At 39.3% G+C, this 121896-nt stretch overlaps 2 protein-coding genes across 6 annotated transcripts; one reads left to right on the forward strand and one right to left on the reverse strand.

Moving 5' to 3' along the window:
* Positions 1-19853: 19853 nt before the first annotated feature.
* On the forward strand, positions 19854-60979 carry mettl21c (methyltransferase 21C, AARS1 lysine). 3 transcript variants are annotated; one of them, XM_062975469.1, is made up of 5 exons: positions 19854-19999; positions 57084-57211; positions 57676-57815; positions 58818-58935; positions 59381-60979. In XM_062975469.1, the coding sequence occupies exons 2-5, from the start codon at positions 57094-57096 to the stop codon at positions 59770-59772; spliced, it is 768 nt and encodes a 255-aa protein (XP_062831539.1). In that variant the 5' UTR covers positions 19854-19999; positions 57084-57093; the 3' UTR covers positions 59773-60979. The 3 variants fall into 3 exon arrangements, with proteins under 3 accessions (XP_062831539.1, XP_008105180.1, XP_008105181.1); XM_008106973.2 differs by lacking the exon at positions 19854-19999 and adding an exon at positions 51850-51953; XM_008106974.2 differs by lacking the exon at positions 19854-19999 and adding an exon at positions 51850-51953 and having other exon boundaries at positions 58818-58905.
* tpp2 (tripeptidyl peptidase 2) lies at positions 60705-117724 on the reverse strand. 3 transcript variants are annotated; one of them, XM_003218715.4, is made up of 30 exons: positions 117344-117720; positions 110355-110483; positions 109487-109582; positions 107317-107421; positions 106856-106980; positions 105167-105330; positions 104300-104454; positions 100995-101071; positions 98128-98255; positions 96392-96491; positions 94105-94253; positions 92470-92585; positions 88860-89028; positions 88530-88687; positions 87701-87777; positions 86322-86428; positions 85168-85322; positions 83732-83848; positions 82757-82857; positions 81025-81121; positions 80697-80834; positions 78664-78908; positions 77984-78062; positions 74953-74991; positions 68899-69050; positions 68674-68770; positions 67762-67892; positions 62997-63204; positions 61885-62004; positions 60705-61651 (listed from the first exon to the last, which is right to left on the reverse strand). In XM_003218715.4, the coding sequence occupies exons 1-30, from the start codon at positions 117506-117508 to the stop codon at positions 61562-61564; spliced, it is 3789 nt and encodes a 1262-aa protein (XP_003218763.2). In that variant the 5' UTR covers positions 117509-117720; the 3' UTR covers positions 60705-61561. The 3 variants fall into 3 exon arrangements, with proteins under 3 accessions (XP_003218763.2, XP_003218762.2, XP_062831538.1); XM_003218714.4 differs by lacking the exon at positions 74953-74991 and having other exon boundaries at positions 117344-117719; XM_062975468.1 differs by lacking the exons at positions 60705-61651; positions 61885-62004 and having other exon boundaries at positions 63023-63204; positions 67751-67892; positions 117344-117724.
* Positions 117725-121896: the final 4172 nt, after the last annotated feature.

The following is a 121896-nucleotide window of genomic DNA, read 5'->3' on the forward strand; positions in this document are numbered from 1 at the left end:
AACAGTTTGCCAGGCAGGTCAACTATTTCAGGTCTCATTAGCAACTTTTAATTACAGTTCAGCAAACAGATAATTAGTCACTGTATTTTAGAATGGTGTCTCCAAAATTTAACTGTCATTCATTCATCTTTCATTCAGTTCATTCAAACCATATATCATATTTTTGTCGCAAGGGGAAAAGAGCAATAATTTTGCATCTTCCTTAACTTATGTTATTATTGTTGTATATGCTTCATTACTGTTTTGACAGCTCTCAGTTTATAAGATACAGTACCAGACATCTAGAAAATGACAGACTAGGAATAAAGGCAAAGTTATCTGTCTGCCTCTTGCATCATTTTCAGTAGTCTCCTCCAAGAAAGTGTAGCAGTATGCACATTCCATCTGTTTTGATTATCCACGCACTGACTACTTCCACAGTGATACTTGGTTGTGATTATATATAACATCTCCAAAGAACTCCAGATTCTCATGGTAAAATAGTGAATTTTCAGTAAGTTTCATAATCACAGAAAAAGCGTGGGAATTGAGAAATCATGCAGTCATTATTCATTCCTCCTAAAAAAGGACCCAAAGACTAAAGCTAAGCTTGTTCAGATATAAAATAATACAAATGTAAATTATGGTGATAAGTAAAGAGGAAGTGTATTAGTATAGGTATGGGCAAACTTTGGCCCTCCAGGTGTTTTGGACTTCCAACTGCCACAATTCCTAACAGCCTACTGGCTATTAGGAATTGTGGGAGTTGAAGTCCAAAACACCTGGAGGGCCAAAGTTTGTCCATGCCTGAGTTAGTATGTTGCTTTTTTTCCTTTGCTCCAGAGGCTGTCTCTACCATGAGGTCAAGTGAGGCATTATACGTAACTTATTCCAGGGTTATTTACTCGAAAACATTCCGATAAAAGTAAAAGAGAAGGAAACCTGAGATTTGGACAAGATTCTTTGTTTACCATGCAATGTATGCTTTGATCAACAGATTGTTCTTAATACAAACCATGTCTTATTGTGATGCATTTTATCTTATCAATCTGCTTCAGCCACCTAGCTCTCAGAATGCAATAAGAATAAGTTAGGCACTGCCCTAAAATATTGTTTCTCTTTCAAAAATAGCAGTACTAGAATCACTTTTAAGTGATTTTTAAGCTCCGTCCTCTAGAGTGCTGTGATAAGACTTCTTTTTATCTGTGTTTCAGAATGTAAACCTACAGACCTAAACCATTTGGCATCTTTCTCAGCCAAATACTGTTTCAACAACCCATTTATTTTCAAGTTATCATAAGTAACTGAATTGAACATACTTCAGTGACAATCACTTTGACTCTGTAACACATATAACATAATAAGGTATCTTCAAGCATACTGTTTGTCTAGTAACAATGTGCTGCAGACAACAGAAAAAAGTCATTTTCTCTAATAAGGCCAAGACAGCATATATTACTTTCTCCTCCCCACATTCTCCTCAACTTTCTCCTCTTGTGTAGCAAAGGATAGTAAACTTATTTAACTGTAAACCCCATCACTCTTTGCTGGCTGAGGCTGATGAGAGTCCAACCATATACTGAAGGCCCCCACCCAGGTTCCAAAATTGGTGCCTACTTTACACACAAGCAGCTTCTCCCATGCCTCTGGTCATACTTATATTGCTACATACAACCCAGGATACACCTACACTGTAGAATTAATGCAGTTTGACACCACTTTAATTTCCATTGCTCAATACTATGGAATCATGGGAAATGTAGTTTGGTGAAGCACCGGCACAAGGAAAAGGATAAAGCTATGAGCTATGGTGATGAAAGTGGTGTCAAACTGCATTAATTCTACAGTATAAGGTGCACCTCTAGTCACCAGACCAACACAATTCCTAATTGTGAAGGATACATCTATAGTATCAGTGCACGGGAAGGAGCAGAAAAGCTGAACAGCACCCCTTTGAACATAGCTTAAGCAAGTTCACAAAGTAAAGCAGCGCACAGTGGCAACTTAATCCTTTTTTCTGCATTCATACTACAAGTGAACCAGAGCAATATATTTATTTGTTTGTGTTGTCGAAGGCTTTCATGGCCAGAATCACAGGGTTGTTGTATGTCTTTCGGGCTGTGTGGCCATGTTCCAGAAGCATTCTCTCCTGACGTTTCGCCCACATCTATGGCAGGCATCCTCAGAGGGAGGCATCCATACCTCACAACCTCTGAGGATGCCTGCCATAGATGTGGGCGAAACGTCAGGAGAGAATGCTTCTGGAACATGGCCACACAGCCCGAAAGACATACAACAACCCTATTTATTTGTTTAATTAACCTGGGTGATAGACGTGCCTCAATGCCTATGTGTGCTGTGAGGCAGATTCTTCTTTGCTGCAATAAATTTGTCACTCCCCTATTTAAAGGCACTGCATTCCTGCCATAGTATTATGTGACATGGTGCATTCATCAGTGTGCAAGCAGCAGCTGTTTCAATTCACTGATACCTTACATTGGAGAGAGACAGGGGTTGCTGGCAGCATTTGACATTTTCTGGCTGTTCTGTCTTGCTCTCTCATTGAGCTAATTGGATTAAATGTCAGTAAACAGACATTTTGTTCTTCTGATCCTATGAAATAGGTAGCCAGACTTCAGGGATTTCCACAGAGTTACAGAACAGAGCATCTGCTATATAGGAATTTTTTACACAATACACATAGTATATAACTCAGTACATAACTTCATACTGAAATATATTTAAGAATTTCCATACCTTGACTCAGTTATTAATCAGACTGGAAACTGTAATCAAGAAAAGAAGACTAAGGGCCTCATCAGAAAGACCAGGCAAAGCCAAAACTTTGCCTTACCTCTGCAACAAAATAGAGGGACAGCGGGGCAAATCTGTCATCCCACATGTAGCTCCCTCTGAGCAGGGCTCTTTCCATCACATGAAAGAAAGAGTTGTCCACGCGGAGAGGCCCTGCACGGGAAGCTTCCCGTGTTGGGGGGAAAGTGTCTGGCGATGCTTTCATCCTGGTTGGGGCCGGAGCCTCTGCCGCAAATCACACAACTATGTGTGACCAATGTGGAGCTCCGTCCTCTAGAGGGGGTGAAAGCATCCTAGGATGCTAAATTCAACGTCTGATGAGATAGTAGGACTTGGAAGGACAGCTATGAAGGAACTAGACCGATTCTAATATATCATTCAATACTAAAATGAAGAGTGTCCATATCATAGTATTCCCCATTTCTATGTATGGTTGTGACAGTTGGACAGTGTAGAAGGCTGACAGGAAGAAAAATCAATTTGTTTCAAATTTAGTGCTATTGTACCTTGTCCTTATCATGATGAGACATGACTCACTAGAAAGCACACTAATGCTTGGTAAGACAGAAGGTTGCATTACAGATGGATGGATTTGATCAAGGAATCCACAGTCCTGAATGTGCAAAACCTGGCAGTTGATGATAGAGTGCCTCATTCATAAGTTCGCCATGTCAACTTGATGGCAGTTAATAACAACACACATAGTTTAAAGTGGGCATGTCCTCTTCTAAAGTGCAGTATACATACCCTGTTTCCCCAAAAATAAGACAGGGTCTTATATTAATTTTTGCTCCCAAAGATGCACTAGGGCTTATTTTCAGGGGATGTCTTATTTTTCCATGAAGAAGAGCTCACATTTATTGTTGAACAACTAAATGAACATTTATTATATACTGTAAAGTAGTTGTCATCACAAACCAGCATAACCAGACAAACTATGAATCCTATCAAGAATTTCTTGTTACTACCATTATTTACATGTGCAACAATCTATGGTACCTCTTGCAGTTTAGATTTCACAAGGTTTCCACGCTGATTTCTCTCTATTCTAGTTTCAATGTAGTCATGAATGATGAATAATATAATATACTATAATAATAATATGATAATATAATAATAATATAATGATATACAATATATTAATGAGATAATATAATATAGGATATAATAATAACAGAAAATGATAATAATATGGTATTAATAGGATAATATAATAATGGGATATAATAACAGAATAGCATAATAATATAATAATAATAGGATAATATAATAGAATAATAGAATGGAATAGAATGATATAAAATATATTAATAGGATAATATAAAATGGGATATAATAATAATAACAGAATATGCTAATAATAAAATAATAATATGATAATATAATAGAATAATAGTATAGAATATAATGATATAAAATATATTAATAGGGTAATATAAAATGGAATTTAATAATAACAGAATAATAATATAATAATATGAAAATATAATAGAATAATAATATAATGATATAATAATAATAATAGAAAAATATAATATAATGATTTAAAATATATTAATAGGATAATATAATAATGGGATATAATAATAGTAACAGAATATGATGATAATAATATGGCAATAGAATAATAGTATAAAATAATCAGTTTTATGGCATAGGATAGGAAGATGAGAGGAGAATCCCAATGCGTCCTGTACCTTTAAGGAGCGAAAGCAGCAGGACGAAAGCCCTCTTCCTTCCCTCCCTCCCACCCTCCCTTGCCCTGGCTCCAGGAGCCAATCAGAAGCCTCTGGGAAGCAAGGCAGCATGGCCAGGAGGGAGACGGAAGGAAGGAAGAAACGGCAGCGCAGTAGCAGCCACAGAAGGTTTTTCAAGCCTCGGCTGGGGGACAGGCAAGAAAAGGCAGGCAGGGAGGGAGGGAGGCCCAGAAAGCAAGCACTTTCCCTCCCTCCGGTGTGTGTATGAGTGCTGGTTCTGCCCGGCAGCCATGCTTCCCAATGGAACTCTGCTGCAGCCTTAGTTGCTCGGTCTTACTTTCAGGGGAGGCCTTATATTTGGCAATCCCCCCAAAACCCTGCTAGGTCTTATTCTTTGGGGAGGTCTTATTTTCGGGGAAACACGGTAGTATATTGGTCCAAAACAGAAGTGATGGTGTGATAGCTGTTCTCAACTGAATCTAGGGGTGTCCAGTTGGTAACATGTGGTAAAACTAGTTAACATGATTTTATCCCATGTTACAAGAAGTCGGGAAATACTCTGGAGTGATGTCACTTCAACATCAGCAAAGGCACCCAGGGAACTCTTTTGAGCTCTGTGCCAGCAGCAAAAAGAAAAATAGTCTAGGTACAGGTGACTGTTCTGCAGGGCTGAATCAGATTTTACTCAGCTGGATGGTATACACTGTTCTGGCTTGGGAGACAGAATGTTTAAACAGTTCCATGGAATCTGGGGCCAGTCTGAAGCAGCCGGGCCTGTAGCCAGAGGAGGGGTGTTAAGGGTTCTACCCCCACCGAAATGTTTCAGGTTAAAAAAACCTGCTCAGTCACATATTATGTACATAAATAATGCCAGTGCAGTACATTTTAAATATAACGGCAGTACATTTGTTTAACTTTGTTCTATCTATCCATCCAAATTTATTTTACCATTCATAATTCTTTAAATCACATACTTAAGATAATATCTGCTTAACATAATAATAGATATATTTGAAAATAATGTATAACAAAGTATCTTTACTGTGCTTATTTATATTTAAGGATTACACTTCTCTCCAATATAGCTTTAATTCCGTTTCTTGTTGTTGTATTTTAAGATACAGGAATCTATTACAATCTGACTTAATTCATAACAATGTTTGGATACAAGTTTGATTTGTCTCTGACTACTTTGGATTTTTGTTTTTATTTTGAATAAGTTATATTGTTTCTTTTGGAGAAAATGCATTACAGTAACAGCTTGTATATAAAAATCTGTTTGACACTAAGGTGTCTGATACATAAGTATATTACATATGAATATTTCAATCAATCAAAACTAGCCTGTTATGACTTCCTGCTGTCCCTTCTTTTGAAGGGCGGGGCTTTTGTTGAAAAGATTATTTTCATTTCATTTGAGACCCATGAAACAAGTCACAGTATGTCTCATAATATCTTTATTGCACTAAACATGGGGATGCTTATAATGAGCTGTTTTCTTGAGCCTCTAAGTTTTGGCCATTTAGTCGGGATAATATAAGGCTGTGATTCTAAGCAAAAATCATCCTGTGTTTTGTAGACTACTGCAAAGCTATGGATCACTGTTAAAGAAATGGCAGTCCTCATGTGTAACCTGTCCTCAGGACAAGAAGCTACTCTTAGGACAGAATATATGGTTTCCAATTGGCAAGAGGGTCAGGGAAGACAGCATTTTATCATCCTATCTGTTTAACTTGTGTGTCTAAAATATCATACGTATAAAAGGATAGGTTCAGAGGAAGAGGAGGAATACAGTTGGAGCTGTATTCAAGTCTAGTCGAAGTTAAATATTGAGACCACCTTGGAGACAGTTGAATACCATACAAGAAAGAGACAATAAAAAGAAATAAAGATTCAAGAACCTCAGTTCAGCCAGAACTGTGTCTATCTCTCAAAGACTTTACCTCTCCTCATAAAGACTTTGTAGTGAGACTCAGGAGGAGAGAAAGTCTAAAATTCTTTTCTGTTAATAAATTGTTTGATTCAGCTATATAGTCTCCAATCTGTTCACCTTCCAAGTAGTTAAGATAGCGTGGGGGCAGAATAGGGTGTGAAAATTGCCAGAAGGACAGTGAACCATGTAAGACATACATATGACACCATACTAATAGCAGAAAGCAGGAAAGACTTGGAAGATTAATAAGCTAAGGCAGAAAGTACAAAGGCAGGTCTACAGTTGAATACTAAGAAAACAAAAATAATGATGACAGATTATATACATAACTTTAATGTAGATGATAAAAACATTGAAATAGTTAAAGATTTTCCATACCTTGGAGTAGCTATTAATCAAAATGGAGACTGCAGCCAAAAGATCAGAAGACTAGGGATCTTTTCTGATCTTACATTTCTGATTCTTTGTAACCTCATGGACCAATCCGTGCCAGAGCTCCCTGTTGGCCATTGCCATCCCCAACTCCTTCAAGGTCAAGCTTGTCACTTCAAGGATACCATCCATCCATCTTGCCCTGGGTTGCCCCCTCTTCCTTTTTCCTTCCATTTTTCCTAGCATCATTCTCTTCTCCAAGCATTCCTGTCTTCTCATTATGTGGCCAAAGTACTTCATCTTTGCCTCTAATATCCTTCCCTCCAGTGAACAGCCGGGCATTATTTCCAGGAGTATGTACTGGTTTGATCTTCTTGCGGTCCAAGGAACTCTCAGAATTTTCCTCCAACACCACAGTTCAAATCCGTCTATCTTCATTCGCTCAGCTTTCCTTATGGTCCAGTTCTTGCATCCGTAGGTTACTATGGGGAATACCATTGCTTTAACTATGCTGACCTTCGCTGCCAATGTGATGTTTCTACTCTTCACTATTCTACTCTTCACTATAGTCATTGCTCTCATCACAAGAAGTAAATGTCTTCTGATTTCCTGGCTGCAGTCTACATCTGCAGTAATATTTGTGCCTAGAAATAACAAAGTCTGTCACAGCCTCCACATTTTCTCCCTCTATCAATCAGTTTGCCATAATTTTGTTTTTTTTTTATGCTTAACTGCAACCCAGCGTTTGCACTTTCTTTCTATTTATGTCCAATTAATTTATCCTTTCAAATTTATCTCCTTGTAAAATTTCTGTGCCTGTATTAGATTTGTCTACATCTCTTGGCCTTGCATATACTCTTACAAGCACCTACTTGGTTTCTTTACTAGTCAGGGTTGCTATGCAAGGTAAACTCTGCCATGTGGCTAGGCCTCCATCTTAAATGAGGAGATGTATGTCACAAAATCTCTCCTTATTTACAAGAGTTTGTTCGGTGCCAAGTTGAAAACCAATGACAAGATGCTGCATGGACAGATTTCTAGCATCCACATGACAGCCGGGAGCACCAGGCGTGTTTGGCACGCCTTTTCCAGTAAGTATAAATCAGAAGTTTATGACAAGCACAAGTTCATAAGAAAGTTGAAACAAGCCTTTCTCCAAATGGTATGCAGCTCCAAATGGTTCCCCATCAAACCACTTTTTATTTATAGGGGATACAACATGTCCATTTTTAACCTCTGACTTTTCTTGAATAACGGCGGTCTTTCATAGATCACCTGGTTGATCTTATGTGCGAATCACTGGGACATACTTTGGATTTTAGAGATTAGCTCATATGTCTTTCATTGACCTCTGGAATCATTCAGATAGAAGCCTGAAAATCTAGCCTTTGCTTTCTGAGCCATTACATCCAAACTCTCACCAAGGAAACAGAGTAAACCCCGCTCCATGCATCTCACAATATATGTAGCTGTAATTCTAATCCAGAAATTTTGTGTAAAGTTTGTCACTGATAAATTAATCTCAGTTTAATGTTAATTCCAGAGGGAGACTGTGTATTAATTTGGGAAGCTTTTGTGCTTAGTTTTCAGCTCCCAAGATCTGTGGTGTTTGCACTATGGGCAGGAACAGCATAAGTAGCACTTCAAGAAAACACTGCTTTTGTGAATGGAAAGTTTTACAATGATGTTACATGAGATTTTTATTTCTAATGGATGCCAAAGAGAATATCTGTCATTATCATGTTTTATATTTGTGTTAATGGCTCAACATGATCTAGATTTGGTAACTTTTTCTAGAATTAAAAAACTTCCTGACATTATTACTACTAAATAAATTGCTTAATGCTATATTTTGAAATATTATTTGGCATCCATGCAGTACATAAATTACAATTAAGTACTGGAAACAACAATTTGTTAGTCTACTACAGCAGTAGCAGTCCATGGCCCAGAGCCAGGTTTTGGGCCATCTGTTGACAATCCCCAGAGAGTATTCAGCAAAGTAAATCTCCTTTCTTGTAGTTTGAAGCCATTGTTCTGCATCTTAGTCTCCAGGGCAGCATAAAACAAGCTTGCTCCCTCCTCCCTACCTATGATTTCCCCTCACATATTTGTATATGGCTATCATGTCTCCTCTCAGCCTTCTCTTCTGCAGGCTAAACATGCCCAGTTCTTTAAATCGCTTGTCATAGGGCTTGTTCTCCAGACCCTTTATCATTTTAGCCATCCTCCTCTGGACACATTCCAGCTTGTCAACATCTCCCTTCAGTTGCGGTGCCCAGAATGGGACATAGTGTGATTCCAGGTGTGGTCTGACCAAAGCAGAATAGAGGTGTAGCATGACTTCCCTGGATCTAGACATTATGCTCCTATTTATGCATGACTTCCCTGGATCTAGACACTATGCTCCTATTTAGTCTGTCATATGCAGCCATTCATTTGTATTCCATGAACAATCCTGTTTTGGCATCCGGAGGAAGGTGGAAGAGAGATCACCTAGTCACATGAGTTCCTCTGTCAACGTCAGAATGGTATGACCATAAGATAATGGAGAAGGTAGGGGATTGCCCCCACCCTTTCTTCATGCTAGTCACACAGCAACCCATTCTGATGTCATTAGAGGCCTTGCAATGGCCATGATTATACAGAAACTGTTGTATTTTGGACACATTACAAGAAGACATTACTTCTTAGAAAAGTCAATGATTCTTAGCTAAGCTGAAGACAGTAGAAAAAGAGGAAGATTGCATTAAATGTGGATAGACTCAACAAAAGAAGGCACAGCTCCGAATCTGCAAGATCTAAGCAGGGCAGTTGATGATAGGATCACTTGAAGATCTCTCATTCATACGACATCCTAAATCAAATTCATCTTGAAGGCAGTTAATGGCAAAATAAATATTTGGTTTTATCCTCCTATGGAGCACAGCTCCCTGATACAGATACATGCAGGTTTAAAGTTGCACAGACATGTCATTGCCATTCATACTTTTCTAGTGGCTGCAGCAGACTTGTATGCATATGCTCTCACTTTAGCATAGAAAATTACTTTGAGTTAAGGTGTGCCTTTTTACTTGTATTGCTTTCCTGACAATTTCAGTCTGAATACTTGAACAAAATGGCTAATTTTCATCTTCCTGCATCTATAGACTGAATATATTATGGACTGAGGAAACCTATCTTTGGCAGGACATAGTAAAGTTTCCAAAGACAGGATCACTTTACTGGCACCACAGGAGGGCTGTACAGAATGAAGTCTACCAAGATAGAGAACAATTTATGGTCTCCCCTGCTGCTACTGCTTGAGAGCTCATGCTGATCTTTGGAAGAGAGACTGCTGCGTTTTAACCTGGTTTAAAAATTACAAGAGCAATTGCTCCTCAAGTCTTGGCCTTTCCTCTCTTTTGGACAAGTTTCTCCCTTTCTTTTAATTGCTTTCTGTAATTGATGAATCATTATTATATATTAGTAGCAACTGATGCACTTGTTTGGTCTTTAGGTTCAGGTGGAGTTTTACTCAGATTTTAACTTTCCCACATTTGACAGGAGAACAACTGCCATCTTATATTTCATGTAAATGCATGTGGTATATAACATCAGCAATTATATGTTCACCTATACAGATGCCTGATTTGCAGAGGTGGGAAAGTTAAAATCTGAGTAAAACTCCACTTGAACCTAAAGACGAAGCAAGTGCATCAGTTCATTCATTGATTGATTAATTAACAGCATTTTAACCTCCATTCCTCAACTGAAAAAGCTCTCAGATTCAATTTAAAAAAGAAAAGTATTCTCCCATGGGTTTATAGACGAGAGAAAGAAATACAAAATAATAACAGGATAAGGAGAAAAGGAGAAAAGAAATTTCTTCAGTTGAGAGCTTGAGTAGGAACATAATAAAGTGTAAGGGGCTTATTACATAAGATAAAGTGGCATTGTACCTGGGACTTCATCCTTACTGACACTTCCTTTTGAACAATGCATCCTACTGCTGATATTGTTGCGGATTGATGATAATAGAAGGAAGCTCTTTCGTGTGCCCATGAGCCCAGAGTCACCCTGTAGAATGATGCACCACTCAGCTTTACAAAACAAATAACACAGGAACTACTAAATCCGAGAGATCAACCCAACAATAGTATTTACAATAGTCCATCTGATTGCTTACAGAAATCAGCAGTCATAAGCAGTCCTTTCTTAGTCCATAAATCTGCTTCAGTGAAGATCAGCAGCAAACAAGGCCTCAGAAATAGTTAGGCCTCTACTGAGTACAGAGCCATCTTCTTTTCAGCCAGTACTCAGAAGACTCTCTCTCACTCACACACAGAAACCTGTTCAAACTGGTTCTCCAGTAGCAGGCCAGCAACAGTTGCAAATCAGTTCCCCAAGTTCTTGCAAACTCAGCCAATTGGCTTCATGTATTTGATTTTCCAGTTAATACACATATACAGTAGAGTCTCACTTATCCAACACTCGCTTATCCAACGTTCTGGATTATCCAACGTGTTTTTGTAGTCAATGGTTTCAATATATTGTGATATTTTGGTGCTAAATTTGTAAATACAGTAATTACAACATAACATTACTGCGTATTGAACTACTTTTTCAGTCAAATTTGTTGTATAACATGATGTTTTGGTGCTTAATTTGTAAAATCATAACCTAATTTGATGTTTAATAGGTTTTTCCTTAATGCCTCCTTATTATCCAACATATTCGCTTATCCAACATTCTGCCAGCCCGTTTATGTTGGATAAGTGAGACTCTACTGTAGTTTCTTTGTAAACCATGACAGATATGTCTCCTCCCTGTAATTCTCATATCATTAGGTATTAATTGGTAAAATCCATCAGTAGCTCCCAATTCCACAACGCTCCCAAAGGTTTTCCCCTGACATTAAGTTTAGTCGTGTCCGACTCTGGGGGTTGGGGCTCATCTCCATTTTTAATCCGAAGAGCTGGCGTTGCCCATAAACACCTCCAAAGTCATGTGGCTGGCATGACTGCATAGAGTGCCGTTACCTTCCCGCCAGAGCGGTACCTATTGATCTACTCACATTTGCATGTTTTCGAACTGCTAGGTTGGCAGAAGCTGGGGCTAACAGCGGAGTTCACACTGCTCCCCGGATTTGAACTGCCAACCTTTCAGTCAGCAAGTTCAGCAGCTCAGCAGTTTATCCTGCTGCGCCACCCGGGGCTCCACCCCATCACCTTCTTTTGTGAAATAGGTCTGTTCTCCTTCTGTGCTGTTCTAACTCCTCTCCTCTCTCCTTGCTACAGTAGAGTCTCACTTATCCAACATAAACAGGCTGGCAGAATGTTGGATAAGCGAATATGTTGGATAATAAGGAGAGATGAAGGAGGAGCCTATTAAACATTAAATTAGGTCATGATTTTACAAACTAAGCACCAAAACATCATGTTAAACAACAAATTTGACAGAAAAAGTAGTTCAATACGCAGTAATGCTATGTAGTAATTACTGTATTTATGAATTTAGCACCAAAAAATCACGATATATTGAAAACATTGACTACAAAAATGTGTTGGATAATCCAGAACGTTGGATAAGCGAATGTTGGATAAGTGAGACTCTACTGTATTCCCAAACTGACCATGTTTCTTTTCTTTTATATTTCATAGTAATATTTGTTTTTATTGTTCTTTTAAAAAGTTGGAATTGTGTTAAAATAAAAATTAAGGAACTGTGATAGTGCAAGAAGGCGGGATTTTAGGGATATACAGAAATACCATGAAATGTGAATTAATGCAATTTTACAATTGAAGAGAGGTGTAATATTAAAAGTACTTAACCAGGTATACATCCACTATCAATAATAATGCAATTGTAGTGGGATAGGAGGTTGTACACTGAAGCCAAAATCTCCTGTACTTAGGAGCATCCATGCAGAAAGGCACATAAACAGATTTCAGATTCTCTTCTGGTTTTATCATCAACCCATTATATCAAGGGGACAAGATGCATTGAAACAGCACTGCAAAAGGGCTTAACAAGTCAGTTACAGAGAGCCTCCAGCTGTATACTCTTTGAAACTCCCTCAATGCAATATTTCTTGACCCCTGACCAATCACATGTCCAACCTCAGACATTTTCACTGCTTTCTAAAATTGTTGTTAAATATTTTTTCTGTTGTTGACAGTATTCGTTTTTCAGAGGTCATCAGTTATTACAATTTTTGTCAGTTAAACTCCTGCTGAAACATCTCTCATCCTGTCTTTTTGGAGGCAGCCTAAAAGCATAATTACCTAATGCTAGTATGTTTTAGGTTGTTGAGAGTTTCAAAAGCAGAATGAGACCAGCTGAAAAATGATACTTCAGGAGATCTCTGAATATATTTTCTGGTCTTTTTCCAAGTTTGTTCCTTTTCCGGGCTCACAGTAATAAATGCCCTCTTTAAAAATAAAAATAAAATCTTAATGTAGTATTCAAAATCATGGCATAATTGTTCCAGATCCATAGTGTGGACTACAGAAGAGCAGTAAGTTGACATCATTGCTTCTGGTTTCAATTTTCATCACAAGCAGTAAGCCAAGGACTTTTCCTGTTTCTAGCAGTGTGTTAAATCAGAAATGTGTTACTCAATCTTGTATGACCTGAATCTTAAGTTAAAGTGCCCAGTGATGCTGACTACTAAGCATTTCCTCATTGCTGAGTAGTATAGACTTTCATTGATAACTTTTAATGATGCATTTAAGGGTCAGTTCATACCTGATGACCCGTAACTTCTATAAGATGCCAAGTATAGAAGCATCTGTTCTCAAGTCTACTCACCACCAGAACTGTAATAGGGGAAGGGTATGGCACACCAACCAGCAGTCCACAAAAGCACTATGTTACCTTGAGACTGTAGATGTGGTTAGACACAAGATCTAGAAGCTCCAGCCACCATATCTGATTGGATTCTGAGAGTCGTAGTCCAACAATCTCTAGGAATGTAAGACTGGCACCACTGTACTGTATGAAGTACAGAATATGTCATGTACTCACATAAATGACCTTTTTATTTTGGTCGGGATTGACTTGAGAAACTGCAAGTCGCTTCTGGTGTGAGAGAATTGGCGGTCTGCAAGGACATTGTCCACGAGACATCCAGATGTTTTACCATCCTGTGGGAGGCTTCTGTCATGTCTCTGCATGGGAATCTGAAGCTGACAGATGGGAGCTCACCCCGCTCCTTGGATTCGAATCACTGACCTTTCAGATAGCAGTCCTGCCGGCAAAAGGGTTTAACCCATTGCACCACCGAGGACTCCATATAAATGATATAAGTCATTGCTGTATTTTTTTTAGATCCTGTTAGACAATAGCTAGCTACAATAATCCACTTCTCAACAGGCCAGAATCACTAGGAATGGAAATGGTAATCCAAAAGCGTATGGAGGATCACATGTCCCCAACTCCTGCCGTACCTTAAATAGGCTTTCAGGCTGTTTATAACTCAAGCTCTCTTGTCTTTTCCGCTTTCCCCATTTCACATTTTAGGCTACTTCAGCATTTAGTGTGCTGGACAGCAGTCTTAGTTAAAATCACAAGAAGAAAGTAACCACCCCCATCCATGAAAATAGGATATCACATCATGTGGAAATGACTAATCAGATCTCTAACAAGTTTGGAAAGGTGTGTTTGGAATGTTTTGTCCAAAACGTAATCTATATGGTTTATGTGAAATACAGTTTTCAGGGGTCATGGGTGTGTCATCCCTCTAATTTCTTTCAAATAATTGGATGGATTTACACCAAATTTGCATATTTGAAAAAATATACTTGGTGTATATGTCCTCCAGTCATCAAAATCTCTAGCCAGATCTTGTAGATGTGCTTCCTTCTTGACTAAAACGAGCACTCAACTCAAATCTGTGAAATGGCTGGACAGAATGTAATCAAATTTGGAAGAAATAATAATAATAATAATAATAATTATTATTATTATTATTATTATTATTATTATTATTAAAAAACTTTATTTATATCCCGCCACCATCTCCCCAATGGGGACTCGGGGCGGCTTACATGGGGCCACGCCCAAAACAATACAATGTAAACAGCATATAAAAGAACAGCACAACACAATACAATAAACAATACAGTAAATAATATCCATTACAAAATAAAACAAGGAGACAATAAAAACAAGGGCAGACCACATGAACATTAAGTTAAAACTCGGGGTGAGAAAGACATAAAAATAAAAACCACAGAGAACAGGGTCATAAGGGAGTGGGGTATTCTGGAGGATAGATATTAGGGGGAGCAACGGAAAAGATATATAAAATGGTTACTCTCCAAAAGCACAGCGAAAGAGCCATGTTTTCAAGTCTTTCTTGAAGGCTGCTAGTGTGGGGGCTTGCCTAATCTCCGCGGGCAGAGAATTCCACAATCGGGGGGCCACAGCAGAAAAGGCCCTCTCCCTTGTTCCCACAAGGCGGGTCTGGGATATCGGGAGTGGGGACAGGAGAGCTTCCCCTGATGAGCGAAGGGATCGTGTAGGCTTGTGGTAGGAGATACGGTCACGAAGGTAGGTGGGTCCCAAACCGTTTAGGGCTTTATATGTGATGGTATACACCTTGAATTGGGACCGGAAAATAAAAGGCAGCCAGTGGAGCTCCTTGAACAGGGGAGTAGATCTCTCCCTGTAACTCGCCCCCGTAATTAACCTGGCAGCCGAGCGCTGGACCAATTGTAGTTTCCGGGCCGTCTTCAAGGGAAGCCCCACGTAGAGCGCATTACAGTAGTCCAGTCTAGAGGTAACTAAGGCATGCACCACCGTGGTCAAGTCAGACTTCAGGAGGTATGGTCGCAGTTGGCGCACAAGTTTGAGTTGTGCGAAGGCCCTCCCGGCCACCGCCGACACCTGAGCCTCAAGCGTCAGCGCTGAATCCAGGAGGACCCCCAAACTGCGGACCTGTGATTTCAGGGGGAGTGCGACCCCATCCAGCACAGGTTGCCACCCAATACCCCGATCCGACGCGCGACTGACCAGGAGGGCCTCTGTCTTGTCAGGATTGATCCTCAGCTTGTTCCTCCTCATCCAGTCCGCCACAGCGGCCAGGCACTGGTTCATCATCCGAGGGGCTTCCTTGGAGTCAGATGGGAACGAGTAGTGAATTTGCGTGTCATCTGCGTAGAGATGGCAACACCCTCCAAAACTCCGGATGACCTCTCCCAGCGGTTTCATGTAGATGTTAAATAGCATGGGGGATAGAATAGACCCTTGCGGGACCCCACAGGTCAATGGCCAGGGGTCCGAGCAGGTGTCCCCCAGCTTCACCATCTGGGAACGGCCCTCCAGGAAGGACTGGAGCCACAGCAGAACCGTGCCACCGAGCCCCATCCCAGAGAGCCTCCCCAGAAGGATACCATGGTCGATGAAATGTTTGTGTTGACCTGACTTCAAATACAGGCTATTTAGAATCTGGAAAAAAAAACACTTTGGTGGAGTTTCACATGGTATACTGCAATAATTCCATCAAAACCACTATGTAAATTTATTCCAGATGTGAACACTATGTGTGGGATGATCTAACATAAATTATAGGCTTAGTTGCACGCAAAAAAGTGATACACCCCACTAATGTCCTTGAAAGCAACCGGATGGATTTCCAATCTTGGAAGCTATGTTTGTGATAGCCTGGCATAGAACACAGGATGTGGGACAGAAAAACAGGTGAAGAAGGTGGGAAAGAGAATATTGGTATGAGATGGAACCAACCAAATCAAAACCTCAAAATAAGCAGCAGTTGGAAAATAGAATATCACATGAATTCTGATTAGGGTGTTAACAGCATTGGGTACAATTAATCAAGACAACAGGGTAAGGCTTTATGAGCCATTGCTGCTAACCTTTCTATGATAGGGGAAAAGGTAGGTAAACAGGAGGTGATTTAGGCACTCCAAAATATACCTTTGTTTCCATGTCAAGTGATTTACTTGAAACCACTTCGGTGTTTGAGGTGAGATGCAATTTGCTGTGCAATTCTATTCATTTCATTTCAGAAATAAATTCCCTTTCAATTCACAGTACAATTTCATAGATGGAAAATTTTCCATATACATGAAAATAAAACTGGGCTCTTACCTTCTATAATCTTTCCATGACATTTCTGCATCATTCAAAGTCACTTATCAAAACTGCCTGAGAGACATGCAAAAAAATCAGAATACTGGGCAAATAGGGCTTTTTCCACAAAATAAAAAGAATGTGCACATAGAAGATCTGAATAATTAGAAACAATTGACACTGGTGCTATTGACTTAATAAAGACATTTTTGTTGATTAAGTTGCATACATGTTATATTCGATTGAGTACATATGATATTATTAATACATTAAAGATTACTAAAAAGGCAACCATTTTGAAATATTGAAGTTACTTTCCAATTAATAAAGGCTATAAATTGCCAAATGTTAGAAGAAAGGTCCATTTAAAATCCTTTATGGTATTGACATATGGGAACCAAAAGAGTGTTAAAAGCTTGTGCCAGCTTAATTGAGAGATAAATAATTAAAACTGGTCACTCACCAACTAATCAGCTAATGCTGTATTTGATTAATAGGCAGACCAAGATTGTCATCCTATAGATACTTATCTAGTAAAGGTAAAGGTTTCCCCTAACGTTAAGTCTAATCATGTCTGACTCTGGGGGTTGGTACTCATCTCCATTTCTAAACCAAAGAGCTGCTGTTGTCTGTAGATGCCTCCAAGGTCATGTGGCCAGCATGACTGCATGAAGCATCGTTACCTTCCTGCCTGAGCGGTACCTATTAATCTACTCACACTTGCATTTTTTCGAACTGCTAGGTTGGTAGAATTGGGGCTAACAGCGAGAGCTCACCCTGCTTCCCAGATTCCAACCGCCAGCCTTTCGATCTGCAAGTTCAGCAGCTCAGTGGGTTAACCCGCTGCACCATTGGAGGCTCCACTCATCTAGCAGGGAATAAAACTTACTAAACCCAATGGGGCTTACATATCAGTAGGATTTATTAGAAGTCAACTGTACAAAGTCAAACCACCATGCACTATCATTATTTTTCATGGTTACTTGCCATCTGATGAATGTTTGCCATCAACCTGTGCAGCTCCCCATCTACAGCACACTTTTGCCAGTGTTTCTGTGATGAGGAATTAGAATCATAGAATCACAGAATAGTAGCGTTGGAAGAGACCTCATGGACCATCCAGTCCAACCCCCTGCCAAGTAGCAAGAAATCGCGTTCAAAGCACCCCCGACAGATGGCCATCCAGCCTCTGCTTAAAAGCCTCCAAAGAAGGAGCCTCTACCACAGTCCGGGGGAGAGAGTTCCACTGCCGAACAGCTCTCACAGTGAGGAAGTTCTTCCTGATGTTCAGGTGGAATCTCCTTTCCTGTAGTTTGAAGCCGTTGTTCCGTGTCCTAGTCTGCAGGGCAGCAGAAAACAAGCTTGCTCCCTCCTCCCTATGACTTCCCTTCACGTATTTGTACATGGCTATCATGTCTCCTCCCAGCCTTCTCTTTTGCAGGCTAAACATGCCCAGCTCTTTAAGACGCTCCTCATAGGGCTTGTTCTCCAGACCCTTGATCATTTTAGTTGCCCTCCTCTGGACGCTTTCCAGCTTGTCAACATCTCCCTTCAACTGCGGTGCCCAGAACTGGACACAGTATTCCAGGTGTGGTCTGACCAAGGCAGAATAGAGGGGGAGCATGACTTCCCTGGATCTAGATGCTATACCCCTATTTATGCAGGCCAGAATCCCGTTGGCTTTTTTAGCTGCCGCATCACATTGTAGGCTCATGTTTAACTTGTTGTCCACGAGGACTCCAAGGTCTTTTTCACACGTACTGCTGTCGAGCCAGGTGTCCTCCATTCTGTATCTTTGCATTCCATTTTTTCTGCCGAAGTGAATTATCTTGCATTTGTCCCTGTTGAACTTCATTTTGTTAGTTTCGGCCCATCTCTCTAGTCTGTCAAGATCGTTTTGAATTCTGCTCCTGTCTTCTGAAGTGTTAGCTATCCCTCCCAATTTGGTGTCATCTGCAAACTTGATGATCGTGCCTTCTAACCCTTCGTCTAAGTCATTAAGAAAGATGTTGAACAAAACCGGGCCCAGGACGGAGCCTTGCGGCACTCCACTCATGACTTCTTTCCAAGATGAAGAAGATACATTGGTGAGCACCCTTTGGGTTCGTTCTCTTAGCCAATTACAGATCCACCTAACTGTAGTTTTATCTAGCCCACATTTTACTAGTTTGTTTGCCAGAAGGTCGTGGGGGACTTTGTCGAAGGGCTTACTGAAATCCAGATACGCTACATCCACAGCATTCCCTGTATCAACCCAACTCGTAACTATCAAAAAAAGAGATCAGATTAGTCTGGCATGACTTGTTTTTGGTAAATCCATGTTGGCTATTAGCAATGACTGCATTTGTTTCTAAATGTTTGCAGACCACTTCCTTAATGATCTTTTCCAAAATTTTGCCTGGTATCGACAATTTTGTTGGCACCTTGCACAAAAGCCTTATCTGGGTTTAAATCCAACAACCCCATCTGTGAAACATATGCTTGTCAGCCTGTGAACTGACATGAGCCAGGAAAAGGCATTATTTGATTCATTTTTGATGTTGTGCACTTTCATTGGATTTGTTAGAGTAAGATGTAGTTACAACCGTGTCAAATTTTACATATTCCAGTGTAAATGGGATCCACTATGCTAATCCGCCCTGGATTTAAATAGATGCCCCATGTGGTGATTGATGGAGGAGAGAAGCAGGAGGTGGTGGAGTCATCCTTATGATGTTGCAGCGTGTAAGGTAGGATGATGATCCTCCTGATCTTGTTGTGGCTGCTGCAATAAAAGTATTACTCTGTGGCCAGGTTCCTTTGCAGAAGCTGCTTAATCTACAGAGAAGGATGTTTCATTTTTCCAATTGAAAGCACAGCTGCAGGCTTTCCTGCTATTCTGAGAAACACATGAAAGCCTTGCCAGAGAAAAGAAGGGGAAATACGTACAGGCAGGCCTGCTTTATCTTTGTGCAGACATTTCCCACACATGTTGTGTGTCAGATCTGCTGCGTTTCAGACACATGCCTTTAAAGGCTTAGCACAGAAGTAAACTAGTACTTAATGAATTAATGAATTCTTAATTAATTTTGTCATCAAGATCAAGCCATTCATGGCTTGGTAACAACGAGATCATAGAACTCTAACAGTAAGTTAATGAACTATTCATTATATTATCCTGTAACAATAAGAAGTTTTTTTTCAGGTTAAGAAGATTTAAAAATGAAGAAAGTATGCCATATGCATTTTAATATGGAGCAATTGGTTAGCGGTTATTATTATTATTATTATTATTATTATTAAATCTAACTAACTTCTGTAAAGACTAGTTCATATCACAATTTATTAACAGTTCTTTGCAGAACAATGTAGGCTGGATTTTTTTTTTATTGTCATTCTTTTTAACATTGCAAAGTTGTCCCATAATTCTTTTGAATTCTTGGCCCTGTGTTGAGTTTAAAAAAGAAAGTGCCCGACTCTGTTAGCTGAGAAAGTGTACATCATCTCAGCCAACAGTGCAGTGCTAATAGTAAAGTGCAGTGCTAGTAGTCAATACCCATCTGAGAAGCTATCATTGTCATACTGGTGCAGCTTAATTTTGGTGCCATAAAATGGCTCCGAATCACTATCTAGGTAAAAGGTTTTCCTTCTGAACTTTTGTTATGACAGTGACTTTTCTGACTTACCTGGAACTCCATCCCACAGAGGGAAGAATCTGCTGCCCGACTTCCCCCATTGTTGCTTCCTCTCCCCTTTAGCCACGGAGCCCCACCAGAGTAGATATATGTCGTGGAATGGGATCCATGGCAAAAGGGAAGAGGAACCAGCATACAACGGGAAAATTAACCTGTATGATGAAGCCGTATTGCTATATAGAGTAGTGGTTTGAGTGTTGGACTACAACTCCGGAGACCAGGGTTTGAATCACCGCTCAGCCATGAAAAACCTACCAGGTGATTTTGGGTAAATCATATTCTCTATAAACCTTGGAAAAAGGAAAAACCAAATCAGTTCTGAACAAATCTTGCCAGGAAAACCCCATGATAAGTTCACCTTAGGGTCACCACAAGTCAGAAGGCACACAACAACAACAACAACAATATAAACACTGAACCAATCTAGTCTACTCATGAATCTTTCTTTCCACAGTGCTAGCTTAGCCATATACTCGCATTCGTTGTTGACAGCTCCCTCTCACCAACAGGGAAATGGCCACAGGCAGCTGTTTCATACTTGAAGCTGAGGAGGGGGCTGGTAATGATACTGATATGTTTAAATTCTACCTTTCATCTAGAGAAGATAGGAAGGTTCATCATAGTACAGTTATTATTAATGATTTTGCCATTTTTAGTTTTTAAATGATTTAGATGATTTAATCCAGTTCAACCTCAAATAAGAAACCTCTCTACCCCACACCCCATTTAGAATATATCTTAGAAAAAATATCAAGCTTCCAAGTTTCAGTCGTTTCTGAATCATATTATCTCTTACAGAATTTTCAGACTTAGTGAATTTGAAAATATGAGAATATTTTGGGGTTTCAGAAGTTAATAGACTGTACTTTCTCCCCCACCCAATAAATCTGAGTAAATTTGTGCTCCAATTGAGTCTATCAAAGAGTGATAGAATCAGGGCAGCGGACAAAACAACAAAACTACAGGCCCCCCAACCTCGAAATTTGACAACATAACACATCATCCACGGCTCTAGGTTGATACAACAAAAAGAAAAGAAAAATAAAGTCCTAATTAGAGGGAGAGGAATAATTGTTTTTATCCAGTTGCTGCCAATTAGAAGGCTAAATTCTACCCACTTGGTCTCCTAGCAACCTACTCAGCCCAGGGGACAGGCACAGTTAGGCCTCACTTAGGCCTCTTCCACAGATTATCTAATTTGCACTGGATTATATGGCAGTGTAGACTCAAGGCCCTTCCACACAGCTATATAACCCATTTATAATCTTATATTATCTGTTTGGCACTGGATTATTTTGACTCCACACTGCCATATAATCCAGTGTGCATTTTATATAGCTGTAAAGAAGGGGCCTCATATAATCCAGTTCTAAGCAGATAATATAAGATTATCAATATACAATACAGTCTCACTTATCCAATATAAACAGGCCGGCAGAACGTTGGATAAGTGAAGATGTTGGATAATAAGAAGGGATTCAGAAAAAGCCTATTAAACATCAAATTAGGTAATGATTATACAAATTAATCACCAAACATCATGTTATACCACAAATTGGACAGAAAAAGTAGTTCCATGTGCAGTAATGCTATGTAGTAATTACTGTATTTACAAATTTAGCACCAAAATATCACAATGAATTTAAAACATTGTCTACAAAAACATTGACTACTAAAAGGCAGATTGCTTTGGATAATCCAGAACACTGGATAAGCGAATGTTGGATAAGTGAGATTCTACTGTAATATGAAATAATTACTGTGGTAATCCAGTCCAACCCAATTCTGCCATGGAGGACACAATCCAAGCACGCCCAACAGATGGCCACCCAGCCTCTCAAGAAGAAGAAGAAGAAGAAGAAGAAGAAGAAGAAGAAGAAGAAGAAGAAGAAGAAGAAGAAGAAGAAGAAGAAGAAGATCATACAATCATAAGGTTAGGAGACACCCCTACGGATCATCCAGTTCAACTTCCTTCTACCATACAGGACGACACAAACCATGCACTCCTGACAGATGGCCATCCAAGATCTGCACAATAATAATACAAATCGAATCATAGAATCAGGCAGTTAGGAGAGACCTCTAAAGGCCATCCAGTCCAACCCAACTCTGCCATTGGACAATACAATCCAAGTACTCCCAACAGATGGTCAGCCAGCCTCTCAATAATAATAATAATAATAATAATAATAATAATAATAATAATAATAATAATACAGTAATAATAATAATAATAATAATAATAATAATAAGAAGAAGAAGAAGAAGAATATCATACAATCCTAAGATTAGCAGATACCCCTAAGGATCATCCAGTTCAACTTCCTTATATCATGCAGGAGGACACAATCCAATCACTCCTGACAGATGGCCATCCAATATCTGCACAATAATAATACACATCAAATCATAGCATCAGACAGTTAGGAGACACCCCTAAAGGCCATCCAGTCCAACCCAATTCTGCCATGCAGGACACAAGCCAAGCACTCCCAACAGATGGCCACCCAGCCTCTCAATAGTAATACTAATAATAACAACAACAACATCATACAATCCTAAGGTTTGGAGTGACCCCTAAGGATCCTTCTATCATGCAGGAGGACACAATCCAAGCACTCCTGACAGGTGGCCATCCAGCCTCTACATAATAATGATGATGAAGAAGGTGATAATAATAATAATAATAATAATAATAATAATAATAATAATAATAATAATAATAATAGAATCCAAGAGTTTGGAGACACCCCTAAGGGCCATCCAGCCCAACCCTTTCTACTATGCAGCAGGACACAATCCAAGCATTCACAACACATGGACAACGTATAAATACTATACAATACTACACAGGGACATAGACCCCCTCTACCCTCACCACTTTCACAGTACACAAACAACCAAATGCATACTAAACATAAAGACAACCATACAACAGACATTCAATACCACCACTACCTCAACAATTTCTCACCAACACCACCAGACAACGCCACAGCAACGCGTGGCCGGGCACAGCTAGTGAATGCATAAAAGGAGTTAATTCAAATCTGGGAGAGGATTTTGGCCTTTTATAAAAAAAAAAAAATGATGACATTATAGGTTAATACTTGGTTCTCATTCCCCTTTCACAACAGAGGACATCGTGTTTTGCTCCCTGACTCATTCCAAAACTATTACGTTTGAAATATGAAGGAGAATTTTGTATTTTTAAAGAACACATGACATAATAAAGGAGTTTATTTTCAAAAAAACCCAAAAAACTTATCCGCAAGATGGAACAAATATTGGGATCCATATGAATAGCACCATAAACAGTTGATGCTAAATGAACAGGTAGACGAAACTGTTGGGAGAAAGGTGGCATACAAATGCAACAAACAAATAGGATAGGTAGATAAAGTCAGAGATAAACCAATAAAATCATCAAAATTGTAGGACTGGAAGTTTAAACTATCTACATGAATCAACTAAATCTTCTAGAAAAGATAATGTATGGACACTAAGTAAACCTTTCTGGGCATGACAATCAAAAGATCGGTAAAATGTTTCTGATATGGCTACGTTGGCAACTAGAGCCAACGAAGCAGACTGAGAGCAATAGCACTAGTTTACCAACTCTCCCTTGTCAATTACACCCCTCCATTGGAAGGCTCAGCTGTGTTCTACGTTTCCAAAATGGCCTGCTGCTTCGATTTATTAGAGGATAATTTCCTGTCACCACTGTCAAAATAAAATTCATTGCCAAACTGGTTCTCTTCTACATGTGTAATGCAGGGCTGCCATCTTTGCATTTTGCTTCTGCTACTCAAATGTCTTGAGCAGGCTGTGGCTATAATAAATCTGACATTCACTGGAAGCCTTCTTTTAAAACTGCCCCAAAGCGGAGAATTAAAAATAGATTAAATGATTATTTTCCGTTTCAGTCAGTTTGAAGAGAATGAGGATGACATTAGCCTTACTAAGTCAGACCTCAAGTGTACTTTTTCCTATTTGATGCCACCAAGTTATCTTGGCAACTGCAAACTTGGCTTCTCTGATGAAACAAAAAACCAATCTTCACTTTGTAAATATGCTATCACTCTGTTTATATGAAATGGTGTGGTGCTGGCATGGGCTCCCAAGACTGTAATTTGAGTTGCTGATCATAAACTGTCTAAGCCATTTTTCTTTCTTGGTATTCATTTGCACTGAGCTTGAAGATTGACTTACGCTCTGTTATGTGATCAAGGATATTTAGGACAGATAGGAAGAATGCGTAGTAAACTTTGGCAAATCAACTTCTTCCCAAGAAAATGATATTTCGGTAGGAGTATATTTCTCATTTATAGTTTTTTAAGATTAAGCACCAAATACATATATTGTTTAGAATGTTAATGTTCCAGTTAATGGCTGTAACACTGGGATGAACATTTAAATTTCACAGTGCACCCTGTATTTAAAAGTACTTTCATGAGAAATCAGTGTGGGGAAATCTTGCACAGACCTAAGGATGAATCCACACTGTAAAATTAATTCAATTTGACACCATTTTAACTGCCATTGTTCAATACTATGGAATTGCAAGAGTTGTTGTTTTACAAGGTCTTTAGCCTTCTCTGCCAAAGGATGCTGTTTAAAATATCCATGGACTTACTTAGTGACCTTGGGCAGGTTTGGTTTTGGACCAACTAAAACCAGGAAGCAACATATCCGGCTGGATGTGCACTGCCATATAATCCAGATTATCAAATCAAATAATCCAAATAACCTGTTTTGAACTGGATTATATGAGTCTACACTGCCATATAATCCAGTTCAAAGCAGATAATCTGGATTTTATATGGCAGTATAGATGGGGTCAGAATCAGATATGACTGGAGCCTGTTCTCAGGAAGGACCTGGATGGAGCTGAAACTGAGTTTGAATGCTGGTCTTAATGGTGATGGAGTTTGTAGCCTCAAATTGCAAACTGTTTTACCTGGCACTCCCCTTGAGGCTCACGCAAAAACTGCAGCTAGTACAGAACACAGCTGCTTCACAGTTGCTCAGTGTCACTTTGGGACCTTCCAGGCAGTCTTTTAATCCAGGACAAAGAAGTGGGGCAAAAAATTGTGGTACCTTAAGGAAAGTCCAGATACAGTGACTCACTCCCTGTAAATGGTCCCCCGGTGTCCTGAAAGGTTATAGCGGATTTTTCAAAATGGATGTGGGACTTCTGCCAGATGTTTTTTTTAATTTAATTTAATTGATGCTCTAAGATGTGCTGGACCTCATAAGTGCAAGTGTGGATATAAGATGATGTATCTCTCCTCATCCTCTTGTTGCCTTTACGTTTGCCTTCTTGAACCGTTTCCCTTTGGGGTCACTTGCCTGCCATGCTGGTACCCACTGTATAATTTAAAGCTCTGTTTACTTTCATAAATATGAGAACAAAGGAATGGTTGGAGAGAGTTCTCATGGGGATTGCTATCCTCTCGTGCTTTCATTTAACCACCTATGTGTCAGTGGTCCCATTTGTTTACTTCTCTCATCAGCTGTTTCGGGATTATAAAAAGATGATTAGAGCAGTCCACACTAGCGTATCACAACCAGGCATCTACAGTCCTCTGTAGCAGTACATTTTTCAGCCGATTGCAAAATTTAAAAAGGGCCCTTTTAACATGTGTTTTCAGCCAATCCTGCGATCCAGAGCACATTTTTCTGAGCTTCGACTAGCCACCCACCTCCCTTCATTCCAGTTTCTTGTGGATTTTAAGGACTGCATAGAAGGGGCCTCTGTCTCTGCCTATAACACCCTTGCTGAAGCCTCTGAGTTGCATAGCAGCATGATATCCCTTTGACATGCAGGGAAAGTGAAGGGTCAAGCAATGCCTCCAAGTAAGAGATTTGACAGTTGCAAAGCTCTGTCTCTAATGACCGGCAGAGCCCTAAACCTTTGCCTTCCTCACCTTCTCTAATGTCATCTCTCCTTACAACTGAGATCTTCTGAAAAGCCATTCCTGGTAGTTTCACACAAGTCTGAAAACGCATCTACACTGTAGAATGGATACAATTTTAACACAACTTTAGTGCTATGGCACCCCCGGAGCTGTAGTTTTATAAGGTCTTTAGCCTTTTCTACTAAAGATTGCCGATTCCTCACCAAACTACAACTCCCAGCATTCCATAGCATTGAGCCATGACAATTTAATTGGTATTCTAGAGTGCAAATGCACCCTGAGATCTATTTGCAGTTCATCAGGAATAGGTGGCTTTAATGTATTATTTAAGTAGGCATTTGGTTTTTAATATGTTTTGATTAATGGTAGTGGTAAGAGAAAGCCAAAGTTGAGAAAAAATTTGGCAACCATTTTATTAAATCCTTGCAAATTAAGGTCTGAAACAAATATAAAAGAAATTTATATCTCAAAACACCCCTATGGCTCTCGCCATTAGAGGCTAACCAGAGAAGGCTATTGGGCTGGAAAACATGGCCAACTTATAAAGAAATTTTGGTAAAAAAAGATGGGAACCTCCAGTTGAAACCCCACGAAGAGCTATCCCCCCCCCCAAAAAAAACAACATTTCATGGTTTCAGTATATACAAATTAAGGAACACTATAACAGACAAAAAATAAGTTTTAGCGAAAAATATGAATTCTGGGATAAACTACTACAAACGGAAAAAAGAATATAACAAAAACATACAACAAATTAATTGAATGGGCCAAAGAAACAGAGGAGATAAAAAATTGTATGATAAGATGGGCAAGAAATATTGATAGACCTATAAAAATTAGAGAATGGGAGCAAATATGGAACAAAAAACTAAAATATTCCTACACCTCGAATCTGAAAGAAAATTGGTTAAAAATAATACACTGGTGATATATGACACCGAAGAAATTGGGAATAATGTGTAAAAAGACCGAAAATAAGTGCTGGAAATGTAAAGAACATGTAGGTTTCTACTATCATATGTGGTGGTCTTGTGAGAAAGTATTTAACTACTGGAAAATGGTTCACAAAGAATGTATAAAAATTTTAAAAATTGACTTTCCAATGAAACCTTAATTTTAATTGCTAGGGATGTTTGATACAGAAGTCTTTGAAGACCCGAATATTGACAAATTATTAACATATTTTTATAACTGCGGCCAGGATAGTCTTAGCTAAACAGTGGAAAACAGAGGTGATACCTTCGAAGGAACAGTGGCTAGATAAAATACTAGAGATAAAAGACATGGATAAACTAACTTTTTTGACAAGAAAGAATACTGACAGAGGCATTAAAAAGACAGATGGGACATCTTTTGAAAAATACTTAGGGGAGGAAGAGGACATATCACAAGGTAAGAAACAGGGAAAGAACTTATCAATACTCTTCTTTTTTCCTTCATGGTTTAGAAAGAGAGTTAGAAGCAACTGTTTAGACAGAAGGAAGAATAATGGAAGTCAACACCCTATTCCCGCCCCCTTCCCCCCCCCCCCCCCCGCCCGCTCTCCCTGTCTTTCCCCATAACCTGCCCTTGTCTTTCATTCCTTCTCCCCTCCAGTAACCCCTTCCCTTTCCTTTCCCCCTTTTCTCCCCCATTGCTTCCCTCTCTAGACCCCTTAATTTTTACCTTTCTGTTTTACTATAATGTAAAAGTTTCCTCAGTAAAAATAGTTTAAAAATATGTTTTGATGGATACATTGTATATGTGGCTTTTTAATTTTATTACGGCACATTAAAATATAATAAAATAGAAACACAACATGACTGCTTTTAGGTTGTATTTTTAGCATGCATTTTAAAACTAGAGATTTGGTATGATTGTGATATAACTTTTGTACTAAGAAGAGTTTTTTAAGTTATATTACACTTTTAGACAGTTGTATGCTACCTTAAATCCTGTAGTATCCAGTTTTAGTACTATTTTTTTTTGTTTTAATTTGTGTTCTTTTTAACCTATTGTAGTCTGCTATAAAATCCCTGACATTAAATGTTTTATAAATTCTATACAGTTAATAAATTTCAGGTCCAATTTTCCATTTGTGTAATAGAAATAATAATGACAAATCTTAGTGCATTATAGGATGAGGTAAATCAAGTTTACAACTGTAGCCATAAGAAGATGCATTAGGTCAGAAACATCAGCCATACCCTAAGCAATTACTTATTTCACACTTTTTGGGAAGCTAGACTTATATCCATATTATTTAGTGTCTGTAGGACACATTTATTCTAGACAAAGGGCCAAACTAAAAATAAATGACCAAATGACAAATTACATAGAAATTCAAAAAGGGACTCAACAAGGGTGTCCCCTGTCGCCTCTACTGTTTATTTGGATATTAGAAATTTTGAAGAACAGAATTAGAGAGGCTAGCAAAATCAAAGGAGTCAGGGTAAAAGGATATGAATTTAAAGGAAAGGCATATGCAGATGACTTGGTCTGCTTCTTAAGGGAACCATTAAAAAGGACATGCACATTATTGGAGATTATTAACAAATTTAGCATGGTGTCGGGCTTTAAAATCAACAAGGAGAAATCTGTTTTTCTAACCAAAAATTTATCCAATAGTGATACGGCTGACCTAGAGAAATTATCTAACTGTAAGGTAGTGCCAAAAGTAAAATATCTTGGACTATGGTTAACTAACAAAAATAGTAAACTCTATCAAAATAACTATGACAAAACGTGGAAGGAGATAAAAGGAGACTTTGAAAATTGGCAAAGACTCCAACTTACCTGGTTAGGGAGGATTGCAGTGATCAAAATGATGGTATTACCCAAAATGTTGTTTTTGTTTCAAAATTTACCAATTATCAAGGGGGTAAAGGTGTTTGAAAACTGGAAGAAAGATCTGGTTAAATTCATTTGGAATGGGAAAAAAGCTAGAATTGCCTATAGGAATCTTATCGATGTGAAGGACAGAGGGGGCCTGGCATTCCCAGATCTCAGATACTATTACAAAGCTGCTAATTTTAGCTGGCTAAAGGACTGGATTAAATTGGACAACAAAGAATTACTTAAATTAGAGATACACAATTTAAGATATGGTTGGCATGCTTATTTATGGGATGAAAAGGATATGGTGAACAAAGAATTTAAAGGGCATATTACAAGATCCAGTCTTTTAGCAACATGGAAAAGGTATAGAGCCCAAAACCCCTCTGTGGCTGCGCCCATTGGAAGCAGTCTTGAGACCAGCTACATGCACTGAAGTTGGAACATATGAGGAATATTTAGTTAAAGAAAGAGGGCAATGGACACTTAAGAGCAGAGAAGAATTAGGGATAAAAGATTGGTTCAGTTTCTACCAACTGCACGATAGATTTAGGAAGGATGCGGCGGTAGGATTTGCATCCAAAAAATCTGAGTTAGAATGTATCTTTGACAGAGACAACAAAGGTTACCTCAAGGCTCTATAAATTTATTTTAGACTATAACTTAGCAGACAATCAAATAAAAACTGTTATGATTTCTTGGGCCAAAGACTTTGGTAGAAACATAGATCTGGAAGAGTGGGAACATCTTTGGAAAAAGGGGTTTAAATTCTCTCTGGCCAGCTCAATTAGAGAAAATATGTTTAAAATGTTTTATAGAATATACATAACTCCAGAGCTTCTGGCGAAAATAGAGAAAACAGAAAGAGGGGCCTGTTGGAGATGCAAGAAAGGGAAAGGAACATTTTTCCACGTATGGTGGACCTGTAATACAGTTCAAGAATTCTGGATAAAAGTGGTGAAACAAACAAACAATATGATTACCAAAAAGATCAAGAAAAACCCGGAAATGTGCTTATTAGGTTTATTTAGAAGGCGTATTAGTGCAGGAGACGAAGAAATTTGCCAATATTGTTTTGTTGCAGCAAGACTAATAATAGCTAAAACATGGAAGGGGGAAGAAGAGCTAGGTATTAAAGACTGGAGAGATAAACTGGGGGAATATATCCAAATGGCCAAGCTAACAAATAGTAACAGAGGAGGAAATAATAAAGATTTTGTAAACAAATGGAGGCTGGCACTTGGGTATCTGGAAAAGAAGACAAAGGTAGATTTGATGACTGCCATAAAGGGGATTTAGAGAAAGAAGATACATGGGTAGTTGATGGTTAGTTACGTGATACTTACTGAGGGGTATCGGAGGTCTAGGGGGTTGGATTCACGGTGAGGGGGACAAGGATAAGTTAAGGTATAACAACGGTACAGCCACTCTGTGAATATCCATTAGTTTAACGAGCGCTGGCTGTACACTACAGTGCAAATCTTTATATCTTTCTGTATTTTTTTCTTTTTTGTATGTGTGTATTTTATTTTACTTCTTGTTTTTCACTTTCATGAATGTCTGTTATAATTTCTAAAAGAAAAAAAGAAAAAAAAAGAAAAGAAAACATCAGCCATAACCTAAGCAATTACTTATTTCACACTTTTTGGGAAGCTAGACTTATATCCATATTATTTAGTGTCTGTAGGAAATAAACAGAGGAAATAACCTATATTTATTATGCCTTATAGTTTATGGATAGTTTGAATGGTGCCCTGTGTTAAGGGGGAAAGACAGAACATACCAGTTTTAAATCTGAGGGTATAAATATATTTTAGAATAATAAAAATGACAATTTTAGGCTTCATCTACACTGCCATTTAATTCGCATTTGCTTGGTGCATCCACATGATGCACACAGGTGAATGCGTTTTTCAACAATTTATCAAACTTGACCTTGGGCTAAAAAAATTCCAGCAATGATTCAAATATTCCAGGAAGATCCAGACCTTTGCTCTGTTATCTTGGCAGTGGGGACTGCCACCTTGCATCGCCATATGCAATCCAAGATCTCATTCCAATAGCCATCCCACACTTCCCAGGCTCAGGCAGGCTGGGAAGGTGGGATAGCAATATTTTCCCATCCCCAGAACCCCCATTCCACAAGAAACTAATAAAAGCATCCCTTACCAGACTGCAAGGTGTGTACTTCCCAATTCAGCATTATTTTTGAAGCAACAAACCATTAGAGGAGGGGAAGGAGCTTACTGCTCCCAGGCTCCATTGCTATCACAATGATGCTGAATCAGGAAGTACAGACCTGCAAAAATATTAAATAATATTCTGTAGATTTGCACTGGAATGCCAGTGCAGGGAGGGTAGGAAAGCTAGCTGATGCCCAGTCCTGCCAAACCAACTTTGACAAATCTGGGCTATCTGGCTTTTCTCCTGCCACAGAGGCACCTTAGGGGAGCCTGGCTTTTAGTCGTGCCAAAAGTGACTTGAGAACATACTGCAGGTCACTTCTGGTGTGAGAGAATTGGCTGTCTACAGAGGCGTTGCCCAGGGGGTGCCCAGATGTGATAGCTGGGAGGCTTCTGTCATGTCCCCGCAAGCTAGAGCCGACAGACAGGAGCTCACCCCGTCTTGCAGATTCAAACCGGCAACCTTCAGGTCAGCCATCCAACCATCAGGACTCTCAGGGCTCTTCCACACAGCCATATAACCCAGAATATCAAAGCAGAATAACCCACAATATCTGCTTTGAACTGGGTTATCTGAGTCCACACTGCTCTATATCCCAGTTCAATGTTTGATGCTAAATTGGCAAATATAGTAATTCCTACATAACATTACCATGTATTGAACTGCTTTTTCTGTTGATTTGTTGTAAACATGATGTTTTGCTGCTTAATTTGTAAAATCATAATGTAATTTGATGTTTAATCTGCTTTTCCTTAATCCCTCCTTATTATCCAACATTTTTGCTTATCCAACGCTTTTATGTTTCAGTGATTGGTTGGGGGGGGGGGGGCAAATTTTTGTTCACTTACACTTGAAAATTACCTAGGGCCAGCCCTGCTTATAAATGTAGTTAAGGTTGCCCTGGCATGGAAAGCCTTGAGGACCACTTAATATGACGTGGTGTGCCAGATTCGGCCCATCCCTCTTTGATTTGATACATGTGATTAAAAATATTTTCCCCTAATATATGCATTTTGAGGCATGGTTTCCCTAAGGTGTCTATTTTAATGCATACACACATGCACACATACATAAAAAATGCATCTGAAAATGCATATTAATATTCATTTTTTTCAAGTCACAAACTGATGTAAAAACAGCATCAAGTAAGCCAAAGACAGGAGAAAGAAATCAGCAGCTAGGAGCATCTGAAGTTGAATACTTTATTGCATCATCGTCCTGCTTCAGCCTCTGAATGGGAAGTGACTCAAATTGCATTTTCTTCCACAAATAACTTTCCCATGGTTATATATACTTTCCCTCCATTTCTAATATCATTCTCAGAAAATCTATGAAAGAGAAAAAGATGGCATAGAAACGTAATGGCTTCTAATTGCTGCCATGAGGATCACTCCATCTGGAAACATACTGGGACTACTGGGAGGTGCCAAAATTGATAGATCAATCCATCCTTACTTTAGACTTCTTTTTGTCTACAGTTCATCACTTTTGAATGTATTCAGTTTGAGACATAGAAGAAAAAACCATTTTTTAAGGGAGAGGCATCCCAAGGAATCTCATTCATCATTTGGTTTTGACAGAAGTGCCGAACCCAGTGTGAGGATTTTTAGACAGTTCATGTTCTGTGGGAAATTATTCTGTTTGTATTAGTATCTCATGCCAGCTGCTTGAGAGTTCCGGTTGCTTGAATTCTGGTTAACTGAGAGTCTATTGTACAGTATATTGTTAGAGCAGACAAAGCAGCTTGCATATGCCTATGGGGAGGTGTAGTAACTTCCTTGTGCCAACTAGGCTCTTCCTTTCTGGGAATGTGAGTCAGAAAGAGGCAGATCTAACCTGAGATGTCTTTAGAGGCATCTTGAGAAGGGCTTTGCACTTTGACTTTACAGAATTTTTCTGCATATATAACATGCCACATAGCAGTATCTTATTTTCAAAAGTGGTTCCCTGGTGAACAAGACAGAGGAGTGAGCGTGTGTGAGCCAGAATGAAAGAATACCTCCAGATGAAGATGGAGAGCTGACATACATGAGGGCGAGGCAACCTAACACCCTATTAGCATCATCAACTTTATACTGCATTCCAAGAACATCCCATCTCATGTTTCTTGCTCATACACTGAAAATAATTGCAACCCTGGGAAAATTTAGTTGGATAGGGACATTTCTGTAGCCATATAACATTCCAAATATAAAGAAAATTGCAGTTCTGGTCTGGTTTTCATTAAGTTTCTAAGCAATAGCTGGCAAAACAGACAAGTGATTCAAGCAGCTTCAGCGTAGAATACGTGATCTTCTTTAAGGTCAGGTTTTTATTAGAGTGGATATGATATGATATATTCCCTTTCTGGTTTAGAAATAGATTGTCCTGCTGGAATGCAACTTAGGCTAAAAAGAAAGAAGGGTTGCACCTGTCCCCATACATTTAACTAACTACTTCAAATTAGGATTTACAGAGTGCAGGAGGTGAAAGTGTAAAGGAGCATTAATGGGGCTTTACCTAACAAAGATCCCAGGTTCAAGCCCTGGTGGGATTGGGAAAGACCCCTGTTTGAAATCGTGGAGTATAGGTAGGCAACATGTTGTTGGACCATAAGTCACAGCATCCATAGACAAGAGGAATTCATGGCCAATATTAAATACTGGCAGTTAGAGTCCAACAGCATTTGGAGAGCTTCATGATTCCCAACTCTGTCTTAGAAAGCTGGCTGCTGAAGACTGCAATTCAGTGTGGACTCAATATAAGATGTTTTCCTACATCAATTTTGAAATCCCAGTATAACAAATCACACTTGAAATTGAGAGAAAGAATGGAAAACAAAATGTCGGTGGACAATAAAATAGATTTAAAGATGGGCTTGAAGCCAACCTAAAAACATGGAGTATAAACATCAAGAACTGGGAATCCCTGGTCCTCAAGTGTTGCAACTGGAGGTCAGCTGTTACCAAAAGTTCTATGGATTTTGAACAGGCACAAATAAAGGTTGAAAGGAAGAAACATGTCAAGAGGAAGGTGCATCAAGCAAATCCTTGTTGTGGCTGCTTTCCATCTGGAAATCTATGTCCTCAATGTGAAAGACCATGTGGATCCAGAATAAGTCTTCACAGTCATTTACAGATCCGCCACCAAAACCCTACCTCTGGAAGACAATTATACTCCACCATGACTGATCACTCATGATGACCCACTCAATTCTCCTCCAGCACCACATTTCAAATGAACAAAATTTCACATCAGCTATCTTCACTATTTAGCTTTTGTATTCTTACATAGAAGTTGGAAATACGATCACCTATTACAACGTATCAAGACAGATTACAGATAGATTTTACTGAAAACTTCAATATCCTTCTGTAGATCAATTGCTGTAATTGTGGAATATCTTAAAAAGAAAAGAAAATAGAATTAAGATATGTTAAGATGATTCTGGTAGTGTGAAAAATGCTATCTTGAATCTTTCCTTAACCTTTGGGTCTGTAGGAAATTTAGGATGCATCTACACTGTGAAACCACTTTCCATGGTTCAGTGCTATGGAATCATGGAATTTGTAGTTTTGCAGAAAAGGCAAAAGACTTTGTAAAATTCCAAGTCCTGTGATTCCGTAGCATTGAGCCATGACAGTTAAAGTATTATCAAATTGAATTGATTCTACAGTGTAGATGCACCCACACAACACAAGATATGTAGCTGCTTTATACAAGACAAAAGATGATTTCAACCTCCCCTCCATTCAAAATGCATAGTAATAAGGCTAGTTATTTTGGCACTTGAGACAGAAAAAATCACAAGCGGCCCTTCTTGCAAGTAAAAATAACAGCACAAAGAAGAACCATGTATGCCACCTTGAGCTCATTGGAGGAAAGGTACAAAAATGGAACTCATACAATAAAAAAGTAAAATATAATGTTTCCTGCTTCAGATTCGTAGGTTAGACTGTTTTTGGAAATATCCTACTGTGTATTACCTGGCAAATAGGGGATCAAGGTGAGGTTAGGCACAGCAGTAAATGGCTTGTGTGGATCCAGATATGTTAAATGAGTGTCTTGGGCCCCTTCCGCACAGCTGTATAAAATCCACATTGAACTGGATTATATGGCAGTGTGGACTCAGATAATCCAGTTCAAAGCAGATATTGTGGATTATCTGTCTTGATATTCTGGATTATATGGCTGTGTGGAAGGGCCCTCAGATAGACTGTCTGGGCCTCCTTTCACTTCCTCTAAATCAGGGATAGATCACCTTTCCAGATGTTGTTGACCTGAAACTCCATAGCATTCCTCGCTATGGGCTGTGTTGATCAGGTAACTGGATATCACAGTTCAACAAAACCTATATGTCCATGCGATTCCCATCTTGCTCTGGGTTATTCTCTGCAACCACAGACTCTCTGTTCCAATGTCCTTGAAAGTGGCTTAGTTGAGTCATTACTTCATTTTCTGTATTTCCATGCAATGTTGTAATTTAATTATTTCTGCTTACCCCTTGTATCTGCCTAAACAGCTGCTGGGATAACAAGCTCACTTTTCATAAGCTTTAAATACCATACTGCTGTTCTCTGCCAGATTAGAAATAATAGGATCAAAGGAACAACATATCTGGGATGCATGTTGGTTTTCTTTGTTATTTCCATTGGAAATATTTCACTGACAGGCCAGTCATCACATGAGGACATTGGGGGGGGGGGGAGTTTAAGTCAACAGATCTCAAATTCTGGCAGAGAGAAATACTTTGGGTGTTTATCTTTGTATATTACTCGAAATGTAATGATTCTGCAGCATACATTATTTCACATCCTCAAAATCAGGATTACAATTGCCATTTTTTAAATCCAGATAGGGCTTCTATACCTTACATACTTGTGAAAATAACATTACATCTATGCCCTCCACCACTGCCTCCCAAATCCAGGAGAAATTCCTCCAGGACCATTAGCCTCCTGCAACTACAAAAAAAAATCATAGTCCTTAAGATGCTATTACTGGAGAACAGGATTTGAATCCTTGCTTGGCCAAAAAACCTATTGGACATGTTGCACCTTCTCAGCCTTAAAGGAAGACAATGGCAAATCTTTTTTGAACAAATCTAACCAAGGAAATTTTGTGATAGGGTCACTTTGGACTCAGGATATGATTAAAACAACTTGAAGACACACAGCAATAACAGCAGTAGCAGCAGCTGTTGTAACAACAAGATTTTTCCTTTAATTTATTTTTGTACATTTCAAAAACACAAGCATTCTTCTCCTGAAGAAAAAGGTGGCAATTGTAAACATTATACAGAACCATTTTCATACATTTATCTAATTTCACACACATTGAGAAGCTTTTTGATGGACCACACGAAATTCCTTCCATTGTCAAAAGTAGGAAGAGAAATTAATTTAAATCTTCCACATACATATATTGGGTTTTCTTTTTCTTTAATTAGTACTAAAACTCAAAATGTATGGGAAGCATTTCAAAAGTCATCACCAGTCTTTAGAGGATAGTGAAGACAAGAAATGAATGGAAGTACTTAGTATATATGCACCATAGAGATTAAACTCAGTATGTGTTTGCGTATATTAGAGTGTAGCCAATACAGATGTTGCTCACTTGCAACTTTCAGAATCCTCCACCTTGGTTATGCTAGCAAGGTCTAGTAAAAATTGTAATTTTGCAAAATCTGAGGGCCCCATGTGCCAACCTGATTTAGGACCTCTGAAATTTGACACCCAACCCCTCATGCCGAAGTAATGCCTAAGGCAGTGCTAGAACTTTTTAAACTTGTGCCCCACCACCAGCCTATGTAGCATTATGCAGGCATTCCGAATATCTCCAGCTCCTGCTGTCTTCCATTCTTCCCTGGTGAGGATAAAGCGGCAGAGAGTGACGACATAGATATCACAATGCCAATGTACATTAGTGAAGATATGTTACCAATGGAATTTTCCCAGTTCTATAAACCAGCCTTCTCTGCCTTTTACAACTTTCTCAGCTCTTTAAACCAGCTTTCTCTAATGTGCCACTTTACAAGTTATACCAGGCTACAACTTCCAACATCCAGAGTCAGCATAGCCATTGGCCAGTCTGGCTGAGACTATGTAAATTGTGGTTCATCACTTTAAAGATGGTTCCAGCCTGGAACTTCCAGGTTAGAGAATACTGTTCTAAATACACTTGTTTCATCAAGGCTGCTAAAAACACACAATCATCTAAAAACATATAAAAACATTCTACAAAATACACATATTAAAACTTATTTCTACAAAATACATATTACAAAACACAGAACAGAGATTAAACATAAGACACAAGTTTAAAATTCGTGATTAAAACTGGCTTTCATACAGCTTCATAGTTGCAGTTATAAAATTCAGCAAGGACAGGAGAGGTATTCTCCTTTTGTATGGTTACCCTCTCCAAAATGTTCCCTTCTATGTTGTGTTTCACCTTGGGAAAAGGATCTACTACCAGAGTGCAGACATGCAGTCCTGAAGAGACAAAAATTACACACTATTGATAACTTCAAGGCGTTGAAAGCCTGCATCTGGGCTTTTGCTGATTGGGGACTCCCACTGACTTCGGAGGTGGATAGAGTTTGCTTTGTGGTGGAATTAATGGAGAGTTGTCATTTGCCCTCTTGAAACTGAAGCCATTCAGAGCTTGGGCTTAATCATATGGTTTTAGGTAATGTAAAGAGCCCATGATGGGCTTATGTGAATATAGAGAGGAGCCAGTCCCGGGACAATGAAAAGGCTTATGTAAATACAGACAACTCAATTGAAAGCATTCCGAACAATACAAATCCTATTGAGGCGCAATTCATATCTGATATTTCTGAAACACCTGGATGTTTCCCTGGGTCCTTATCCTAACTGCATTTTAAAATGGAATTTTTCCTGTTTGTTTTGCCTCCTAGCAGGATACCAGACCAGTTTCCCAGATGTATAACCCCAGCAGTTTCACAAGCACATACACTATATATTTTTAAGTCCTGCATGCGCTGGAACATGTGGTATGCCCCTAAATGTGTGCTGCAGCACACATTAGAGATGTGTGTTTTGTGGCCACCGTTGCCTTGAGTTGGCTTTGAACTTCAATATGTAGTCTGTGTAGAAGGGTTCTATTCCCCACTTGGCCATGGAAACCCAGACATAGTCAGAATAAGTGCTACCTAAATTTCTTCCAATAATTTTTCACAACTTCTAACATTGTTTGAAAGATACAAAAAATGAAACACCAGCTGTTACTTTCACTATAGAGATCTGTTGACTTTTGAGCCATATTACCGAACAAAATCCACCATCTGAGTCAAAGACATCAAGTAGTTAATTGTCTTCCATATCATCCATGCAAGATAATATGCTGCCTGTGACAATATAACAAATGGCATTCTTCGCCTGCTGAAGTAAATGTGCATAGGATCCAAGCCAGCCATGTTATTTTGGCACAGTGAGTAGTTAATCCCTTAGCACTTCTCCCTAGCAAGAAAAAAAGTAATTAAGAATTTATTGACCTTTCATAACACAGCAACTCTGCTGACTGAAGTGACTTCCTTACTGGCTAATTTAAGGGCTGGCTCTGATCCATCTCAACTGGCATCCATTGGAGACTGGTGTGGCATTAATGGGAGAGTTTTTCGTGTTTGATGTCTCCCATGCACTCAGCTTGCACTGTTTCATAATACGGTGTGTGAAGTGGCCAGGTTTACCAAAGGGATGTCAACATATGAAAAGTGATGTCAATCCTAGCTTTATTTTTGTCTCCAAAGAGTGAAGAGCCAGTTACATGGGATTATGCAGTCATTTTGGATTCTTAACCACATGCCCAAACAAGGAATTATTTGCGACCTCTAGTCCACGACATGGGCACTGATTCAGGAAACTTTTAGGCTTTGGTCACAAGAGTTTAACTTAAGCTCTTGCAAGTATGACTTGCTTATTGAATTATCCCCAGTGTAAATTTGACATTGCAGTATCCAGTTGACTAAAGGTCTAAAAACTACTACATACAATATGCAGGAATCAGATAAAAGCACCCAGTACTTTTGTCTACATAAATTATTTGCAACAAGATTACTTTCTCAGTTAAAATCCTCACCCGTACTTTTAACCAACATTTTTGCAAAGTTTTGTAAAGAACTGTGGTGCAAAAATGTCATTTAACTGATATAATATGAAATAATTATGTGTTTAGAAATTTTTAGAAGCTAATTGAGAGAGTTGTCCTGATATATGCTAGAATGAAAAAGAAACCCACTTGAAGGTTGGAATAAAATATTGCAGCTGGTGCTGAGAATTGTCAGAAAATACTCTGAGACAACAGAAACTACATTTGGATCGTTTAAAAGCCCAGTAGAATTATAGCAACAAATACTGCAATCTCCTGATTCTTTTTTGCCCTGCATAGAGGAATCTTACATTGTCTTAACCACCATTTCCACAACTCAGGGTGGTTCTTCACAGGAACAAAATGCAACCCCAAACATACTGGTTCAGGGTTGCATTGTGGCCATATAAGGTACTGTCAACCGTGTCTGTAGCAGGACACCATCCTTGCAGCCCAGCCATGGTGAAGCCAGTTTCCACCCTTCCACCTTAAATGACTGTATGGAAGCACTCTCCAAAGAAGTAATTTAGGGAATGTAACATTTAGTCCATTCTCTAAGTGCAACTAGTTAATGTCACAGTAACTCCTCGTATTACTTGTATTCCCTGAAGTCAAGAAATCGCTTTCACATTTACTTATTGACCTTTTGATTCTTGTCTGCAGGACATCTCAGGACTCTATGGGGAGATGGGGAAATTATCCTAATGCAGTCTAACACGTATCTATTTAGAGGGAAAGCACATGGTAATTAAATGGGCCTTATTTCAAGTTATGTGTGTAGATAGGATTGGAGCTAGAAGTACCAAAAAGTACCATCTTTTCTCTCTCTCTCTCTCTCTCTCTCTCTCTCTCTCTCTCTCTCTCTCTATATATATATATATATATATATATATATATATATATATATATTCATGTATGTGAACCTCATGTATAAGTCAATGGCAAGTTTTGGGGCCAAAATTATATATTTTGACATGCTACGTGAAGAAATAGAGATTTATTCTGCAGAGAGGATGCTGCCGCAGGGCGTCATTTGCTCTTAGCTGCTACTGCCATTTTCTCACCTAGTCATTCAAAATGACCAGAAACAGTGCCAAGGCAGTGCTTCTTTTAACTTTTAACTTCTTTTAACTTTTAACCAGGAGAGATGAAGCATTTCACCACTTTACATAGAGAAAGGGATAGTTTATTTATTGACAAGAGTGAAGGTATGATACAGTAGAGCCGTGGTTATCTGAGATAAAGGGGCGGGCCCCATCTCAGATAACCGAACAGCTCGGATAGGGCGAGAGCTCACTGAGGGATGTCTCCCCGGATCCCTCAGCTAGGCCCTTGCCGGAGGAAAGAGTTTCTTCCAGCAATGGACTGGCCAAGGAAAACTCACAGCACGCTCCTCGCGTCCCTCCGTGAAACGAGGAGTGTGCCGCGGGTTTTCCTTGGCCAGGCCATTGCTGGAAGAAACTCTTTCCTCCGGCAAGGGCCTAGCTGAGGGAGATCCGGGGAGATGTCCCTCAGCGAGCCCTCGCCCCTTGGGAGGTAGCCCATGAGCACTGATATCTAGCAGCGCTAGTGGGCTGCTTCCCAAGGGGCGAGGGCACGGCCCAGGGAGGCAGCCCATGAGCAGTGCTGCAGCAGCGATCGCGGGCCCTTCCGGGTGCTTCCTCCTCCCTCTCCTTCCCCTTCTCTCACACTCCCTTCACTCGAGAGCAGGAGAGGGAGAGGGAGGGATGCCCCCGGCAGCGCCTCGGATAAAGCGGATCTCAGTTAACCGGAACTCGATTAACTGGGGCTCTACTGTACTCATATTGATCCATGGATAAGTTGACCTAGATTTTTGGTTTTGATTTTTGACTAAAATTTCTAGACTTAATATGAGCATAACAGTATTTGTTTATAAAAATACCATATTTCACCTCATAATAGTCACATTTTTATCTCTTTTGGAGGGAGGAAAATAGAGGTAATTTTCCCCCCAGCTACAGGGCTATGTTACTTGGCTAGCAACCATGTAATGCCCCATCACTCCAAAGGGGCAGGTGCATGGGTGAGTAAAGCTTCACTTACCTGTTTACCCATCACTTTGGAAAGGAAAGGGGGTGGACGTACAGAAAAGTAAAGCTTCACTCACTTGCGCACCTGCCCCGTTCCAGCTATTGGGTTTCACTTGGCTGTCAGCTGAGTGAAGCCCTGTATCTCCAAAAGGGCAGGTACATGGGTGAGTAAATGAAAGGTGTGACTATTATGCGAGGAACACAAAAATACCAATTTTTCCACCACAAAAATGGGGATGTGATTATTACGCAGTGGCAACTATTATGCGAGGAAATAACAGTTTCTATATCCTACTCTATGTGGAAAGATTTCAGGATGGAACAGAATAAAATTACTTTGGAAAATTTAACATATGGAGCCATAAACATAATTTACAATCTAAAAACGCGGCTGAAAACATTACAAGTTAAAATAGTTAAAACGATCTACAAACTTTTTTTCAGCTATACTTTCCCATAAATTTGCTATAGGATTGCATGAAGCTGTCCTACAGTTCTCCATAAAAATATATCACCTTTCTTAGCGTCTTTCCATTTTTAGTATAGAACAACACCTTTCTAATAACAAAATGTGGGAAGGAGAGAAAGCTGGAAAAGGCACACAACTGTCACCATTATGAAAGTAGAAAACGTTGCATATACTTGGTGGAAGGCTAAGTAGGGCATATACTTGAGTAAGGAGCTGCTGAAATCCCACAGCTACTTTTTCATTAAAGAGGCTGCTGAACGGATTAACACAGAGCTTCATGTAGAAGGAGGCTTTCATTCACAGAAGGCATATCTTACATCATTTCCTAATGTGTTGCAAGTGAAAAATAGAACTAGATCCCAAGATGTTTTGCCACTTGTGCAATGGCATCTGCAAATGCATGCACAATTTCTTAGCCAAGTGGAAGCATGGGAATGATTTTGAAGCCTATACATTGTAGCACAAGATGCACTTTAGGTTTGTGCATGCATTTGTAGAGCAGATTGGTGTAGGCTGCAGTCCAGAGCAGTCCCTACCATTAAGCAGAGAGGTGATTACATCAAGTAATAGATTTGATGTGTTACATTAATGACATACTTAATTCATATTTTAATGCCAAAGATGGAGGAAGAGGCTGCAATGTTTTCTGCCTCCTGTCCCAAAATGATTTGTTTGGATTTGGATAACATACATGTTGTCTTGGATCTAAAAAGAGAAGGAAACGCTGTTTGCTACTGTACCTCATACAACTAAAGTCTTTGAATAGTCTTTCTTCAGTTCTGTACTCCAGCCTTTGACTTCCACATATTATGGACTAACATTCTTAACATCTCATTCAAAATATCTGGAAAGAGATTAAAAACATTTGTCTGGGAGTGTGTCCCCTTTAACACAGTTGGGACATTATTGCACACGGTTGGTAGTATGGATTTGAAGCTCCCAGCCATGCATGGAAGAGATTACCACCGCATAACGTCATTGTGAAGTTACTCCTGTCTTTAATTCATGTTTAAGGAGTACTTTTCAAAACATGAAAAAATCCATATTCAAAGTGTTTTAGGTGGTGCAGTAATCCAGTAGCACATCTGTAGTGAGTTTGAATGCGATTTCCTGCTTCTTAGCGGAGGGTTGGACTAGATGGCCCATGAGGTCTCTTCCAACTCTACTATTCTATGATTCTATGATTTGGGAACAATGATATGTCATAATGCACATGCTGGGGTGTCACTTTGAAATCTTTCACTTCCCCAGTCATTTAACTTTCAGCAAGCAGATAATGAGGACCTCTGGTTACAAAGCCATAATGTTCTTCTTTCGCCTCATTCACTTTCTTTTAAAAAGTAATGCACAGAACTGATGGGGATTTCTCTTCTTGGATAGGCATTTCCTCACTATTTGCGCATCTTCTTTTGTTCTTTTGTAAACATACCAGCAATTTGGAAGCTTGTTGGTGCATTTGTTTGGCAATGAGACATAGATTGCAAAACACATATTTTATTTTCTATTAATATTTAAAACTTGTGGAAGTAATTAATTGTGAAGCCCCAGGCTTGTGAGATTTTGAACACTTCTTCTGGGGGAAAGGGGGCAATGGATGAACACAGGCAATACAGGGATTGGGAGGAAACAAGCCCCAGCAGTTGCTGCAACCTAAAATGTTTGAAGGTTTCTTCAAGTGTTTGAGAAATGGATTGGTGTAGTAAGAAAAGCAGCTGTCCTGGCTTGTTCCATCTCAAACCTAGGGGCCTTCCACACAGCCCTACATCCCAGAATACCAAGGCAGAAAATCCCACATTATCTGCTTTGAACTGGAATACAAGGCAGTGTGGACTCAGATATCTCTGTCCAAGGCAGATATTGTGGTATTTTCTGCCTTGATATTCTTGGATAGAGGGCTGTGTGGAAGGGCCCCAAGACAGGTTTGTAATATCAGGAACTGTTTTTAGAGCCTTGTACAATAATGTCCTTTGACTTCCTTCTAAATAGATTTACGTAGGACTATGTTGCTAAACTGTGGGCTGTGGCTGCATAGCAGTGTGATTCGAGTCAAACTACTTTTCTAACCTTATGATAGATGCCAGGCAGACTTTAAATCTCCGTACACATTGCTATTTTTTTCCAGAACACATAGCTGTTGCCTGTTACATTCCTTGCATAGTACGTCCATGCCGCGTTACTCATTTCATGCACAAATAAGTTGACAATGTAAGCTTTGCCAAACTATGAGCTAACCCCCCAGGGGTTTCTTTCACAGGACATCCCTATCATCACTCTGAGAAAATATTTTTTTTTTAAAAAAGGCTTTTGTCAGCAATGCAATGAAGTGAAGTATATGCTTAGGTTTATATACGCTGATTTAAACGCTAGCTGTAGAGCCTTATCAATTGGTTTCCCCAGGAAAAATTAATGGGTAGATTTCTTGGATTCAAGTGCTTCTTATGTTCAGATTGGGACCTTATCCCAGGTCCCTTCTAGACTGGCATATAATCCAGATTATCAAAGCAGATAACCCACATGATCTGCTTTGAACTGGATTATATGAGTCTACACTGCCATATAATCCAGTTCAAAGCAGATAATCTGGATTTTATATAGAAGCGTAAAAGGGGCCCCAGACTACTGTTGTGGGTTGGTTACCTCTTCTCTGAAGTATGGATTATCTGGAACTACGTCTTCACCTTTTGTGTACATTGTGTAGTGTTTCTGTATATCATCTTGGCACACAGCCTTCTGATATTTTATAGAGTAATATGGATTAACTAGGCACATGGCAAAGATGTTGGAGATTATGCAGGATTTTATATGATATAAATGTAAGTTTCCTATGGGTTAGATGAGGCATGGGCAAACTTGGGCCCTCCAGGTGTTTTGGACTTCAACTCCCACAATTCCTAACAGCCCACCAGCTGTTAGGAATTGTGGGAGATGAAGTCCAAACCACCTAGACGACCAAGTTTACCCATGCCTGGGTTAGATGCATTTTTCTAGAGCTGATTACAGAGGTAATGTCCAATTGCTTTGAGTCTTACCAGTAGATTTTTATATTGTATTATTTTGCCTTTGAATTGTGTGACACACCAGCTTCTTCTAAGCATTTTAGCAACATAAATGCTGGTTGATCATCCCTTATTCGGAATTCTGAAATGTGAACAACTCCAAAATGCAAATTAGTCCAGGTGGGTGACTGAGGTAGTGATGCTTTTTCTTTCCAATGAGTTAATGTACACAATTTAGTTTTGAGCACAAAATTATTAAATATATTGTATAAAATTAATTTCAAGATGTATATATAAAGTGCATATGAAACATACATTAATTTCATGTTTAGACTTATGTCTCATCTCCAAGCTATCTCATTATCTATGTATATACAAATACAGGTGTTCTGCACACAAAAAATCCAAAATCCAAAACACTTCTAGTCCTAAGTATTTTGTATAAAGAATACTCAACCTGTAATATAAAAGAACAGGGGTAACAAATAAATTAAAGTACACCGTAATTACATCCTATATTAATGCAAACATGCTGCCTCCCGGGGGCAAAAATACACCATATCACTCAGAGGCTCAGCAGGCTCCTAAAGCCCCATCACCCTCCCCACCTTATGTTGATTCATGTAGATACCAATGACACCGCTAGGCATACTTTTCAAAAGATCACAAATGATTTTCGAGCTCTGGGAACAAAGCTAAAACTGTATAATGTACATGTGATCTTTTCATCCCTCCTCCCCGTTGTAGGACATGGCTCTACAAGGGCCGGAAAAATAGTACAGGTCAATAACTGGCTCAGAAAATGGTGTCAAGAGGAGCATTTTGGCTTCCTTGACCATGGTCTACTCTTCCAAGAGGATGGACTACTGGCAAGCGATGGGGTGCATCTCACACAAGTAGGAAAACATCTTTTTGCACACAGACTCACAAACCTCATCAGGCGCACTTTAAACTAAATCCACTGGGGGAGGGGAACAACAGCCTGGCGAACACTATATTACCCACGACCACAGGGAACCGCCGTAAGGCTAAACGGAGGGCTGCACAAACACAGCAAGGACCAAGTACAGAGAGCACAATAATCCCAAATAAACAGTTCGAGGGGAGGTCACAGGGGCTTACATGTCTTTACACTAATGCTCAGAGCATGGGAAATAAGCAAGACGAACTCCAACTCCTAGCACAGCACCACACATACGATGTCATAGGCATCACTGAAACCTGGTGGGATGACTCCCATCACTGGAATTTAACCATTGAGGGCTATAACCTCTTTCACAGAAATAGAACAAAGGGGAGAGGAGGGGGAGTAGCTTTATATATCAAAAACAGTTACGTTGCAGAAGAAATGCAAGACTGTAATCCGGGAAACCAGCTTGAAAGCATCTGGATAAGAATCAAGGGAACCGGGACTCAAAAAGATCTTGTCGTGGGTGTCTACTACAGACCTCCGAGTCAGGATGAAGGACTTGATGAAGCCTTCTGTCAACAGCTGACCAAACAGGCACAAAGAAGAGATATAGTAGTCATGGGCGATTTCAATTATCCCGATATCTGCTGGAAAACAAACTCAGCCAAGAGTACAAAGTCCAACAAATTCCTCACTTGCCTTGCAGATAATTTTATGGTCCAGAAGGTAGAAGAGGCAACAAGGGGATCAGCAACTCTTGATCTAATCTTAACAAATGTGGAAGACCTGATCAATACAGTTGAAGTGGTTGGATCCTTAGGGGCAAGTGACCATGTGCTCCTGCAGTTTGCAATACAAAGGAATGCTGAAACTAAGACAAGTCAAACACGCATTCTGGACTTTAAGAGAGCTGACTTCCAAAAAATGAAGGAATTACTGAGCGGCATTCCATGGACGCCGATATTAAAAAACAAGGGAGTTAAGGATGGATGGGAGTTTTTCAAAAGTGAAATACTCAAGGCGCAAATGCAAACAGTGCCAACAAAGAAGAAAAATAAGACAAGTGCAAAGAAGCCAGAATGGATGTCCAAAGAACTTCTAACTGAGCTAAAGCTCAAAAGTGACATGCACAAGAAGTGGAAAAGGGGAGAAATCACCAAAGAAGAATTCAAACGTATAGCCAACTCCTGTAGGGAAAAGGTTCGCAAGGCTAAAGCGCAAAATGAGCTCAGGCTTGCCAGGGACATAAAAAACAACAAAAAAGGTTTTTTTGCTTATGTTGGTAGAAAAAGGAAGAAAAAGGAGGCGATAGGGCCACTGCAAGGAGTAGATGGGGTGATGGTGACAGGGGATAGGGAAAAGGCAGAACTGCTTAATGCCTTCTTTGCCTCGGTCTTCTCACAAAAAGAAAGCCATCTTCAACCTCAGCAACATGGAATGGACGAAGGATTGGGGGAAATCCAACCCCAAATAGGGAAACAAGTTGTCCAGGAACACCTGGCCACTCTAAACGAATTCAAGTCCCCAGGGCCAGATCAGCTACATCCAAGAGTATTGAAGGAACTAGCGGAAGTTATTTCAGAACCACTGGCAATCATCTTCGAGAGTTCTTGGAGAACAGGAGAAGTCCCAGCAGATTGGAGGAGGGCGAATGTGGTCCCTATCTTCAAGAAGGGAAAAAAGAACGACCCAAACAATTACCGTCCGGTCAGCCTCACATCAATACCAGGCAAGATTCTGGAAAAGATCATTAAGGAAGTGGTCTGCAAACACTTAGAAACAAATGCGGTCATTGCTAATAGTCAACACGGATTTACCAAAAACAAGTCATGCCAGACTAATCTGATCTCTTTTTTCGATAGAGTTACGAGTTGGGTCGATACAGGGAATGCCGTGGATGTAGCATATCTAGATTTCAGTAAGGCCTTCGACAAAGTCCCCCACGACCTTCTGGCAAACAAACTAGTAAAATGTGGGCTAGACAAAACTACGGTTAGGTGGATCTGTAATTGGCTAAGCGAACGAACCCAAAGGGTGCTCACCAATGCGTCGTCTTCATCATGGAAAGAAGTGACAAGTGGAGTGCCGCAGGGCTCCGTCCTGGGCCCGGTTCTGTTCAACATCTTTATTAACGACTTAGACGAAGGGTTAGAAGGCACGATCATCAAGTTTGCAGATGACACCAAACTCGGAGGGATAGCTAACACTCCAGAAGACAGGAGCAGAATTCAAAACGATCTTGACAGACTAGAGAGATGGGCCGAAACTAACAAAATGAAGTTCAACAGGGACAAATGCAAGATACTTCACTTCGGCAGAAAAAATGGAAATCAAAGATACAGAATGGGGGACGCCTGGCTTGACAGCAGTGTGTGCGAAAAAGATCTTGGAGTCCTCGTGGACAACAAGTTAAACATGAGCCTACAATGTGATGCGGCAGCTAAAAAAGCCAATGGGATTTTGGCCTGCATCAATAGGGGAATAACGTCTAGATCCAGGGAAGTCATGCTCCCCCTCTATTCTGCCTTGGTCAGACCACACCTGGAATACTGTGTCCAGTTTTGGGCACCGCAGATGAAGGGAGATGCTGACAAGCTGGAAAGCGTCCAGAGGAGGGCAACTAAAATGATTAAGGGTCTGGAGAACAAGCCCTATGAGGAGAGGCTTAAAGAGCTGGGCATGTTTAGCCTGCAGAAGAGAAGGCTGAGAGGAGACATGATAGCCATGTACAAATATGTGAGGGGAAGTCATAGGGAGGAGGGAGCAAGCTTATTTTCTGCTGCCCTGCAGACTAGGACACGGAACAATGGCTTCAAACTACAGGAAAGGAGATTCCACCTGAACATCAGGAAGAACTTCCTCACTGTGAGGGCTGTTCGGCAGTGGAACTCTCTCCCCCGGGCCGTGGTGGAGGCTCCTTCTTTGGAGGCTTTTAAGCAGAGGCTGGATGGCCATCTGTCGGGGGTGCTTTGAATGCGATTTCCTGCTTCTTAGCGGGGGGTTGGACTAGATGGCCCTTGAGGTCTCTTCCAACTCTACTATTCTATGATTCTATGATTCTATGATTCTAAATTTCAAGGATGGTGAAATCTCCCCAAATATTGAGTTGAGGGGAGAGGATAAGAGATCTAGTGAACAGTGAGTGATGTCCCAGGCTGAGAAAATGGAAAGCAGAGGATCTTGATGAGCAGTGATGTACAATTCAAAGGAAGAATAGCAAAATACCATTGGACAGGGTAGGGATTCCCAATATACTCATTGTGGAGGAAGGCAAATAGAGTTCACATTTAGGGAGACAACTGCAAATGTCAAATATATTCAACTGGAATTGCTGAAGTCAGATAAAACAACCCTCACCAGAGGATTTGCACAGAAATGTATGTGGCAGATGAAACATGTAGTAGTTGATTTCTTTGAGAATGTGACCCTCTGTAATCCCAAGCATGGCACGCTCATTACTCAGATCCTGTCCTTATCATAGGTGGTCTTGGAGGGTAGCACATGAAGTTCAGCAAATGTACTGGACCTATCACGTCTGGGTGGATAGGAGACTGCCTGGGAATTTCACATATGCTGCCTTGAGGTCTGGAACTGAAAGCTGATAGGTTAGAAAATGAACATTATTTATTACATTTATGTCCCCCTACATAAATGCAATAAATAATTGCACATTCTTTTGCTCAAAGTGGTCAAGATGAATACACAAGGTATTAAAATCAGACCTCCCAAACACAAGCAAGCTGAAAGAAGCTAGGGTGACTATAGACCAAGAAACATCGTGCAGATCTTTTCAATGCAAACAACTATAAGGTAAATCAGTTTGAAAGGGCAAGAGAAAGGATTGCCAGAAAATAGTTTAGCTTAAATGTCCCAAAGAGCGACTACATCCAATTTTGCTTCCAAGGTTGTTTCAGTTGGATATATAAAACATTCCTCAGGTGACCAAATGAATCAGTCTGTTGTGGAAATATTCCTCATCTGTTAGCTGACATGCATGTATATCTCTTAAAATGTGACCAGTGTGATTGTTCTTTCATTTTCATATGACACTAGAGTTTGAATCCAATTTAATTCCACTTTAGGGAGGGCCTTTAAACATGTCAGCCAGACAGGTCCTGGGCCTCACCAAACTACAAACCCCATAATTCTGCAGGAGGCAGAAACTGGATTTATAGTGGATACATGCTCTGGTTTGATGATTCAGGACTTGCACAATGCAGATAAAGGTGTTTATCACATGGAGCAGACAAATCGCACTTACAGCAGAACATCTTTGCTTTGAACTTATTGCACAACATTACTCCTTTGCTATTGCTCTCCCAATGAAAAATGGCTTGGAAAGTCAAAGAATATGAAAGGCACTGCAGACTAATTCAACCAGAGAAATCAGCCATAGCAGAGCACTTGATGAACCAACCTGGACACAGTATATTATTTGAGAACACAGAAATGCTGGACCACTCCAACAACTATCATGTCAGACTACACAGAGAAGCCATTGAAATCCACAAGCATGTGGACAACTTCAACAGAAAGGAGGAAACCAAGAAAATGAACAAAATCTGGCTACCAGTATTAAAAAAACTCTAAAATCAAAACAGTAGATGGGAACCAACACTCTGAGGGCAGAGGAGACCCAAGGACGCTAATGACTGAACAAAGGATGCCCTCCAGGCAAGAGACAAAACCTTTTCAATGCTAATTAGGGTGATTAACTGAAACATTAATGCTGGCTTCCCAGTGACAAAGGACTCTTGCCACACCCAGGACTCTCCACAGATATATATTTTTTCCTTTCCTTGCCTAGTTTATCCATGCCACACAGCCTCTGAGGATGCCTGCCATAGATGTGGGTGAAACGTCAGGAGAGAATACTTCTGGAACATGGCCACACAGCCCGAAACACATACAACAACCCGGCTTTGAAAGTGTTTCTTTGATAAACCCAAACAATCTGCTAATCACCGCCTTTTGTAGAAGAGATGCTTTCCAACAGTTCTCCGCTAGAAGAACAGCCGCAAAGGAGCAACGTTATGCAATAAGTCCAAGGCAAAGATGATGCTATCCTGCTAAAATTGTGATTTGTCTCTCCTGTGGAATAAACTCAAAAATAGATAGATATTTTTTCCCTCACTTTCTCATAACACTAGAATGTAAGCGTCTCTCAATGAAATTGACTAACAATAGGTTCAGGATACCACATAGAAACAACATGTAGAACATTATCGCATAAGTTCCTAAAAAGAGGTTCTGGAGCACATCTGGATAGCCACTGTTCCTATCGCACCAATTCATTCAACAAACCCTTTTTGGAAGCTGAAAGTGCTTTTAGATTACTGCAGCTGCTAGAAAGTAACTGATTCTACTCCTTGTCCATACACCCAATTTTAAAATGTTTTGCTTTCTGAAGGAATTGTGCAACTACAAGATTTCAGAGTCTTTCAAGACTGGGGCTTTGCAGTTAATTACTTCCACTTTTTCCAAGTTCAACAGCACTGCCCCTACACACACTTAAAGTATTAAACAAATAAAGATGCATTTAATATATAAACAGCAGATAATACAAGCTCTTTTTACTGTAAGACAGTTCACTGTACAGTTACTGATTGTTAATCGTAAAATTTATTTACATTTCCCTCTAGTATGCACATTATAAATTAAGAAATTTTAAAAAAATCCTATGACAGGTTTATTTGCTTGTTCAACTTAAAATAACAGCATTAAGATAATAACACAGGTCATTCCCATTAGTTTATATCCGCAGTGGAAATCTCAATTAAATTCTTATCTATTTAATAGTCCCGTTCCCCCCTTAAATCCCTAAATGGTTTGGAGCCCGCCCCTCCTTCCTCTGTTCCCATCCCACAGTCAAGACTGGCTAGCACACCTTCGCTATAAAAAGGCACCAAGCTGGCTGCTCAGAAATCCTTCAGGCTTAGGATCTGGCAGTCTGGATTAATTCGCTTTCCAGGTAAATTGTAATTCTAGCCTTTTGATGGGATGGTCAGTGAAGTGACAAGGGAATGAACTGAGAGACATAAGAAATGTGATGGGGGATTTTTAATTTCATGTTTATTTTTAATATATATCTTGGATAAGGGGCATGACAGGTGGTTGGTAGATCAAGCAAGACGGGAAGCAAACCAGGAATTTAGTCTGGTCATCTTAAAATCAAAGAGCATTTCCAGGGTCTAAAAAAATCCTTATCAATTTTTCAAAATATTTAGTTTAATAGATTTTCAACAAAATGGACCCCAGATGAGAAAAGTATGAAACTTCCAATGGACAGAGAAAAGCTGACGGCTCTCAGGGGTGCACAAATACGTGAGGGCAGAGGAAGAGAGAGAGAGAGAGGCTAGATTTCAGGACTGGTGACTTATGGGCACATTGCCCTGGGCACTCTGCCTGTGTCAACCCCCTTGAAAGTCCTCTTTTGCAGCTCCTCTCAATTTCAACGTGGCTTACCAGAAGAACTTCCCAGAGCATTGTGCCCACACATTGTCTCATGCCTTCTTTTCTGTGTGATGTGCATTGGAAACGGAGAAAATGGTTTCTTATCCTGCCTTTTTATTCTTGACATAAATGGATGTTTTATGTGAGTTTTCCCAGTTGTGATCAAATATTTCTCAGTTGCCGCATTGGTGGACTGTCATTTCCTCGTCATCTCTTCTTACCCTCAAGTTTTTCAGCTGGCTACTCTTGAGCAGAATGCCATTAATTTTAACAAATTAGAAACTGCCCTTTACTAAATACAGAATGAAAAGGAAAAAAAACTTTCTCCATAAAATAAAAAAAAATTCTTTTCAATCTAGGCAGTGATTATAGTAATAAGGAATGTAAAGCATTATGGAAACAGCTTGGAATGTTTATGCCAGAGGAACAGGCGTGTTACAGTCTTTTGAAGAAAAAAACAGTTCTCTGCCACATGAGACAGGAACTAATTATTATTATGGGATATGTCTTTAAGGACATCTAGTGGTCATTGTTTGAATGATGCATGCCTTCAAGTTGCTTTTGATTTCTACCAATCCAATCACATGATTATTTTAGCAAGATTTTTTGTAGCGGAGTGTGTTGCCTTTGCCTTCTTTTGAGGCCAAAAAAGTGTGACTTGCTCAAGGCTAGCTAATGTCTGAGTGAGGAGTCAAACACTGCTCTGAATGCAAAACACCTTGTTGGATTTTGCAACATTTTGGATGACACTCAAAATGTGTTGGCAGGGAAATCTAGGTACAAAGCACTGTTGTTTTCATTTTTAACGGTTATGCAAGTTCAGAATATGAATTAAAAATTCAAAGGCATGGCCATGATAGTCAGCTTCTGAGGAAGTATACTGAGAGTACATCTACTTTGACCACTGAAGGCAACTCCAGAATGCAACATTTGAATGAAGTGCATTATTAACACATTAGCAAGTAACATGCATTAAAGGCTACATCTGGCATAAACAAGGTCATGGGATACTCTGAAATAGAGCCTGCAATGTGCATCAATGCACTTTAGTATAAGCCACATTGCTCTGTTGATCCATACATACACATTGCGATGGATGGCTGGGGGATTCCTCCACAGCCGTGAAGTAGTGGCTCCTGCAGATTGTGGAACCAGGTCAAAGCAGTCGTCTGCAGTGTATATAAGCACCACCCAGACCTTGATCCGGTTCCAGGGCTTTATGCATATCATTCCCACACTGAAATCGCTTCCTCCTCTGTAGGCTTCACTGTGTCTTTACTGGTCAATGTAGATTGCCCTGAGTCTAAGAAAGCTTATGCTACCAACTTCCTTCTCTCAGATAGTCTCTAAATTGTTACAAGATCCATTTGTATAATAATAATAATAATAATAATAATAATAATAATAATAATAATAATAATAACTTTAATAATAATAAATCACGATCTGCCAACTGCAAAAGGCCACCCTGCTGGGATCTGCATGCATCATCCGAAAATACATCACACAGTCCTAGACACTTGGGAAGTGTTCGACTTGTGATTTTGTGATACGAAATCCAGCATGTCTATCTTGTTTGCTGTGTCATACAATAAAATAATAACTTTATTTTTATACCCCGCCCCATCTCCCCAGTGGGGACTCGGAGCGGCTTACATTGGGACCGAGCCTGAAACATACAGCAATAAAACAATAAAACAATTATTCCAACAGTAAAACATCACTATCAATAAAACCATCATAAAAATCAACATACAGCATAAAATGTTAAAAACAGGAGACTAAAACAAGGGTCTGGGCCAAAGTGCAGAATATATCAAAATGGGGGAGATAGTTTCTCAGTCAAAGTAGTCCATAAAATGCAAAGTAGTAGTGGCAGAATATCCTGTAGTTGGATGGGCAGATAGTTCAACCTAATAATTAATCGTCAAAGGCCTTTTGGAAGAGCCAGGTTTTTAGGCTCTTCCGGAAGGAGAGGAGGGTAGGGGCCTGCCTGATCTCCCTGGGGAGCGAGTTCCAAAGTCGGGGGAGCATGACGGAGAAGGCCCTCTCTCTCGTCCCCACCAACCGCGACTGCGAAGGTGGTGGAAGCGAGATGAGGGCCTCGCCTGACGAGCGAAGAGAATGTGCAGGTTCATAGGGGGAGATGTATAAGTGTTAGTGTGGTTCATGTTGAAGTTCTCATCTTGAAATTAAGACAATGTAGTAAAAGTTAGCAAATGAATGAAAAATCTAAATGGTAATGCTACTCCTATCACAAAGATCCTAAATGCATTGTATTATTTAAAAGGACTTTTAAGCTAGCTAAAGCCCCTTCCACAGAGCTATATAAAATCCACATTGAGCTCTATTGTATGGCAGTGTGGACTCAGTTAATTCAGTTCAAAGCAGCTATTGTGATTATCTGCCTTGATATTCTGGGCTATATGGCTGTGTGAAAGGGCCCTGAGGCAAAGGTAAATTTTGTTTCAATAACTTTTTATTCTTTTGATATTACTCCCTAGATTTACTTTAGAAGTAGGTTTTTTATCTTAGTTCAAACCAATGCATACTTGCCATCTGACTTCTCAGGCTCTGCCGATAGTTTCATTTTGGATACTCTCCTCCCTGGATACTTGAAGCCTCCGAGGATGCCTGCCATAGATGTGGGCGAAACGTCAGGAGAGAATACTTCTGGAACATGGCCACACAGCCCGAAATACATTCAACAACCCTGTGATCCCGGCCATGAAAGCCTTCGACAACATACCCAAAGTGTGTTTACTAGTAGTTCCCTGATCCCAAAGTGGCATAGATCAAAGGAATTTCATATATATCTATATATATCTATTGTTTGCATGTTGTTTCACTCCTTTATCTAGTGTACTCAAGCATAATAAGACAAACACAGGCATAACACCCAAAGAAGTTATAATGAAACAAAAACAACCCGGGACACCTTGTTGTGTGCCAGTTCTTGGCGTTGCGAATCAAACAAAGAATTCCTTTGAATATAGAAGTCGTTATCTTGGAGGCTGAATTTCTTTACTACAGTTGGCATTGGCTCAAGATTTTACGCAGCTCCAGGACTTGGTTGTTTCCATATGCTTTACTTTATTACTGTTACTTACTCCTTGAACATTATACCCTTTGTTGGATTATGATATGAGATTTGTACCTTTACTTTTGATATTCTGGAAGTAATTTCATCATATATAATACAGTTTGAAGTAACTTACTTTCAGGCAGAGTTGTAGAAAGTAGAACCATGTTACATTTCTTGTGAGTAATACATGAACAGGCTGGCATTAAGAATGAGTTATGAGAGGCCCAGCTTTGTTAATGGCACTAAATTATTTAGGGTGATGAGAATAAGAATGGATTGTTAAGAGCTTATACAAAGGTGACATATATGACGGTTATGGAATCAGAGAATGAGGGTAACTGGAATTTACACTTTCTTCTGCTGCTATGGTCTTGAGCAAAAGAGTTAAATGATTTTTTTTTGAGGAAGAGGGAAAATTCCCCATTACTGTTAATGGAAGATTTATCCAGAATGCTAATACCTCCGACAACAGGTCTTTTACATAAACTGGCTCATATGTTCTGCATTTTTCAGTGAGCAAAAATGAGGGAGGTGAGTCACAAATGGGAATTAACTCGCCTCTTGTCACTGCCCCTGCTACAAATTGTGTCCATGCAAAGCAAGACAAGCCAGAATTCGCTCAGGGAACGTGCATGGAGAATATGATATTCCATCCAAAATCAGATGACAAGATATTACAATTTCTGTAACCATCTATCAGTGTGATGAAGTGATTTGAGTTTGTACGACGACTCTGGAAACCACGGTTCCATTCCTCACGCAGCCATGGGAACCCACTGGGTGGCCTTCAGCTAATCGCACACTTTCAGCCCCATAAAACCCTGTGATAGATTTGTCTTAGAATTTCAGTAAGTCAGAGATGACGTTAGGGCACACAACAACCCTTTCCAAAATCATGTATTTCACAGCATGATATAATAGTCAAAGAGCTCAGTGTGAGTTTCAGCATTGGCGAAACAGCCCCATATGAGTTTTAAAATCTCATTCATTTTTGTCAGAATCCAAGTCATATTATTTATAGCCCACCTTCTCCCAAAACTGGGATTCAAAGTGGCTCAGTGAAGCCCGTGTGAGCTAATCTGGGCGAAAGAAACAGAAATATATGGTTGTGATAAATAAAAAAATTCACTTCTGAAGGATTTCACTGGTACATAGATGTTAGCCAGATTTTTGTGTTAGTTTGTTTTTCATCAGAAAGCAATCTACACTGGCATTAGTCATTTATTACTTAAATTCAGTGTAGTAACAGAACTTTCTTTCCTTCCACTTTCTGCTGCAGCCCATATAGATGTAAAAAAAAATTCCTGAAGGCTTCCAAGCCCTTTAGAATCTTTTTTTCCCTGCAGTGGCCAGGGGAGGGTGGTTGTAGTGGTAGGAAATGAAAGTTTCCTTTTTTTACTTTTCCTGGATTCTGCTGTCCAACCTGCTGTAGTTTGGCATTGAATCATGCCTGCTACTTTCCACAAAGAGAAAATAAGGGGATAATAGCTGGTAAGAGAATGCTAGATTGTTGTTCAAACACACAAAAAACATCATCTTACAATGTCATTGTTCCTTCCACAGTACTCCTGGTATGATTTCTACACAGCACCAATTGATTCCTGATGCAGTCCAAAGCATAATGGAAAAGGAAGAACCTGAAGAAAAATCTGAACTTGAGGAAAGCAACTATTCTATAACATCTGAATCAGGTGTCCCTTTAAGACATGGATACACACATCTGCAAAGTTCCTTCTAAAATATTTGCTGAATTGGCAGCCTCCAAAATATTTCAAAATCAGATCTGTAATTCTATGTACGAGTATGAAGATGTAAAGTGAGAATATTTAGCCCCTTTCATTATAACTACAGTATATATTTTTCAGTTGTTTTGTGGAACCTCACCTCTCCATAATTTCAGCTAATATATGCTTACTGAAAAATGTGGATACTTGCTGAATCAAAATTAATCCCCAAATCCTATTTTATTATGTAATCTTTTTGCTGCGATCTGGTATCTGCTTAGCCAGAATCAAATGAAGTTAATCCACTTCTGAATACTTGAATAGGCTTGTACCATTAACCATTCTGGATTTGTTTGTGTCACCATTTTTTCTAAAATATATAAACAGAATTCTTCTATTCATGAAGTGACAGTTTTTCATCTCTTCTACAGGACCACGTGTGTTCAAGATATTGCAGAAATGGGTTCCAAAGGCATCTTATTGCTTTGACAAAGAACATTACTGTTATGCTGGCCACCAGATCACCATTCATGAGTCCATTGAAAGCCTCGGAGCTGTAGTATGGCCTGGTGTAAGTTTTAGACAGGAAATAATGAAACCACCTGATGTATCTTTGATAGCTTCTTTCCCATTTGTCATTGTTTACTGGCTGAGTATCCCTATAATGTCTGGCTGAGTGAGACATTAGACTTCAGTGAACATCCAATTCATTTCCCACCTGACTGATAGAGATGAGAAAAAATGACTTTTTCAGGTTTACAACTCCCAGAATCTTGGAGGTTGCTGGTCATGCTGGTAGAGGGACACTGGGCTTGTGTTCCTCAAAAGTAATTATTCCAAGCTCTTCTGCATTTGTTGTTAACTAAGTTATGCTATGCATCCAATTCTCATCTATCCTTCCAACCCTTTGCAGCTTACAAAAGCATGCAGATGTAGGAATGGCTGTCTTAATCACGTTTTGTAGAGTATATATATAGTTGCTAAACAGTTTCTTGCCAATGGCAACACCACTACAGAGATGGCCTTCTAGATCAGTGGTTCTCAACCTGTGGGTTCTCAGGTGTTTTGGTTTACAACTCCCAGAAATCGCAGCCAGTTTACCAGCTGTTAGGATTTCTGGGAGTTGAAGGCCAAAACCTCTGGAGAACCAGTTTTAGATGTTTTGAATGCTGTTGCCATCATTTCTCACAATTGGCAGCGCCAGTTAGGGCTGATCAAAGCAGCAATCTGACATAATCTGAAGAACCTAACTCTAGCAATATAAGGTTCATTGATCAATTAAATATGAGCCGCATAGACCATACGTTTTGAAAGCAAAAGGGGGGGGGGGGGAGTGTGCAGACCTTTATGCAGCATGAGCAGCTAGAAGTCCACATAATTGGGAGGGGGGGGGGGGAAGTCTGGGAACAGACAGACTTCAGTTCATGGTATGAAGTGCATACAGTAGGTAAAATGTATAAATTGGTGTGTGCATTAGGAAAAGTGTGCACAAATTTCCATGTGCCCTATCCTAATCCAATATGGCAATTTAATTTTAGATGAAAAATATAACATTGTTGATTTATTATTATAGGCTCTTGCTTTGTGTCAGTATCTGGAATCAAACCAACAAGAAATCAGCCTCAAAGGCAAGAAAGTACTTGAAATTGGAGCTGGAACAGGTCTGGTGTCCATTGTAGCAAGTATATTAGGTTGGTAGTTTGTGTGTGTGTGCATATACAGTAGAGTCTCACTTATCCAACACTCGATTATCCAACATTCTGGATTATCCAACACATTTTTGTAGTCGATGTTTTCAATAAATCGTGATATTTTGGTGCTAAATTCTTAAATACAGTAATTGCTACATAGCATTATTTCATATTGAAATACTTTTTCTGTCAAATTTGTTGTTAAACGTGATGTTTTTGTGCTTAATTTGTAAAATCATAACCTAATTTGATGTTTAATAGGCTTTTCCTTAATCCCTCCTTATTATCCAACATATTTGCTTATCCAATGTTCTGCCGACCCGTTTATGTTGGATGAGGGAGACTCTACTGTACTCTATCTCAGGGGTGTCAAACTCATTTTTATGCTAACCCAAAGAGGCAAGACATTCTTACTTACAGTAAAAACTCCTTTCTTCTCTTCTAGGTGCTTTTGTTACTGCTACTGACTTGCCTGAGGTACTTCAGAACCTGGAGTACAATATTACAAAGAACACCCAGAACATTAATGTTCACAAGCCTGAAGTAAGAAAGCTGGTTTGGGGAGAGAATCTCAATGAAGACTTCCCTAAATCAACTTGCTATAATTTCATTGTGGCCACGGATGTTGTGTATCACCACACAGCTCTGGATACTCTTTTGGAGACGATAGGCTACTTGTGTCAGCCTGGGACAGTCTTGCTATGGGCAAACAAATTCAGGTTCAGCACTGATTATGATTTCTTGGACAAACTCAGCAATATATTCAATATCACACAACTGGCAGAATTTCCAGAGTCAAATGTCAAATTGTTCAAGGGCACAATTCGAGAAAATTAATACCTTGGAGAATGCCAGAACCTTTAATCAATAATAGCAGAATAAAAATCTTGATTGCATGGGCATTTTTAAACATTAACAACCTCTTTTTCATTATGGCTTGGCGCATTTAACAGTGTAGCATTGTGTTAAACATCCCAGCTTTAGGGAGGAGGAAATGAAGAGCATTCATACCTTTAAAATGGGTAGTTACCAACTGTCGAGTGATTCTAGCAGTGAATACTTCTCTTGGCTCATGCAATCTTTTTTCCAGATTATCACAAGGGTGTGTATCCAGTCCTTAACTTTTACAATGATAAGCAAAATTGAATTATCCCTTCCATTTTTCATAAAATTAATGGGCTTGAAATCTCAGATTCCACTGCTATTCCCTTCACACCTGGTTGTTAGAAGAGCACTTTTTAAACATTGTACAATTAGTTCTCCTGTAAAGAATCTATCTTGAGGGGTTACAGATGAACAAGGTTGATGGAATGGAAAATACCACATCTCAGATTACAAACTTAGTGTCTCGAATCAGTGTAATCCTCTAACAGAGTTACACAGGTAAAATTAATCCCTAATAATGAGGACACTTGTAATTTTTTTCAGAATGAAATCCTCAACCTCTAGTATCTATGGCTGATAAGGCATAAGAAAATATTTAGACAAGTATATATGTGTACATTCAAAACACGTCAGAGCTGTAACCATCTTTGCAATATATGAGAAGTAAATATTTTCTTGAAACCCCCATTTTAAGTCACTACTATTCCAATAAATGGCATATGTATAAATACTTTTACCATGTCACTTTCTAACACTGCTACAAATGTAACATTTTAATAGGCCTCCCTGGAGTCATATGTGCTATTAATGGTTATTCTTAGTTTTCCCTAAAATTAAGTGAATTCTAATGCCTCCTTTATAAACTCTTGACACACTGGGACAGGTTTCAGGTTTGTTAATTATTTTATTACCTTAACAAAATTAAACCATAGAGTGCTGAAGTTTTTGATACTGAAATTTGCACATTTATTCTGCAGTTTTACATTTTTCAAACATTATTAACATGTATGTATAAGTTTTACAATACCTGATTAATGTTAACTGTCTGACACTTTATACATGTATCAGTTTATTCTGACACTTTGTATCGCATGGATATTTGAGAATATCTCCAAGTAGAAGATATTAAAGAGCACCGTTGCACCAGCAGTATAGAATACATTTGCAGTGAGTGTGAAACTTTTTTATTTTAAAAAAAATTCAAAACGTAAACTCTTGCAAGTTGCACTGGTAATTAAGTTCCGTTAATGTTAAGTCTAATAAATAAGGTTGTAGCTACTTCTTATGTAGCTTCATTTTTAAGGCCTTCATATACAATTGAAAACATATTTTGAACACGTTAAAATTCCTGCTTGTTGTAAAAAGAACAGCTTGTACAGGCATGTGGTTAAAATTACGAACAGTTAAGAACCACATATACATGCAAGACGTTTTCTCATTTCCGTTTCCTAATCCTTGGTGCTGGCCATTCCAAAACATCCATTGCCAGCAATGTGATGTATGCTGAAGATCTTGCTTGAAGGTTTTTATTTCATTTTCTGGGCAACTTAAGTGTCTGTCGATTTAGACACCATGATGTCAAAAGCAAAGCTAGCACATACATATTGTATCTCCTTCTTTCTCCGATTAATACATACAATTAAAGCATTCAATAATGGATGAAAACATGCATTCCAGTAAGATCACATTTTTATATCCAGTCAGTGTGACAACATCTCAAATTTACGACAGCAGGTTTATTTCAAAACACACAATAATCGGGTGGATACATGACAGGAAGCCAATTTTCAGTGAAAGATGCACAGTGAGTCCATCCAAGTAACTTCATTAGCTAGAAAAGAAAGCAGTAATAATTAGTAGCAAAAATTAAACTATTTCATTTTGACAACTTGAACTATTAATCCGAGTTCCACTAAAACATGAAAGTTTAACGAATAGCGGAAGCAAGAAATAAACACATCCACTAGGCTTACTGTGGATTTTGAAGTTATAAACAAATCAAGATACTGTAGTTTTACAACCCAAAAATTGTCAGTTACTGGAAGGGGAAAAATTACTACCTACCTGTATACAATTCTTCAGGTTTTCTTTGGTGGGTTTCTCCTCTACAAGTTTTGTGGCAAACTTGAGACCTCTGCCATACATTTTATTTACCAGTGCATGCTTATAGGCAAATGGTAAAACCTGCACATGGTGGGAAACAAGAGGTTCAATTTCTGAATGTTCTTGGTAAGTCTGCAATGTGATGTGCCTCAATTCTCTTTCAGGTTTGGCAGCAGCAGTACAAAAACTGAAAGCACAGGACACTTTTACAAGTTGGAGTCTGGGAGTAGAGGGTTGTTACAGTAACACTGCATTGAATATTTGCTAATTCTACAGAAGAAATGCATTTTCAGGGGTTTTTTTGTGAAGGAGATGAGGGTGGGGGCTGTTTTTATTTATTTAGGGAGGGAGTTCCAAAGACAGGGAGCGGTCACAAAGCAGGCCTCTCTCTTGTTCCCACCAACTCAATATGTTTTAAATTGCTGGACACTGTGCCAGGAGTCATAATCCACATTTTACTTGCAAATTTCTCTTAATATTGCAGTTACACAACTGTACCGATGTTCCTTCTAAACACAGAAACATTGTTCCAAATTGGCAAAAGGGTGGGAACAAAAGATTTCTAAGCACGTGTGTTTGGGTTCTGCCACTAAATTACAAATTTGACTACCATTAGTCAATCAGTTTGTGAATAACTGAGTCCTGCAAGTATGTACTTTCTCAATGACTGTCCCCAGGTTGGAACGCTTCCTCGTTTCTTTTTGCAAGTAAGAAAATACTTTTCTGTTTAGACAGAATATTATAATGCCAGTCTCACCAAAACAATGTTTGTACAATGATGTGTGCTTTAATCTGTCTTTAATTTTTTGGCTGTTTTCACTTTTGTTTTTTGCGAGTGCTTGTTTTTTAAATTTGTTGTAAGCTGCTTTGAGACCTGAACTAAGTAAAAGGCGAGGTAGTCAATGACAATATCATCATCAAACCGTGAGGGGGAGGTGGGTAATAAAATAAATTATTATTTTTGTTATTAATATCATCATCATTGTCGTCAGAATGGAATCAACTAACTATCAAACTGAAGTTCCACCCTTCTATTTTAAGCAGCTGTAGCATTCCTCCTTGTTTGTAAATACCTTGGTGTCAGTCAGTTCAGTCCATTTTGTGGTCTCCCAGAAAGTTTCCATCAGAGCATTAAAACCACTGTCCTGGCTGTCATCCTTGCATTCAGCATCACTTGATCCAGCCCCTTCTTGGGCCTGCAACTGCAGAAGCTGGTCTGCCAATGCACTTCCTTTCCGACAGAGAGCATCTACGAGTGTAGATTTCTGCTTTTCCATATCACTAAGTGGGAAACAGACACAAGATTCATTGTATTTACAGTGACACACAGAAGCTTTTCTAAGAAGTTCTCAACAGTGAGCTGAAAATGATTAGGTCAGAGACAATTATCAGAAAGTTGCCTGGTTATATAGCCAATATTGTGCTAGGGAAAGTATTTCCAACGTGTCATTTTCTGATTTCACATTCCATGACAACACCAACTGCTTGCTTGAGTTGTGTGCATCATTATATAAAATTCTATTTCCACGGAATAACTTTTATTCTTAATTTCACTATGCAGTAATCATTTTGAATCTTCAATATCTTCTTGTGAACATTTCTAAAGTTACAACATATATAACTTCTTCCAGATATTAAAGCTGACCTCAAGAAATTGACATTACATTTGTCTGAAGATTCCTGCAGAAGCGGTTTTAAACAGCCAACAACTAGGCCATTTTCTCATAAAAGCAACAGATCTGTGTTTTTGTGAATAATACTCAAGGATAAATTTCTTACAGATCGCTCAAATAGAAACTTTATTTTAGCCCATAACAAATAAAAATGAAAATGGAAAAAGTATTTGTATCTACGCATTTATTGTCATTGGCCACAATTGAACACAAAGTTAAAGTGTTTGAGAACATGCCTAGATATAGTATTTATTTATTTATAAATAAGGGTGGGAAGGGAGGGCAGTGGTTAGAGGCCATTGGGCCAGTGCAATTACCATCCATAGATAACAATATAAACAACACTGAAGCACTGGAGCACTCTTATAGGGTTGGGGTAAAGAAATTAACATCTTAACTCCTACGCTGAGTATACTACTGCTTCCAAACAGAACATCAGTATAACCCTCAAAGGAGGTAGGAGTAGGAAGCAGCGGTAATATGATCCTCACGTCTGAAAATGAGTCTACAACTATGGTAGACCATGTAGGGAGAGGGTGTGCATTTAGCAGCTGGGGGGCCCCCATCGAAGTTATCCAGGGGAGATATGGGAAAGGGAGGCATATGGGAAAGGGAGGCATAACTTAATATGGGAAAGGGATATGGGAAAGGGAGGCATAACTTAATTCGGCCTAGGGTGAGAAATAGAGTGCTTGTAGATCTAAAACAGCCTCCTGACATAGTAAAGTTGGGTGCCCAGGTTGGGGGACCCTCCGATCTGAAGGTGGTGCTGCTGAACGCCAGGTCTGTCAATGGTAAAGCTGCAATCATCCAGGACCTCATCCTGGATGAGCGGGCAGACCTGGCGTGCATAACGGAGACCTGGTTGGACGAGGCTGGGGGAGTTAACCTCACCCAGCTTTGTCCACCAGGATATACCGTGCAGCACCAACCAAGATCTGGAGGGAGGGGAGGAGGGGTTGCAGTGGTCTATAAGGAGTCCATCCCCCTGACCAGGTGCCCCATCCCGCAGTCTACCTTGTTTGAGTGTGCTCATCTGAGGGTAGGGAGCCGGGACAGTTTAGGGATTCTGTTAGTGTACCGACCACCCCGCTGCACTACAGTCTCCCTGCCTGAGCTAGCTGGGATGGTCTCGGGCCTGGCTTTGGAGTCCCAATGGCTCATTGTGCTGGGGGACTTCAATGTCCATGCCGAGGCCACTCCCTCCGGTGCGGCTCAGGACTTCATGGCCACCATGGCAACCATGGGGCTGTCCCAATTAGTATCTGGCCCTACCCACAGAGCAGGGCACACACTTGACTTGGTTTTCTGCCAGGGATGGGAGGAAGATGGCGGTGTGGAGGAGCTCACCATCGCTCCTTTGCCATGGACCGACCATCACCTGATCAGGTTTAGAATCACTGCGCCCCCCAACCTCCGCAGGGGTGGAGGACCCAAAATGGTCCGCCCCAGGAGGCTTATGGATCCGGATGGATTCCTGACGGCTCTTGGGGAATTTCCCGCCACCTCGGCTGGTGACCCTGTCGATGCTCTGGTCGCCCTCTGGAACAGGGCAATAGACACGGTCGCTCCGGAACGTCCCCTCTCAAGTACCCGAGCTAAACCATCTCCTTGGTTCACCGAGGAGTTGGCAGCGATGAAGCGAAAGAAGAGGGGACTAGAGGGTGTGTGGCGTTCGGAGCCGAGCGAGCCAAACCGAACACGGCTGTGTTCCTATCTTAGGGCATATGCCACGGCAATAGATGCTGCAAAGAACATTTTCTTTGCAGCTAATATTGCGTCTGCAAAGAACCGTCCGGCGGAGCTGTTCCGAGTTGTCAGAGGTTTGTTATATCCCGTCCCTCAAGACGGGATCCCTGACAACTCGGCAGCCAGCTGTGAAGCATTTGCTCGGTTCTTTGCGGACAAAGTTGCTTTGATCCATTCTGGCTTTGACACCATATTAACGGCAGTCTCCGAGGATGTAGCAAGAGCACCTGCTTGTCCTATTTTGATGGATTCGTTTCAATTGGTTCAGCCTGAGGACGTGGACAAGGTGCTTGGAGAGGTGAGGGCTACCACATGCATCCTAGACCCCTGCCTATCCTGGCTAGTGAGAGAAGCCAGAGGGGGATTGGCCGAGTGGGTGAAGGTGGTGGTGAATGCCTCCCTTCGGGAAGGCATATTTCCAGCGAGCCTTAAATTGGCTGTGATCAAACCGCTGTTGAAGCCATCACTGGACCCCACTCAATTGGATAGCTATCGGCCTATTTCCAATCTCCCCTTTTTGGGCAAGGTCGTGGAACATGTGGTGGCCGCACAACTCCAGGCATTCTTGGTTGACACTGATTTTCTAGATCCGGCGCAGTCTGGTTTCAGGCCGGGGCATGGTACCGAGACAGCCTTGGTCAACTTAGTCGATGATCTACGCCGGGAACTGGACAGGGGGAGTGTGTCCCTACTGGTTCTGCTGGACCTCTCAGCGGCCTTCGATACCGTCGATCACGGTATCCTTCTGGGTCGCCTTGCCGGGATGGGTCTCGGAGGTACTGTTTTGCAGTGGCTCCGGTCCTTCCTGGAGGGCGTTCCCAGATGGTGTCATTGGGGGATGCCTGCTCGGCCCCACAACCATTGACTTGTGGGGTCCCGCAGGGTTCAGTACTGTCCCCCATGTTGTTCAACATATACATGAAGCCGCTGGGAGAGATCATCAGGAGTTTCTGGGTTCGGTGTCATCTGTACGCAGATGATGTCCAGCTCTGTCACTCCTTCCCACCTGTCACTAAGGAGGCTGTTCAGGTCCTGAACCGGTGTCTGGCTGCTGTGTCGGACTGGATGAGGGCGAACAAATTGAAACTGAATCCAGACAAGACAGAGGTCCTCCTGGTCAGTCGCAAGGCTGAACAGGGAATAGGGTTACAGCCTGTGTTGGACGGGGTCGCACTCCCCCTGAAGACACAGGTTCGCAGTCTGGGGGTTCTCCTGGACTCATCGCTGAGCCTGGAGCCCCAGGTCTCGGCGGTGGCCAGGGGAGCCTTTGCACAACTAAGACTTGTGCGCCAGCTGCGCCCGTTCCTTGGGAGGTCTGACTTGGCCACGGTGGTCCACCCTCTGGTTACATCCCGTTTGGACTACTGCAACGCTCTCTACGTGGGGTTGCCTTTGAAGACGGCCCGGAAGCTCCAATTAGTACAACGGGCGGCAGCCAGATTAATAACTGGGGCGGCTTATAGGGAGCGTACCACCTCCCTACTCCACTGGCTGCCAATATGCTACCGAGCCCAATTCAAAGTGCTGGTTTTGACCTATAAAGCCCTAAACGGTTCTGGCCCAATCTACTTGTCCGAACGTATCTCCTCCTATGAGCCAGGAAGATCCCTAAGGTCATCTGGAGAGGCCCTGCTCTCGGTCCCGCCTGCCTCACAGGCACGGCTGGTGGGGACGAGGGACAGGGCCTTCTCGGTGGTGGCTCCCCGGCTGTGGAACACCCTCCCCAGAGAAATACGGCAAGCCCCAACCCTTTTGAGTTTTAGAAAAGCCCTGAAAACATGGCTATGTGCCCAGGCTTTTGAAGATTAAACGATAATGACGACCCGGACTGATTTACGGCTACAGCACGAGGATTTTGGAGGAATGGATTTTAATCATATGTTTTTATATTTTTTATATTGTTTTAATTGTTTTATTGGATTTTTATTGCTGTTTTAATTATGTATAGGCATCGAATTGTTGCCAATTTTGTACGCCGCCCTGAGTCCCTTTGGGTGAGAAGGGCGGGATATAAATGTTGGAAATAAATAAAAATAAATATTTATTAAAAACATTTATATTCTGCACTTCTCAGCCTGAAGGGGTCTCAGGGCAGAGCACAACATATATACGGCAAGGATTCCATGTCAGGACATACAATAACTATAAATATACACAAACATTAAAATCAGTTGTATCTACTTTAAAATCAGTTATACTCGTATCTACTTTAAAATCAGCTGTTTAAAACCAACTCAGACACCATGCTGGCTCCGGTCAGTAGAGTAGGTTTCCTATTATAGTAACCATGAACCAACACAGAGTTGAATGCTATTATATCCTGACTATGGCCTGAACTGTTAATCTTTAAGCAGAAACCACCTTAGGACAGAGTATAGATAAGATGCAAGAAAAAAAGTATTTACTGGTTAGGTACTTTTTTATAGTAGCAGCATCAGGTCTCGGATCAGTCTTCATAGCAAGATAAACTGCAAGGGCTGTTTGATCAATATGTGAAATAACTGTATTGGCAGCCTCAACAACTTCATTCAGTCTCTTCATTCGTTCCTAGTTGAAACAAACACGGCATTATTTTAATTCAATAGGCCAATATAAGCATTCAAGTTTGTCTTTGAGCCCCTCGTGGTGCAGCGGGTTAAAACGCCGAGCTGCTGAACTTGCTGACTGAACACCAACCCACAAAGTCGGACACAATTAGACTTAATGTCAGAGGAAAACCTTTACCTTTACCTACTATGCTGTTGTAACAGGCAAATGGTCCTGAACTGTTGTCCCACATTATTGAGGCATGAACATCAGGTCCAGCTTTATCAGTCATTAAGAGTAATTTTCAGTTTCACAGAGGAAAAAGGAGGGATGCTTGTGGAAGTATCTAATTTTGCCTTCCAAAATTATGTGATGAATTCTGAAAGACCCTAACTGGGGTATGACTATTATGTGATGAAATATAGTAAATAAATTTTGCCTGACACAGCCTGAACCCTTCAGAGTGTTGGGCCACAAGTCCTAGAAACGGCTGTTTTATTAAAACCCAAATTAAAATGTAAAAGGATTGTGGAACACATGCTAGTCTTATATTCTCCATTCTTGAAGACTCTCTACAGATGATGAGAAATGTTTTTAACAAACTAATAATAAACTTTATTTTTAACCCATCCTCTCTCCCCGGAGGGACTCAGTATAGAAGAGACTATTGTCTGTATAGGTAATGATATCTTGAACAAAATGTCAGACCGCCCAGTTCATAAGTCTAAACTGTTCATAGCACTATTCAAAAGTAGAATTTGGCTGAATCGATTTAAAACCTTTGAAAAGAAAGGAATCATACCTTTTCAGAGTCCAGCTGATGAAGTCGTGCAACATATAAGGGGAGATGATTAGGGAAAGCTTCTTTCAATTCATTATAAATGTCACTGGTATCAAGCCTATAAGAGATATAGTGTCAATGTATGTGCCAACTGAATAGTTTCTGGGTGAGAAACAGTGGAAAATTGCATTAATATACCAATCATTTGAAGGATGTGACAGCATTAGGAGAAACAGATAAACATACTTAGTCATCCACTGAATCTTCAGGTCCCTTAAAGCTTCAATAAATTCCTCCTTTGCATCTTTCTCTTTATCTGCATCCTTCTCTTTTTCTTTGCTGCCATTCTTACTTTTTATTGGTGATGGGATCAAATGATAGTGAACTGAAATTATATCCTGGCAGAAGGAAAAAAAGAGAGAAAAACAACCTGTTCAAAGCCAGTCTTCTGTCTTGTAAGGTGAACACAGTGCAATTGTAAATGAGGAGTATTATTTATATAAGGCACAATTGAGAATGTGTGCCCTCGAGATGCTGTTTCACTGCACCTCCCATCAGCCTGTCCAGTAGAAGACCAGCAGAAGCTGGTTAGAAGCCAGATCACCTACTTGTAATAATAGATACATATATTTCATTTCTTACCCACCTCTCCTCACAGTTCGAGGCAGGTTACAGTTCACAATAGAATTTTTATGAATAGGAATAATCATCCTTTCTTTATTATCACTTAATATGGAATTATCTCCCTGCATAATGGCAGTGGCAAAAGTCAATCTAATGAACTTCATGAAAAAGTTATTATAAATGACTAAAGTAGATGTTACTATCAGAAAGGTCATATGAAGCTTGAATGTTTCAGCTGATAAGTTCACCATCTTCTTAACCATACATATAGCTGCTATTGCTAATGCTTCTCCACTTCTTTTAAGTATTTTTTTCTAAAATAACTAAATTTCTACTAGTCCTAAGTAAGCCAATAGTCCTCACTTCAAGACAAAGACACAAAAGTGCTACAAGACACTTGCAAAACATTCTATAAGTTGTCTTCTTGATTACTACAAAAGCCTTCTAAAATTATTGCTAAAAGAAATACATTTATGCATAGAATAAACATACTAGTGTTCTTCTTGCTGTTTTATCTACTATATGCTAGAAAAGTGAACTCAAAACATTAAATGTTCAAAATCCTTTCTATATTTTATCTCAGTAACCTGGTGCTAGAAATAATATCATATGAAAGCTAACTGGCACAGCCTAGAGATCACAACCAGACACAGTGAAGACATCTGCCCTTGCACTTTGCTACTCTGCTTCTGAATACGCATGTCCAGTGTGGAATACATCTCACCACGCTAAAACAGTGGATGTGGCCCTTAATGAGACACATCGCATTATCACAGAATGTCTATGCCCTATGCCGTTGGAGAAATTATACTGTTTAGCTATATCAGTCGGGAAGTAGCAGCTAGTAAAGAAAGGTCCAAGGCATTGACATCTCTGGGCCATCCTCTGTTTGGATATCAGCCAGCATGCCAACATCATAAATCAAGTAATAGTTTTCTAAGATCTACAGAGATACTCGCAGGAACACCTCAGCAAGTCAGAACCCAAAAGTGGCAAAAGTTAGAAAATGTTCTTTCACATCTTGAGACCATTCCATACCATGATTTAATAGCTAAGATTGTATTGTCTGAACCATACATGTGGCTTTTAAAGATGAAAGTCTGATCCAAAACCTTCATATCTAAATCAGATTCTGCCCCTGCCACTAAGTGAAATCATTTCGTATGCTCATATTTTCTACTAAAAGCTTTTGATTTGTTAAAAACCACACCTTCCTTTATTTTTGTATTCAGTATTTCCTGTTACAAAGAGCAGCAATCCTGGAAGCAATCAAAACATGAGTAATTGCTTGTCAAGATTTTACTCCCATAGGGCATGCTTTGTGAATAAAGTTACACATACACACAATTCTAAAATTAGGATCTAGTTATTTCAGAATGGCATAATAGCTTCAAAAATTTATATGGAAGGTATATAATATGTTCAGTTGACAGCTGAGGCATTACATTCTACTGTCAAATTAAACTATCTTAACAATACTTAAATGCAATAGCTGAACATGTCATTTATTTTAGTCTAAATGAATGTTCCGGATAAAACACAAGAAGAAGAAACTCATTAACTTCTTCCTTTCTGACTGCTATAATCATTATTGGTGGGATTATTTCATATATTCCAGTTGATTTGACACGGTTGGAAAAATTGGTATTTAAGTGATACTTTCTCAAGAAAGACATAGTTTTTAATAGTGTCTGACTATTATGTATTTTAAAAGAACATTTGGACCCTGGAAAACAATTCGCTTCCCAACTGTTTTGGATTTTGGTTTTTTTCCTCTCCCAAGGAAACTTGAAAAGAAAGGCCTGTTACTGCTAGTCATTTTATCATCTCTTGTCTACACTTAAGATTCTAACACAAAAGAAACCACCACCTTAAATAAAGGAAACAGAAAATGAGAAAAGTATCTATTAAAGAGCCAGGATGGATGAAATGCAGGTTGTAAGCATCTCTGAAGGCACCAAGATTTTTTGGACCCTCCACCCCCCAAAGCTGGTGAAATCTCCAAGATACCAAATGACATCCCAATAACCGTATGTGGAAACAAAAATTACCCTCCAAATGCTCCAGCATTGTTTTGAAGTAAAACTGGCCTTTCTTAGAAAATGAAAGTGATTAACTGGCATTGCCAATTTATTAAAAAGGCTAGTATAAAGAGACAAAAGAGAAGGTCATAAGCAATATTGCACTTAGAGGTTAAGTGTGCATAAGAAGGACAGAAATAGCCTTTGGATCTATGGAGGATGCCTATGTGAAGATGACTTTGGACCTATTGAAGAAGTATCTCTCTGTGTGAGATGGGACATCCAGCTATTCAAGATGGACACATGCTCCTATTTCCCATTAATATCCTTGCAAAGGAGACTCAGTTGGAGGAAACGGGAGACTAGAAAGGCTGACAGATGCCACTTTGACTCGAGGTAAACAACCTATTTTGATAATATGCAAACCATGTCAATTATCAAGTTACTGTGCTGAAATGTCACTGGAGGAATGTTACTGGACCAGAATTAGTTCATTCTGTCTACTCCAGATAGTTCATCACTTTCCAATTGTCAGCATGCCCCTCAACGGATTATCCCACACCAAGTTTTTAAAAACTTCTTCCAGCAGCATATAGCTGTCATAAATTCTGTTGCATACTACATCCTCTCAGAATACAATGCATCCCCAATAATGTTCTCCCACAGAGACACATAGAAATAAAATTTTTAATGTTTTCTGTCAACCACACATCTCTGAAATGAGAGTACACAGTAGTTACAGCTTGGATGGTGCCTTTTCCTTGCCAAAAATATAGTCAGACACAAGAGACCACTTTTATAACCAGCTTGTATTATGTATGACCTATTACAGCATTGTATGAATTCTACTTAACAAAACCCAGTTTGGGCACTCAGAAATCTGATATTGCCACAGGAATGAAGATAAGGGCACAATGGTCAAGTCATTGTTCTGATGTAATTCCCTCTGACACCTGCCCATGTATCACATTTGTCTGGAGAATGGAGGTCTCGCATACATACTTACATATGCATTAGTCTTTATGTGACCCAGCCAGGCCTGAGCAACCTGCTGCTCTCCAGATGTTTCGGCCTTCAACTCCCAGAAGCTTTAGCCAGTTTGATCAATGGTTAGGAATTGTGGGAGCTGAAGTCCAAAACATCACTAGTGAGATGGCCAGCTGGATAACCACCTCTGAGTCAGAATAAAAGCTATGGTTCAAGTGAGACAAGAGACTCCTCGGATCAGGGGAAGAAGCTAAAGAAGGGTTCCTTCTACATCTCTCTATCCCTGCAAGCTAGGAAAGGACCCTAGAGACCTGCTATATGAGGAATTCCTAATGGGCACATCTGCAACATTTGTGGTAGCAAGGAGAACACATGAAGGAGGAGAGAATGAGCAGCATGGGGAGGGGAAGAAAGATAGCATCCAGTGGAACAACCTGGAGTATGGATCTGCTTGATTGGATTCTACAGGAACCCATTCTGGGAATTCAGTTTCCTCTCATAGACAACCTAATGATAGATTTGAATCCACACTAGACTGGCTAAAGATTACATGCGATTTCAAGTTTTAAATTTGATTATTTTCTTCAAAATTGATTTCACAATGGGCATAAAAACATGTAAAACCAATATACAAATAAAAATACTTCTGAGAAAATAAAAACATATCACACAGTCAGACCCTGAGCCCCTTTCCCAGATTGTTTTGTTTTCCCTACCCAACTTCACCTCATGAGTCCTGAAGACAATAGGAAGCAGGTAAAATATTCACTGCTCAAAAGATATCTAGGGGTGCAATCTACACTGTAGAATTAATGCAATTTGACACTTTAAATGCCACAGCTCAATGCAATGGAATCATGGGAGCTCTAGTTTCACAAGGTCCTTAGCCTTCTCTGCCAAAGAGTGCTAGTGTCTCGCCAGACTATGAATCCCAGGATTCCATAACATTGAGCCAAAGTAATTAAAGTGGTATGTGATACTATTAATTCTACAGTGCAGATGCACCTTAATTGTCCTGGGTGCAATTCTTTTGTCTTCTGTCGGGTTCACTTCCTACATTTACTGCAAAAAATGACCCTCTCCACATCTTCTGTGTGTATTTAGCATTTTGAAGATATGTTCTTTTCACCTCACCATAGGTGAGACATTGGCCCCTTCAACACTGTCATATAAAATTCAGATTATCTGCTTTGAACTGGATTATAAGGCAGGGTAAACTCATAGCAAAGCAGTTAATCTGGATTTTATATGGCAGTGTAGAAGGGGCATTGAAACAAACTGTCCCTCTGATCTTCTCCAATGTATGTACCTTCATGATTTATACAATGTTCGTCTTTCATTTTAAGACCATTTATCCCTATCAGACAGACATCTGTTATAACTTGTAAAAAGGAAATATGTATAGAGATCTACACCATAGTTAACTGTTTTCTATTACTATTCACCCTGTCTCACTAGTATAAATATCTGTTTATGAGTGTCCTTTATGAAGCACACTACACCTACAAAAGCTATCTACTTCTTCTTAGCTTCAAAAGTGCTACCGGATCATTTCTATATAGTTAGCTAATGTTATTCATCACCGCAGCCCCATTCCTAGAAAATTATCTATATGGAAGAATAATATGAGTTACAGCATTCAGAGCACTCTCATACAATTTCACTTGTTTCACAATTTCTGCATGGTTTCCTCCCTGCCCTTTCCTCATATGTGCACCAAATGTTCTTGGTTCTGCCAGCATTTTCATTAATCCTTGGGAATCACAGTTCGATGTTAGAAATTCTCTCTCTCACACACAGTATATTATATACAGTGTTCCCTCACTTATTGTGGGGGTTACGTTCCATGACCACCCACAATAAGTGAAAATCCGCGAAGTAGGGACACTATATTTATGTTAATGTTTATACATTATTTTAGTAGTTATACACTATTTTAAGTCTATCAACCAATCGTGTGTTGATAAATCACCTCCTTCTCCTCAGGTTGCCCACTTAGGCTCCTTTTCTCTCCCTTCAGCTTCTCTTTCCTCCCTTCCTTAGGATGCAAATTGTAAATTTTTATTATTTATAATAATCTTTTAGAGTTTATTGAAAAACCGCGAAACTGAACTGCGAAGTAGTGAGGGAACACTGTATTCATGAAGGTTTCAGATTCAATCCCTGGTATTTCCGGCTAAAAGAAACAAGCAGCACTTGGCAGAGCTGTTGCCAGTCAATAGTAAAAGCTGAAGAACCTGCGAACCTTCAGATGTAGCTAGACCCAGGTCTCATCAGCCCTAGCCTTTTCGGCAAACAGTGGGAGTTGTAGTTCATCAATATCCAGAGCACCAAAGGCTTCCTACCTGTCTAGTAAAATAACATCTATTCAGTTATCTTGTTCAGCATCCTCTGGAGATGGCTTTTAAATAGCAGTATCAAATGGATGTAGTTCATCTTGTTATTGTAACAATCTGTAAACGTACCCATTAGAAAATTCTCTATAGTCTCCATACCATAATGACGATATAATGCTAAACAAATGATGCTTTGTATTCTAAACAAGAGGTGCTTCTCAAAGTTATAATTAATTTAGCTATACAAAAGGTAATTGGAGTTATAAAGAAAAAAACTTAGCTGTTATAAGCAGAAATACTTAAATATATCTTTCAAAACTGACATTCAGTACCTTTTTAAACTTTCCTTGTCGCTTTGCTGCAGACTGCCCCTGGGAGTTAGAACAACATACTGTAAGAAAATATCCACAAACTCTACACAACGGAGACACCTCCTTTTATCGATTTTTTTCTTCTTGACTGAGGGATCTAGAACGCAATAGCTGTTCCCTTGAAACATGCTAATAAAGTACAATATTTTAGCTTTAAAATATATCAAGCATATAGTCATTGTTGGGGTTCTGATTTTAAAACAAATGATGAAAACATAAACATGACTTAGGGAACTAATGAAATTGAACATCTGCCTTAAAAGACCACCATAATTACAAGAACACAATGTGATCAATACCATTTTTCCAACCAATTCTGATGTTTAAGCCTGCCTCCAATGCTAACTTAAGTTTTTAAGTTCTCTTACATTATAAACAGCCTTACTTGGTCACAGTTAAATTATTTGAAACCCTATTTTTCTGGGTCAACAGCTTCAATGCACACAACTGTTGTATTAGTGGAAATACTCAACTCCTTTTGCATTAAAAACAAAAAAGTTCAGACATAAGACAAAACAAATGAGATGTTAAAATGACCTTTGTCAGGGTTGTTGTATGTTTTCCGGGCTGTATGGCCATGTTCCAGAAGTATTCTCTCCTGACATTTCGCCCACGTCTATGGCAGGCAACCTCTGAGGATGCCTGCCATAGATGTGGGCAAAACGTCAGGAGAGAATACTTCTGGAACAGGGCCATACAGCCCGGAAAACATACAACAATCCTGTGATCCCGGCCATGAAAGCCTTTGACAACACATTGACCTTTGTCAGTTGAAACTCATTCTAATACATTTGAGTTGATTCATGTATTATGCAGGTTGAGATCAACCTGCATTGTTATTGTCACTGTTTTTTTGAGAAATGGTTTGCTGAGATTGGTCCTGTGAGACTCTTCCGGTGAGGTTCTCATTCACTTTCCTCTTGGCTGTAGCAACTTAACTGAGCTATGGTAGATAAGAATATCTATAGAATAAAGAAAATAAAGAGTCTGAAAAATAACACCTGCAGCTCTTTCTAAGTTTCCATCATCAATTCGAGTCAATTTTGTCAAGATGACAGAAGAAATTAAAGGGATTGGTTATAATATAGTATTTGTATTAGCATAATAGATCAAAATGGGTCAAGCATGGGGAAAATACCACCATTGCTTTAGTCACTACTAAAACCAGGCTAAATACAATCAAACAGTCGCAGTCACATTGGAATTTTATGCTGCTCAAAATACATCAACTCCAAAGGATTTTCCAGTCCTCTAGAGAAATGACTAAAACCAAGCAGGCCTGGCAAAGAGGAGGGAGGAATACATTCCTCTTGATTATAGCAGCATAAATCAGACCCTCCCCACTTCTCCAATCTCAATCCCATTTATCACACCTTTCACACAGTGTGACTTGGTAAAGAATAGATAAAACTGTTAAGTGATTCCCTAGGCATCCCCATCCTTCACACACCACAAATGGGAAAGCTAACATTTTGCCCAGCAAAATTACAAGTCCAATATGAAATTGAAAAAGTACATTTTCATTACATAGTCTGACAATCTCTTCCAGCTCCAATTAAGGATTTCCTAAAGTGCAAATCACTTCTCTATTGAAAGAGTTTGAATCTAATAAAGTACAATTAAAAATCTATGGTTCTCCAACTACTAGATTCCAATTTCCTTCAGCCTGTCAGCATGGTGAGTGAGTGAGAAATGATGGAAGCTAATGTTCCACAGCATATGGAGGGCCATATATTCCTCGCATCTATTAACGTTAACCCTTTATGGAAATTATTGCAACAAACTGCCCACAGTTTTATTGCAGAAAATCCATTTAGATGACTATGTAACATTTGCCATGAAAGAACATATAACAAAGGTATATTCACTTCTTGCCTGCTTGGTATTTAATACATTTAAGAAAATATGGAGGAATTCCTTTAAAAATACACTACTAAGCAAAGAAAAAGAAAAAGAAAAATTACACAGCATTTTGGAATCGCAGACTTGGACACAATCCAGGAAGCACTGTTGCAATGCAACTATTGACATGAACAAATTTGTTCATTGCAATGTTTACTGATATACATCATTTAAATGGATTTAAAGCAAAATATTGGATGATACCACGTTAAAGTGCAGGTCTGTGTTTTCCAGTCGCCTGGTCTGCTCCTGCAGAATTCTGGGAAATGTAGTTTAGGGAAAACAGGACCTCTTTGGCTGAGCATTTCAAAGGCTTCACCCTAAACTATATTTCCCTGTATTCTACAGGAACAAACTGGGCGACCGATAATGGGAACCTGCACTTTAGTGCTCTATTGTAACATTAGAATCATAGAATCATAGAGTTGGAAGAGACTTCATGGGCCATCCAGTCCAACCCCCTGCCAAGAAGCAGGAAATCGCATTGTCAATCGTTTTTCTAGTTCTCTGCATAATAAAGGTAAAGGTTTCCCCTGACGTTAAGTCTAGTCATGTCTGACTCTGGGGGTTGGTGCTCATCTCCATTTCTAAGCCGAAGAGCCGGCGTTGTCCGTAGACACCTCCAAGGTCATGTGGCCGGCATAACTGCATGGAGCGCCATTAGGGCACAATAGCAGATGACAAATCATTTTAAGCAACCAGACCTAAGGTATAGAAGACCTCACTTCAGTACAATAAACAAAAGGTGGGTCAGAGGCTGGCAGCCTTTAACATGTGCAAAGAATAAGACAGTACTCCAGTATTCTCCATTCACAGCATGTATTTTCATGGAAGCTGCATGAGGTGAAAGCAGCGACACAAGTGGTTTGGGGGTGGGGTTAAGAGGGGCTAAACATTTCAAGAGACCACAGGAAGCCATGTTTATAGTAAATCCCAATAGGAAGAAGCAATAGAATCCAACCAAAATACAGCTGAAATATTACATATTGTAAATACTATACATAGTTTCACAAAATGATCAGCCATGTAAACCAGCTATTTATTTTCTGAAAAAGGCAAGCTTCTGAGTTCAGAGATTTTTCCTACTCACCGCTTTCTTCCCAAGTTCAGTCTTGGAAAGGGTCAATGATCCTGCAAGATAGCAACCTGGGTTTGCTCCTTTAGGCACTCTAACAAAGTAAAATATAAATCACAATATAAGTTATATGTTATGAGGCCTAACTGAATAAAACAATTATTACAAAACATCTTGATGAATTTTATAAGCGAGAAGATAAGAAGTACTCCAGGCTGTTGATTAGTTGGAGATGTGTCTGGTTTAGGATTCAACCAAAGGTTCATCAACACTAAGGTAGAACTTCTATGTCTTCTTCAATTTGTGTTCATGTGTAGGAGAGATGGAAGATAATAGAGATACAGCTCTAAGGCCAGCTCAGAAACACTGTTAGTACTTTTATTTGGACCAAAGTCTAGACTTTAATTAGGACATACTGCACTCCAAGTGTTCCTTCTTCTCCCCACTTCCTGGCCTGATATATAAAGGCAGAACAATGTGGAGAAAGGAAAAAGACTGCCTCTAGACAGAAAGTACGAAGTAACTCTTTGAACATTTACTGGTCAAGTATCGTAAGAACTGCCTTTCATTGAAGAGAATGGCAGTCTTAACCATAAGATGATGGTAAATATGGGAACAATATAATACCCAATTGTCAAGGTTCAGAGCAGTTGACATTTGATGTTTTTCATGTTACAAAACAGTAGACAACTTACTTGTCATCTGGAAAAGTTGTAGCAAAGAAGGGCTGGCTGTGTCTCGGTGGCAGAGACATACTGTTTGCTTTCTTCTTTCCTAAGAGAGCTTGACTATAGCTTTCATAAATTTCTAAACTCAGGACACTCGAGAGTCTATGTGTGACAATAAATGGAAGGTCCTTGATGCGCTCCAGCTCACTATTCTGTTCATGACGGATCTGTAGTCGAATGGTGTAATCACCTTTCTCTAGTTTCACGGTATACTAAGGAAAGAAATACTTCTTTAGTATAAAAATCAATAAATATTTTGTAAAGTGAACAGTAAAGTATGATGCTTTCTGAAACATGAATTCAACCTGTAATTTCTGTTCTCTCTCATAAATTAAAAGAGGTCTACAACATTAATTATGCCATTAGGTACAAAACACACATACAAGCACACAAGAGTTGTTGCTCATTTCTCTGAAAAGGAAAGGAAGTGGGGAAGAATGTAGAAGCTACCACCAGTTGAGTCTCCCTTATCCAAAATATTTCGAACGAGAAGATTTTTAGATTTACTGATTGATATTGATATACCTGTACCTGCATACATGTGGTGAATAAGGGAGAACAGGAAAGGGGACTAATCACACACCAAGTGCCCATGACTGGCCTTAAAGGCTATGAAGTTCAGAGGCAATTACAATCTCAGGCCCATTTGTGCCTTTCTTTCTGTCTAAAGCAGTTTCATTTTCTGGCTCTGCATAAGAATAAATCCCAGGAAAGCCCATAATCCCATCTAACTCTAAGTGCTCCATGAACCTATTAGCCCCTGCTTGCTGTAACTGCTGCTGGGCTGCAACACTTTGATCAATACATGAGTTACATACTGGGTTACATTTCAAGATGAAGATAGAAATCACTGGCCAAGAACACACAGGAACATTGTGTATGTTTTTAAAGATATTAAATAAATTTATTATAAATAAAATTCTTCCAAACCATTAGGAATTAATTACTGCTTAAAAGCATGTATTATTATTGTGTAAATAGAACAAATTAAATTTATTAAAGTGATTTTATGTCACTACAAAATGATTTTTAATTTTAAATGAGCCTGTGAAATTGTGAACTTTAAAAGTAAACGTAGTAGAACATCAGAGGCAGCAGAAGCAGCTAATTAAAAGTTTCCTATTCCAACTGGGAAAATGCTTCAAAAATCAAGTTTTCTGCTTGGCTGGTAATTGACCAGCTAATTTTCTGCTAGTCAACTGTGCTGTTACTGGCATTTAGATGATAATTAGCAAAAGCTAGTCAAATGCATTGTGTTACTACATTTGGTTGTTTGCTGCCAAATTTCAGTGACAAACCATACCACTGATTTTAGAAGTAGTCTAGGTGTTTAATTTCTTTTTTATTGGGTGCTTAGGGGTTTATAAAGCAGGGTTTTGAGTTTTAGAGCTTTGAGTGGTCCTTGGACTGCATTTTGAATATCTACAAGCTCATCAAGAACTACTTGCAGATGCTTCTATGGTATTTCACATAACACAGCACTTGTTCATCATATCACAAGCAGGCACCTGCAAGGGTTACCGGAATTACCTCCATTAAAAAAAATAACAACTTTCAGATTTCCCTTTCAACAACTGAATTGGGTGGGTAGCTGCACTATAGCAGTTTGGAAGCCATATTTTTTTAACACAATTTTTGACAGGTATAGGGCATGGAGTCTTATAACAGTGTGGAGTGCTAGTCAAAGCACTCCACACTATTTGGGGGAGGGGTCATATTTGAGCCACAGACTGCAATCCCCCAACCCTACTTTACTTGATAGTAATAAGAAACCACCCCAGGATAGAAATCTTTTTCAAACTGGACAAGAATTTTCCTGAACAATGTTATTTATGATATTTATACATATACTTGTTTTAAAAACAAAAACAAAATGAAAGCTAATGGAACGTTTAACTCAGCAGATCACTCTTTCGTAAGTTATTTTTTCCATCTCTGTGACAAAGCCAACAAGTCTAGAAAGATTATAGAAGAGATAGAGGAAATACTAATTAACTTACTTGGTGAGGATAGGCATCTCCTGACCCCATCAGTTTCTTATTCTGATCAAAGAGCATCCATAACTGGCTGTCATATTCTGATTCATACAGCAGTTCACAGAGCAAAGGACAGCTTGGTGAAACTTCTCCACTTTTGGGCTAAAAAAGAGTACATTATGCATCTTCAATATACAGATACATTAGGGTAAGTTTTATTTATACAATGACAATAAGCATGATTTTCCTATCAAATGATTATATTTATACTCTCATTATTACCTTACAGAAGGCAATGGAAGCCATAATATGTTTATCTTTTGATAATTCCAGTTGAAAAAATCAGACTTACTTGGTGAAAACTGTATGTTAAAATCATCTCATATAATTGTCGATTATTTGGCAAAACATCTCGTGATCCTAATGGCTTTATTTTAGCACTTAGAGGTCTGTAATTCAGTAATAAACAATAAGAATTAGATGTTAATTTAAAGTGCAATTTTAACAAATAGTAAAAAAATATACACCATTTTTCTTAAAACTTAAAAAGTTTGACAAGTTAAAATTATGATAGTATGCGTATGTGTCTTCTAGCCTCCTGTCAACTTATGGTGACAATAATTTCAAAAGGTTTTAATTTCAAAACAGCAGATATGACTCTTTTAAAACAGTGTGAAAGTTGCTTTAAAAGAAGTGTCTTTAAAAGTTATCTAAAAACCAAGTACAGTAGAGTCTCACTTATCCAACATAAACGGGCTGGCAGAATGTTCGATAAGTGAAAATGTTGAATAAGGAGGGATTAAGGAAAAGCCTATTAAACATCAAATTACATTATGATTTTACAAATTAAGCACCAAAACATCATCATTTTTTTTACAACAAATGGACAGAAAAAAGCAGTTCAATACATAGTAACGTTGTGTAGTAATTACTGTATTTACAAATTTAGCACCAAAACTTCACAATGTACTCAAAAATTGACTACTAAAACATTGACTACTAAAAGGCAAACTGCGTTGGATAATACAGAACGTTGGATAAGCAAATGTTGGATAAGTAAATGTTGGATAAGCCAGATTCTACTGTATAAGGGAGCCTGACAGGACTCCAAATGGAAAGATTTACATTACAAAAGAGCAGCTCCTCTTATATTAATCTGATTTTAAATATTCACGAAATAACAAGCAGAATCCCTGAACTTGGGTTTCTATTGTCATGCTTATTATGTAAGCAGTTCACAAACAATCATTTTACCATTTCACAATGAAGGCTTACCCCAGCAGTTTAAATGGAGCCCAGAAATATATACGAATCAAAAGATGGAGCAATTAGTATTCTCTGATTTTGGGTATCAGTAGTACTTTGGATCACTTGCACTTTCCAAATTTTGAAGACTGAATGATGTACAAACATATTAATGAGTGAAGTAATTACTAAATACTAAACTAGTCTTAATTTTTTTTCCTGAATATTAAACAAGCTGCCAGAGAGCCCCTTTAGTCTACCCACTGTTGAAAATTCCTAAGGTACTTTCTCTATATTAAATATTCCAAGCGGCAACAGTACATATAATTACAGTCTAAGATATTAACTGTATCTTATAGCTACAGCAGAGAAATGTATGTACAAAGTTATGGCAACATTAACAGGCAAACTGATTTTTTTAAAAAAAAATCCTGTGAAACTCATGGCATTAGGGGAGCTGTCATTAGCAAGAGTGCCATAGTTTTAGATTATTGAACTTTTAGTTTCATTGAGTATTTAGAGGTTTTAAAAATTATTCCACTTTTAGCATAATAATACATTCTAAAAAACTGAAATCAGCCTGAGACCTCCGGTTTAACGCGTTTGCTTCCTGTATTTCTCATATGAAAATTATTTCAATGTCACTAGTTGCCAACAAAAAAGTCACAAATAAATATATTTCTCACACTTAAAAAAAACAGGCCTGAAGGTATGCATGAACTAAAAAGTATCTTGATTGGAGGGTCTGCTGAAATATCAGTACCAGTTCATCTGATGTCTGTTGAAGACCAACACATCCATCTATTCTTTGTTGCACTCATCCAAAATCAATACAGTACCTTAGAGTTTGAACCCAACTTTTGAGATTAATGCTAGGAGCAATATCTTCGTATCTCAGTGTAGACTGAACATCAAAGCGGACAATGCCTTCCGAAGCATGCTAAAAATAAAAGCATTTATTGAAAATTATTTTCTTAGCATTTCATCTCAATTTACTTCTAAACAATACAATGCAACTGTTGCTATTAAGATGAATATAGACTCTCTTGGCTCACAGTTTAACTACTCGGAGTCTCAGTATTCAAGAAAAGATAAAAATATAAACCAACAAACATACATCTAAAAGGTCAAATGTTCTCCCCATTCTACATGAAAAATAATTTTAGATATGACATTAACGTGGTACTCAGCTACATTTTCTTACATTACAAGTAGCCATGTGAGCAGACACCCAATAAAATATATTATACATTTATAGGTTATACATTTGTTCTGAACTCAGAAAAGGTAAACCACAGGAAGGTTTTTCAATTGTGGGTTCTAAAATGAGACCAGAGAAAGACTAAACATGCCATGAAGAAAAAAGTCATTATCTTTTCTCACAAACAGCGTAAAGAAAAGATCAAGAACGACAATGAGTAAAACCTATAAATTTAATACACATCACCAAGAAGCAAAACATATGCTTACTTAATGAAAGTGCAAGGAAAAAGGCTGGGAAAAGGTATCTGAAATCCTTTAGAAAACGTAATGAGACATCAAACTAGCAGAGGAACAAGCTGAGCCACTGAAGATAGGACTCTTCTTCTTTGCAGGTATTTTAAGAGAAAATTAGATATATCCACTGGCTCAACTCCTAAAACAAATAGATACTCTGACTTAAGTAGGGCCTTGGATACTATGGAAGGTCTCAAAAGACTAGAAAACTGGTAGGGTCTCTGATTCTATGGAAGATCTCCATTGACTAAAAACTGGATTAAACCTATAGTTGTCAACAATATTTATTAAAACAATCTGTGTGCAATGATACTTACAATATTTAACTGAGAAGTTGTGCATACTATGCCATGGAACGAAATGGTGTAGTCAATGCTAACATCATTGAGGCTTGCCCACCAACGGGCAATACAAAATTCAATGGTTCTCCCATCCTGCGTGGGGAAAAAAAGGTTTAGATGTTCTCATTTTCCATCAAGTCTCCACAGCTCAAACATTGTTCTGAGTTTAAAATAGCCATCACATAACATTCCCAAACTGCTAACACAGGTCTTTGTGATAGACTATACTGCCTTTCTGATTACTATGAGAAAAGCTATCAGGGTAACCACAATAGGTGCTACATGTTCATACAAAATCTGAAATGAGCAAAAGAGATACTTAAAACCTATTAAACCAACTAAATGGGTAATGTAGAGTTTTGAGCTCCACCAGGTATAATTTTGTAGAGTTGATTTTTTTATGTCTGTAATATAGGTCTCTGCTGAAAATTATCTACAATAACAGCTTTCTTAAAACAGAGAGTAAATAAAATTGGAAGCCTGAATTTTAGGGATGGTTAAAGGGTCTCACACTGCCTTAAAGAATTATCTAGGTGTTTAGTGAAAAGGCAGCACGATCCAATTTTTGTATTGTTTTGTTCTCCAACCCACCTCACAATCTCTGAGGATGCCTGCCATAGATGTGGGTGAAATGTCAGAAGATAATTCTTCTGAAATATGGCAATACAGCCCGGAAAATTCACAGCAACACTCCTGCTCTGAAGAACACTAAAGCCTGCCTATGTTTTGGGTGGTTTTTGGAAAATACTGGTAAAACAGCTGATACCTGGATTTTTCATGCACTAGTTTACCAATACATTTAAATATTTCTCCTTGTTATTCAGCTTTATGCTTTCTGTGCTACAATCATAATATCAGTATGAATAAGCCTTTTAGGTGGCTTTGGATTAAATTCAAGAAGATCCAATTAGTTTCAGTAAGACAGTTATTGCAGGACCTTTCATTCACAGAAGAAATCCAGAACTTTTACCGAAAGCCATGGCAATTTGAGCACTTTCTAGTTTTGGATAGCATAGGGAAGGGTTAACACCCCTGTAACATTTGTTTTGCTGTCTGTGCCCCTGTTCACAAGATTTCACTGTAGAATTAATGCCCCCTTAACCACGAAAATCCATTGGGTGACCTTGGGCAAGTCACATTCTCTCAGCCTCAGAGGAAGCAAAGGGAAACCTCCCTCTAAGCAAATCTTGCCAAGAAAACCTTGTGATAGTTTTGTCTTAGGGTTGCCATAAGAAATAGAAACAATCTGAAGGCACATAACAACAAAATTATAAAAGAAAATTATACCCACACCAAAGACAACAAGCCCTACATTCAAGTCCTACACACAATACTCTGGAGATCATATTTTTCCTACTACTATTACAGTGTGGTTATGGCAGCACATAACTCTTTGAGTCAAGGTTACTTACTAAGATGGGAAATGCTTCAGAAATTGACCCTTTTTCTGGTATTGAAGAAAATTTGTAGAATTCATGGCTACGATATGCCTTTTGCTTTACTAGTTGAACTGCATGGAGGACAAACTTTGCAGTTACATCCGATGATGATGAATGCACTGTTACTTCTAGATTACAAGAAAAGGCAGAGTTAGGACTAGTTCTGAATAGGCCACCAGTTCACTCACACATTCACTGATGTATGCCTCATAGGATACATACCTCGGTGCATGGTAATGTTTTATTATTGTATATTGGTTTTTATGATGTTTTAAATGTTTTTAGTTTTTAATGCCTTTTGTATTGTATTGTTGATGTGATGGCAATGTGTTGCCAATTTGTAAGCCGCCCTGAGTCCCCTAGGGGAGAAGGGCGGGGTAGAAATACCGGAAATAAATAAATAATAAATAAATACACCAGAAAAATTAATGCACTGGCAAAGTTGCTTCAGAAAATCTGATGCATCTTACCACTTGATTAGAGATATGGAGATAACCTTATAAATTTCAAGTGAGCAATAAACTGATAATTTTATTTACTGTATCACAGTGGCCTTTCACATGCTGCTTACTGCCACTCCTTCACTATTGGCTCTGCTGTTTAGAGTTGATGGCAGCTGTAGTTCAACAATATTTGGAAGACACACTGTAGAATTAATGCAGTTTGACACCACTTTAGCTACAATGGCTCAATGCTAATTATGAAAGTTGTAGCTTGCTAAGACTCCAGCACTGTTTGACAGAGAAGGCTAAAGACTTTGCAAATCTACAATTCTTATTATTCTATAGCACTGAGCCAGAGCAGTGAAAGTGATGTTGAAACAGTATTAATTTTACAATGTAGATGCACTCCACGTTATTCAGTCTTCTCTACAGATTCAAAGTAGCATAACATTCTGAAAGATACCACAAAAAGTTCTTCAACTGTACATATTTCACAAATAAAAAGCAAATCCTCCTCAAACTTGGGATTCAATGCATCTTACAATAGATTAAAAAGCAGGTAAAATTTACAATATACAAAAGTTAAAAGTAACCAAAAATAACATAAAACCAGTTAACACATATATCCTGTCTTCTCTCCTTCCGAAGGACCCACAAAGTCAGACAGTTTGTTATTTGCCTTACCAGCCCATGTTGCTCCAGAGGGAACTTCAATAAAGTGTCTTTGAATCTGACCAGGTTTAAAATGAACATCAGTAAATTTGAGATCATAATGTGAAGCATAATCTGTCCTGTGAATGGAAGTGCATTATTTAAGAAAATGTTAAAAGTGTGCTTAGAAGTTGGCACACAAGCATGAATTTTAAAAGTCTAAAGCAAGCTATCAATGTTATTTACAACTATAGTAGAGTCTCACTTATCCAACATCCACTTATCCAACGTTCTGGATTATCCAACAGTTTGCCTCCCGCCCCGATCCACAGCTGTTTCTCTAGACAGCAAGGATTGAACTTTTTACCCGTTTAATTTCTGGCAATGTTGTTACTGTAAGTTCATTTTATGCAATTCTATCTTTATTTGTAGTCAATTTGTTAGTAGCTAATGTTTTTGTAGTCAATATTTTCAATATATTGTGATGTTTTGGTGCTAAATTCATAAATACAGTAATTACTACATAATTACTACGTAATTACTGCTTTTTCTGTTGCTTTGTTGTAAAACATGACTTTTGGCGCTTAATTTGTAAAATCATAATGTAATTTGACTTTTAATAGGCTTTTCCTTAATACCACCTTGTTACCCAACATTTTTGCTTACCCAATGTTCTGCTGGCCTGTTTATGTGGGATAAGTGAGACTCTACTGTATATTATAAATCATTTAAAATGATGACTCTAGTAACTGGCTTAAACTGCCTGTTAATGCTTATAATTACATAATAGACAAAGAATTCACATACAGATTTATTGAAAACAAGGCTGGCTTCTGATATCTGTGAATCTGTCTTAGAAGAGATTCACCATCCCTGGAAAATTCCTTTAGAGCAGGCATGGGCAAACTTCAACCCTCCAGGTGTTTTGGATGTCAACTCCCATAATTCCCAACAGCCAGTATGCTGTTAGTCATTGTGGGAGTTGGAGTCCAGGACACCTGGAGGGCCAAAGTTTGCCAATGCTTGCTTTACAGGCAATTATTCATTGGAACATGAAAAGATTCTCAGAGCATAGAAAGACAGGCAAGGGCCACATGTTGATGATCACTACCCCATGGACCTCTCAGAGCATATGGCTGGAAACAGGAAGGGGCCTTGAATTTTCTTTTGTAACTAATTTACTAAGCATTTGCGGTGGACCATTCCCATTGTATAGGGATGAAAACTAGATAAGATACAATGCTTAGTCAAATTTTGTTTCCAAATTTGCACATCTCATTTAAAATAATGAGATGTATAAAGATATGAAGTCTGGATTCTATTTAGTATTGACAATGGCATTTTCAGATCTCCACAAAAGGACTGCCTTGAAAAAAAATCTAAAAGCATTGTAAGCATAACAAAATAATTACCTTGTTGGTATAACAACGGTTATTGGGACTCGAAACAGGGGGCCTGCATTAGGCATTGATATTTCATATCCACACACCTAAAAATGTTGAATGCAATAACATTAGCCACCATGCTTTCAAGTACGTTTAACTTTTTAAAGGTACAGATGAACGGTTAACAATATTTTTTGGAATTCTTATGAGTCCAACTTATGCAATTAAACACTCTGAAAAATACAGCATATTCTCTTAATGCTCATCCTGAATTTTTCCTTGTCAATGTCATCTGTGGAAAATTCGAGGAACATTTTTCCAAATTGGCAAACAGTTCTTCTAAGCACTTCTGGTTCAAATCTAAACCCAACACAGGCATTACCACTCTGTATCACTTCTTTTTAAACTGTGGGTCCCAATCCCAAATGGGGTCCCTTTAGCTCCATGCCGAAAAACTGAGCAACAGTAAAAGTTTTCTGAACAGCTGGTGGATGTTTTAGACATCTACACAAATGTATTGTGCAGTGTTTACAATAGAGTCTGCAGAAGATGATTAAATTGTACTTCATAAAAAGGAAAATCAGCCTGTTCAGCAAGCCTTGTAAATGTTATCAGTAAATGTTTGTTTTTATACCTATTTTACAGTATTTTATATCCAGGGTTGTTGTAAAAATGTCTAGGATCAAAAGGGGTCCGGCGTGGAAATGTTTAACAAGCCCTGCTCTATATTATACCAGTCTCCAGAGGACATTGATCTATCAGTAGTTAAGAGTTGAGAGACCCATCTTATAAATTCTGACATTAAGCAAGATAGGAATAAATCCCGTATTTGGGGAGGGGAGCCAGATGGCAATACCTCTGTATAGTGAACTCCTTCTCGCAGGCCACGTGGATCCACACGGATATTAATATGCCTACACTGATTCATGAGCTCCAGATGTGTAGGGCACTGAACCCAAGAAGCATTTGAAGTTAAAGCTAGATGGAGTTGGAGTGATATCCTGTCAGCATTTTCTGAAACAAAAATACACACACTTAGAATTTTAGATCTATTTGAAGCATTGAAGAAAGCATAGGAATAAATGTTCCTTTAAATTCCAAATTAATTTTCTAGCATTTTTATGGCAAACGCCAATGTAATTGTATGCATACCCAGTATACTCTAAAAAATACTGAATTTTCTTACCTGTGTTCTCAGGAAAGAATGGTTCGATGCCAACACCATGATCAGAAGGTGCAGCTACCTGGCAAGGATCTCTGAGGTAGATTCCACGGTTGTTTCCCACAGTAACGGTGAAACCTATGCTGTTTGCAAATGATGTATTTTGAATGAGGTAGTCATAGGCTTTGTCAACCTTTGAAGAAAAAAACAATTAAAAACTCAACTTCTGGAAGAACAAGTTCACCAAGATCATTCTCTAAAATTTGGCATTTACAGTGTTCCCTCACTTATCGCAGGGGTCACTATTTTAGGAACACTATTTCCTACCAGCGTGGCAGGCCCCCTGCTCCGTGCCCGCCATGTTGCTCTGACTGCCTCTGTTCCTGCAGCCAGGTAAGGAATGCTCCTCCGGCCCGGTGAATGAGCGAGCAAGGGAGGGTGGGTGAGAGAGTGAGGGCGTGCGGCAGCCGCGGCAGGAGCCTGGAAGAGCTCCTTCTGTCACCGCCCCAGCTGGGCCACGCCGGGAAACGTGGAAGACTCAGAAGAGGGGGCGGAGTCCTCCACGAGTCCCGCCCCCTCTTCCGAGTCCTCCACGTTTCCTGGCATGGTCCGGCTGGATTGGCGGCAGAAGGAGCCTGACCGCCTCTTCCAAGCTCCTGCCGTGGCTGCCACGCCCTCTCTCTCTCACTCTCTCACCCACCCTCCCTTGCTCACTGGGCCGGAGCAGCATTCCTTCTTCCCTCCTGCAGGAGCAGAAGCAGCCAGAGTAACATGGCGGCCACAAAGCAAGGGGGCAGCAGCAATGGGGGTAAATAAATAAATACATTTATTTATTTATTTATTTTATAAATTTTCCCGCAAAACAGCGAGTCCGCAATAAGCGAAGTGAAAAGTAGGGAAGAACATCGTATATCCATGTCTGCATAGACATCTGGCAGTCATTCCATATTTCCAGTCTGGGAATATTTTTAAACTATCTTGTATGGGACTGCTACTCCACAGTTGGAGTTAAGGTTGCAGTAGAAGGCTAAATATAGGGTACAGTTGAGTCTCACTTATCCAACATTCTGGATTATTCAGCAGTCTGCCTCCTGCCCAGATCCACAGCTCTTTCTCTAGGCAGCAAGGACTGAACTTTTTACACATTTAACTTCCAACAATGTTGCTACTGTAAATTCATTTTATGTAATTCTATCTTTATTTGTAGTTAATTTGTTAGTAGCCAATGTTTTAGTAGTCAATGTTTACAATGCACTGCGATGTTTTGGTGCTAAATTCGTAAATACAGCAATTAATGTTACCGTGTATTGAACTGCTTTTTGAAATTTTGTTGTAAATCATGTTTTGGTGCCTAATCTGTAAAATCAAAACATTATTTGACGTTTAATAGGCTTTTCCTTTAACATCATTATTATCCAACATATTTGCGTATCCAACGTTCTGCCAGCCCGTTTAGGTCGGATAAGTGAGACTCTACTGTATTTTGAAGTTTTGTGGTATCATTCTTTGTGTATGTGTATTTCATTTTTAGAGCAGACTAAGTACTTTCTATGTTTTGAGCGAGAAGAAAAAACACTCAACATTTTAGTACAAGATACAAGTATTCTTCAAATCATATTAATCAAGAAAGATGTTCCCAGAATTGTAAGGCAGCCAAGCCATTCTCCATTTTAGAACCTTTATGCCATTTCCTTGTTTCTTCCAAAGCCTATTTGACCAGATCAATACAACTTTTTATGAATTGAAAAAAGATACTTTGTTTACAACAGGCTTTTGCGGACTGAACTGAAACTATAGAGAAATGTTAAGTAAACTGATCTTAGGTTTTGATACTTTTTGCTGTTGTTTTCAAATGTAAATTGAATTAGAACTGATGTGCTTTAAATTTCATAATCACCTGATTATCTCATATTATTGAATAAGTTTCCATTTGTGCTGTCTAAGAATGCGGACAGGATCAAGGGAAAGGTGAGTCCCTGTTGGACCTTTGTTCACTCTGGCTCTTTAGAGCAGCTAGGAATCTGGCTAAGTGTGTGAAGGATATACTGAATGCCTCACTGAGTCAAAAGAGGTTTCCATCCTGCTTTTAAAAAAGCTGTGGGGAGGCCATTACTAAGAACTCATCCCTGAATTCCATCATGCTCAAGATTATAGGCCAGTTTCAAATATTCCAATTCTGAGCAAGATTCCAGGACAGCAGTGACCTCCCAGATTTAGGGATTCTAGGATGAAATGATTATCTAAATCAATTTCAATTTGGCCTCAGGCCTGGTTGTGTTGTTTGATCTCCATGCTCTTTAACACTGTATGAAAGGGGACACCCAGAGGTTTTAGGGTTTAGTGTTGCTGTGATGTCTCATGGGCCATGTAGTCCTGTTCCTAGTACTGTTGTGACAGATGAAGAGGAAAACTTGGGTTTCCCACCGTTTCTGCCAGATTTGGAGCCCTTGCAGCTGCAGGATGTTTGCCCACAAGAAGACAGCCAAACAAGCCTTGAGTCGAAATCTCCCCCATTTTCTCGCCGCCTTTATTATAATCAAGATAGACACGCGCGGGAGGCGACTCGCAGAAGCGCTCGGATAGCTGCCAGACAATTAGATGATTAAGTCTATTTCCCTTGGGAAAGTTTAAGGAGTCTTGCATCTGGACAGTATAGGTTTCGGTTCTTGTTCCCCAGAAAAAATGTGCTTTGGCGGGAAAACAAGATCCTATATAGATGTTGGCCACAAAGAATTCCTTGCGGAGTCAATTCGTCAGCTTCGGGAGTAGATTGTGTGTGGACTACGCTACTCCAGTTTCCAGGACCTTGTTCTCGTTCCAGCCCTGCCTTGTTCCCCGGACCTCGCCACGGATTTTCCACGGACCCAGTTCTTGCTCCTCGCTTCTTGTTGCCTTGAATCAAGCCTTGTTTGCCAAGATTTTAGTTTGCTTCCTAGCCTTGCATTAAGCTTCATGGACTAAAGGACCTTGTCATTTCCCCTCACTTTGCTTGGCAAAGTGAGTGTTTCGGTTATTGGATTACAACTTTGGACCTTAATATTTCATATTGGACATTGTTTTCTTGGACTAATTTTGACCTTTCCTGAAAGGTCTACTTCTGAACTATTTTCTACACTTGCTTTTATTAACTTTATATATTTCCTCAATAAAGATATTAGATAGATTCTGGCCTCTGTGTATGGTTATTGGTGCTCTACAGCCTGGGTCCTGACAGTTGCCAATGAGCTGATGACACTCAACTCTATTTTGTCTTCCAACTGCACAGGACTACCACACAATTATTACGTTTATTTTAATTTATATCCTACTTTTCATTAGCTTTTAAAAAAGCAGTTAAAACACACAATTTCTATGATAGCTACCTTTTTGAGCACTGCATACTGTTCTAAGATATATTTTAAACATGCAGTGATTATTGAGAAACCATGGGGCTTTAAATCAGACTAATGGTAAAGGAAGAAATCAGAAGATAACAAGAACAAATGGGAAAAGGGAATATAAATTCATAAATGTAAAAGTGAACCATTAGGAATACTCTCATTAATGAAAAATCAGGTATTTTTTAATTCAGAAATGTGGTATAGCACCGAGTCAATAAATACTTTGCTTCTTTGAGCAGCAGCTCATAAATTACCTGAATAATACCGTGTCCTTGGGCAAACACCTGTATGTTTTCCACCTTTACTGCAGTATTTTCTAATGCTCTTCTGACTGAATGAACAGTATAATGCACACCATTAGCCTTGAGCCCTGTGATGTAAAAAAGATGAGAAAATTTCTTCACTTAAAAATCTGCTTATGAATTCATTTCTTTTGCATTATGAATTGGTTGTTCAGCTTGCAAAGGCCCCTTCCACACAACTGTATAACACTCCACATTATCTGCTTTGAATTGGATTATATGGAAGTGGACTCAGATAATCCAGTTCAAAGCAAATATTGTGAATTACCTGCCTTGATATTCTGAGTTATATAGCTTTGTAGAAGAGCCCACAGATTGCAATTTCTCTTTTATAAAGAACTAGCTTGGGGACCCGGCAATGCCCGGGTCATTTGAGAATGGTACTATTTGTCTTTTAATGTTATGTATTCTGTTTGGAGTGGGTGAACTACAATTCCCAGAATCGTGGCTGAATCCTCCCCCAAACCCTGCCAGTATTATAAGTTGGCCATTTTGGGCGTGTGTACCAGGTGTGGTGCAGTACTCTCTGGATAGGGGTGAACTACTGCAATTTCTAGATTCCCGGAGCAATTGCCCCGAAATATCTATCAGTATCCACAGCAGGCAATATTCAGTCTGTCTGCCAAGTTTGGTCTAGATTCGTCATTGGCTGGGTTCAGTGGTCTTTGGATGGAGGTGAACTACAAGTCCCAAAATCAAGGCCCCTTGCCACAAATACCTGCAGTATGTTCAGTAGGTCATGAGGCTTGTTTGTGTGAAGTGTGGTCCTAGTGCATTGTCGGTGGGGGTCAGTGTTTATCTGGCTGCAGGTGAACTATAACTCCCTTTTCTCCAAACTTGTCCAATATATTGTATTGGTTATGGGGGCACTGTGTGCCAAGTGTGATGCTCATTCATTGCAGGTGAACTATAAATCTCAGTACCTACTTCTCCTCAACTTCCAGTCCAGTTCCCCTCCAAACCCACCAGTAGTCAAATCTGGGCATATTGGCAAGTTTGGCCGAGAGCCATCATTATTTGGGTTAATAGCATTCTGGGTGTAGGTGAACTACAACTCCTGTATATTCCCCAGTAGGAGTGACAGTCCTCTGACTTGATGGAGGATGAACTACAACTTCCACCATGTGGAGCCAATCCCCAAACTCCTCCAGTAAGTTTAGTTGCAGCTCAGTTCTGCTCCGTTTGTTATGCAGAAAGATTGGAAAGGAAAGGGCAGTGGGCGGGGCCATGCAAATTCCACAGCAATGGAGAACCCTGGGATGCTTGCCTATGGTGGAAGAAAAAGCAAAATCTAGGATGAAATGGTTCCCAAATGAAAACATTCCTTGGGTGGTGGGCTGTAGTGTTTTGGAAGGACATTGGCAGGGGCTGGGCTGCATGTTCATGGTGCTCTCTGTAACCGCAATGTCAGTGGAAAAGAGTGACTTGCTAGATTCTTAACCCTGGGAAGTATAGCCTGTTTGTGGAGGCCGGAGGCTGTCTGTGTGAGCAGACATCCATGCCATATACACACATACGGGTTTTCGCTTTTATTATGGATTTAGATTTAGATTAGATTTAGATTAGAAGTGTGACATTCCACATTACCTGACAAGACTAGAGCAATGCCGCCACAAGCATTAGGTGAAGACATGGATGTGCCGTTCATGAGTTGCGTCCCTCGTAAAGTCCAGTTAGGGACAGATGCAATAGCACCTCCAGGAGCACTGATACTTACTCCCAGGGCACCATCAGTACTAGAATACAGAAATATAGTTGATAGCTGTAGTGATCCACATATTAAGACATTTAATCATTTCTCTGCTAGCACACTTTTCACATATTTACTTATTTATCTCCTTATTTAAATCCCATTCTTCAGTTACAGTGGCACACAAGAGGGGCTTGCAAAATGTTAATTAGAAAGTTCTTTGCCCTCAGTCTTATAATCTACATTAAAAAAAAAAGAATGACAGTGGGAGAAGGATTAAGTCCAGCATATATGTGGAGCTTGTATCCAAAAGGTACCAAATCCATCTAAACAAATTTTATAGGCATTATAAAAAGATGTGCTGAGAATATGCATTCTTTTGTTATAACAATGCCATATTTTCCAAGCCCTGAACAGAAGTGATTTGGAACATTTTGAAAGCTTTGATTTGTATATAATATTTTACTCCTAACCAACAATGTGCTGCCACATATAACTCATTTTAATTTTATTGGATTTGGAATCTTTTAGAAACAAACTCCACATATTGCCTGTTCTTCTACGATACCTTGGATAATCAGGAAATGAGGGGTTGAAGAAACACCCCAAAATATTGTAAACCAACAAATTGTAGAAGCAACACATAATAACAACTGCTAGTTGAACATTACATCTGATTCAAATCTGATCCATCTTGATTTCAACTAAAATTTATACCAAAATGTATAAAAGTATTATACAATTTACCAAAAAGTAGTTTCCTAAGGTGTGTATAAACATGATAACATGCATGTAAGTTAATTATCTGTACTGTCCTGCCAAGCCCGGGGGGGGGGGGGGGGGATGTCATTCCAGTCTTACATTTCTGATCAGCAGTACTAGTATGGAAAGACTGATCATCACTCAAGTGGACGATGCACATACCTGTCTTCTCAAATGGTTATAGTTATATCTGAACATATGAAACTATGTATGGCCCTTTGAGTCCTGCAAAATCTGGTAAAGTGTTTTTCGTAACCATTGTTGAGTGAGATCCTTTAAACTGCCCCAGTTAAAACTATCCCACAATGCATTCTGCATTTGGACCTTCATCGAGTGAAAGGTTTGCCAGGAAGTAACAATTTGACAGGAAGTAACAACTGCCTCATCAGGCACTTACTTCACTTAATAAGTTGATACTTAAAAATGGCTGCATGATATATACACTGCCTAAAATGTTTCCCTTCCTTTCTTTCTCCTGCTCTGTCTCAAGTCCCTCCTTTCAGGCTTTTGCATACAAACTCATCAGGGTTTGTTCTCCTAACAAATATCTTGCTAATTTTTCTAGTCTTGACTATGTTTTATTCTGCATCAATGTGATTTTTTAAAAAATAAAGTCTATAACAAGATTTCTACACATTACTGTGGGCATCTCTTCTTACAGTTAAGTATGCGGTTTTGCCAAATATGCACCTTTTGGTAAATAATTGTATTTAGATTAGCTGTTGGAGACTGTGACAGAAGGGCCTTTTGTGAAGTGGATGTGCTCTAATTTTGTTTGTGTAATTCTGTCTCAAGTGCTTCAAAATAATTTCTCAATAGCATAGTTTGTTTTAAAACGTTTTACTATAATTAGTGTTTTTAATGCTGTAGTTTATTTTAAACTATGCTGTGAGCTGCCATTTTAGAAGGAAAGACATAGAAGAAATAAAACAGCCTATTATCCCACTCAAGATCCCTTGCAGAATTTTACAATTCCAAAAGACAAGAATTATTTTTCAGGGGTGAAGCTTGAAGACTATCTCAAGAACTAATCCCCTAAGATCAGAACAATTCTTCTGATCAGAATTTCCCTCTTTATATTTGAAGGTGTTTAATGATGCGTGGACAACCTGTGGCTTCCACACAGCCCTTGACCACAACATGGGTTGTAGATTCTAGGGTGTTTCATCCACACTTCTGCTGCTGGGAATAGCATGGAAAACAGCAGTCTTAATGATCACTACTTTTCATTTCCTGGCCCTCACAAAGTGAAGAAGTGGAATTTCCCCATGAAAGAGGGTATACATGTAAACTAAACCCATCAACCCATAATCCATGCAGCCCTTGAAGGGACCCCCCCCCCCCCCTCAGCTCAATTCAAAGTTGAGCTGATCATAGAAATAATGCAACACAATATGTACTTCGTCATAAGTACAGTCCTACCTAGGCCCCCGAGATGACCAGGTATACTGATTTGCAGGCAATTTCTCTCTCAGTGAGTACTCAGCAACCATCATGTCGGGTGACACGTAGGCACCAACACCTGCAAAAGTAATCAGTACACATCTTCAAATTTCAGTTGATTACCTATTTAGGCCAGTGACGTTTACAATGTAAAGAATGTCAACAACACTTTGGAGCACAGGGACCTGCAACACTGTGTCCAACACTACAACCTGACAAGGAGTTGGCTATAGGGATCTCAAAGTTTTCTTGCTGCAACATGCTCCACTGCTACCAGTCTGTTACCAGGCATAATTTAATGTGCTGGTTCTGACCTATAAAGGCTCTACAGGACTTATCTGAAACATCAAATTCTCCCATGTGAGCCTATTCATGTTTTGTAAATTTCTGGGAAGGCCCTTCTCACTGTCCTGCCATCATCACAGGTCTATCTGTTGGGACATGGGCTTCTTAAAGAAGCTATTCTCAGGATCTGGAAGGTAGATAAAACCTATTAGTTTCAGCTGGCTCTAGGAGACTCATTTTAGTGGTTGTTAAAGGATATCTGTAGTGCTCTCCCAGTCACAGGACACATTGTGACGAAGCAGCTAGAGAACCCCCCCCTCGAGGTTCTGTTAAAACTGCTTCTCTCAGCATATTTCACAACCAGGAATATGCTGTAGTACTCCAATCTGCAATATTTCAGAAACACTTTGGTTGGAGTACAACTTGGCTGAAAAGTAGTTCTTTTTTGGAGGGGGGTTATGTTTAGTCATTTAATGTCTGTGAATCCCAAAAAACAATGAGGTAACAATCTTGGAACTACTGAACTGGATGCCAACTGATGTATTTATTTAAATATTGGTCTACTGGCTCTCAACAAAACAAGGCCCAAATCTAATGTACAGCAGAAGGATATAAAAGAATATAAAATATAAAATTCTGCCTGATGTAGAGAGGAAGGACAGGCAGATGATTCTTCCCATGTTCATAATACAAAGGTCACTCAATGAAGCCAAATAACACAAGCCTACAAAATCAAACTTTTTGTAATCATCAGAAATGAAAGTAGCACAGTTTAAATCAATTTTATGCTGATTTTAAATATGTCTTTATTTTTTACCATCACAACTTTAAAATATGACAAATAGAATATTACAGAAGATTACTGAAAAGTCTGCACGTTTTGCATCATATTCGTGTAATACAAGCCAACAAGTATTTTTTATCACATATAATTTTAGTTAATTTTTATTTTTTTGTGTTGAATTCAGATCTGTTTTTTTTATCATGTGTAGTTTTTGTGACAGGGCTAATTGTATAATGAATGCATTTACGCACTGATATCAATAGATTCTAATTAACCACAAGCCAACAAGTACTTTTCATCAGATATAATTTTAGGTCATTCTTATAGAGTTTCTTGCATTGAATTCAGATCCGTGTTTATTTTTTCTCTATCACATTTAGTTTTTGTGATGAGGCTAATTGAATAATTAATGCATTTATGAACTGATCTCAATAGAATTTAATTGGTATCAGTGTGTATATGCATTCATTATTGGATTGGCCTCATCATAAAAACTACACGTGATAGAGAAAAAATAAACAAACACAAGATCTAGATATGCCACTGGTTTAATATAATCCAGCAATCTTTATATTTACCACTTCCAGACTCAAGTAAAACATGAATTCTGCTTCATTTTATAAAGGGTATTACATAAAATACTTGCCAATCACACTATTTGTAGTTCCACCCGGACATCCTACTGTAGACAGACAAGGACCATTGTTACCAGCACTGGAAACATAGATTACATTATGTTTCCATACAGCCTCATTAATTACTTCACATATTCTCCTGGAAGAGATAAAAAATCATAAATTGGTAGATCGTGTCATTTTCTATTTACCTTCCCTTGGAAAAAAATACACCTACAGAGGTGGACATCTTTCATTTCGGAGGTCTCTACAGGCTTCAGTCTTTTAAAACTGTATCCCATAGCGCACTTAGCCACCTTTATTGTTTATAGCAGGGGTCCCCAAACTACGGTCCGCGGGCCACATGCGGCCCCTCAAAGGCATTTATCCATCCCCCATCCTCCTCCAAGGAAGGTGCCTGCCGCTGCCGCCTTTCCTTCTTTCTCCCTCTCGCTGCACAAGCCTTGGAGCTTTGGCTTTAGAGCCTTTCCTCCCTCTGAGCTCCCTCTCGCAGCCTTGGAGCCTTGCCTTTCCTCCCTCTGGTTCACAAGCCCTGAGCCTTTCCCCGCCTCCTCTCTCGCCCAGTGCCTTTCCCCGCCTCCTCCTTCGTCCGGTGCATGCCTTGCAAAGCTTTGCTTTGTGTTTATAAAGGTATTTTAGTTATTATTTAATTATTAATTAATTATTAAGGGGGTGTTTTGCTTGTGCTATTGCTGCACAAAGGCAGAAGCTGGTTGGACTACATTGCCCAAGGGGTCTCTTCCAACCCTCTTCATAATTTTTATTTGCATTATTATTATTATTATTATTATTATTAACATTAAGGCTGGGTGGCCATCTATCAGGGGAGCTTTGCTTGTGCTTTTGGTGCACAAAGGCAGGAGGGGGCTGGACTAAATGGCCCAAGGGGTCTCTTCCAAACCCTCTTCATTATTTTTATTTGCATTATTTTTATTTGTATTAACATTGAGGCTGGGTGGCCATCTGTCAGGGGAGCTTTGCTTGTGCTTTTGGTGGACAAAGGCAGGAGGGGGCTGGACTAAATGGCCCAAGGGGTCTCTTCCAAACCCTCTTCATTATTTATATGATGATGATGACGATGATTAATATTATTAACATTGAGGCTGTATTTGTTCCCGTTTGTTTTGTTTTTTTACTTCAAAATAAGGTATGTGCAGTGTGCATAGGAATTTGTTCATTTTTTTAATTAAAAAAATATAGACTGGCCCCCCAATGGTCTGAGGGACCGTGAACTGGCCCCGTTTAAAATGTTTGGGGATCCCTGGTTTATAGTGTACTGTCAACCCCTTGGCAGTAAATGTAACAGTTTCAAAAAACATGATAACAGATGAACAACTTTGTTAATCAAGAATCCTTAATGAATATAGCCAAAATATCATTTCTCTGACATGTTTAAGTATTTTTCAGTCTCTAAGCCAGTGACTAGCATTAAAAATAGTGAGATGAGTCTAAATAAAAATGTGTTTAATTCCTCTACTTGCAGGATCCCACCTCAGTGTGTTGCTGGACTGAAACTCTCAGTGCCCTATACTGCACAGCCAGTGATAAGGAATTGGAGTTCCAGACCCACAACATCTGGAATTCACACCAATCCATACCCTGCATAGGTACAAGATCTATTGCGTGTCTTATTTTTGTGGAAAAGCATTACAAGAGTAGAACAATGGTAGCTTCAACAGCTCTGCAGACTGTAATCCTTCAAGGTATTCCATTGACTGACTATTCTTGCAACTTCCTATATGTGTGTCAGACTGACACATCTAGTGCATTGGGGAGTCTAATGCATTGTCTTCCTCTGCTAATTTGCTGTGGAAACACAATGCTGGACTAGGTGGCCTTTTGGTCCAACACAGTACTTAGGTTCTTGTGTTCTTATGATTCAAGATCTTGAAGCATCCACTCTAGTTTCTATGTTCCATCATTATTATTTCATTCCTCCTTTTGTCACTATTGCTTCACTGCTTTGCCTTTTCCAGAGTGTCTTCTAGATAAACTCTGAGAGTCTGAAGTCAATTATTCCTTAACATAATTCCATCTGTTTCTGGTTATGAATTGGTCTACAAGGAACAGGCAGAGACAGAATACTACAATAAATAGAAAGTATTCTCTCTGGAACATGAAAGTGATTGATAGACTTTTGTTGCTTATTCTATCCATTTTTTTCCAAGAAAAAAGTGAACTTGGTTCTAATCCAGAAGTATAGAACAAAGTCTCTATACAGAGTTATATATAATAATGAATCAAATATCCTCTTTTAGAAAAATTCTATTTGATATTTTAAAGCAGGTTTCCTTTAATTGACAAAAGCATATAAGGTATGATTTTTAAGTCCTTCTCATGTTTGACTTTAATTGCAACCAAACAGTGGCAAGATATTAATACCAGCTTGCTATAATTGCAATGCTGGGCACTAAGTATGGCCAGTCACTATTTATTGACTCTTGCCAAAATATCCACATTTTCAAAATAATATAAACATATAAAGCAATACGTTTGGAAGTACATTTCTTTTTTATTTCACAACTCACTTCAACTATCACAAGCATAGAATGCCCTCTTACAGTGGCATCTCAAAATATCCATTACTTCAGCATAATCCCTAGTCATAATACTATCTTCTGACTGCATTTTCTGATTTTTCCCTATTTTTTTCATTTCCTTGACTCTAGAATGTGGTAACCCTGCTGCCCCAACCATGCTCTCAGGCTTCAAAAACAGAAAGACCCAAAGGTCTAAGTCACAACTGTCCTCTTGCAGAATATGCAAGTAAAGAGGCACAGCAATCTAGCTGGTCCCTAAAGCCAGTACCCTAGATTGAAGGGGTTAGCCATTTGTGGCCCAGAACAAAGTAACAGTCATGAAAGTGTAACATACTCACCCAGCATTTGGCCAGTGGGTTGCTTCTCCATAACTATAGTTGACAAGGTCACACTTGTATTTTATTGTTTCTATCATCTGTTAAAATTAAAGCATTAAACACTAAGCAAAAACGTCTAGAGGCACTGTCTGCAACTATACAACAAACTCATATGATACCAAGTATCAGATATTGCTGGTTAAGAGCAGATGTGTGCATTTTATTTACTGTTACATTTCCAGAATACAGTCTTGTAGAACGAAGGCTAGTTTCTAGAACAGCATAGCTTTTAAAAAGGTAAGATCTGTGTATTCTTCATCTCACACAGAAATCATGGTTCATATAGGAATGGGCAATTAATGACTACTGGGCTATAAACCCTGGTCTAGCTCGCTGTGACCCTTATTAAAATCTGAAGCCAGTATTATCTTATGAAGCCAATAATGGCGTGTAACATTATCCATTTTTCTTTTCAGTACCTTGACATTGCAGCATCAATAAAATCCCTTCTCACTTTATCCACTGAGGAGAAGGAGGAGGAGGAAGAGGGAAGGGGGGGGGGAGGAGGCGGAGGAGACCGGTGACCTTCAACAAATAGCAAGTGGTTCTTGGGAGAAGTGATGTTTGTGAAGCACTTGCTGAGTTATTGCTTCTTAACCCGCAAATTCAGAACACATCAGCATATTACACTAGCGTATATACCTGGCGTAGCCCAGGTGTCAAAGGGGCTGTTGCCTCTCACCCACTCTGCTTTCTCCCCTCTCCAGCTCTAAAAAGACCTGCCTCACAATGTCTCCATGGCAATGCTCTAGCAACTCTCTTTGGGCAAACTCTTTGTGGCTCTTTCTTTCCATTTCCCTCCTTACATCTTCTCCCTCTTTTCTTGTCTTTCTTCCCTTGTTTTCCCTCATATACTTCCCCCCTCTACTTACTTCCTTCTACCCTTCTTTTTTTTGTCACTTCTTTTTTCCTTCCCTCCATTACTTTCCTTCCCTCAAACCTTTATCCCTTTTTATTTATTTCCATCATTTCTATGCCTTTCATTTTCTCCCTTCCACCCCTCCTTTTTCTTTCACTCCCTTCCTTCTCCTTATACACATGCCACCTAGCAGGCTCCAGCCAAGCTACTTCACTCTCTTTCCCAGTGAGACCACAGAGGGCCACTTCACCTAGCAATAGCCAACCCACTTTGTTCCATTTCTTTCCTTCTGTTTTGGATAATAAAGGGTAAACATTATGTACCAAGTCTGATCCAGATCTATCAAGCCATGTAGTAGTCTTTATTGTATAAAAGGACAAATATACATGCACACTTTGACTTTTATAAATACAGGCAGCCCCCAAGTTAAAACATTCGACTTATAAATGACTCATAATTAAGAATGGGGGTGAGACAACAGGAGATGTGAGAAATCTACCACTTGGAAGGAAACTTCACTCCTGGAAGAGTCATCATGGGGGAAAGGTGTCTCAACTGAAGCTTTATCCCCAATCCTTGTTTTCACAACAAGCAATTTTTTTTTTAAATACAATTATCACAGGGACAAAAGGTGAAGTGAAATCTTCTGAACAGGGGCAGACAGCCAAACAGCAAAACAAACACCATAGTGGTGTTAGCCCTTCCCCATGCTATTCAGAGCTAAGATGTGTGCGTGTGCGCGTGCACACACACGTGTGTGTATTGACTGGAGCTACACTTAAAATATTCCTGTTCTGACTTGCATACAAATTCAACTTAAGAACAAATTTACAGAAAATATCTTGCTTGTAACTTGGGGACTATATGTATAGATGTGGGGTGTGTGTCTGTCCAAAAAGAGCAGGAAGTAGCACCTGACAATTCAGATGGAAGAGATGGCTAATATGTGCTGGGATGGGTGGAAAGCAATGCTCTCCTCAGGCTCTCCTGCCAGCTGGCTGTCAATCCTCTCTTAACGCTAAGAACATATTCAGTGATGTCTACTTTATGTTTCTATGAATTTACATAAGCCATTCTGGTAGGCTTTTTGTCTGAAAAGAATAAAAACACTTGAAATAAAATAAATAAACGAATGGGCCCATCAGGAGCTCAGCTGTGTAGATTTGGCATTCCAGGCCCAAACTGCTTTGAATCAAAATGATCATGACCTTTCACTCTTTGCTGACAGAGCTGCTGCTCACAACTATTTTTAGCCAACTGCTTGCATATTCATGCTAGCTACTTGGTTGTAAATTCTCTAAAACATCTCAGGAGCATACTTGTTCACGTTCCAAAGGTTTATTAAACCAATATTGCCTAGTTCTGGGAAATATACAAATTGAATGTATTCTCTGAATAGATTTCCCATAAAAGACATTGATTCAACTTGTGTGATTTAAAGACTGAAAGAATTTTATCATTGCATAAATATTGGATGAAAGTGGCTGGGGTTCACACAAGTTTATCTATATATGTAAAGGCCTAAGACCAAAGTATGTATGTATGGATGTTTGATCTACAAAGGTTACTTCATGGCCTGATGAATCTGAACCAAACTTAAAATGCTGCTGGGGGGAGCAGATAAGAGGATGATGGAAGTTGCAGAAGTGGAATCAGCCCACTTGCAAGATGAATCTCTCCACATCATTACCTCTTCGTGAGGCAGGCTGGGGATGTTGCAAGTTGCTACCCCCCCCCCCCCCCAATAATAAAAAAAAGGCTGAACTGTTTGAATGGTTAGAAGGCCCAAGCTACAGCCCAGCCAGATCTGGGGCTGATGGAAGCTGCAGCCCAGATGTGAACTGAAGTGTGCCCGAAGGAGGATGGAATCTAGAGTCCATGTATATCTGTAGAGCCACATGGAACTCACCCAGGTTGGATTTGGATCAAACTTGGTGCACATAACCTTCATGATCCACCTTGAAATATTGGCGGGAGGGGCATAATAAAGGATGGGAGTTGTAGTCAAGCCACACGTGGAGATGTAGGCTGGCCAGATCTGGGGCAGATGGGAATTGAATCTCCCCAAACCTGGGGCTGATGGCATGCAACTGGCTGATGAAAGTTGCATCCTGCCAAATCTGGGGCTAATAGAAATTTTAGGCCATCAGTTGTACAACTTTTTAAAAAGGCCCATTATATAGGTATACATTTTCTAATGTGATCATTCATAAAACTGATAACCAAACACTGTCAATTTTTGTCCAAGCACTTACAAAATAGCCTAACCCAGGCAAGCCTAAATCTTTCACTAGTACCTATATAAAGCAGGTTATTTTAAAGTGTCACAAATTGATTTATTTGTGTAACTAGCTAACATAATTAGACCACCTGGACAATTTTGAATATAACAATTACAAATACTTACAGCTCTTATAAGTCCAGTGCCAGTTTCCATGGTGCTTAATCTTGTATCACCAATCTTTATGGCAAGAATCTGTGCACCAGGGGCAACACCATTCCGGTCTGGTTCGTCTGGAAAATGTCCAGCAGCTATGCTAGCAACGTGTGTTCCATGAGATCCTGAAAAAAATGTGGTCCATTATTAGAAGAACACAGCATTCTTGCCAAAAGTAGCTGCTCAATCAATTTAATTAAACTCCAAAATTAACCACGTTCCTTTTTTGCTGGCATATACATCGTTCTTCACAGAAACGTACTTACAAAAGAGCCATGGCGGCAAAATGCATACCGATAGGAATTTTTACAGTGTTTTTTAGACACTATACCTGATTTTGAAGTATCTTTTTGGCTAGTTTCACAAGTTCAGAAATGGAACTGTACAGAATGAATGATGCACATACTTGTACATACTAACCATTAAAATGAACCAAAGTACTATGAAGAAGTGGCTAAAACATTCTTGATGTTCTGTGAACATATGCTTTACAATTTAAATAGGGAGCCTCTATGAACAAGATAACTGGGGTGGATTTTAGGGCCAAAACATCAATACTACAAGTTTTCAAGTTCACTTTTGATTGTGAAAAGTGGGTACTTTCTGATGTTAAACAGGAGAGGCATGGAGGTCGTAACCTATTTTAAAGGCCAACTGCCGCTCCTGTAGAGGCGTATCACCTCTTTTTGTTTGTCCTAAAGGAGGCAACCCTAAAGTCAAACTTTGCCCACCATGAAATTAGCAGTAACCTTTTATTTTCTATTATAATTCTATTTTACAAATTGCATTAGCCACAAAAAGGATTCTCCAGAACTGTTCTAGTAAAATGAACCTTACCTCCACTTGTCACAATTGAAAGTAGGTTCCCTTCATCATAAATATTGACAGAATAATTCAACATCTCTGATGTGCCAAATGATCCATATTCCTGAGCCTCTCTGTAGTTTCGTAAAACAGTGCAGTTAGGGAAGTCACAAGATTCACTTGCATCTATACATGCTCTGCAGAGAGAAAAGAGAACAACCACAATTTATCCACTTTGATTTCTAAAGAGACTGAGGTCCTTTTTAAAGTTTTAAAACCCGAATAATTACTAATCTGCTCCAATTAAATTACAACAGCAGATCCTTAATTTATTTACTAACGTCATCCCAGGAATGTCAGTACCTACTTAGATTTGTGATCACTAGAAGTCTCAATACCAAAACATTTCCCTCAATTTTTCTGCCTCTCCAGATTGAAGAAAGACAAAAAGATGTCTTTAGTTGTACAAACACACATTTGCAATTTAAGATACAGATTTCTGCCATGTAATAACTACTGCTCCCATCCAACAGGAGTAAAAGCTAGTTAGCCTTTGACAAATTGGAAATAACATTTAAACTACAGTACATTTTTCTTCAACAGTATTTAAAGTACATTACATGGGGTGTCTGTGATATTCCATGCTAAAACTCACTCATCTCAGATGTCATTCTCCTTCAGACTACAACTCTGGTTTACAGAATGTTCTGAAGTCACGAACTGTCTGCAGTTCATAGTCTCAAGTGTGTATGCATTAGATTTTCATAACTGTACTGTTTACAATATAGTATCTAACAGCAACAATGATCTGGCAGGCTTGATATAGCTTTAAAGTTATTAGTATGCTGAAAACACACGAAGACGGAAGGAGGAAGAGGAATACATTCTGCAATATCTTTCAAGGTAGCTCAAATGAATATTTTCAGCCAAAAAATCTACATGAATATTCTATTAACTAGATGTATTCAACTCAAGATTTAGCTAAGAAAGTTACAATCATGCTGTGCGTAATAAGTAGTTCCATTTAGCTCTCTGAACTCCATGAAGGAGAGGATGGCTTCTGACTCTGACACACAACAAATACAAATCAATGTCTTCCTTGATTTTACTTTATTTCAGATGCGCTTCAAGAGATTAGTGTAAACCTCTAGGTCAGGAATGGGCAAACTAAGGCCCAGGTGTTGGATGAACCCCCTTGGGCGCTTACCTCAGGCCCTCCTCATTTTCCTTGTCCTCTTGGCATAAGGACACGGTGGCCCGTCACATCCTTATGCCAAAAAGATGGGAGGGAAAGGCACACAGCAGTTGAGAGCCCTATGGAGCACTCTCAGCCACTGCATGGTAGTAAACACTGTGTAAATGACAAGAATGCAAATTTAAGATGAGGGTCATGATTTGCATATTTCAGGATCTTGTTACATTCTATCCTGCTCCTGCAGTTATATAAATATGCTTTATATCTGAGATTTTGCTAAAAGTTTGTGCTAAAATCAAAGCCAGTTACTCTGAAAGGTGTGCCACATTTTTTCTTCCCACTTCCTTCCTTTTTTATGCTAGACTCTGTTGTGTATATATATAAGCTGCTAAGAAACAATACTTGCAAAGAGTGCAGATGCAATCATAATGAAGATACAAGCATAGAATGTATTTATTATTTTACAAGTGAGAACTAATAAAGAGTGAATAAGTATTTTGTAAAAGATAAGAAAAAAAAAAGATTACCGCCAAGTTTCACCATCATGCCACACCAAGCAGTCATACACAGGGCCAGGATCACTGTATTTTTTCTCAAAAGAATTCAGCAACTCCACTTGAGTCTGAAGCTCTTCCTTCATTAGCTTGCTTTCCTGAAACATGCAATGCTTCATAAAATACACTGAACATGGTATACCCTGATCCAACTAAATAAACCTATTTGCAAAAAAGTCACTGCAAAAGGAACTGTGTGAGACGCACATATGAAGATATGCAAATGAAGAGACAGATTGACTGTGCTTAGAGCCAATCACACTCCACAAGGAACAACCCAAAAGACAGAATTTCACTGATACACTTTAAATAAGAAAAAAAGTTACATCAATAAGAAAAATCTGTTTGACAACTGAAGTAGATTAACAGTGTCATAAAAATGTAGTCATTTTAATAATGTAATAAGTCATTTTAAAACAATTAACAGTACAAACCTGTGATGGGGATACATGAGCAGCTTCAAACTCATCCTGTCTCCTGCAAGCTTCTGTAAGTGCCAACCTATGAACAGGATCCCACAGCTTTTCCTTGCGTTCTTTCTGTAACCAAAAATAAATTGTCTTGACTTCAGACCACTGATACTTTCCATATACACCATACTAACTCAGGCAAGGATTTGCGAGTGGCAAAAAGGGACACTGTGTAACTCTGCTACTATTAAAGCAGAGGTGGTTCAAGATGCTGCAAAACATCTGTCAGCAGGGCAACATTTAGGAGCCCCCAGATGGCGTAGTGGACTAAGTGACTGGAAGGTTGGGTTGCTGACCTGAAAGTTGCCAGGTTCGAATCCCACCTGGGGAGAGTGCGGATGAGCTCCCTCTATCAGCTCCAGCTCCATGCGGGGACATGAGAGAAGCCTCCCACAAGGATGGTAAAACATCAAAAACATCCGGGCGTCCCCTGGGCAACGTCCTTGCAGACGGCCAATTCTCTCACTCCAGAAGCAACTTCGGTTGCTCCCGACACGAAAAAAAAACAAAAACATTTTATTTATGAATTCCCCAGGTGATTAGGATGCTGCTATAAAAGAGGGAAACTCTGCCCACCTCTATACCATATGCTATTCTGAAACCAATGATAATATGTCAGTGCTAAAAGGGTAAATGTTTTTGGGGGGGAGGGAAATAAAGTACAGTGATTGAATATTGGTTTCCATTTTACAAGCCATGGACTGGTATTATTTATTTACTTCATTTCTATCCAGCTCTTATCACCCCGCAGGGGAATCAGAGCGGCATATAACATACATCTAGGCAAAAGTTAAATGCCTCATTATACAAACCAAATAAAACATAACATAAAATTACTAGGAACAATCAACATAAATACAATTAAAAACCATTGAACATATTAAAACATAATAACCCCATACACAAATAACGCATTGCACCAATCCCTTAATCATAATTTGGCTGCTTCATTTCTAACTGTATCGTGATAGGATGTTAGCATTTCTGTCAGTCATCAAACTTACATAGTGGTGTTTCTCAAGTCTCTTGGTTAAGCAGCAGCATTACAGTCCATCACTATTAAAGCAGCATCACAATACACCCTACTAGGCTCACCCCCACGCCATGATCTTAAGTTCTTTGGCTCTCTTGGATGGTGCTATGTGATTGGGCACTCTCCAGCATCCTCCTTTTATACCCCAGTCTCTGGAGGCAGCAGGTGTTTCTGCTGGGCCTTGCTTCAGCTAGGCTGTCAGGGCCTGAGTCTGTAAGGAGCCAGTCAACAGGAGCTGAGGTCAAAGGTAGCCTGAAGCAGACAAACACTGCCTTTTCCTCCAAGCTCGCTGTTGCTGATGTTCTTTGGGTTTCTTAGATGGTGCTGTATTACATGGACACATTTTGTGCTTGCACATATACTCCTATTTTCCTCATAGACATACCCAGTCTTTTGAACTTGAACACGCCCATCCGTATTTTAGAATGTGTTTATGAATGTTCATGTAAGCTAACAATTTTTAATCTGATTTATAATGTACTGTACAGTTTTTATATGTGTTTTATTGTAAACCGCCCTGAGTCCCCTGTTGGGTGAGAAGGGCGGGATATAAATGCTGTAATAATAAATATTAAAAACAAATAAACACACTGTTTTAGTGACACTTCTCCTCTCATGGAAACTATTGTTTGATATTCTCTCTGGTGAGCAATGATGTAAGAGAACCTGGCATAGAGTTGCAGTATTACCAAAGGCACTGAAGCCATATTTTAAAATCAAATGTTAGTTATCTTAATGTTATAAATGTAAAATGTTTCATTTATAACTTTATTATATAAAATTATGCTATTTGGGATATTTAGGAAATTTAAAATGACAGAAACCTGAACAATTAACAGTGTAAATATGCCCTCTGTATCTACTTTTTTTTGTGTTTCTTATTATAAAGCCCAACAAGACAGTTCAAACAGCACAAAGTATAGCTCAGCAGGTGAAACTACAAATGGGTAACACAATTACAGCATGGAAAGATAGTATGGAGCACAAGTGCTTAAAGTTTAGTCTTAAGGCTTTTCATGTGGTGCCAAATATGCTTTGGTGATACCAACAATAAAAAGGTTAAGACGTGGGTTATTAAACAAAAATATAAAGCTGTTTTACCTGTATTCTCTCCTTAAGAGCTTTAGGATAGAAGTCATAACCATTTTTTAAGCCAATGTGATACTTCCCTGAAGGATTTATCCAGTCGGTTGGAATCTGAAAAAGGGAAGAAATTTAATAATTTGCTCACATACTCTACTTTATTAATCTCAATCAGTCAGTCACATCACACTTAAAAGTACTATCCACTGCCAAATTCTATACATATGCAGTTCTAATTAAAGTCCACTACTTTCAGTGGTGTTTGTTCCATGGTAACTATTAATAGGGCTGCAACCAAGACAAATTAGATTTTTTTTCAAAAAATAAAGATTAAAAATGACACCCCTGCTATTCTCAGCTCAGAGAACTAAGTTCCTTGTTTGACCTTACATATTACAGTTTTATTTAAGTTTCTTACATACACTACAGCTATCAAACTACCAGTACTACTTGCTCTTATGGTAGAGGGGAAATACCATCTCTTTGTGTTCCTATTTAGACAAAACGGTGGGCATACACATTTATTTAATATCCCAACAACATGTAGAAGAAGATAGCTAATATCTGACCATTATGTTGGTGAAAACATACAGAAAATCAAGTTGTTCCAATGTGACTATGTTAGCACTAATTCCAGCGACATCTCATTTTAGGCTTGTCAACTGTACTTTCAGCTGCATTCCATCTTTACGGATTTTCAAAAACACAGACATTCAAATAAGACAACTAAATAATTGCAACTAGGAGCTACAAAGCATATCAGGGCCACTAGCTATTACTGATCATCCCTAATTTGCTTGGGGCTCACATAACTGGATTTAAATCTAATCCATCATATTGAACCCTTTTAAAAAGAGCACTGCATTTAATTTCAAATGAACATTACCTTCAGAGTTTTTCCTGAAAGACCAATGATTTCTCCATCTTTTACTTCTACAATAGTTGAAGTGTTTACATCACCACTGCCTGTTGTATCTATTATGTCAATTATCTTAGGCTTTCCATCAGTTGTAATCTAAAAAAGCAATAAATCAAAGTAGATTCAATTAGCAGAAATATTAATATTCAATGACTGTCACACCTGAAAAATATATACCCCCAGCATTAAAAATACTACTTAGCTTGGTTAAAAGATACCAGCTTTTCAGCACTTAAAAAAACTATAAGCCAGCTTTCAAGATAGATTTTCTTCTTAAAAGGGCTTGAAATTAGAAAACATTAAAAACTATAAAAATAACAAAAGCTGGCAGTAAAAGATTCAGAATCTTAACTCAATTACAGGCCAAAACAAACAGGTAAGTCTTTAGTGGACGGTCTTTTGTGATGCACTCTAGCATACATACTTTATTGATACAATCCCTGAATATGGGTTTTGTCAGAGTTTTCCTATGTTAAGCATATTTACAGGTTTCTATAATATTAGCCTGCTTGCTTGGTAATCATCAGTGGAGACCTTCTGATGGCCCATTTATTCAGGTTTTTTGTCAATATTATGACCTCTGTATCTGTAGAGGATATATTCCTGAACATATTGTGAAAACAGGAAAATGTGGAAAATTGTGAATTCTATTGAAATGAACTATTTCCATCAGATGTTACCTCTCTAGGAGTTTTCTATGTCCCCAAGGGACTCTATAGTAACCTTCAGCAGAAGCATACCATGGAATTGCCTACAGGACCTAGAACATTCCTCGATAGGATAGGTGAAACCACAGGTATTAGTCTGAAAGTATGGAGGCTGCAAAATATTTGAAAAAAGGGCTTTCTAAGGAAGGCAGGCTTCCCTCTTAATTTACCCACTAATGCCATTCAGCTATTGAGTGTAAAAAGGCTTTTAAACAACGTCAGTTACTCATATGAGCTTTCACTGGACAATATAACAGCCTCAACACACTTCTTTTTCTACTGCTATTTCTCATAATTTGCTTCTATTGGTCATCTATTTATGTTGTCACTCCAAGTTTAATTAGAACTGGTAACTTGAATTTTACTGTGATTGTTTTATTAACCTGAGTTGTTTTGAAATAAGTTCTAAGCTACTTCAGAAATACAGGTTAGATTTTCTTTTTAAGTAGGTTCCTTCAGCTGTACAACTTGCCCATGCTATGGGATCAGTATCAGAGACTCTGGTCATATAACTCCCTGCAAGAATAACTAATCAAGGCAGGCATGATACGCAGGGCCTTCTCAGTAGAACACCTCTGCATAGGAAACTGGGATGATGACTTCCACTGATAACGATTACTGGGCAAGCAGGTTTGTCTGGAAAAATGAGAGAAACTTGCAAACGGAAGTCAGAGGAAGAAATTTTGACACCACTCAAAATATCCAGTGATAATACTCAATGTGTGTATCCCTGAATGGTCAATTAAGGTCACAAAGATTTTCCATCCAAGCATTCATCACATGTTTCTAAAATAACTGATGGCTAGAGATAAGAATATGAAGCATGCATTTCACTGGAGCACAGGAAGAAATAGGAAGTGATACTATCAGGCTGAGAGACAAACAGGATATGATCCACTATACAGGTGGGAAGTTGACTAAATGAGAGCAGATCTTGAAAAGATAGGATAGGTGTAGCAGCATGCCAGACTAGAGGATAAACTGTATAGCAAGCCCAGCAATCATACTAACAACATTAATAATTAAGTCACATGACAAGCTTTCCTAGATACGATTTCCACAAAGCAGAAATGTAACTAATTTGAATATATCCTTCATAATAACTCTGAATGCTTGCCCTTTATCCATCACTGTATTTGCATGAACTCAGATGTTCAACATTTCTAGTGGTGTTCTCATGTCTCCAAAACTGTGAAACTAACCCACTCACAATTTAAGAAACAAGGCTGTTTTTGTTCTATTAACTGCATGACAGGTCAAATGCTGACACCGAGGTAGATCTGCTTTCAAAATACACCAAATGTTGAAGAACCTTCATTATCAAGAAGACCAGTAATACTGAAAAATGAAATTCCATGAAGTAGTTTACACTTCCTTATTAACTAGAAGTCCTATGGACTTCTATTGAAATATAAGAAAAGAAATGGAAAAAATTGACCCAGAAAAGCTGAGTCAACTTATACACGGCTTTCCATCGTAGTGCCACTTCTGGCCTTCTGGACTGAAAAAAATATGGAGGTGGCAGCTCTTTGCCAATTCCGCACTAAAAAGAGTAGAGGTGGCCAGTGCTTTTTTGAGGTTTTCCTGAGACAAACAAAGGCAGTGGTTCTCAACCTGTGGGTGCCTAGGTGTTTTGGCCTACAACTCCCAGAAATCCCTGCCAGTTTACCAGCCTTTAAGATTTCTGGGAGGCCAAAACATCTGGGGACCCACAGGTTGAGAACCATTGTACTAAGGTCCCTTCTGGGCTGCTCAAAGGAGGAAAGGGGTGGTTTACTCACGAGTAAACAAATGGAAGATTACCTATCCTTTTTACCCATGCCGACTTGTCTCACTCACTACCACCATCCCATTCACAATTGATGAGGCCTCACACTAGTACTCCTGCTTTGACTCTCCAGCTTCAGAGGAGTCAGAATGCTCTTCTCAGTTTCCTGGGTGGCAGAACAGAATGTAGCGTTGCTCTCACTATGGAATTCAGCTGCCAGCCCTTGAATCTCCCATGGCTGTCCTGCAGCATGGGAGACAGAGGCTTGCATTGCCATCTATTGCCAAAGACAGGGCCAGAATAGAAGTGTGAGCCCAGGGCCTTCCCAACTGAGCAGAGAAAAGCAACCTTCCCGCTCTTGGCAGCCAAAAAGGGAAGGAGCTCACCCTATCCCAGAGATAAACAGCAACATAAAACACAAGTAAGCCAAAAGACCTAATTAATCTCTAGTAATAGATCAGGCCTTTTTGAAGGCCTGTGTGGTAAAATGATAGTGCCAGTCAGTGGCAGCTGATCTCAATGAGGCACTGGTGTTTTATCTCTCTCCCCAGAATGACCCACGACTTATCTACAGGTCACATGAAATCAAAATCCATAATTAAATCTGACCTCGACTTACACATGAGGTCAACTTATACACTGTATACAGTAATGTCAGTCCACTTGCATGCAAAAGACTTTTCTTTAAAAGTACATTAATGTATTTCTATTACCCACTCTTATAAGCAGCAATCATTAAAATTATCCCTGCTGTCTGACCACTGACTTCACAAAGGCAAACATTCTTTAGTGTCATTCTCTCACACATTAAAAAATGTATACTCCTTCCCCCTCAGGGTGGAAACAAGGTGTTCCCTTAATCTAATTATGATTAGCAGCCAATACTACTTAAAAAGATCATTCATAATACACAGTAAGCATAGCCATAGTTAGAGGATATGACCCAATCTCTAGTAAGAAGGAGCTGGTTTGCTTTTGCTCACTGAAATGAAATCACCTAGATTTATGAAAGTCTGCAAAATAACCTCCCCAGATGCCATTTAAAAAGTAGAAGGAAAAATGAACAGATTATTATGGAATATTTTTATTTAGGATTATGATGTATAAAGTGTTTACAGCAGGGTGGCATTACTACAATTAAAAAAAGATAATTTTTAAATCTGCACAAAAACAAAAAAAAAATTAATCATTCTTCTATGTATCTTAATGCAACCACAAGCCCCTCCACTGCATCAAACCCAAGTGATTCCTGCTCTTTTACATTTTGCCATTGAAAAAGACATTTGCTTTCTATCATTACACAGACTTTTGCAGACAACAGTATTAGTAGCAGAATCCAAGCTAGTTACATATGAACCAGCATGCTGAATGCTTTGGCCCAGAAGCACTCACTTGCTGAAAGTAAGCAAACAAAACATGGCTTTCAGGCTCTGATTTGTTCAGCACAGGAATGAACAAAATGAAGCCTATGGAACCAGAGGAAGCCAAATGTCAATGCAGCCCTCTGCCAACACCCACCCAAAAGTTAATTGTGATGATCAGCTATTTGGGGAAAAGTCTTTCAAGGTGTTAAGGAGTCTGTATTAGAGGGATGACTGCAGACTTTCAGGTGACAGCTAACAGCAGGTTTGTCTCATCCCCAACAAGCTAGAGAAACAATTCCAAAAGAAACCATTCCAAACTGTGTGTTGGCTCTGGTGCATAAGTTGTATTGCACGAACATGAGAAACCTCCGTGTCTATGTGAAATAAGCAATAAATCATATTTTAAATATCTGTAAATGAAGTATTTTATGAGATATACATTTTGTTATTCCAAATTATGTTTGTACCTCCAGTTTGCTAGTAAAACTGAATTACTTCGTCGCAAAATGTTTTTAAAATGTGTGTCAATAACATAAAATATTTGGAAACCTCTATCCTATTGGCTTTGGATGTCATGCTAAACCTATGGTTTGTTTACATATGCACAATAAGCCAGGTTGCTGCAGAACCCTTATTTCAATTACAACAATAATTCTATCAGCGCCTCCAAACATAATGTGCTACCTCCACATTTCAGTGGTAATGTACCCAAAGAACCAATTTCAGGGGACACAACAAAACAAGACTATTAACTTTGTGCTTGCAAGCTTCCCACTACAGACCTCATGAGCATCCTTTATCTGGGATTCCAAAACACTCTGAAATGCAAAATCACTCACATGGGGAGCTGAGATAGTGACACCTTTGTTTTCTCATGGTTCAGTGTACACAAGCTTTGTTCCATGCACTAAATTATTACAAATGTAGCATATAAAATTACCCTCAGGCTATGTATATATGATGCATAAATGAATGTTATGTTTAGACTTGGATCCCATCCCAGAAAGTTTTCATCATCTATATGCAAATAAATACAGGTAACCCAAAATAATAACCCCCGATCTGAAATCAAATAGTAATAATACATTTTATTTGTTAAGTGGTTCTTCTCATGCCTCGAGGCGGGGTACAACATAGTGAAAATACAGATAAAATTCAATACTACTAAAGCATAAGATTAAAACATACAGAACAAAGATTGACACTAATACTAATAAAATATAAGGTTACAATCAACACTTCTGGCCTCAAGCATTCCAGATATACTCAACCTATGCAAGAATCTGTGAACACCACCTCCTCCAAGGGGAACTAAACCACTGAACCAACTAGGCTCTACAGGCCAATGGATACTTGTGGATTCAAAGTGCTGGCTTTGGCCTATGAAGCTCTAAACGGTTCCGGCCCAGCTTACTTATCCGAATGTGTCTCCCACTATGACCTACCACGTAATTTAAGATCTTCAGGGGAGGACCTGCTCTTGGTGCGGCTGGTGGAGACGAGAGACAGGGCTTTTTCAGTGGTGGCTCCTTGGCTGTGGAACTCCCTCCCTAGTGATATCTGGCAGGCTCCATCCCTTTTGAGTTTTAGAAAGAAAGTGAAGACCTGGCTATGAAAGCAAGCGTTCAAAGAATAAGTTTGTTGGCTTCAACTCGGTCTGGACTAAGGTTTATGTACAAGGTTTTGTGGATGAACGGCTCAAGTATTTTGTATTATTTTAATTCTGTTTTTAATTGCTTATGTTTCATTCTTTTGTACTGTTGTATATTGGCATCGAATTTTGCCAGTTTTGTAAGCCACCCTGAGTCCCTTCGGGTGAGAAGGGCGGGATAGAAATGATGGAAATAAATAAATACTCCACCACAGACATCAGTAGAGTTGCAAGACCAAGAACAAGCCACGAGAGTAAAGGCAAAGAACCACCCAGAGAAAAAATCTCCTTATCATAAATCAAGGGAACCACTGACCGCATAGGGAAGCTAATGAAGAAACACAACTTATAAACTATCTACAGACCCACTAATAAAATTCAACGAATACTACATTCATCAAAGGACAAGAGGGATCCTCTCACCTCTGCAGGAGTTTACTGTATACCATGCAACTGTGGACAAGTATACATAGGGACCACCAAAGGCAGCATTGCCCAAACACGAATCAAGGCACTGCAGACTAACTCAACCAGAGAAGTCAGCCATAGCAGAACACTTGATGAAGCAAACTAGACAGAGTACATTATTTGAAAACATAGAAATGCTGGACCACTCTAACAGTCACCATGTCAGACTACACAGAGAAGTCATTGAAATCCACAAGCATGTGGACAATTTCCACAGAAAGGAGGAAACCATGAAAATGAACAAAATTTGGCTACCAGTATTAAAAAAAACTCTAAAATCAGGACAGTAAATAAAGAAGAACACTCATAAAACAGGGGAAGTCCAGACATGAATCAATCAGGGCCAGCTAACACCTCCCAACAAAAGATTCCACCAGGTAGTAAGCAGCCAGAACTTGAAGCTGAAAGGCTATTCAATGTTTATCAAGGTGGTCAATTACAACATTCACAACTGCCTTAAACAGACAAGAGTTCTTTCTCCCACCCTGAACATTCCTCTTGCCTAGTTTTCCAACAGAGCGCACAACCTCCGAGAATGCCTACTGTAGATGTGGGCGAAACGTCAGGAGAGAGTGCTTCTGGAACATAGCCATGCATCCCGGAAAACTCACAGCAACCCAGTGATTTCTGTCATGAAAGCCTTCAACAACACAAAAAACAGGATGCTGGATTTGAAAGGCCTTTGGCTGGACTCAGCTGGGCTTTTCCTGCTGCTGCTCTTGTTTCAGCAAACGACTACAGCTACATTTGGACCACTTCGGGCACAGAATGGTAAGGATCGGCGTTTCTCCTCCGAGGGCCCAAGAAAATTCCCTCAGGAATGTAAGCGCCTGATCGTCTTCTACCGCCACACACTATTGTACCTTCCTGCTAAGCAGAGGCCCTCAGAAGTCACCACAAATCCCTCCTTGCCCCAAACTTCTTCCCTCAGGCAAGCCAAAACGAAGAGGAGGGAAAGCAGCCCGACCAACAGGTCACATCACATCCGCCGCGCTTACCTGCATGCCCGGGGCTCCGGGGTCTACCCCCGTGTCCAAAATGGCTACCAGCACCCCTCGCCCGTCATATTCCGGGTGGCGGGAGAGGAAGGCGGCAGCGCCGGTCTCCTTTTTGGGCAGGAGCCCCTGGAAGGGGAACGGATCTTCCACGGTCCCCGCCGCCATGTTGGGTGAGGAGAAAACGCGTGAGGCGGGGGGCACGAGACACGAGGAAGGCAGTGCGAGGGGCTACCGCGCGGACACAGGTGACGTCACGGCTCTTGCAAACCCAGACCTCGACTCCTCCGGGAAGGAAGGAGTCTTCTTTTCAGGCTTCTTTTTCCCGGCCGGCGCATGCGTGCGCAGCTCAACCAATGGGAATCCACCACCCCGAAGAGAGCGCCGCTAGCTGGTTTACTGGTTAAAACAGATGCCGAAGCCGGAGGGAGATTTTTTGTGGACAAGCCCAAAAGGAAGCAGCCATTCGGGTTGAAGCGCGAGATGAGATCTGGGATTTCATTGGTCCTGGCTCAGACCAATGAGGAAGTAAGTGCCGCGTTTCTTAAAGGGGCCAGCAAGTCAGGGAATACAGCAGTAGCACTTCGATTACGCCACCCAAGCTGTTTTGCGAAATCCCCCTCAAACAACGCGAGATTCCTCTGTGGGCTCATGTTCAGTTTAGGATCAGTAGCGAACCCAAGGCCCTTTTCACATGTACATGCCTATTAATTATACTAATAGTATAATATACCGGTGGGATAATCAAGAATGGACAAGGATATAGAGTATGCGATTACTAAATATGTCTATAAGGCTTCTCTCATGTCCTCACATGGGGAGCTGGAGGTGACAGACGGGAGCTCCCCCCGCTCCCCGGATTTGAACCGCCGATCAGTCCTGCCGGTCAGCAGTCCTGCCGGCACAAAGGCTTAATCGATTCCGCCACCGGGGCTCCTTCAAATGAAATTATATATAAATACTAGCTGTGTCCAACCACGCGTTGCTGTGGCATAGTCTGGTGGTATTGGTTAAAAAATGTTGTGGGTTTTTTATTTGACTTTATTTTTATTAGTTTTATTTTATTATTTTATTTTATTATTTTTAGTTATTTTATTTTATTACAGTATTTTATTGCATTGATTTTTATTATTTTTGTTAGTTTTTTTCATTATTTTTTATTGTATTATTTGTATTATTGTATTGTTTTTTCTTTTTATTATTTGGTTTTTGTATTCTTTTATTTTACTATTTGTATGTATTATATTTTATTATTTTATGTATTTGTATTTATTTTATTGTTTTTGTTTTTCTTTGTATTGGGTTGCTCTGAGATCTCCTGGTCATGTTCCAAATGTATTGTCTCCTGACGTTTCGCCTGCGTGTATGGCAGGCATCCTCAGAGGTTGTGAAATGTGTTATAAGGTAAACAAGTGGGGTTTATATTTCTGTGGAATGACCAGGGTGGAAGAAAGAACTGTTGTTTGCTTTAGGCAAGTGTGAATGTTGGCATTGGCAATGAATAGTAAGGGTAAAGGTTTCCCCTGACGTTAAGTCCAGTTGTGACCGACTCTGGGGGTTGGTGCTCATCTCCATTTCTAAGCCGAAGAGCCGGCGTTGTCCGTAGACACCTCCAAGGTCATGTGGCCGGCATGACTGCATGGAGCGGCGTTACCTTCCCACCGGAACGGTACCTATTGATCTACTCACACTGACATGTTTTCGAACTGCTTGATAATATGTAAAAATATATCATTATAATACTGTTTTACTATTGTATATTTGTATATTTTAAGATGTATTGTATTGTTTTTAATTGTGAGCTGCTTTGAGTCTCCACATGGAGAGGTAAAATGGGATACAAATAAATAAATAAATAAAGAATATTATTACAGTCAATAACCAGCACCAAAAAAAAAGAAAAAGAAAAAGAACCAGTGTCAAAGTAGGCACATGACATGCATTTATTTATTTATTTATTACTTTATTACATCACTTCTACCCTGCCCTTCTCACCCATCAGGGGACTCAGGGCGGCTTACAATATAAACATACACATTAAAAACAGTTGTCATCAAATTTAAAAATCCATCAAGATTAAAAATTACAATAAAATTAAGAATATCCATTAAAATATACATAATTATACATTTAAATATACATTTAAGGCGCTTTCCATGTTCATGTGGGGTCTGTCAGTAGGTCATATATTCTTATCTCATTTTTGCTGCTACTCATGCTGAAATGCCTGGTCCCATAACCACGTTTTTGTCCTCTTTCGGAAAGACAGGAGGGAGGGAGCCTGCCTGACTTCAATGGGGCGGGGAGCCACCACTGAAAAGGCCCTGTCTCTCGTCCCTGCCAGCCGCACCTGTGAGGCTGACGGTACCGCGAGCAGGGCCTCATCTGACGATCTTAAGCTTCGAGGTGGGTTGTAGCGGGAGACACGTTCGGACAGATAAGCTGGACCGGAACCGTTTAGAGCATTTAGGTATTAGGAAACTAATGTACTTCCAACAGAGCTGCTAAATGGCAGACTATCTGGTATCCCCTACTCCCAAAGATTATGCCTGTGCGGTGGAAAGGAAATAGAATGATTAGAACACATCTTGTTGCAATTGCTATTACTCAGCCCAACGAGGTTAACTCATTCACCCAATCCTGACTCGATTGTCTGACCATGCCCCGCAAGGGAAAGTCAGATATCTGATGGAGGATAAGCACCATGAGGTGACCCTCACTGTGGCAAAGTTCCTTGCAGTGGTAGCAAGGCTGAGAAAGAGCCTAGTCTCCGATCAGGGTATAACCTGATATTGTGTAGTTTGTGTTTGTTTAGCAATTTCCCCCGTTTGACTGTTCTGTAAACTCTTGTAGGTTATTCACTGAACAGCTGTGGGTCCATGGACCGTAATAAAGTTATAAAAAATATTAGGAAACATTGTCAAAAACAAAGTTAAAAGCCAGTATAGATAAAATGGTATTGAACATTTACTTAGATGGAAAAGGCAAAAACTAAAACAATTATTAAAACCTTCTAAAACTGTGTCAGCATCTTATGCCAACAAGTTATTGCTGCTGCACACAAGCTAGAGACTCTTCAGTAGTGCTCTTGAGACAGTTGCTCTGCATTTGGTTTTGTATGGTTCAAATTAATTTTTCAATTGTTGAATTTCATTTTATTAATTTCAGCTCAGTGTTCTGAGTCCTTTGGAACCCTATTCCTATCTTCCAGTTACTCTTTTGCCTGTTTTATATTCTTTTTAGATTTAATCATTCTCTCTACCATCTATTTTAAATCATTCATAATGTGGAAGAGCATCAGCTCCAGGACAGAACCCTGTGGTACCCCACACGAGGTTTCCTTCCAATTTGAGCCTCAGCCACAGATGACAACTCTTTGAAAATGGGTTTACAACCAATTATGGATCCATCAATTACATATTTAATCTCTGCCGATCAAAATATCATGAGGAAATTTACCAAGTGCTTTGCTAAAATCCAGATAAATGATATCAGCAGCCTACTAAACTAAGGCCCCTTCTACACTGTCATATAATCCAGATTATCAAATCAGATAATCTGCATTATCTGCTTTGAACTGGATTATATGAGTCTAGACTGCCTTATAATCCAGTTTAAAGCAGATAATCTGGATTTTATATGGCAGTGTAGAAGGGGCCAATGTCACTACGAATCCAAATTACGATGGCCTCATTTCAATTATATTGGCTTGTAAGGAAAGTTGATTAGGCATTCTGGCCATCCATTATGACTGTAGAACTCACCTCAGCAACACTGTTCAACCAAATTGATTTTCTTCCTATTCATTTTTCACATCCATATGTGGAAATACGACATTTCAGAGAATGATCTTAACAGTTTCAAGCATCTTATCTATCGACTTGATATCCACACTTTCACTTACGCTCCAAAAAATATTCCCTCCCGGTAGTGTTGTGCACCTCCCTAGCTTCTCCAGTGTTATTTTATTGTATGTTTCTGATCCAAGTATTGTTAAACTATAGGATTCACTGTTATCCACAGTTTCAGGATTATAAAGATAGTTTCTGGGAATCCTGAACGATGGTGTGGATAATCATCAGTTTGTATTCAGTGTGTTTGTAAAATGAAACACATGTATTTGTGTGTGACTTAATGAACATATGTCTGTTTTATAGCAGTTGCAAGTGTGTCCTACAGTCTGCATTGAGTACAGAGTTTTTATGTCTCAGGAGTTGGCATCAGAAATTCTGAGGAAAATATTTTCTGGATGAGGAACTATGGGTGCTCAGAAGCAGAGCCTTATGAAGGCAAAAGGAATTCAAAGTGTGAATTAAAAGCTCACAGAAGAAGACAGTGGAGGACAGTATTGCATCTAATACCCTCCACAGAATCATAGAATATTAGAGTTGGATGGCCTCATGGGCCATCCAGTCCAACCCCCTGCCAAGAAGCAGGAAATCGCATTCAAAGCACCCCCGACAGATGGCCATCCAGCCTCTGCTTAAAAGCCTCCAAAGAAGGAGCCTTCACCACACTCCGGGATAGAGAGTTCCACTGCCGAAGTTCTTCCTGAT

This window comes from Anolis carolinensis, chromosome 3, assembly GCF_035594765.1.
Source record: "Anolis carolinensis isolate JA03-04 chromosome 3, rAnoCar3.1.pri, whole genome shotgun sequence".
Classification (NCBI taxonomy): domain Eukaryota; kingdom Metazoa; phylum Chordata; class Lepidosauria; order Squamata; family Dactyloidae; genus Anolis; species Anolis carolinensis.

Coding starts and splice junctions, on each gene's coding strand:
- mettl21c (XM_062975469.1), top strand. CDS start 57,094: ATGATTTCTACACAGCACCAATTGATTCCTGATGCAGTCCAAAGCATA. Junction 57,816..58,817: donor GAGCTGTAGTATGGCCTGGT/GTAAGTTTTAGA, acceptor TTATTATTATAG/GCTCTTGCTTTGTGTCAGTA. Junction 58,936..59,380: donor CATTGTAGCAAGTATATTAG/GTTGGTAGTTTG, acceptor CTTCTCTTCTAG/GTGCTTTTGTTACTGCTACT.
- tpp2 (XM_003218715.4), bottom strand. CDS start 117,508: ATGGCGGCGGGGACCGTGGAAGATCCGTTCCCCTTCCAGGGGCTCCTG. Junction 109,583..110,354: donor TTTCAGGAAAAACTCTGAAG/GTAATGTTCATT, acceptor TCCCTTTTTCAG/ATTCCAACCGACTGGATAAA. Junction 62,005..62,996: donor CTGAACTGACTGACACCAAG/GTATTTACAAAC, acceptor CACCATGTGCAG/GTTTTACCATTTGCCTATAA.